This window comes from Paramisgurnus dabryanus, chromosome 8, assembly GCF_030506205.2.
Source record: "Paramisgurnus dabryanus chromosome 8, PD_genome_1.1, whole genome shotgun sequence".
Taxonomy (NCBI): Eukaryota; Metazoa; Chordata; class Actinopteri; order Cypriniformes; family Cobitidae; genus Paramisgurnus; species Paramisgurnus dabryanus.
Window position 1 is genome coordinate 18432932 of NC_133344.1, and position 130151 is coordinate 18563082.

General features: G+C 38.5%; 5 protein-coding genes across 10 annotated transcripts; all 5 read right to left on the bottom strand.

Annotated features, from left to right (window-relative positions):
• Positions 1 to 4870: 4870 nt before the first annotated feature.
• LOC135770915 (NXPE family member 3-like) lies at positions 4871 to 25443 on the bottom strand. The gene is made up of 8 exons (XM_065280839.1): positions 25083 to 25443; positions 24514 to 24581; positions 9760 to 10191; positions 9234 to 9649; positions 8984 to 9063; positions 8422 to 8625; positions 8000 to 8337; positions 4871 to 5211 (listed from the first exon to the last, which is right to left on the bottom strand). The coding sequence occupies exons 2-8, from the start codon at positions 24574 to 24576 to the stop codon at positions 5017 to 5019; spliced, it is 1728 nt and encodes a 575-aa protein (XP_065136911.1). The 5' UTR covers positions 24577 to 24581; positions 25083 to 25443; the 3' UTR covers positions 4871 to 5016.
• A 26528-nt stretch (positions 25444 to 51971) lies between these two features.
• LOC135770912 (NXPE family member 3-like) lies at positions 51972 to 58427 on the bottom strand. Its single transcript, XM_065280833.1, has 8 exons — positions 58338 to 58427; positions 57754 to 57821; positions 57013 to 57444; positions 56487 to 56902; positions 56242 to 56321; positions 55697 to 55900; positions 55275 to 55612; positions 51972 to 52312 (listed from the first exon to the last, which is right to left on the bottom strand). Exons 1-8 carry the CDS (start codon positions 58381 to 58383, stop codon positions 52118 to 52120), a joined length of 1779 nt encoding a protein of 592 aa, XP_065136905.1. The 5' UTR covers positions 58384 to 58427; the 3' UTR covers positions 51972 to 52117.
• Positions 58428 to 59951: 1524 nt separating this feature from the next.
• Positions 59952 to 91469, bottom strand: trim3a (tripartite motif containing 3a). The gene is made up of 14 exons (XM_065280840.1): positions 91298 to 91469; positions 70510 to 70683; positions 68209 to 68449; positions 67639 to 67790; positions 66524 to 66704; positions 65960 to 66307; positions 65416 to 65806; positions 65235 to 65338; positions 64974 to 65141; positions 64213 to 64381; positions 64069 to 64128; positions 62316 to 62386; positions 61897 to 62037; positions 59952 to 61659 (listed from the first exon to the last, which is right to left on the bottom strand). The coding sequence occupies exons 2-14, from the start codon at positions 70653 to 70655 to the stop codon at positions 61507 to 61509; spliced, it is 2325 nt and encodes a 774-aa protein (XP_065136912.1). The 5' UTR covers positions 70656 to 70683; positions 91298 to 91469; the 3' UTR covers positions 59952 to 61506.
• Positions 91470 to 93366: 1897 nt separating this feature from the next.
• On the bottom strand, positions 93367 to 106252 carry fhdc4 (FH2 domain containing 4). Its single transcript, XM_065280841.2, has 12 exons — positions 106087 to 106252; positions 105078 to 105438; positions 101875 to 101936; positions 100001 to 100103; positions 99726 to 99811; positions 99433 to 99533; positions 98358 to 98428; positions 97148 to 97255; positions 96988 to 97058; positions 96361 to 96478; positions 96016 to 96180; positions 93367 to 95179 (listed from the first exon to the last, which is right to left on the bottom strand). The coding sequence occupies exons 2-12, from the start codon at positions 105426 to 105428 to the stop codon at positions 94046 to 94048; spliced, it is 2370 nt and encodes a 789-aa protein (XP_065136913.1). The 5' UTR covers positions 105429 to 105438; positions 106087 to 106252; the 3' UTR covers positions 93367 to 94045.
• Positions 106253 to 110167: 3915 nt separating this feature from the next.
• arfip2a (ADP-ribosylation factor interacting protein 2a) lies at positions 110168 to 120841 on the bottom strand. 6 transcript variants are annotated; one of them, XM_065280842.1, is made up of 11 exons: positions 120675 to 120841; positions 117722 to 117826; positions 117416 to 117463; positions 116928 to 117036; positions 116747 to 116809; positions 116056 to 116136; positions 114940 to 115055; positions 114621 to 114842; positions 113544 to 113701; positions 110824 to 110998; positions 110168 to 110744 (listed from the first exon to the last, which is right to left on the bottom strand). In XM_065280842.1, the coding sequence occupies exons 2-11, from the start codon at positions 117815 to 117817 to the stop codon at positions 110589 to 110591; spliced, it is 1224 nt and encodes a 407-aa protein (XP_065136914.1). In that variant the 5' UTR covers positions 117818 to 117826; positions 120675 to 120841; the 3' UTR covers positions 110168 to 110588. The 6 variants fall into 6 exon arrangements, with proteins under 6 accessions (XP_065136914.1, XP_065136915.1, XP_065136916.1 ...); XM_065280843.1 differs by lacking the exon at positions 117416 to 117463; XM_065280844.1 differs by lacking the exon at positions 116747 to 116809.
• Between the last annotated feature and the right edge of the window lie 9310 nt (positions 120842 to 130151).

The following is a 130151-nucleotide window of genomic DNA, read 5'->3' on the forward strand; positions in this document are numbered from 1 at the left end:
CTGTTTACAGGTTTGCAACTTGTAAATGCAGCATGTACGTGTGTTGAAAATCTGCGCTCTAAAACAGAATTCATGGCACTCTTTCAGTGCTGCAAGGATCCTTTGCTATGTATGTAGTTGAGGAAAGAATTACAAACGAAAATCCCAACAACGAAACTGAGCTGCGCAGGTTTGTGGGGAAATGAAGGGGGTTTTGGGGAGCGCAACTGTGCACTAATGGATGCGCGCAAATCTCTCAACCCGGAGGATTCTACTTTTTTGGATGTGTCCAAAGTGAAACCTTTACTGGACCTTTCGAATACAGCCCTTGTGGAGTCGGAATATACAGTGGCTCGCAGCTTCCTAAATGAGCAAATGAAGGTCTCGTCCCCACCTGATGGGGGTAAATGGACAATGAAAAAAGCTTTAAAACACTTCCACAAACCTCTCAAGCAATGCTGAGCATGATTGCAGCGCTGAAACATGCTTTGACTTACGATGTTAAAATACCAAATAAAATCGGTTAAACATGTAGACCTGTATGCATTCATCCAATGCTCATTTGCAAAATAATTAGGATTATGATGAGACATGAGATTACATGATGAGATTTCTAATTTGTGCCCCCCCCCCCAAAAAAATAATGGCATGCCCGTCTGTGAATTTGTGTCTGGCGGCGGGTCTGAGACTCATGAATATTTTAAAATCAACCTGAGTCTTTTATCCTACACCAGTGTTTCCCAACCACTGTGCCGTGCCACATAGTGTGCCGTGACCACTTGTTTGGTGTGCCGTGGAAAAATAACACTGCCACAGTGTTTGAAAAAGCTTTTGAAGCATGTGTCACTGTCATCAATTCCATCCAGGATATCATTTGTGAATACTATGTTTAATACAGTATAATATTCCAGTTTAACAAGTCATTTAAGCATTACAATACAGATCTGTTAATGTTAATTGTGAAAGTGGTGTGCCGTATGATTTTTTTACTTATCAAAACTGTGCCGAGGCAGAAAAAAGGTTGGGAAACACTGTAAACTACTGACTTTATTTAGAAAGATTACCGGTATGTGTGTTTTTTGTGTATGCTGTACCACAGTAAATAGGATTGGACCCGACACATATAGAATTCAATGACGTATATTGTCAGTGTGCGGTGGGTCAAATCTGAAATGTGATAAGAGTATCACGAAAAAAGGCAGGACCGACAGTGTCATAAATTTTATCATTTGCATTTTCTAATATATCAGAGGGTATTTCTGGAAGAACAATTAATGATACTGGAACAACAACTTCAAACTTTATTAGACACCAGAGAACACACCCACAAAGGTTAGCCACGTTAACAAATCGGCTGCTAGCTACATTAGACTTCTACTGTCTCTTTGTTAAAAACTTGATCTTAAATGAAGCCTTTAAATCTACGTTCTTATTTTTTAGTATAGAAAATGCATGGCTTTTTCTTTTAGAGAGAGAGCAACACATGAAATGACTCGACTCAGACTCGTGACCAAAGATTTCAGACTCGGCTCAGCCTTTAGATGAGAGACTCGTGAACATCTCTGGTGTAAATAAAGAATCCTGTGTGTCCTCGTCTTCGTTATATCCCGGAGACTATGTGACACTCTGTTGTCTTGGCCATCACATACAGTAGACTACAAATTAATGTTTTATGAAGAGTTAATTCCTCATTCTCTTACGATGCAAGAACAAACAATACAAGAATTTAGCCCAAGGCAGCAGTACCACCTAAATCACTTAAAGTAAAAAAAATTTTTTGAGTTAACCACACCTATATCAGAGAGGTATTTAAAAAAGTTGAAGAAAAACAAAACAGCTTATTAAATAAGACACACCTAGATCAGAGAGAAATTTTATAAGTCAGGCTTGTATTCTTTTTTTATACTGTGGAAGTGAATGGGGTCCATGAACGGTTTGGTTACAAACATTACAAACATTCCTCAAAATATCTTTCTTTGTCATTTGTACAGGTTTGTAACAACATGAGGGTGAGTAAATGATGACAGAATTTTCATTTTTTGGTGAACTATCCCTTTAACTTTTATATCAATAACCCGTTCTCACTATAAATAAATAAAGAATAAATAAACAAACAAACACACAAACAAACACTCTTATTCTCTTGATTCCCTTATCGTAATTGTGTTTTTATGTGCATTAAAATCTGCAATTGAACAGTATAAGTGCACAAGCTTGTTAGTTCCGAAACTAAAGGCTATAGAAAATAGTTTAAATACATAACTGCATGAATTTCAATCAAAGTGTTTAAATTAAAGTGTAGGAATAAAGTACTATGCAGGAAAATGTAGATGAATGTAGAGGGACTAAACAAGACCAACTAATGCTAAACATGAATGATTACAGACACACACCTAGAGGTTCTAAAAGGCAGTTTCTGTTTACATTATAAAACATTAGATATTGGTGTTTACTCTGCTTAGGTCTAAAACCTAACATGCCATCTGAAGTTTTTTTGTTTTCCCTTGTTTTGCTTTATTGCCAAAGTTCCAAACAATCACAAGCTCCTGCTCACATCACATCAGGGTGTGACGGTTATTATATAACCGTGAGACCGACGGTTATAGTTGAACACGGTTATTAGAACTCACATTTGACTCACGTCATAACCATCATCACCAATTCTGAAACCGGCACACCCCTAATTTACATAAACGTGAACTCTTTAATTCTCTTGACAAAATATGAAACATACATTGGAATTTGTCTATATTTTGAATGATGTATATAACATTTTCTGCATGTTGCTTAGCAGAGCCGATCCTGACCTCCCTGGGGCCCTAAGCAAAATTCTGCTAAGGGGCCCTCCTACCTGACCCGGGCCATGAGCCATGACCAGTGAGCTTGACACACATTCACACTTGACACCCCACTGCTCTCACTACACAGAAAACATGGTTACTACTATAATTCACACTCTTAATATTTATATTTTAAGTAGCCTAGTGAAAACTGAATTCTTGATATATCATGCGAATGTATAAAAGCTAAAATGGCTTGCCATACAGTATAACTGTTTATAGTATTCATAAGAGCAATACTTGATCCCTGATGGTTATTATTTACTGAGAGATATGCATTCATTTTGACCTAGCTGGCATTATACCCATTTAGGGCTGGGACAACGTCGATGCAAAATATGCGCGTCGATTCGTCAGACCCAAAAAGGCAGCGCCGTAGAATAGTAGCAACGCGAGTGGCTTCAGTCCACGCCGGTTTCACACAGCAAGTGTGAGCAGTACGTGCGGCGCATGTTTTTTGCAGCGCCCATGTTAACAAGCATGCACCCTGCCGCATGAGCAGCGCGAGCTCGCGGCTCTGTAGCAACAGTGGTGCAATCGTTTCTGCGTCGGTTCTGCTGCGCTGCTCACGCTCAATTTAAGTGAAAGTGCTTTGTTTATGGTATAAATGCTCGTGGATTGATGCTAAAAAGTGTCATTTTACCATAAAATCATGAATGTGATGCCAAGTGTGTTTTAAACAGTCATGACTTTGAGCAATTTAACAGAAAGCAATGAAATATGTCACTGTTGCCAGAAGACTGCGCTTTCATTCACTCTCTGTACAGCAGTAAATGAGTCCTCATCTATCTTAATAAACTTAAGAGAAAGAGATTTAATAATGTATGAGCTTCTTAAGTCTACTTGTGTTTATATCTGTCATTAAATGGACTAGAACAGCACGAAAAGAATGTGGATTAAACAAATCAAGTTATAAAAGTTACACTGACCATCAAAAGGCACATTGAAGAGGTTTTGCTCATAAATGCATGTAAAATAAAGTAATTTGAACTTGAGATTTTTATACTTTTACCAAACTGCACAGTATGCGCTGCAAACGCTTTATTGAATGCTACCTCTGACTTAGAATGCATTATTTTGCACTTGTATAATCTTTTTTTATTTTGAAAATTTTAAGAGCAATGAACATATATTGAAATGTTTACATTCAGATATGTAAATCAAAATGTATAAATTGCTATTAGTTAATTAATGGGGAGATAATCGAGAATCGAATGGAACTGACAAAATGAATCGTTAGATTAATTGATTTTCATTTAAAATCGTTTAAAGGGGACAGAGAATGAAAAACCATTTTTACCTTGTCTTTGTTGAATAATGGTAGTCTACCCGCATTCACGAACATACAAAAAGTACTAGACATGCTAAATATCTCAGTCTCATAGAAATTCCTCTTTTAGAAATGTCAGCCAGAAAACAGCCCAATCTGAAAAACTGATGCTTATGACATTACAGGCTTCTCACTGCCCCTCCACTTTAAAATAATTGGCTACATTTTTTGAGTGGCAGCAAAGTCAGGAAATCAGTAATGAGATTGCAAGTTAAGCCAGTAGGGGGAGCCAAATAGGTGCAAAACCACTTGTTTAAAATCACTCACCCTAATAGAGCTATCTGAGAGAGGTTTTTAGGAAGCTTCTAAGGCGTTACAGACCCAAACAAAAAATTTTTTGTCTACATGTCACATCACAGAACAAGGATAAATACTCCGTTCAATCATTCTATGTCACCTTTTTAAAAAATTATCGTTTATCCCAGCCCTATACCCATTCCAATGTAAATTCATTGGGTTCCATATTGCATTAACGTTGTCATCTAGGAATGTTATCACGCTATTTTTGTTATGGTCCCCAACACCGATGTTGCTGCTGGAAAGCGTGCGTGTCATTTCGTGCACGATTGCACGTGCGGCGCGGTTATCGCGCTGGCGTTTATAAACACTGTTGCCCTTAGCTGTTTATTCACACAATAAATTGTTGTGTAACAGACAGGCTAAGAGATGCACTGGCAACACTACACAGCTAATTTAGCAAGTCAGATAGAGAGAGACAGAATCACATCAACTTAACTTTACTGTTTGCTCTTGCTGACATGACATCAAACTTGAAGAGAACACAAGTTTACCTGATTGCTGTCGATTTTTCCTGCCAGGGTTTTTCACATTTAACAAAATAAAGTACAATACAGGTATTATGTTATTTTATGCAGGACAAATAAAAGATAGCAAAATGTCAACCTCATTTTTGAGGATAACTTCACGTGGATGAATGTTCTCTTTGTTGTAGTGACAGGCTGTCATTTGCCACACATCTATAATATAAACACCAATATCCTGAAAAGCCCACCGTAGAATTGTGTCCAACTGCTGGACATACCAGTCACTGCCAAACACATCCTATTACAAGGACAGAAAAACAAAAGTCATAATATCAATATACACAACATATACTTTTCACATTTATTTGCATAATAAATACTCATGTATGTGTGTGTGTGTGTGTGTGTGTGTGTGTGTGTGTGTGTGTGTGTGTGTGTGTGTGTGTGTGTGTGTGTGTGTGTGTGTGTTGGTATGTTGTTTATGGGGACATGAAGTGTATTAATGACATGTTTATTATGCTATAGATATGGTTTACCTGTGTCCCTGTAAACTAAACCACTTAAGAAAGATATTACTTTTGATTAAAGACTGCCAACAGTTCACCTAATATCGGTGTAATAGCTTGGGTATTGGACCCGACTTGGCTAGGGGACCCCCATAATTCAAAAACTGACTAGAGCTTGGCTAACAACGCCAATGTCATGGGTTTGATAAAAAAATGTATTACTAATAATAGAATGTAAAGCCTATGTAGCTGGAAGTCACTTTGGATAAACAACATCTTAAGGGGCGGTTCAAAATTACAGACAAATGATGTTTGAGCCCACGAAAAGGGGCGGGGTTACGCCCTATAGAAGTCCAGGTCGAACTCTATTGAGTTCCCTTTTTTCTCCTTCAGCATGATCATCTCGCTGCCCCAATGAAGAAGCCTTTTACTTACTTTCGACTCAAGCCAAGTCTTCTGCCGTCGATGGCCATGCCGCTTTTGCCCTACATACAGTGGCAGTGCTGCAAGTTTACCAGGACAAGCTCCTCCGTGATATGAAGTCACCCAGATCAGGCCCTAGCTGGCCATGCTTAAACGACATGCAGCAAGAGTTCTTTTAACTGTGCGCTTCATTCGAAAAAGGTAATAGTGATGGGTCGTTCCCGAACGAGCCGGCTCTAAGAGAAGAATTTTGTAGCAAACAAGAACAGCCGACTTCCGTCAGCGGGAGGGCCAAATCTTCATTGGCAGGCAGGGGCGGGACCTATTTGTATGTGGCACATGATGTGTCCAATCAAATGGGAAAGACTAGGATTATACCATTCTGTGAAAGAAGAAAGGGGGATAGATGCTCCAAAAAGCCAGTGTAGTGGTATAGGCCAGGTACAAAGCATTAGAGAGAGGCGGGGAAACTGTATTAAAATGTAAGCGCGTTGGGCGAAAGTTAAGGCATTTACCAAAAAGAAGTCATGAGTGAAAACCGAAAAAGACTAATTTTGACTTTATTTATTAGGTTTTTTTTTTGCTGTGGTTCTGTGTTCATTGTTCAATTGTTTAATTAAAGTTTTATTGTAATGTTTAACTGTGTATTTTAAAAATAAATAAATAAAGGTTTTGTAAAAACAATTGATACAAAAATTGCATACCAACACACAAACCATTCACAATCGCTAAATTGGGCAAAAAAATAAGTCTCCCAGTGATACTAAATAAAGAGCCGGAGCCGTAAGAGCCGGCTCTTCTAAGGGCGCACTCACATTATCCAAACCAAACCATGCCCCAGCCCGATTGTCACCCCTCCCTACTCCCCCAGGTGCACGCACTCACACTGTACTTTTTATCGATCCGAGTACGGGCGCGCTTTCGTCATTAAGATGCGATTGTTTTGAAAAAAGTAGGAAGTAAAGCTCTCTCTTAACACTGGAACCCACCGTAATGAAAAGTCTGTGTTTTTTATTCGGAGTCGTTTGGTGCGCGATTACAGACAGCCCTCTCACATGTCATCAAATTGCTTAGTTGATCTGTCACGTGTGTAGCCGGACATTCACGTAACCCCGCTGCGCGCATCAAAAGGTTTTTACGGAGGCAGATGAAGGTGAGTGGTCGCGCAACTGACGTATTCACCTTTTGAATCACGCTAAGTTGCGATTGCGCTCACACCACAGCCTTCCGCGCCTGAGCCCAAGTGAACCGCGCTCCGGCCCACCTCTGCAACCCGGCCGCGGCGCGATTAACCAATCCGTGCCCGGGCGCAGAACAGAGCAATCACACTAGTCAAACAAACCAGGCTTTGGGGGTCAAACGCGCCCGAGCACGGTTTGGTTTTGATAGTATGAGTGCGCCCTAAGGGAGCCGAGCCAGAAGAGTCTAATCTATGATTTGGAGAGCCGGACTGCCTAACACAGTCTCACCCCATGTCGTCAATATTTGACGACACTTGACCATTCGTCATATGTTGACGCAAAGGGTATACCTTTCGCGTCATTTTTTGACGAACTGGGGACTTCAATACTATTACGTCCGTTGCATTCTCTTTCCTATTTTCTTACCATTTTCGCGTCGGTTTAGGGTTAGATTACGCAAAATTAAACAGTCTACGCGAAATTAAACAGTTGTCACCTGGCGTTGGGGTAAGAGTTAGGTACGCGAAATGAAACAGTTGTCACCTGGCGTTGGGGTTAGAGTTAGGTTTGGGTAGGGATGTCATTATGTAAATCTAACCCTAAACCGACGCGGAAATGGTAAGAAAATAGGAAAGAGAATGCAACGGACGTAATAGTATTGAAGTCCCCAGTTCGTCAAAAAATGACGCGAAAGGTATACCCTTCGCGTCAACATATGACGAATGGTCAAGTGTCGTCAAATATTGACAACATCGGGTGAGACTGGGTTGGACTGCCCATCACTAAAAGGTAAATCTATGGCATTCGACTTGGACTTATATAGGGTGTAACCCCGACCCTTTTCGCAGACTCAAATGCCATTTGTCTGTCATTTTTGCAGACGGAATATTCGTTCCCGTTATTTTAGGGAACCAGGGTATCGTGAGTAACCTTAACCACATAATCCAATTTATACAATTTATGGTATTTGACTAACCTTATAGCCAGTGTTGGCCGTCTTGATTACAACGGTAGTTGCTGGTGCGCGCTGTAACAAATCTAGCACAGCTTTGCGGGTCCTCAGCACTCTTTTGGTGAAGTAATCTAGAGGAAATGTTGCAAAGTGGATCCCCAGGTGAATAACAAACACAGAATGAGGTCCTCCATTGAGATCATCAATCTGATTACTGATGTAGTGCAGATTAGTAAGTTCAGTTTTCTGACAGCGGACAGGAAGACCGTGGTGCCTCCAGTGAACATCAATGTTGTTCTTAACATCCACTGCTAAATGAGGACCTGCCGGTTGTAGAACATGCAGGTTTATCTCCTTCAAGGCTGCAGTGAGAAACACCAACAATGATACTGTGTGATTTTATGAATATGACTTAATATTTAAGTACACATACCAGTTAATCTTACTTGGTATAACTTTCAGCAGTAACTCAAACCACTGTCTCAAGGTAGAGTCTCCCATCAAGTAGATGTGTTTGTCTTTCAAGCACTGTATTGTTGTTTGGGTAGTAAAATGACGGGTGCTACACACAAAAGATGTCCAAACATCATTCAGGTAAAAGCCAGCAGGAACTGGTGTGTGCAAACCAGGGCGACATTTCTGTGTTACATCTGCAGGTTAAAGTGTTATAGAGTGTACATGGTGTAATTGCACTAGTAATATAATTTTAATAAATGCCATCAACACAAATTAATTAGTTCAGTTTTAACCCAGCGGTTTGTTTTTTTCCAATACTCAGCATGGGTTAAAAAATGCCATCCATTTTTAGAGTGAAGGAGAAAGGAAGTATACTGGCTCTGAACTGGCCAGTCAGATTCTATACAGATTCTGTCATTTACTCACTTTCATGTTGTTACAAACCTCGGGCCTCTGATTGGTAAAAAACATTCTTTCAAAAATCTTTTACCTATTTTTGAAATATCAAAGTTGCTATTAGTAAAAAGTGTGCATCATGTAAGGTCAACATACCAATGTTTGTACTTCCGTTAGAGGGAAGAATCTTGATTGTTGTTTTTTTTAGTTCATTGATACCCTTGTTGCTTGGATTCCTGTCAAGGACAACATCTCTATCATTCTGTTTAACCATAGCTTTTTTAATGTTCAAACAGAAAACTAGATAATAGTGTTAAATATCTACAAACTGTTAAATATCTACAAATGTAAAGATAATACAAAAATACAAATATAAATAAATTAAATGAGCGTTATATGAACTCACAAAAACATTTCTTCTTCAGCAGTCATGTAGTTGATATATCCTCCAATAGAGTGATAGACACGAGCGCTGCATGGCAGTGATTTGGGTCTCTGACAGCGCCATTCTTCTCCAGTGCGAGAATCTTTGTATTCACAGCAACAATCTCCATTTTTGATCCTCTCCAGTCCATTCTTGTCTGACTTCACATTGCACAACACTCTTTCTTTCAGTCTGGTCCCATTTGGTCCAGGTCCTTCAAAATATCCATGGAAAGGCACTCTGTCAGAATCAGTGGCTCTGAGATGCTTGAGGACCTGCACAGCTTCACTGGAGTGGATCAGACGCACAGCCACCTGTGCCTCTCCAACCCACGGCAGAAGAAAACGCACAGAGTAGGAGCCGTTGAGCAAATCCACCACCTTCCCATACACACTGGCCTTTGACAGAAAAACATGTTTAATTCACTAATTAATGTCATTGAAGATTAGATAAAGATAAGAACTCAGTAAACATCACTGATATCACAGGAATGTAAGAGATACAGTACCTTTTTGGGACTTTTGGATGAAAAAAGCTTTGCTTGAAAGAAATCCCCTCCATAACGTTTAGATTTATTGTTAAAGTCCCTGGCATGGATATTAACAAAAAGCTCCTCCCCTATTTGGTAGCTTTCTTTCAGGTTCTGAATGATGAAAGTGGAGTGATCTGGACTTGTACTCATAGACACATTTGTAATTGATCTGTCTGGTCCAGCCCAGTAAAGAGTTTGCTGTAAACTGGAGTAACTTTCTGAACTGATTCCAAATTCTGAGTAAAATGAACTTGAACTTGACTCGGAGTCTTCTGAACTGATTTCTAGCTGAACATCTGAAGGAGAGGTGGAGGAGTTTCTGGAGTTGTAAAGTTTTGCAAAGTGTTCTGACAAAAAGCTGGTTGGAGGATGTTTCTCTTCTTTACTTGCCACATAAGTCCATAAAACCTACAAGGTTAATAATCAAAAGTCAGAAGGTTTAACCTACTGTTCTTAAAAGTGTTATAAAAGCTCTCAGGGCTAAGAATAAATAATGATTAATAGTGGAAAATAAAACATTGAATGACTATCGGGTGCGCGCAGCATGGGGTCAAACTGTTCATATCATCCAGGCTTTATAATTTAATCTAACAGTGCTGAAAAATGACGATTTACCTCAAATGAAGTGAGCACTACAAACACAAGCCTCTTTGATATTTAAATTGTCCCAGTCTGCACGTTAATTGCTTGCAGCCGCAGATGTTGTATTTTTTTGTATTTGAGATTCTGCATGAATCGCGAAAACTTAACGGAAGACCTGGTGCGATTTTCAAAGCCCACAACGTAATTAGGCATTTTTGACGATACTGAATAATACGCAACTCAATCTGCTGTAATGACTTTTCTGACCCCGACATGCGCAGTGGGAACCGCCTGTGATGTGAACCGTGAAGGGGTATATACTGAAAACCACGCCCACCGGGGGGAAACCAATCCCAGTAGCGCCTCACTGCAGAACACGACATCCAGGGGGCGGGGTTGGATTCAGATCCAGGGGCGGAGCTGGATCCAGATCCAGAGATCCCATTGGACGACAGTTTTACCACAAGACACGTCATACACGTGTTGCTGCATTACCATTTCCGCATTAACTCGTAACTAAATTAAGTTATTCTTCTGACATAAAAACGAACTTTACGTATGACCACAATAAAAGTAGTGCCTTTAGGGTGAAATGTAATTTTTTTGCTGTTTTGGAGTAAAACATTTCGGGTATAAGCCTACGAGTACCACATGCAGTTTGAGACATATGAATGGATACAGTATAATTATGCATAATTATTAAAATATATAGGCTATGGCATGTTATTTAGAAATTAATAAATTGAATGTTGATCTTATGCGTCTTTGCTTACAGCCATAAGGAATCAGGTTTCCCTCGTAGATGGTTTACTTTTTTATTTGCTAATAAAAGATATCAAATACATTTGTTTTTATATTTACTCGTATAGGAATAGCTTTGTAATAAGTGGGATGTACAAATAAAACCATTCAGTGATTTCACATTTTCAGGAACGTGTCCTTCCCATTACACCTATCTGTGATAATTTCTAAATTATGAATCTTTCTTGACTATATTATTGATCAAACGTACACTTGAACTGATAAGAGCAAACGTTGGCGACCACAGGTTGCAACTTATTGCGGGCTGCAACAACGCAAAAATGCTGGTTCATTTGGCGGAACAAAGTATATAAAGTGGGAGGAGTTGGATCTAGATCCAACCCCGCCCCCTGGATGTTGTGTTCCGCAGTGAGAACCATCTCAACAATCCAACCGTCTCCATTGACTTTGTATTGCGAGAGGCTGCCTCCCTGTCATTTCTGGCTTATAACAAAAACTGAATAATGCCTAAAAGCTGCTGTGTGGTCAACTTACCCACTGGCTCACTTTGCCCCACTCTCCCCTACTTGGTATTGAGAAACGGGCATTGTTTATCGAAGCCGGAGCGCGAGCTACAAACTACAGAGCGAGTACCCGGGTGCACAATGGTGAAAGAGCAACACACGATGTAAATAACTATACCAGTGCTCGCAGTACAGACACTTTATATTTTAGCGTACTGCGTACCTTCACTTTCTTTTGCGTGCCACCACTTGTTGCTGGTACTTTGCCTTAAAGAGTCAAAGGGCGTTTCTATGTGGCGCTGCGCAGACAGTTCGGCAACGAAGACATCACAGTACCGCGAGAGCAAGTCGAAATGTTACAAATGGTCCGACTTTACCTTTGCTCTCGCGGTACTCTGATGTCATACGCCGACCAGTCAGCGCCGCACCATTTAAAGTCGAACACACAAAGCGTCAAGGCAGGGCCGCTGGAAGTCATTTTGAACAGGGGGTGCTGTGAATTTTTTTAACCAAAAAACCTATGAGCCTATAGGCCTATTTAAAATACATTTATAAAAAAAAAAATACATTGAGATTTACTACTTTATTGTACACTTCAGGGCACACAGCCAGGGTCTGAAACACACAGACATCATCAGTTCTCAGATGAATATGCGCTATTAATCAGAAGCAAAAATACTTATCCCAGGGGGAATTACTTTCGTTACAATTTACATACAACATATAATATTATAACAACATATAATATTAATTAAACTTCACAGTTTTCAATGTCCATGCGGACGAACATATTTTACTTTCGTTTTTAAGTTAAGATCACACGTCGATTAACAGATGTAAAATATTCTCACATTAACATACCTAGTATATTTTTATATAGATCTTTTTTTACTAAATAGTACTATTACTGTCTTTTTTAAACATATAAATAATTCATAATTTGAACAAAAATAATAATGGGTTTAGTTCTGATATTGTATACTTTTATAAAGAAATACATGGTGTATAATTACATTTTTAGAATAGGCTTTATATAAGGTTTGTACTGTAAAAATACTCTATTTGTTACAAACAAAAGATAAAGAATTTACAAACGTGTGGGAGCCATTTCAGCACTTGGACAGCGAAATGTTTATTTTAAAAGCATTACTTAAAATGTTTTCTCATCTCACCATATCTACAGGTGCAGAGTCATTATATACAATAAATCCGTTGGGTAGCATTTAAAAAAAAAACATTTAAAAGTAGATGCATTTGTTTAAAGCAAAGCATTTATTTACTTAGCTACAGATGAAGCAGCTCTTTGCGCCTTCTAACGTCTCATAATTGGTCATCATTTATGTCCAAGAGACTCAATAATAATCTGTTACATTTTAATCCTTTAATTTTTCATATTAAAAAGCGTTTTTGTGCTGCTGCGCATCCATGTAATAAACAAACCCGCGTTGTCATTCCGTTAATACGCATATTATCAACGCGCTCTTTACTCGAGCAGAAAAAACTCGCCTCGCGAATTGCGCCGGTTGTATAATAGAGATTCTCTCATGAGCTAGAGGACGAATGTCCAGGGAGTTCAGTATTTCTGTGTGGGCATGCATCAGGGAAAGGTGTGTGAGTCTTTTCTGGGTCATGGTGCTGCATACCAATGTCTTCAAAAGATGCACGGCGGAGAAAGTGCGCTCGGATGAGGCCACGGATAGGCACAGTAATGAAATTAAAATCCAAAATACACGTAATAACCTACGTGTATCAAAAATGATTTCCTAAAATATTCATAAGTAATATATCAATTGTGCAAAATATTTTAACTTAAAAAAATATATATTTCTCGCCTTCCCGCGACCATGCGTCAAGGTCTGGAGGAAAATGATACCTGCCCGGATCCCACGCACGCATCTGCAGTTATATACATTTTACAAAACCAGTATTCATTAGATTTTAAGAACTTTTTTGCCACTTTTAAAACTGTAAAACTAAATAAAAAAGATATCATATGCCGAATAAGCATGTAAGCATATGTTTTCTTGTTCGCTCCACGTAACACGGGTTTAAACGCCGTTTTTTTTTCTAAAGAATAATGTTTACACTTTATTGGTGGTGGTTGAGAATAATTTATATTGCTTGCAGAATAATGTATATTGCATTGTAGCGCAATATAAATGTATCATATTGTTATTCTTAAATAAAAGAAAACTAATATATTTTTTACAACATTTTTAACTTTAAAACATACATAAAGATGCTTTGTACAATAGCTTTGCTTCTGACAACAATTTTCTGTAATAAATCAGTAAATGAATCACAAAATGTATTGAAAGTGGCGAATAAAATGCTTGTCAATTCAAACAAAGGTGTATAAAACCGCTTTAATTAACAATAAGTAAACTGTGCTCTTTTGCGTACCTCTACTTTTCTCATGTCTTTCTTTATACCACCTTTATCTTTTTAAAATCTTCCTGTTATGATTTCGGTCTTATTGGCTGCTTTGTCTTTGTTTCACTATGTGTTGTGTTTTTGTTTTGACAGCTCCACACGTGCGCGTCTTCCACCGGGTGATCTCATTACCTCTGACTTTTCTCACCTGCGACCCGCACCTGATTCTCATTATTGGCCAATCCGGTTTGATTTAAATTCCCCTCGTTCCCTTTGTTCTTTGCAAGTTCGTCTTTGTATGTACCTGCCCGCTAGCTTGTCTAGTTCTAGTCTTGTGAAGTCTGTTATCTGTTTCTCGTTTTGAATAATTCACCGAGCTCTCTGCTGCCTTGTCTCTAGATTTCCCTGTCCTGCCGTCAGTCTTCCCCGATTGGTGTGTTACTATCATCCAGCTGGAACTCTCTGTCTGTGGTCCCTTCGAGCGCTGCTCCACACCGTGCTCTGTCCAGCCGCAGTGCGCTTTCGGGCGCGTAATTCTGCGCATCTCTCGGACCTCTGCAGTGCGCTTTCGGGCGCGTAATTCTGCGCATCTCTCGGACCTCGGCAGTGCGCTGTCCAGCACGGATTCGGCTGATGTAGGGACCGCCCCTCTCTCTCTCCCACCAGGATTCCCCCTCTGTGCCCTGTGAGGATTCCAGCAGTGTTTATTTAGTGGATGTCCTTCAGTGTTTCCCACTTTGAGACTTTTGCATTTACACATACACACACACACTAATACATGAAGACATTGTTTATTTTATTATACATACCCACTGATTCAATTCATTAAAAACCCTCTGCATTGGGATCCTTGAGTTGTGTCGTTCATAACAGGACGAACTTGCCAAGTTATGGATCCCGCGGAGGTTGACGCCCTCCGGTCTGCTCTCGCCCAGCAGGGCTCATGGTTGGGCCAACACTCGGCTCGCCTCACCACCACGACACAGGAGGTCGAGGATTTATCCACACGCATGTCTGATCTTTCCTCTCGCCTTGACCAAGTGCGGCAGAACACCTCGCAACCTAGTCAGCAGCATGAGACGGAGCCCCATGCCTCAGCCCCACCACCTTATGATGGCGATCCTGCATCCTGTCGAGCGTTTCTGTCACAGTGTTCTTTAGTCTTTGCCCTCCAGCCACGCCGTTATGCTTCTGAGCGCACCCGGGTTGCATATGTCATTACCCTGCTGACTGGCAAGGCTCGTGAGTGGGCTACAGCTGTGTGGGATGCCGGCGATCCTTGCTGCCGATCCTTTGATGAATTTCGCGAGGAGATGGAGAAACTTTTTGATCGCTCCGTTCGCGGGGATGCCGCTGCGGCTCGGTTGGCACATCTGGTCCAAGGAAAGCACTCTGTCACCGAGTACGCCATCAAGTTCAAGACCTTAGCGGCTGCCTGCCACTGGAACGAAGCTGCTCTGCGAGCGCAGTTTGTCGAGGGGTTGACAGACGGGCTTCAGGATGAGATCGCTGTTCACGACCTTCCCCCCACTCTGGATGCCATCATTGACCTTGCTCTTCGGATCGAAGCTCGGAGGATGCTTCGCAGTCAGCGCCGTTCTCTACGACAACGTGTGTTTGTGGATGAGACTTCCACTTCTTCCTCGGCCCCTGTGTCACCCCCAGCCGAGTCGGAACCCATGCAACTGGGGCGCATGCGCCTGTCTCAGAGAGAGAGAGAGAGAGGCGGTTACAGAATGCCCTCTGTCTCTATTGTGGAAAGCCCGGACATTTCGCCAAGACTTGCCCGTTAAAAGCCGCCGCTCATCAGTGAATACGGGAGTCCTGGTGGGCGCCACTTCTTCAAAACTCTCCCCAGTTTCCAGTACTCAACTCCCCGTCATGTTGTCCTTCGCCGGGCGGGACTATCCTTCCACTGCCCTCCTCGACTCTGGCGCGGAGGGCAACTTCATTGATGAAGCGCTGGTTCGCGCCTGGGGTATCCCGGTTGTCCCTCTCCAATCCCCTTTGGATGTCTGGTCCCTAAGAGGGCAGCAGATGGCGCGAATTACACACTGCACTTCTCCTGTGAGTCTCTCTGTGTCTGGTAATCATCGTGAGGAGATTGTGTTGCATATCCTTCATGCCTCTCTATCTCCTATCATTTTAGGGCATGCATGGTTAGTGCAACACAATCCTCACGTTGATTGGCAGCATAGTATTATCTTGTCTTGGTCTCAGTCTTGTCATGTGTCATGTCTTGGTTCTGCTGGTTCTGGTTCTGTTTTTTCTCTTCCTCAGGTTCCGGCAGTCGATTTGACCGGGGTCCCGGCGGAGTATGCGGATATCGCTCAGGTGTTTAGTAAAGCCCGGGCCACCTCCCTTCCTCCTCACCGGCCATATGATTGCGCTATTGATCTCCTCCCCGGCACTTCTCCGCCTAAGGGTAGACTTTATTCTGTGTCCAGTCCTGAGAGAGAGGCTATGGACCAGTATATTAATGATGCCCTGCGTGCCGGTCTCATCCGTCCCTCCACCTCGCCCGCAGGGGCGGGGTTTTTCTTTGTGGAGAAGAAAGACGGCTCCCTGCGTCCTTGTATTGATTATAGGGGATTGAATGACATTACTGTTAAGAATAGGTACCCCCTTCCTTTAATGTCTACTGCGTTTGAGCTTTTGCAGGGAGCGCAGGTCTTTACTAAACTAGATTTACGCAATGCCTATCATCTGGTTCGTATAAGAGAGGGAGATGAGTGGAAGACAGCTTTTAATACCCCTACTGGACACTTTGAGTACTGCGTTTTGCCTTTCGGGCTTTGTAACGCTCCCTCAGTCTTCCAAGCCCTGGTTAATGATGTGCTGAGAGACATGATCAACAAGTTTGTCTTTGTGTACATTGATGATATTCTCATCTTTTCCCCCTCTATGCAGGAACACACTCAGCATGTCCGCCGAGTCTTACGCCGGTTGTTAGAGAATAAGTTGTATGTAAAGGCGGAGAAGTGCGAATTCCATCGTAAGTCAGTTTCGTTCTTGGGTTTTGTTGTTGCCCCAGGTGAGATCCGTCCCGACCCAGCCAAGATCAAAGCGGTTGCCGAATGGCCAGTCCCCGAGTCCCGTAAGGATTTATTAAGATTTCTGGGTTTCGCCAATTTTTACCGGCGATTTATCAGAAATTACGGTCAGGTTGCTCAGCCTCTTACTGCTCTCACTTCCACTAAGGAGAGGTTTGTCTGGAATTCTAGTGCTCAGGAGGCCTTTGATAATTTAAAGTCCCGGTTTATCTCTGCTCCTGTTCTCTCTATTCCAGATCCGGCTGCTCAATTTATTGTGGAGGTGGATGCTTCGGATGTCGGGGTAGGCGCCGTTTTGTCTCAGCGGTCTGCTAAGGATGGCAAGGTGCATCCTTGTGCCTTTTTCTCCCATCGGTTAAACCCAGCAGAGCGAAATTATGACATAGGTAATCGGGAGCTGCTGGCTGTCAGACTGGCTTTGGGTGAGTGGCGTCACTGGTTGGAGGGGACCTCGGAGCCCTTCCTGGTCTGGACGGATCATAAGAATCTCGAATACATCCGTTCAGCCAGGAGGTTATCTTCTCGTCAGGCTCGTTGGGCACTCTTCTTTGACAGATTTAACTTCACCCTCTCGTACCGGCCCGGTTCTAAGAATACCAAGCCCGACGCTCTCTCTCGTTTGTTCGAAAGTCCCGGTTCTGATGGGGACGAAACCATCCTCCCTGAGGGGCGGGTGGTGGGTGCCCTGCGCTGGGGAATAGAACAACGGGTGAGACGGGCCGGCCGGGAGGGGGAAGTGCCAGAGGGGTGCCCAACGGGTCGATTGTGGGTGCCGAATGCGCTTCGCTCCGAGGTCATCCGGTGGGGTCACGAGTCCAAGTTTGTTTGCCATCCGGGGGTTCGGAGAACGTTGGCTACCGTACGTCAGCGTTTCTGGTGGCCCTCTATGGGTCCCGATGTCAGACAGTTTGTGTTAGCCTGTCAGGTTTGTGCCCGTAATAAGGCCTCTCATCAAGCCCCTATTGGTCTGCTTAAACCGTTACCCATCCCCTCTCGTCCTTGGTCACATATCGCCATTGATTTTGTAACCAATTTGCCTAGTTCTAAGGGAAACACTGTTTTGACCATTGTGGACCGCTTCTCCAAGGCGGTTCATTTTGTCCCTTTGCCCAAATTACCCACTGCCAAGGAAACTGCCCAGGTAATGATCGAACACGTCTTTCGCTTACATGGTCTGCCCACAGACGTTGTTTCAGATAGGGGTCCCCAGTTTATTTCTCGTTTCTGGCAGGAATTTTGTAGACAAATAGGCTCCACAGCTAGCTTGTCTTCAGGGTATCATCCTCAGACCAACGGGCTATGTGAACGGGCTAACCAAGATTTAGGTAGAGCTCTCCGCTGTCTGACATCGCAATATCCGAGCTCCTGGTGCCAACAGTTACCCTGGGTTGAATACGCCCATAATTCTCTCCCTGTTTCTTCCCTTAACATGTCCCCTTTTGAGGCGTCCATGGGGTTTCAGCCCCCTTTATTCCCGTCACAGGAACCTGATGCGGTGGTTCCGTCTGCACTAGCTTTTGTCCGTCGTTGCAAACGCACCTGGAGAAGGGCTAGATTTACATTACGTCAGGTTTCCAGACGAACCAAAGCCGCGGCCGATCGTCACCGTAGAACCGCGCCCCGCTTTATCTGTGGGCAGAAAGTATGGCTTTCGTCCAAGGATTTACCTCTCCGTGAGCCTTCTCGCAAGCTGGCTCCACGATTCCTTGGGCCATACAGCATTGTTAAGGTCATTAATCCCGTGACGGTCAGGCTCAGATTGCCCCCAGCACTCGGTCGGGTTCACCCAGTTTTTCATGTGTCTAAACTGAAGCCTGTGTATTTTTCCCACCTTAATCCTGTTCCCTCTGCCCCCACCCCTCCCACCCCTCAGCTTATAGATGGTGCCCCTGTGTATTCAGTTAAGTCTTTACTGGATGTGCGTCGCCGGGGTAGGGGATTTCAATATCTTGTAGACTGGGAAGGATATGGTCCGGAGGAGAGGTGTTGGGTACCGGCCCGGGACATTCTGGACCCTGGGCTGATAGAGGATCTCCGCCGGCGACGGGGTGAGCCTCCTCATGGACCGCCCGGTGGCGGTCGTGGGGGGGGAGTCCTGTTATGATTTCGGTCTTATTGGCTGCTTTGTCTTTGTTTCACTATGTGTTGTGTTTTTGTTTTGACAGCTCCACACGTGCGCATCTTCCACCGGGTGATCTCATTACCTCTGACTTTTCTCACCTGCGACCCGCACCTGATTCTCATTATTGGCCAATCCGGTTTGATTTAAATTCCCCTCGTTCCCTTTGTTCTTTGCAAGTTCGTCTTTGTATGTACCTGCCCGCTAGCTTGTCTAGTTCTAGTCTTGTGAAGTCTGTTATCTGTTTCTCGTTTTGAATAATTCACCGAGCTCTCTGCTGCCTTGTCTCTAGATTTCCCTGTCCTGCCGTCAGTCTTCCCCGATTGGTGTGTTACTATCATCCAGCTGGAACTCTCTGTCTGTGGTCCCTTCGAGCGCTGCTCCACACCGTGCTCTGTCCAGCCGCAGTGCGCTTTCGGGCGCGTAATTCTGCGCATCTCTCGGTCCTCTGCAGTGCGCTTTCGGGCGCGTAATTCTGCGCATCTCTCGGACCTCGGCAGTGCGCTGTCCAGCACGGATTCGGCTGATGTAGGGACCGCCCCTCTCTCTCTCCCACCAGGATTCCCCCTCTGTGCCCTGTGAGGATTCCAGCAGTGTTTATTTAGTGGATGTCCTTCAGTGTTTCCCACTTTGAGACTTTTGCATTTACACATACACACACACACTAATACATGAAGACATTGTTTATTTTATTATACATACCCACTGATTCAATTCATTAAAAACCCTCTGCATTGGGATCCTTGAGTTGTGTCGTTCATAACACTTGCCACTTTTAGAAATAATTTGTTTGCATTTTTTGTATACTGCACACTTTATTTGCATCAACTATACCCATAATAACATTTTCTACGTTTTTCTTTCAATAAAAATAAACATATTTATTATTGTCTTAACTTAAAACTTTGTTTTTTAATTTATAAATTAGATTTTATATAAAAAAGTTTTAAAAGTGTTGACTGCGAACGTCTGAGATAAGATATCTGGAAGGACAATAATAACAAGGATAATATACGCCTATAATATATGTACATTTTTAATTAAAATGTCTGTTCTATTTCTAGCCATTTATTTTGTTTTGACCAACTAAAAAATACATAAGTGACATTAAGAGATTTTATAAAGTTACTTTAATCCATTATTTTAGTAATATATTTACAAAGCCACTGAAAAATATTTTTTTTGTTATGAATAACGGCTGAAAGGATTAAAAAAAAATCATAACACTGACTGCCTATATGCGCAAGAAAGGTATTATTAAAGTTTTAAATATGTAAAACTAAATAAAGATATCATATGCCCACTGTACAGTATGTAAGCATAGGCCCATGTTTTCTTGTTCGCTCTGCGTGGGTTTAAACGCTATTTTTCTAAAGAATTTTTTTTAACTTTATTGGTGGTGGTTGAGAAGAATTGCTCTTTCCATATGTATAGCATTTTAGCGCAATATACATGTGTCATATTATTGTTCTTAATATATTAAGAACAATAATACTAATATATTTTTACAACATTTTTAACTTTAAAACATGTATTTTATACCACATGAATCTCTTTAAAATATTAATACTTTTAGAAAAACGGACATAATTATTAATATTATGAACAAACAATGAAACGGTGTCAAAATTCGACAACACAAATAATTAAGATATTCATTGTAAATAGAGTTAAGTGTATTAGACTCACACTAAATTCTTTGTTGCACTTAGTATAAATGCCCATTGCACGTACAGTCATCTTAATATATGTATGCGCTGTTATGCTGGCAAGAAGGGGTTGACGTCACTTTGCTGTTTTAATAGAAATATTAAATATTCAGCAATGCCCTTATTAACTTCTGGAAACAACCGCAATGACAACGCATATAAAAATGTAGTTTTTTATGCGCCACCTGGTGGATTTTCTGTGAAGCGAAACACATTAAGGGAAAAGGGAAAGTAGCCCCCCCGAAAACACTTGCAGAATTCTGCGTGACTCCGCGAGACGATTTGGCGAATGCCGCGGGAGAAAACGCGCGTTTTTAAAGGCCACATCTGTATGTACACCTAACAAGCCAAAGAACCCAGAAATAAGTTTTTATAAGCTGTCGAGCCGTTAAACCTAGCTTTTAAGGAGAGAAAAGTGGATCGCCGACTACGTTTTCCCCTAGTGGACGCAGTTCTACTAATAGGCAGTGCCGGTCTTTCCTATACGCAAAGTACGCAATTTGCATAGGGCCCCGCACCACTAGAGGGCCCCCTTGATCTCAGAATTATTTAAAACCATTATATCAAAGAAAAATTATTATTATGTTTAATGAAAACAAGACGCTATAATTTAAATAATTTGCAAACTTCCGAATTTGTGCAGGTTTTTAAAAATACTTAATGATTTCTTAAATCACTGATATGTACTCGGACAACATGCAGGCAGTTTCTCAATCCGAAGGCTGCAGCCTTCAGAGGTCACATTTGTAGGCTGCATATGCGTCATAAAAACGTATTTTAGAATATTAACAATTATAATGTTGACTATTATTCTTAGTTAATGGTTAATTGTTATATTATGCTTATGACTTGCAAATGAAATGCTTATTTAACTTAAATAAATCAGGCTTGATGACGTATGCAGCGCGCATATGCGACATGATCCGGAGGTTGCAGCCTTCAAATTTAGAAACGGCCGCGTGCATGACGCAGAAGAGTGATTTGGTAACGATGCGCATATTATATGCCCACCATTGATTTAAAACAAAGACAAAGCTATCCGTCTGGAGCAGAATAAAGGGAAAAAAACGTGAAGCAAGGGAACAAGATAAAGGATTTGCGCGAGCAGATTAAGTCAATGTAAAGACACGCGTCCTAGCATGGGGCGATTCAAATGACGCGAATTGGGTGACGCAATTGCCGCGAAAACACGCGCTTTTTCCTTTGAACTTCAAGAACGCGCTCTCGTGCAGGATAATTTGACGAGAGAGAGAGAGAGAGAGAGAGAGAGAGAGAGAGAGAGAGAGAGAGAGAGAGAGAGGTAAGAATGGTGCCCACGTCGAGAAAACTTAATAGAAGACTTGAAATTTGTAAAGGATTAAAGTATATGTCACTCGTTTAATTACAGTATGTTAACTGGATAACACTGGATATAACTCATTGTATAGATAATAAAATAATGTATTTTGATTACACAAATCAAACCTAACTATATGATTGTAGCTGCTGACCAGCATAGGGAATCTCTATGGCTAATTTATAAGACATGTTGCTGATACAGTACTGTGTGTTGTACCTTATCTTGTTAATTGAGTCTTTTTGGGCATCTTATGCCTAGAATTATTCAAGGAGATTGATTCTTTTAACTTCCTTTAAAGTTTGATCAGTTGTGCATAATGACATGTGCAACAAATGGATATAGGGTGTCAAACTCATAGATTTGCAATATTTTAAATCAGACACTATTTTTAAAATATTTGGGGTCAACCTCTGTGACAGCTTTAAAGGGACACTTCACCCATTTGCATTAAGCTTTGTATAGTTAGAACTCCAGTCATGTTTTTGAATGGTCGTGCATCATTTCCTCAGTTGCTGCTGAGACTGGAGAAATACAGATTTCAGTGTTGCACATCCTTCTTTCAATGATGTAAAAATCATCATTTTGCATCATTGAAAGAAGGAAGTGCAATGTCTTTGTTGAGGGAATGAGACTACAAACACCCCTTTTCTCTGTAAAATAGGCACCAAATTCTAAATGTATGTTACATTTCGACTACAAATATAACACTTTCAATAAAGATTAATGTTTCTACGGGTGAAATGCTCTTTTAAAGCTGAAACTTATCAAATCCTATCAGAGGTCCAGAATGTCATTGAAACACACCAGTGGCTTTGCTGTCATCAGTATTAAACATGTTACCCCTCGAAGTACCCCTCCCCACAGAGCCCCCCCCCCCACATAACAAATCCCAATTTAACCCCTGTGTATTAACAGTATGTATTTATATGTAATTTAATTTGATTCATTACATTCATTTAGATCAGGTTAATTTTTTAGTGCTTCTCACAACACATTTTAAATCAAAACAACTTATCAGCAAATACATGTTTCATGTTATAATCAGCAAGTTTATCAGTCAGGGTTTCAAAGTAATGTGCATATGGGAATATTATACAGCTATAAGATAATACACTATGTGGTTAGTTAACAACTAACTAACAACAACATTGACTGGGTTTTACCCAGATAGCACAGGTACGTCTGTGAGATGTCTGGTAAAGATCTGGAGATCTGGAATACATCTGGTGTGTAAAAACATCTTATAAAGGAAAAGAGCTGCTTTACATACATTCGAAATCAAAAACGTCTTGCAGACATCTTCAATATGTCTATATGACATCTTTTAGGAGACGTCTCACAGATGTATTGCAGATGAGAAAACAATTTAAATAAGACATCTTGCAGATGTAAACGCAGACATCAAATAGACGTCTCCGAGATGTATGTGTGCTATGCTATAAGGGTCTGAATGCACTGACAGAGGGCCCCTCACAAAGCTTTGCTTAGGGCCCCCCAGCATCTAGGACCGGCACTGCTAATAGGAGTACTGAAAAGTTGCCTGTTTCCACTTTTGTGTCTTTAAACGCTCGTTTTTTGGGGTCGACAGCTTATAAAAACTTATTTACAGATTAAACTTAAAAACAGAATAATACTTAAAAGCTGCTGTGTGACAAGGTTTACAGCTAACAAGCCAAAAAACCCAGAAATATGGGTTTTTTATAAGCTGTCGACCTCAAAAAACGAGATTTTAAAGACACAAAACTGGAAACAGGCAACTTTTCATAGTACTCATATTAGTAGAACTGCGTCCACTAGGGGGAAACGTAGTCGGCGATCCACTTTTTATCTCCTTAAAGGCTGGGTTTTACGGCTCGACAGCTTATAAAAACTTATTTCTGGGTTCTTTGGCTTGTTAGCTTTACATATTGTCACACAGCAGCTTTTAGGCATTATTCTGTTTTTTGTTATAAGCCAGAAATGACAAGGAGGCAGCCTCTTGCAAAACAAAGTCAATGGAGACGGTTGGATTGTTTTCCCCCCCGGTGGGCGTGTTTTTCAAATTTGCATAACTGCGCTCTGTCTCTATGGAGACGGTTGGATTGTTTTCCCCCCGGTGGGCGTGGTTTTCAAATTTGCATAACTGCGCTCTGTCTCTATTTAAAAACGAATAAGCAATGCCAATGAACTTATTTCCGAATACACTGACTGAGATGCAAAGAGCCTTGCCAAAGGTATGTACAAAAACAAATGACTGAATAAAACATTTTTAAGTTGGACACTTAAAAGACAAACTAATTTCTAGACTCACCAGAAGTCCTGTAATTCCAAAGCACAGGCCAATAAACAACATCCTAAAACATGGTCTCGCCATGTAAACTGTGCAAATAAAAAAGTTTCATTAACAAGAATTAATTTTAAAATCATTAAAAACACAATAAAGAAAACAAAAATAATTAATTCGCAAATTAGAAAAAACAATACAAATAAAACAAATAAGAAAAAACACTCAAATAAAACCAAATTTTTAAGAAACTATGACAGAACAAAGAACAAATACTAGATTATTAACGAATTAAATGTTATTTAATTTAACAGAAACCCTAACAGAAAAGCTGCGTGATGAAGTGAAACTAAACACAAACTTAAGCGCTGTCTATATATTAAGCCTTATATACAACAAAAATGTATTACATAACGTGCACATTTCTGCACAAAATGCAAAACATAAACTAAGTTATGTACTGGACAAAAAGTTTCGTTGTGCACCAACAGCACGCTTTAAAACACGTCCAGTCAAACCACAAACTTCATAACATTAAGCAGCTTAAAGTCTTTGCTATCATTTTAGCGATTGGCTGTGTCGTGTTGTCCTCTCACCTGTTCTCAGTCAAGATGTAATGCTCGTATGGCTCTCTGATATCTCTTGACATTTGATTTTTAAATATGAGATGATGGAACTTGTGACGGCGCTGTAAATTTTGCATCTGACTAACTGTATTTTCGTCTTACCGAAGTGAATTCAAAAATGACTGCATCCTTTTAAAACCATATGTCTCGGTAATGTGAGGTCTGTTTGGCTTCACAGCGTTGCGCGGTTCGGCGGGGTTGCCACGGGGCAAGTGTGCATAGAAAGTGGACTAAAGGGCCGGGTATAATTTGAATAAGAAATAATTTGTATTGCCTACGTGTCGATCGCGGCCAAACTTGAAAAGCTGCACGGACGCGTGCGCGCACGAGACGGCCGCGAACCCGGAAAAAAAGTATACCTGGCCCTTGGCATGATGGCTCTCAAGTTTCACCATTCGGCCCCACCCAATTTTCTCAAGTTTTTCTAGTAGTTTATTCTATTGTTTATAAATAGAAACGATAACAATTGGCCAGTCTGATAAAAGACAGACAAATTATCTAAATAAAATACAGTCTAGGTTTTTTTATATATTGTTTTATAAAACCTCAAATGTATCAAAATTAAATTGAAATCTGGACCAAAAATATCTTCCTTCGTGTTTATCAGAACAAACTAAATTTATAAAGGTTTTTAACAAGATGAGAGTGAGTAAATGATGAAAGAATTTTCTTTTTTGGGTGAACCCTTTAAAATAGCACTGATAAGTAGTTGTTCTTAAGATTATTTTACGAGTACTAAAGAATAATGTTTTGTATATTACTAGTATCAAATCAAACTTTATTTATAAAGCACTTTAAAACAACCATATGACCAAAGTGCTGTACAGAAAATATCTAAACATAAAACACAACTCATGCAAAACATATAAAACAAATTAAAATTAAAAAAAAAATTAAAACACTTGTCACATATCAAAGGCCAAAGAGAAAAGGTGTGTTTTAAGAAGCGACTTAAAAGAAGATAATGAGGAGGCCTGCCTAACAAGCAGTGGCAGATCGTTCCATAGTTTAGGAGCTGCCACAGCAAATACCCGGTCTCCCCTAAGCTTACGCTTTGTTTTAGGCACATCCAGGAGCAGTTGATCAGTTGACCTGAGAGAACTGGTGGGTGTTTAAGGGCGTAACATCTCAGAAATGTAGATAGGGGCAAGACCATGTAGAGATTTAAAAACAAATAAAAGAATAGTATATTAATTACAAAATTAGTAGGTGAAAATAGAGCAATTTAAGGACATTATGGAAATGTGTAATTTTGTACCTGGGTATACACATTATTGCAGAACCGTAGTGTAACAAAGAAATATAGTAGGCTACACATCTTATGACTGGTGTTTTACGTTGTGTTTGATATTTTGAGACATGTTTATGTGTACTTGTCCCCTAATGTGTAAAGCCCCCCAAAAAATGGCTAATAGACAACCCTGAACATTTACTAAAATAACTCCAAATGTGCCTGTCTGAAAGATGATGGACATATATATCTCGGATTGCTTGATGGCGTGTAAATCATGGGGTAATTTTGATATTTGGTTGGAGTATCGCTTTAAGCAAGAGGCGATAATAAAGCTCTGATATTTTGAACTTTTATAGGTGGCTGTCCCAAGTTGAAGGTGACCTTCAGCAAGAACATAAATCAAAACACTCGGAGTGATTTTGCTCTCCCTAGTTGATTACAGTGGGACACCAAACCAAGTAAAAATAATGTTACCAAGTCTTACCCTAACCCTTGGTTATATTTAAATCAATCCTGTTTTCATATAGTTTACGTGATCAAACTTCTCAACTCAAGCACAGATGGTGTATTTACGTACTACACCACAGTAATTACTGATGTTCTTCAAACTGGAGTTCAGATTCTTTAACTCCAAGCGTTAAATAATAAATAACACCCACTGTCCTGTCAAAGGGATGGACATCCAAAAGGATGCTTCATGTGAAATGCTGCTGCGCTAGGCTTGTGACGATTTTACACTGATAAACAATGCGAGTTATCTGCCTATGGGCCAGAATGAAGACATCATTGCTCTGAATAGCGCAGGAACGCAGTTAGATATGATACATATGATACAAATGCATACACATGTACAACTAGTAAATGCACAAATGGGCAGTTTGATGTGAAACAGTGCCCTCCATGGGTCATTCTTAAGCTGAAGCATTAATGAACTGGTTTAAAAAAATCTTACTTTATTTTTTAACACTTATAATCTTAACTTAACTGAATGGGGGGGGGGGGGGGAGGTTGCACGCAGCTTGCCATTTTGGAGAAACAGCACAAAGTACTTTGTACTTGCATGGAAAGCTGCCTTAATTTTGATTCGTGTTGTTTATAGCCACAAAACATGGACCTTATTGCCATAGAAGAAGAGAAACAGAAATGGTGTAAACATTTCATTGAGGAACTGTTTTTCTCAACTACACATATAAAAAGTAACAAGTCTCTCCAAGCATCCTGAGTAGGCATGGGTCGGTTACCAGTTACAGGTATTCCGAGGTCATGTTTCAAAAACCACTAACATTTTCTGTGATATCCAAGGTATGAGCTGTGTAATTAAATCATTAAGTCATATTATGGATTTGATGTTTACATTTTATATATATATATCACAAAAATATATTTAAAGACTTTATTAAGGCATAGGCTACATAATGTATGTTGCTTAAATAAAATTGTGTCCAGTTGAAAAGTTTGTTATCAAACCACCAAAATCTTATAACATCCCATGCCTAATCCTGAGGGCTTGTGTTTAATACTTACTGATTTACTCTGCTTTGGCTCAGTCGGTGTATTTGGAGCACTTTTCTCTGCAGGGAAACATGGCACCATGAGCTTAATGCATATACTAGATAGATGGATGATCTTGACAATAAATAATAAACTTTCCCGGCGAAATGCCTCTCTGATGTTCCTTTGGCGCCAAATTTGGTCACGAGCTTGCCGTTGGATTGGAAGATGTAGACAAAGCAAGCAAGCCTTGTTAGTTGTTGTGATGATGTGACCATTCTTGTCTACGGCGATTACGTCCTAGTGGCGGCTGCTCAATAGGGGGCGCTGCCCCCTTAAAGTTGGCCAGAGAGGAAATCTACTTTAACATTTTACCTAAAAGTTAAATATATAGTGCAAATTAATACAAAATTCAATCATTTAGCTGTACTATTTCACTGTCAGTCATGTATATATATATATATATATTTTTTTTTTTTTATTGAGTTTGTTTTGTGTGTGTTATCTTGTTGGTGTGTCTGGGGTGCACACCAAACGAGTGTCTTTGCAACCTACTTAACCATTAGCTTTTACCATTAAAACCACTGCACTGTAGTGTGTTTTGAGCCATATTCCATTAGAACCAATACATAGAACCAATAGAACAAATACATACCATTAGAGACCAACAAAGACCAACACACTGTAGTGTGTTTTGGGACATATTCAATTAGAACCAATAAAATTCCCAATAAAACCAATAGAATTTCTGTGATGGAGTCTATTGTTTTTTTTTTTAGCAGGGGAATGACATCAGTAAATCAGACGTGAATGCTGCGAACTGCCTGAGGTCGAACTGATGAGATTAATATGGTTAAATAAAATATTATTATTATTACAAGTTACTATAGATATGACGACAAAAAAAAAAACAAAGCTCAAAATTTATCACATGAGCAGACATTCCCATTTACAAAGATACCGGGATTGTAAAAATCTGTTGAGGATTGAGAAAGTTATGATATTTAGTATTTAATATTAGAAATCAGAGGGAAAATATGTCTATGGATATGTGACCAAAAATGCTGCTTATTAACATGTTTTTGCTTGTAACTTTCTCATTTTATCAGATATTTCCATGAAATTTGAACAGAAGGTAGAATTTTGTTAGTTCTTTCAAATTAAATTATAAACATTTACTGTTTTAGTTGGAATGGGCGACAAACTTTAGTTGGAATGAGCATCAGAGAACGATGCCTGCAGTTCTGATAGGAGTTCATCTATTACTAAATATGTGACTACCAAATTCCCTTGGTTTATTTAAATACAATCTTGTCCATAGATTTAGATTCCCATGTTTTAGTACCAAGATAAAATATATTTTTGTAACGCGTGTTCCACTGAAGACCCATTACTACTTTTGGAAAATAAGGAACACCAGGGGAATGGACCAGAAAGCTAGGCTCGTAAGTAGAACAGAGATTTTGATGGATAAACTAAACAGAATTTTTTCTTTAATCACAGAAGTAACCAAACAGAAAATAAACATTCATTCACAACAATGACTTGAGTTTCTTTTTCACATGTGTCAAATTCAATATAACTCACCTTTAATAAAGAAAACAAAACCAAAATAAAATACTGTTGTCTCGGTTGTCTTCTCTTTCAATTACGATTGTTTGAAAATAGTTTTATTTATTTATTATTATTATTATTATTTTGCTTTATACATGCTATTTGTAAAAGCAATGTTAAAAGCTAGGATGGTTATTATGAGCCTAAGTTTATAAAGGTTTATAATATAGAGTAGGCCTATTTTAGTTCAGGGTATTATGTAAATAGTTAAGAACTACAATCTACTTCAAGAATTTGATATGTATTTGTATGTAGACAAAAATAAATCAAAATCAATACTCTCTGTGCTTACCTCAATATCACATAAGCACTGCATTTAAATATGAAATTACACTCAAATAAAAATAAAAAACAAAACAAGAAAAGGAATTATACTTGAAGCATAATATCAATATACAATTGCTGAGGAACAGTTCAGCATTTCAACATAGGTAAACCTCTTCAATAGAATGAATGAAACCACTTAATTTGAAATATATTCCACAAATGAAAACAGTCAGTTCGTATGAATAACAAAGACCTCAAAGTTCGTCCGTAATCGTAGATTAATTGTTCCGTGGTCCAAAACGAAAATATTTAAATGCACTTATCGTATTCTCAAATCGCGTGCAGCTGTTGCTATGGTGATCAAAGTTTACTCTCGGGTTGGCTCGCCAACACGCTGTCACGGAGGGTTTTTTTGTTGCTCCAAATGACTAAAAGTTAGCGTAGAGTTGGTTTACAGCCCCTTACGCCGAGTTCGTCAACCACAAATCACTTTCACAGTGTTTGTTAGAGTTGGGGTACTCGAACTTGGACTCGGACTCGAGTCCGGACTCGAGTCCAATTTTGAATGAACTTGGACTTGTCACGCACTCGGGAAAATTTGTACTCAGACTTGACACGGACTTGGACATTTTGGACTAGGAAAATATCCCGAGTACAGTCGAGTCCGCGTCATGTGTAACAATAAAACCAGCATAAACTTGAGATGAGAAATTAATGTCTCATTCAGTGGCGGCTGGTGCTAAAAAAATTTGGGGGGCGCAAACACACTCAAAATCAAATTTTTACTGTAGTAATGCAGTACTCTTAAAGCAACACTATGTAGTTTTTTTTACCTTTAAATAATGTCTTTAAAATTATTTCAGTGATAGAACAACTTTCAACTGGACAAATTGTTCTGTTGCTGCAACCTGAGCAGCCTCCTAGCTGCTACAAGCACACTCTGAAAGTGACAGTGGAGGGTAGATCACACGGCCCTGCCCCTCCCTCTGCCTGCAGAAAAGTGTCTGATACCAGGCACTGTTGCGCTTTTCAACCACATGGGGGAGCTGTAAGTCATTTTTACATGGAAACTACATAGTGTTGCTTTAATAGCCATTTATCAGGTGATGAGTATCATTAGCATTGAATGCTGAAAATGTTACAGTTGAAATCAAACGCACTAAATAAATGTACTATGAATCTGTAATGAACTAATATCAAGGTAATCATTCACACACACACACACACACACACACGCACGCACGCACGCACACACACACGCACGCACGCCCGTGCGCGCGCACGCACGCGCACACACACGTACACACACAGAGAGGTTGCGATAGACATTTTTAATCTCCGTCATTTTTTTTGATAAACAGCGTTGTAAAGAGTCCTTCACAGTCAGTTATTATCCGTAATTTCATGTTTTAATTATTTTCATTTTCGTTCACATGTCCATTTCTAATCATAAACTTACAAGACGAGCATACAAGTCAAATGTGTTTATTCATTTGTTTAGAGAACAGATAACTGGAGACCGTGCATCACTTTACCATCACACAAAGCAGATTAATAATGTTTTTTCTCACAGTGACATCGGAGGCAATAAAACACGGAGCTTTATGCTGAACAGGCAAATATGAACAAATCAAATAACAAAATACTACTGTGATGAAAATATCAATAAACATGTAAAAATCTGAATTGAACTAAACTCATCTGAAACCATCTTATGTAATAAACGCATGAAGGCAGATTAATGCAGACTCTTGTCATTAGATTTTGTATCTTTACCTTAGACAGGCGTCTTGTTGCAGCGCTCCTGACCTGTAGCGTTTAACTTCAGCAGCCATGCGCAGACCAATCAGTGTATGACATCAAAATATCGCGAGAATGTCTAGAAACCAGGGCGTCATTTGAGCAACACACTGCCACCAACTGGACATACATAGGAATTACATTCTCAAGTTGAGTTGTATGGGCAATCTGCCAAAATGGCGCTCATATTTTTCTTTATCCTGCTTAAATTTTCTCCATCAAAGACTTTTCATTTAACGCGACCGAACACACACAAAAAGAGACACTAAAGTTGCCTAATCACAGGCTCGTACGTTTCTTTTTACTTTTATAGCCATTGTAGCGACTAATAACCTTCTTGTCGCTTAGAGGTGCTTGTAGGGCTATTTGACGCGTGACTCCAAACAAGACGCTTCCACTCCAATACTGCATTTATCTCTTTTATTGGTCTCAGTTCTGATGCTCAAACACATTGTAACACACCAGTTTGTATATCCTTACATGTGGCTTGACACGGTCAAAAATTGTCTGCTTCCCTCATTCATTACACCTGGCTTCTCTTGCTCTCTGGTTACCTATATACCAAGTAAACACACACTCCACCCAGTGTCCCCCAGTGGAACTACAACAGACATTTAAATAGAGCATAATGGCTCTTACACCCCGGCCCCTAATTGTACATGACAGTTAGACATTACAATTCAATACAATATTAATAGAAAGAGCCATCAAAGCAACACTGTATAACACTATATTCAAACAATCTTCCATTGGTTATAGCTTATAGTCTTTGCAATCAGTCCCTTTTACTCCAGGCTGTCATACAATAGACAGAGCTTTGTCACAGGTCTCTCAAGTATATTGGTTTTAGTTTGTACTCGCACAGAACGTACAAGTCCATCTTTATCAGGAAAAACTTCCAAGACTCGTCCCATCAACCAGGATCCACGTGGGGCTGTAGAGTCCACAATGACAACAATGTCACCAGGAGCAAAGCTCCTAATTTCTCTGTTCCACTTCTGTCGCTCTTGAAGCAAAGGCAAGTATTCACTTGTCCATCTTCTCCAAAATAAGTCGCATATATATTGGACCTGTTTCCATCTCCTCTTGCTGTATAACTCTGATTTGTCAAAGAGTCCAGGTGGTAAAACTGGTTTGCCTTTCATTTTAAGAAGGTGATTGGGAGTAAGTGGCTCTAGGTCATTAGGATCGTCGGACAGCTTTGTTATTGGACGATCATTTAGAATGGCCTCAATTTCACATAACACGGTATGAAATCCTTCATCATCCAAAGTTTGCTGATGCAAGATGGAACTCAAAATTCTCTTGACCATTCTGATCACACGCTCCCACACTCCTCCATAATGTGAGCCTCCTGGAGGATTGAAACTCCACTGGACACCTTTCTGAAGCATTGCCTTTTGAATCCTACTTTTATTCCAAGAACTGAGTGTTTCTCTTAACTCTCTTTCTGCTCCAATAAAATTGGTACCGTTGTCTGATCTTATATGAACAACCTGTCCTCGTCTGCAAATAAACCTGCGTAGAGAGTTAATGCATGCATCAGTGTCCAAGGAATAGGCAACCTCCAGATGAACTGCTCTACTTGCCATGCAAGTAAAGATGACCCCATAACGTTTCACAATGGAGCGTCCTCTTTTGACCTCTATAGGACCAAAATAATCCACTCCTACATTCGTAAATGGAGGAAGGTCAGGAATGAGTCTCTCTTTTGGCAAGTCTGCCATCTTCTGCTCACCAACCTTAACTCCAAGACGTCTACAATGGCCACAACTAGATATGATCTTCCTAGCAGCTGCATTACCTTTAATGATCCAATATTTTTTCCTCAGTTGGGAAAGCATATGGTTTCTTCCACTGTGACCTAATTGTTGATGAATATGCCGCAAAATGAGAGTGGCAATATGCTGATCTTTAGAAAGAATAATGGGATGCTTCCTTTCCTCAGGCATTGCAGCATTCCTCAGTCGTCCTCCAACTCTTAAAAGACCATCTTGAAAAACAGGATCCAACTTATACAACTTGCTGTCTCGTTTTACCTTTAAAACAGATGAAGATGATAGAGCAGCAATTTCCTTTCCAAACTGTTGCTGTTGACTAAATGCAACAATAACTGTTTCTGCTTCAGTCAAGTCATCCAAAGTCAAGTTCTGTGTAATCGTTGAGGATGTTAGTTTTTGAAGCTCTTTCTCTATCTTCTTGGATGATGGCAATACACCCGAAGAATCTAAAGAGGTTTTGATTTCTTTCCGCCCTTGACTCCGTTGCCTCAGAACTTTTTTTAACTTCAAAAACCAGGCAACAGCAACTTTCAGCTTCATCCAGTCTGAGAAGTGTGTAATCAGTCTATGAGTGGCATTTGTTGTACTTGACATTTCATTTAAACCAGTGGTGTTTACACTCATGCTCCTTTTTACCTCAGGATCATCGACCTTAAGAGTAGAATCAACCATTTGTGCTGGCCACTCTTCCTGCGGTTTCCACAAATAATCTGGTCCATTGATCCATTCTTCACTCGCTAACAGCTGGTCTGCTTTCATACCCCTTGAACAATAGTCTGCAGGATTTTGAGATGTAGATATGTATCTCCACTGTGAAGGTCTTGTAACTTCTCTTATAGAAGAGATTCTGTTGGCCACAAAGGTCAAAAAGCGTTTGTCCTCATTTCTTATGTATTTTAGGACAGATGTACTATCTGTCCAAAACACAGAGTCCACCAATGGAAATTGTATCTCTGCCCTCAACATTTTGTCCACTCGAGCAGCAAGTACAGCAGCTGTCAATTCAAGACGTGGAATGGTTACATGCTTCAATGGTGCTACTCTTGACTTGCTAAGTAGGAAACTAACATGGACATCCTTGTTTGTCTCCATCCTAAGATATGTTACAGTGCCATATGCAACTGTACTTGCATCAGTGAAATGATGCAATTGGAAGTTGGTAAATTGGTCCAATCCTGTGGGCTTTAAACATCTATCCACCTTAAAGTCTGCAATCCTCCCAAGTTCTTCCAACCATAAAGACCATTGTCTTTGAAGATTTAAGGGTAGCTGATCATCCCATCCACATTTTGCCCTACACAGCTCTTGCAAAAGAAGTTTGGCTGTGAGAGTGAACGGTGCCAAGAATCCTAAAGGATCATACACAGAGCATACAATTGACAAAACACCACGTCTGGTGCAAGGATTATCTTTGATGGTCATTTTAAACTTGAAAGTGTCTGATTCAACGCACCACAACAAACCAAGAGCTCTTTCTATTGGTAGTTGGTCCTTGTCCAGATCCATAATTTTTATGCCATGGGCTCTGTGTTTTTCAGGTACAGTTTGTAGCACAGCACGGCTATTACTGACCCATTTGGTCAATTGAAAACCTCCTGTTAAGCAAACCGCTGTGAGATCTTTGATCATCAAAATGGCCTCTTCCTCTGAAGCTACACTTTTCAGACAATCATCCATATAGAAGTTGGCGTGGATTGTGCCAATGACCCTGTCTGGAAAGTTGGTCTTATTGTCTTCAGCTGTCCTGTGTAGTGCAAAACAAGCACAACTTGGGGATGACACAGCTCCAAACAAATGCACGTTCATTCGGTATTCCACAGGTTCTTCCTTTAAGTCACCATCTGGCCACCACAAGAAACGAAGAAAATTGGTATCCTCTGTTGCAACTCTGACCTGATGAAACATTGCTTTCACATCAGCCATAAATGCAATAGGTTCTTGTCGAAACCTCACAAGAACTCCCAGAAGTGAATTTGTCAGATAAGGGCCTTGCAAAAGTTGATCATTAAGCGATGTACCTTTGAAAGTAGCTCCACAGTCAAACACCACTCTTAATGTTCCTTTCTTGGGGTGATAGACACCATGGTGAGGGATATACCAAACTTTCCCTTCATCATGTTTCAACTGATGCAGTGGTACCCTTTCAGCATAACCTTCATTGATGACCTCATCCAAGAAAATTTTATATTCTTGATGAAAAGTCTTATTTCTTTCCAGCTTCCTCTTCAATCCCATTATTCGCTGTTTAGCTACACACAAGTTATTTGGCAACATGGGATTTTCAATTTTGAATGGAAGGTTCAATTTGTAGTGTCCATCCTGAAGCTTAATTGACTTGCTTACCTTTTCCATAAATGCATGGTCTTGTCTTGACATCTCTTTATTCTCAGGAGCAATCTCATTAAAGTCGTGATTATACTGTTTATTAAGCATCTCCTCCAGCCTACCTACAGAAATCCTATTAACAGTAACATCTGGATATTCAGTTATGTTCCTATTGTCCTTGCATCCTTGAAGTGGTCCATTCACCACCCATCCCAGTAGAGTTCTAACTGCATAAGGTCCTTCTCCATCACTGTTTTTAACCTCCCATGGTTCAATTACCTTGGAGGCATTTGCTCCAATTAGCAAATCCACATCAGCAGGAATTTGAGGGATCTTAACACCTTTCAGGTATGGCCATTTCTCCAAATCCCTTTCAGTGACGATGTTATCTTTAGACACAGGCATTTTCTCCTGAGTAAAGACTTCCGGAAGACTGTAAAAGATGTCATTATGAAGACTAGAAACTTCCAATCCAGTCAAAATGGAACTACTAACAGACCTTTGATTGCCCATTGTTTTCAAAAGAATATTAGTTTTCTTTCCTTTTAATTTCAAACTGTGCATTAGGTTTTCTGAACAAAATGTGGCAGAACTACCAGGATCTAAAAATGCATAAGTTTGAATTACCTTTTGTCCTTTACAGGATTTGACTTGAACTGGTACAATTGATAATGCACATTCTCCATCGCCAGCCCCTGTTTGACCACATGCTTGAAGGTCAACAAGTGCACTACTTAATGATGGACAATTTTGTTCTTGAGTCCACATTCTCTCCCTTTGTTGAATATGCAGAATGCTTGGATGTATTTTGCCACATACTATGCACGTCAAGCGGTTTTCACAATCTTTGCTCATGTGTCCAACACAAAGACAGCCAAAGCAAATACTTTTCTCCTTTAGAAAATTCAGTTTTTCCTTATGCGTCTTGTTTTGCATTTGTGTACATTGCGACAATAAGTGATCACGTTTGCAGTACAAACATACAACTTGGGATTTTGATCTGAAATCAGAGTCACAACACTGAATTGATTTACTGTTAGTAACAACTGTTGTTGCAAAGCTGTTTCTAATTGTATTCCGAGATTGAGGTTTCTGTTGTACAGTTTGAGTACTCTGGATATCACCAAAAAGTGGATCAGATGACATCTTGACTTGACGTTCCACAAATGTTACAATATCTCTAAACTGTGCCCTTCGATTGTGCCTTTCCAAGAGCTTACAAGCCACAGCTCTCCAATTTTCCCTTAATTTATAAGGCAGCTTCATGATGACCGTTTTCAAATTGCTTGGCTTCTCCAGCTCCTCCATATACTCAATTTCTTCCATTGCATTACAGCATCCACGCAGAAAAAGAGCATAACTCTGCAGTGAATTTACATCCTCTGATTTTAATGAAGGCCATCCAAGTACTTTCTCTATATATGCAGAAGCTATTTTGAACTCATTGCCGAAATGTTCCTTTAACAATGCTTTAGCTTGCACATATCCTCTTTGTGCATCCATGTGCTGGCAACTGCGTACAAGTTCCCTAGGTTGACCTTGTGTGTGTTGTTCCAGAAAGTACAAACGATCTCGATTATTATTGGTTTTGTCCTCTATTCCATGTTCAAATGCTCTGATGAAAGTTCTATATTGCAAAGGATTGCCGTCGAACACAGGAATCTCTCTTTGAGGCAGTGTGCTGGATTGTTGTTGTTGTACAAGAAGAGCAGTAATCTCATTTTGCTTTTCCATAATACTGCAGATGTTTAAAACTGATGTTCCATTGCTGTTCTGAATTACATTTGATGTTTGCATATGTGAGACAGAATTAAGATCTGATTGTAGTGCACTGTGAGTTTGTTGAATCACATTCCTTGAACTTGCTTGCTGGGAACAATTATTTCCCATGTATTCCTCAGCATGAGGGTTAAGAGCAACTTCTCTGCCCCTCATTGCAGTTCCTTTCTCATAATATGCATTCATACCATCAGAAAAGATTTTAGGATGCTGGTTGTCAGAATTATTTAAAACAGCAATTTTAGCAGTAGCAGCTGCAATTTCTGCATCAATATCCATTTGCTCTTGCCTTTGCCTCAGTTGTTCCTGTTGTACCTCCAAAGCATGCTTCTCCCTTAAAGCAGTTGCACGCGCAATTAATGCAGCCTTTTCTGCCTCTGCTATAATTCGTGCTGAAGCAGAAGATCTCCCAGTACGCACACTGCTAGAACTTTTCCTACTGGATGGCTTATTTGACACTCGTGAGGAGATGTTTGAAACACTATCATTTGGTTCAACGTCATCTTGATAAGCATTGTCATCAACACCAGAACATGAAACTTGACTTTCAGTACTCAACCATTTTTGAACATCATCCTTAAACCCATTGTAAATTAACATCTTCCCACTGAACCATGTTTGTTGTTTTTCCTTTTCTTCATTAGGCAAAAGAACCATCACAGAATTGTGCATTTCCTTGGCATCATCACACAATTTAAGGAATTTTTCCAAAGAACATTGCACTTCCTTTTCATACTCTCGGTTAGACATAAATTCTCTCATGATAACCATTAAGTTTTTAGCTTTCTTTACTTTATTCTTTCTTGTTTTCTGCAACGTTTCCAGTTTTTCCAGTAATGCCTTTGGAGTAAGTTTAATGCACCGTTTTTCTTTCACAGATTCAATTGCAACATTCTCAATGGGCACATTAGTCTCTGTTTGTTTGCCAGCAGCCATAAAATCTTCACCACAATTACTTACACTCATTTTCACAGAGTGTTAAATTCATTCACCTTGTCAGTAACTTTAAACTTAAGCAACCAATGCATTGGATTTACACTATTAAATGTGTGCACACAGATTCATTCATAAGGTAGCGCCACACATACCTTAATTCATTTGTCGCGACTGGTCTTTGATTCAGATCCAATTATATCCGAATCCACAGTGAAATCCAGTGCTTAGTCCTTTAAAAAGGCTCCAAAAGTTCCAAAGCGATGCGTGATAATCCACAAAGAAGCAATTTTTGACAATGTGTAGCGACTAATAACCTTCTTGTCGCTTAGAGGTGCTTGTAGGGCTATTTGACGCGTGACTCCAAACAAGACGCTTCCACTCCAATACTGCATTTATCTCTTTTATTGGTCTCAGTTCTGATGCTCAAACACATTGTAACACACCAGTTTGTATATCCTTACATGTGGCTTGACACGGTCAAAAATTGTCTGCTTCCCTCATTCATTACACCTGGCTTCTCTTGCTCTCTGGTTACCTATATACCAAGTAAACACACACTCCACCCAGTGTCCCCCAGTGGAACTACAACAGACATTTAAATAGAGCATAATGGCTCTTACAGCCATAGTACAAGCACATTTTCCCCTCACAACAAAGTAACTGTTCCAGTCCATCTGCTCAATATGCACGGTTCGTGAAGTTTCCTTAAAAGCTTTTTTAAACTCTACAACACTGTACAACAACAAAACTAACAACAAACTTGACCAAGCCACGGAATATACCGGATTATATGAGCTCTCGCTCTCATTATGTCCAAGCAACACAAGCTCAAACGTGCCACAAAAGTTCATGTCGTGCATGTCTATCACGCATTCAGACTTTAAAACAGCAAACAGGGAAAAATAAAACTCAAGAAGACTTACATGATATCCAGCTAGCCAACTCGGTTTGCCATGAGAAGTGGTGGAGAACACAGACTGCCATCATTTGACTCCGTTGGTCGATCTGTTCCAAGCTTCTTAATCCTTTATTTATTCATCAATTAAATACCTTGTAAAGGGTGATTTTGTAAGAATAAAGGCATATTTTCCTTCATCTCAAGATATTTCACTTGCTTTCACTGATCTGTACTGTAGCTATCAGTTAACACAGCAATCTCCAACGCGGTTATGAGACTCTTCGAACGATCCAATCACAGGAGGTAAAAAACATTAAAAGCAATATTGATTCGCTTTCAACATAAGTGGGAGTGTTTGGGGGTGCACAGTCCTGCGCCCCAGGGCGGATCCGAAACCAGCCACTTAGAACTCAGCCTCAGGTCACATGTTTTAACCCTTTTTCCTGACCTACATAGACACTCATTAGGGGTGCGCCCCAGATACACAAACATGACACACATACAACGAACTCAGTTTTGATTTTTAATTGTTTTAAATAAATTATAACATGACTAACAGTGAAATAGTACAATTAAATGAATTTATTTTGTATTAATTTGCACTATATATTTAACTTTTTGGTAACATGTTAAAGTGCTTTCCTCTCTGGCCAGCTTTAAGGGGGCGGCGCCCCAGCGCCCCCTAGTGACCAGCCGCCACTGGTCTCACTGTCTCATACACACTGCAAACTTTCGGGGGTGACAACCGCATTTAAATGCGGGAGTGAATCCCCTAAATTTTCGTTTCATGTCTGTACGGAACAAGACTCACTCCCGAAAATGTGATGATTGACACAGAAATAACCATAGCAACGTCCTACCGTCTCACATGCTTATCACTCACAGCTTTGACCAAAATAATCTAACAGCATTGTGTTTTGCAATAAACCTGCGTCTTGGCGTTGTGTATTACGCTTCTTTTGTGAGGGTGCTTCACAGCGCGCGGTCTTGCAGTGTTGCCAGGTCCTCGGCTTTTTTGTACGTAAGTATCGTTTTGGCACTTAACCGTTTATGGCTTTGGCTCCATGAAGCGATCAAGTTTTTGGTGTTAATAAAGTGTGAAGGTGCCGGTCCCAATATTTTGATCTTTGAAGTAAAGCATTTAGATTTATTTTGGTTTATTATTGGATTTTTCTTGTTCGCTGTTTTTAGTGCAAGATCAGGCAACACTAGTCAGCAAACCTCGTGCCTGTCATTTTCTGAACCGCACATACAGAAGACTTTTTCCCCTTCTAGGAATTTATTTTTTCAGAAGAGAGATTTGTTTATGATGTACGTTTAAACACTTGATTAACTACTAGATAGTCCTGTTATTTTATTGCAACACACTGGCAGGCAGCAGCCAGTCGCATCATACGTGCAGACAAACACACAAATCACACACAATGCGTGGCTACCACGATGTCCTCAAAGTCAGCAATATTTTTTTTTACTTACGAAATTACATAGAGAATTTATTTGCAAGACATCTGGTAAAAAGAAGAGACCTCTGTACAGTATATCCCTTTGTTTTCTTTGAAATTATTTTTGATAGGAAACTAGTCGACATAAAATAGAAATGTTCAATGGCAATGACAAGATGTAATTGAGGTATTTTTATTACATTTTTATATTCCCATTGGTTTAATGGGTTAATAGAAAGTAACAATTTACAATACAAATTTTGTATCTTTTTCAATTTAATTACTCTCTGGACTCGGGCGGACTCGACTTGGACTCGGCCTTTCAGAACTTGGACTTAAGTCCAACACGGACCCTTTTGGACTCGGACTTGGACTCGGACTTGATGTTTAATGACTTGGTCTTGACTCGTACTCGACAAAGGTGGACTCGGACCCAACTCTAGTGTTTGTTGTCTCCGTAGCTTTCACAGATCTCGTTGGCCAAGTATCACTTTTACTTTCACTTTTCAACCGATCAAAAAAACCTGACCAAGTTCAGATCAGATGACTAAACACTTTAAGAGACACCTGTTCATAGTCATCAGATTTCACTATCAGCTTGCATCCACATTTTGCACTTTTGATGACTCACAGTTGTGTTTATGACTCGAGCAATCTCTCTCTACAGCTGTTGCGTGACTACGTCATTCGTCATATCCGCATACGTAACTTACGTAATTATTTCTGCATTTCATTTATTTTTTATTTTTTCTTTAACAGTTATGCATCCATTTTTAAACATACATTTGGACTGTAGTTATTTTTCCAACAAAATAGTTTTATAATTTGTCACTTTTAGGGGGTTAGTTTATTTAAACCTGGGTTACATTTTGGTCCACCTACCTTTCATTAGAGTCCACACCGACCGGTTGAAAGTGACACACATTTTCAAACAGTTGCTATGTGAACTAAACAGATTCTTCGACCCAGAAATTCGATGCGCATGACCGCGATGTCAGCAAGTAGCAACTAACACAAGTCAAACCAGCAAACCAGCACCAAAACACAACATATGCTGGTCTTGCTGTTTTTTTCCAGCAGGGTACTACTGAGACTTAATAATGGTTATTCAGTAATAACCATTATTAAGTCTATAACAAAACGTAAGGTTCAAACTGGCCAACTACAATAATTATTACAATTTCTGATTATATTTAAAAACCCCTGCAATTAAAGAAGCATTGAAGCAGTTCAATGGTACATTGATGTTATTAGATGGTAACACTGTGGTAGTTTGATACAGTATAGACTGCATGACTGCCAAATTCATAAACATATAAAAGTATGTAAAAAAAAAACATTTGTTTAAAAAAACATTTTTGATATTTTGACAACAAAAAAGCTGCATCTAAATAAACACACCAACAGCATTTTTAGTCATTTATATGTTTTTTCACTTATCTGTCTTTTTACAAAATGAAAACATAACAAACAAAAAAACACTTTGAAGTTTGTCTTCAGAATGCCATTTGCCACAGCTGCGTTTCAACCGCACTAAAAACACACTCTCACCTTCACACAATACTGGAGTTTTCTTGGGCTTTAAATCGGAGCGAATGTCAGTAGAAAATGTCAGAGCAAAAACAGAGACAGGGATAAATGGAAACACTGGGGTGTGTTAGTAATGAGTTTCACGCCCCGCCTTTTGTATATCGCAGAATTGCCACCACAAGTCCCGAGTCCTTTAAATCCTGTTTACAGGCTGTTTCTCAATGTCAAGGAAGGATCCTCAACAGCCAGAATTTCGAGGATGCTAACGTCATCGACGTCCGTCGAAGGACTGTTCCAATGTCGAGGATCCTCGGAATTTCAGCCAAGGACTGAGTCCTTCATTCGAAAAATATCCCATATACAGGAAAGGATGCATATGTGTATCCTTCGCGCTCTTTGCGCACTGAAATCACCCACAATCCTATGCGCGAAAGCACACCTTTCATTGACGCAATGAAGTGCACTTGCTAGACTGTTCCATTTAACGTGTTCTCGGAATGCTTAAGAGGAACCAAGCCTCTAAAGGAAGTGACTTGTAAGGACTAGTCCTGCCAAGGAAGTATCCCTGACATTGAGAAACGGCCACAGTCTGATCACTAGGGACAGAAGCTGCTTTGCTTACAGTTGCTTAGGGAAAACATAGAAGTTTTTAGGTTATTAGGGAAAACATAGAAGCCACGCAAGCAGCCACCACTCTACCCAATAGTACATTCAACACTAGACTACCATACGAACATCTTGAGTAATTTAAACCTACTACAATATAAGAGCTCTTTAAATTAGTAACATCATCCAAATCATCGTCCTGTATATTAGACCCCGTTCCCACAAAATTACTTAAAGAGGTATTTCCTGTTGTGTCAGACCCAGTACTAAATATCTTTAACTCATTGCTAGAATTAGGATACGTTCCAACAGCTTTCAAACTAGCAGTTATTAGACTGCTGATTAAAAAACCAAACCACTAATCTACTGACTAGAGCTGTAATCGGGCCTTAAAAGTTAGGCCCGAAATGACCGAAGCCCGACAGAATTCGGCCCGAACCCGAAAGTAAATTTTGATTGACAGCTTTTTAAAAGCCCGAACCCATTTACAGCCCGACATTATTTAAATGTGCGCACGAACACAGCTTTTGTCAAGAATGAGTAATTTACACAGGTTTTAACATTATTTATTTATGACTAACTAGTCTACGCAACTTGGAAGTTAAAGTCGCCATGAAACGGAAGTAGCGATTGCCTTATTTTCCCCGTGGTGACGTATATCCGAATGAAACGGCTTTTGAGATGAAATAAGGCAGGGCTGGATTTGAATTTGTCCATCGAGATCTGATTGGATCGTTTGAAGTTGGGTCGTGTTGCTAATTGCTAATCACTGCGATCTTCTCCCGGACCCCGCCCACCTGCCATACTTTTGACCGGAAGTGAAGAGAGATCGTTTTGAGGAGGGGAGGAGATTTGCATTTTTGATTAAAGATTATGAGCACACACGAATTTTTAAAAAATAATGAAGCTCACAGATAAGTCATTTGTTAATAATACCACACTATTAAAAATACATATATAGTTTTTCATTTCAATTTCATTGCGACTTTAAAACAAAGAAATAAAATAAGTAATCTGTAACATCGTAACATCTCACTCTAAATAGGCCTAAGCCATACACTATAAATAGGCCAACATGCCAATAAAAATTATTATTTCTTAACGAATTAAATAAAGATAATACATTCTGAATTAAGATGGGTATTTGGCAATAATGAAATTAAGATAAAGGCTCCGCGGGATTTGCGTATCCTCTGTCTAAATTATGTATTTAAGACTCAATTAATATTTAGTTATACATTGAAAAACCTTTACTCACCAAGATTAGGCTACATGTTTTTGTTGAGGAAAATTATTAAATACACTGTAAATGACTTCAGTGCGGTCCTGCGCTTACTGATAGTGCATCCAGCAGCATTGAACTTGACCGCTGATTTACTGCGCAAAGCCGGAGCGCAAAGCCGGAGCGCAAGCCTGAGCCCGGCCCGAGCCCGTGTAAAATGTTAGAAATGAATCCCGAACCCGTCGGGTCCCGTCGGGTTCGGGGCAAAGATCTTCAGCTCTACTACTGACCGTCTTTTAACGAGATGCCCAGCCAATGCCTGACCAGTGACCACCGGCAGAACCAGTTTAATTCGCTTACCCGTTCACATACCCCGATAGTATTTATATATATAAATATATATGTATCTCTCTCAAGGGTTTTCCCCACCTAGGAGTTTCCCCTCCTGGACTAGCCAGGAGGGTTTTTTTCCTAGGGGTTTTTTCATCCCCTGGAGAGTCCGCCACCTTTGGCTTAACTTACTACTTTACTGTATACGTTACATTATTACTACGCTCGCTTTTCTATGCTTTTCCTACATCTATTAATGTAAAGCTGCTCCGGTAATCCTATGACCATCCCTTCCACCATCCTGCCAACTCACTTGGGCTCCTCCGGCCTACAGATGTCACCTGGGGGTTCCCTCACTCTGGCTCCGCCCAGGGGCGGCGTTTCACGAAAACCTAGGGTATGGCAAAAATTATTCGTACAAGTCGGCCATTCTCAAATAACTAATCTATGAAACCACATATGTGTACATACTCCAACAACCTGTACAAAATCATACTACGATTGCACAGATCTACACTTACAGACAACACTACGGAAACAATACAAATGAAAAACAAAAATACAAATCATGGTGGTTTAAAATGCTTTTAAAATGTTGTAATTCTTAACTAAGTGCAACTCCAGCAACAGATAAACTAGAACAAGATAATATCAAAAACATACTGTAACATCACAAATCTTGTCATGACAACCGCCAATAAAAACTTATAAAAACACAATAAAGACTTTTAAATTATGTGATAGAGCACACGCAAGTTAGTTAAGACTAAAACACTAAATAAAACTCTTAGTAAAACAGGGCTAAATACGAAAACAAGTGTTACCTTTTGTCGTTGTGCAGTTTTTATTTCACAAGTGGCCATATTCAAAAATGCGCGCAAATAATTAATACAATTCACTTCAACTACACTACAATTTCCCAGTGAAACAGAACATGTTTATTTATTCACAGAGAACAAATCATATTACTTCTAGAATAATGTATGCAATATGCATAGCGCGAGTGTGGGGGAGAACCTAATCTGTTTGAATGTTAAAACAAAAAAAGGATGGTGAGTCGAGAAATCATTGGAAGAGTTTGCTTTCAAACCGCTCTCTCGGCACGTTGATGTCATCCACATGTCGGGTCCTGTGTTATAGTATGAAGTCGAACACACGTGTAAATTATCCCTATTAGTGATGTACCAATGTTCAGATATGTTCTACTGAAAGTTTTTTAAATTATCTTTATTGAGCATCATTATAGCCTGTTGGTTTCTGGTGTTTTGTCTGAATGCTCAACTGCCATAGACCGCCATACGCAAACGCCGCATGCTCCGTCGCAGAGGTCCAGATCCCCTCCTCCTCACCAGCAGTGTTCATTTAGTTCAATCATAGTCATTATTGTACAATCGTTATCACACGTGTTCTGTTATTTGGGCACTCGAGTTAGTGACTCCTCATTTTTAAGGACTTCAGACTTGACTCGACATTAAAGACTCCTCAGACCCGGCGTCATGGGCGGGCTTTAGGGGGCCGGGCCCACCCCCAGAGTCAAATATAGTAGTCAACATTTGAAGTGGATCAAAAACATTCATCAAAGTTGTCCTAAGACAAGAACGGGTACTGGGTATTGGTTTTAAGACAACTTTTAGGAAAGGTTTTGATCCACTTCAAATGTTGACTAGTGTATATAATAAATAATTTAAATATATATATATAATAAAATAATGGATTTGATTGGTTTGCAAGGGTCTTCATCACAGGCGGCAGAACCAGGAGATATTGAGAAACCAAATCAAATTGTCCTGAAAACCTTTCCTGCACGCTTGTTCTCAAGCAAAAAAAGCACTTACGTAATAGATACTACCTGTCAGCTATCATTGATGCCATTGAGTTTCTTACAGTAACCAGCTACCTTTTAGAGGGGACAATGATGGTTTTGATATTATGTCTGGAGTGAGGGGCAACCTTCCGATCTCTCTAATGAAGCCAATGCGGAAGTGACTTAAACTGCAATTCATCGAATGGCCGCTTGAGGCTGGCTCCAAAAGGGATTCAATTCCCATAGACTCCCATATTACAAATGCCCAATTTTACAGTAGAAAATAATATGTTTACAGCCTGGTACAAAAAATAGCTAATTTTGCCCTTCATGACAACTGTGAGGGGGGTGAATTTGTTTGTAACCCATTCGTTTAAATTATATTAAGCCTTAAACTTCTGCATAATTAAGGGCGTGGCTGCTTGAGTGACGGTTGAACTGCCACTGCTGTCACCCATGTCCAGCCTCTTTACCCATTTTCGGTTTTCCGCGAGTGATTCGCGGTGACACGCGGCCAAGATGGCGACGGCAGGCAACGCCTACTTTAAGCTTCAAAAACGATCTTCGCAAACCAATGGGTAACGTCACGGACACTACGTCCATATTTTTTACGGTCTATGGTCTGGAGATGCCTGTGGTCTATTTTTGTCCTTATTTGAATACACTTTAAGGAAAGATGCTGCCTTGGCCAGAATCGCACAGTCCATTCCACACAACGCTAGATACTCTAGCCATGATATTCAGAACATCATTATAGACATTATGAGTACTATGGTCACAGAGCAGATTGTGAAAGAGGTTGGTGAGTTGTTTTACACTATAAAAGTGAATGGAACTCCTACAGGAACAAAATAATATTTCCATAATTGTGCGTTTTGTTAATGACCTGTATGAGCCAACTGAGCGTCTTCTGGTCATTTCCACGACTGACAAGGGGGATGCAGCTACATTGACTGACACAATTATTGAGGAATTAACAAAAGCAGGACTGAGTACCGAAAAAAATCATAAGTCAGGTGTATGACGGCGCCTTCCTGATGTCGGGCAAACACGGAGGAGTGCAAAAACTTCGGCAACAGAAACTGCACAGAGACATACCATATGTCCACTCTTTTAATCATCAACTTCATTTGGTCGTCATTCATGCTTTTGCAACTGAGCAAGCCTTATCGGATTTTTTTCACAATGTGCAACATGCTCTACAAATTCTGCAGAAAACCTACAGTCTCCCTTATCTATAAAGGACAGACTCTGAAGCGACTCTTAAATCAACGCTGGACTGGTCATCTTGGGACGGTCTCCGTTATTTTAAGATCATTTGATGACCTTGCCACCCTTCTGCGCGGAGTTAACAGCCTATCCCAAAGAAGTGCGAGTTAAAGCAACAGGTTTACTGCAGGCCATGTCTGAACCAAGTTTCGGATTCATAGCTGAGATGGTACACACAATCTTGTCATATCTCGCCCCCCCCAAACACAATGCTACAGGCAGCGGACATGGATCTGTTTACAGGTTTGCAACTTGTAAATGCAAACACTCTTTCAGTGCTGCAAGGATCCTTTGCTATGTATGTAGTTGAGGAAAGAATTACACACGAAGATCCCAACAACGAACCTGAGCTGCGCAGGTTTGTGGGGAAATGAAGGAGCGTTTTGGGGAGCGCAACTGTGCGCTAATGGATGCACTCAAATCTCTCAACCCGGAGGATTCTACTTTTTTGGATTTGTCCAAAGTGAAACCTTTACTGGATCTTTAGAATACAGCCATTGTGGAGTCGGAATATACAGTGGCTCGCAGCTTCCTAAATGAGCAAATTAAGGTCTCGGCCCCACCTGATGGGGGTAAATGGACAATAAAAAAAGCTTTAAAACACTTCCACAAACCTCTCAAGCAATGCTGAGCGTGATTGCAGCGCTGAAACACGATTTGACTTACGCTGTTAAAATACCAAATAAAATCGGTTAAACGTGTAAACCTGTATGCATTCATCCAATGCTTATTTGCAAGATAATTAGGATTATGATACATGATGAGATCTTTCTAATTTGTGCCCCCCCAAAAATAATGGCATGCCCGTCTGTTAATTTGTGTCTGGGGGCGGGTCTGAGACTCGACTAGAACTCCAGGGGAGACGGGCTTGATAGAGAGAGCAGTGCGGCCAGATACATTTTGGGGGCTGCAGCATATTAAATATGATCAATAGTGTTTCCGTGTGAGAAATACAATGTGTGGCGTAAGTGCATGCATCATGACGAAAGACTGAAAGCCCGGCTATTATCAGCGGCCTCAAAACACTATACGGCCCACCGGGAAAAGTCCCGACTCTCCCGATTGCCACTTCGCTACTGTCATCATCACTTCAATCCTGAAGACGAACCTTGTTGTGTTGTCATAGTGATGAGTAATGGAACGACTGCGTCTGTGACATCTACCGGTAATCAAAACTTTAACGTGTGCAATCTGCACCATAGAACTGGCTTAAACAGAGACGATCTTACGGGTTTTAGAAGATTAAATACAACCCGAAACTAAAAAACAGACCAGGCCTTTATTTGAGACAGGCGTTTATTTACCCAAACCTGTCGTCACACCAGGCGTCTAAAAGAGACAGGCGTTTATTTGGGACTCGGCTATTATTTGAAGTTTTACGGTATGTGTGTTTTTTGTGTATGCTGTACCACAGTAAATAGGATTGGACCGGACACTTATTATAGAATTCAATGACGTATATTGTCAGTGTGCGGTGCGTCAAATCTGAAATGTGATAAGAGTATCACAAAAGAAGGCAGGACCTACAGTGTCATAGATTTTATAATTTGCGTTTTCTAATATATCAAAGGGTATTTCTGGAAGAACAGCCTCATGAAAAGAATGTGGTAAAACAATTAAGGATACTGGAACAACAACTTCAAACTTTATTAGACACCAGAGAACACACCCACAAAGGTTAGCCACGTTAACAAATCGGCTGCTAGCTACATTAGACTGCTACTGTCTCTTTGTTAAAAACTTGATCTTAAATGAAGCTTTTAAATCTACGTTGTTATTTTTTAGTATAGAAAATGCATGGCTTTTTCTTTTAGAGAGAGAGCAACACATGAAATGACTCGACTAAAGATTTCAGACTCGGCTCAGCCTTTAGATGAGAGACTCGTGAACATCTCTGGTGTAAATAAAGAATCCTGTGTGTCCTCGTCTTCGTTATATCCCGGAGACTATGTGACACTCTGTTGTCTTGGCTATCACATACAGTAGACTACATATTAATGTTTTATGAAGAGTTAATTCCTCATTCTCTTACGATGCAAGAACAAACAATACAAGAATTTAGCCCAAGGCAGCAGTACCACCTAAATCACTTAAAGTAAAAAAAAAATTTTGAGTTAACCACACCTATATCAGAGAGGTATTTAAAAAAGTTGAAGAAAAACAAAACAGCTTATTAAATAAGACACACCTAGATCAGAGAGGAATTTTAAAAGTCAGGCTTGTATTCTTTTTTTATACTGTGGAAGTGAATGGGGTCCATGAACGGTTTGGTTACAAACATTCCTCAAAATATCTTTTTTTTGTGTTCATCAGAACAAAGTCATTTGTACAGGTTTGTAACAACATGAGGGTGAGTAAATGATGACAGAATTTTCATTTTTTGGTGAACTATCCCTTTAACTTTTATATCAATAACCCGTTCTCGCTATAAATAAATAAAGAGTAAATAAACAAACACACAAACAAACACTCTTATTCTCTTGATTCCCTTCTCGTAATTGTGTTTTTCTGTGCATTAAAATCTGCAATTGAACAGTATAAGTGCACAAGCTTGTTAGTTCCGAAACTAAAGGCTATAGAAAATAGTTTAAATGCATAACTGCATGAATTTCAATCAAAGTGTTTAAATTCAAGTGTAGGAATAAAGTAATATGCAGGAAAATGTAGATGAATGTAGAGGGACTAAACAAGACCAACTAATGCTAAACATGAATGATTACAGACACACACCTAGAGGTTCTAAAAGGCAGTTTCTGTTTACATTATAAAACATTAGATATTGGTGTTTACTCTGCTTAGGTCTAAAACCTAACATGCCATCTGAAGTTTTTTTTGTTTTCCCTTGTTTTGCTTTATTGCCAAAGTTCCAAACAATCACAAGCTCCTGCTCACATCACATCAGGGTGTGACGGTTATTATATAACCGTGAGACCGACGGTTATAGTTGAACACGGTTATTAGAACTCACATTTGACTCACGTCATAACCATCATCACCAATTCTGAAATCGGCACAATCCTAATTTACACAAACGTGCACTCTTTAATTCTCTGGACAAAATAAGAAACATAAATTGGAATTTGTCTATATTTTGAATGATGTATATAACATTTTCTGCATGTTGCTTACCAGAGCTGATCCTGACCTCCCTGGGGCCCTAAGCAAAAATCTTCTTAGGGGCCCTCCTACCTGACCCGGGCCATGAGCCATGACCAGTGAGCTTGACACACATTCACACTTGACACCCCACTGCTCTCACTACACAGAAAACATGGTTACTACTATAATTCACACTCTTAATATTTATATTTTAAGTAGCCTAGTGAAAACTGAATTCTTGATATATCATGCGAATGTATAAAAGCTAAAATGGCTTGCCATACAGTATAACTGTTTATAGTATTCATAAGAGCAATACTTGATCCCTGATGGTTATTATTTACTGAGAGATATGCATTCATTTTGACCTAGCTGGCATTATACCCATTTAGGGCTGGGACAACGTCGATGCAAAATATGCGCGTCGATTCGTCAGACCCAAAAAGGCAGCGCCGTAGAATAGTAGCAACGCGAGTGGCTTCAGTCCACGGCGGTTTCACACAGCGCTTGTTTTTTTCAGCGACCATGTTAACAAGCATGCACCCCGCCGCATGAGCAGCGCGAGCTCGCGGCTCTGTGGCAACAGTGCTGCAATCGTTTCTGCATCGGTTCTGCTGCGCTGCTCACGCTCAATTAAAGTGAAAGTGCTTTGTTTATGGTATAAATGCTCGTGGATTGACGCTAAAAAGTGTCATTTTACCATAAAATCATGAATGTGATGCCAAGTGTGTTTTAAACAGTCATGACTTTGAGCAATTTAACAAAAAGCAATGAAATATGTAAAAACACACTGTTGGCAGAAGACTGCGCTTTCATTCCCTCTCTGTCCAGCAATAAATGAGTCCTCATCTATCTTAATAAACTTAAGAGAAAGAGATTTAATAATGTATGTGCTTCTTAAGTCTACTTGTGTTTATATCTGTCATTAAATGGACTAGAACAGCACGAAAACAATGTGGATTAAACAGATCAAGTTATAAAAGTTACACTGACCATCAAAAGGCACATTGAAGAGGTTTGCTCATAAATGCATGTAAAATAAAGTAATTTGAACTTGAGATTTTTATACTTTTACCAAACTGCACAGTCTGAGCTGCAAACACTTTATTGAATGCTACCTGTCTAAGAATGCATTATTTGGCACTTGTATAGTCTTTTTTTTACCCATTCCAATGTAAATTCATTGGGTTCCATATTGCATTAACGTTGTCATTTAGGAGTGTTATCACGCTATTTTTGTTATGGTCCCCAACACCGATGTCATTTCGTGCACGATTGCACGTGCGGCGGGGTTATCGCGCTGGCGTTTATAAACACTGTTGCCCTTAGCTGTTTATTCACGCAATAAATTGTTGTGTAACAGACAGGTTAAGAGATGCACTGGCAACACTACACAGCTAATTTAGCAAGTCAGATAGAGAGAGAGACAGAATCACATCAACTTAACTTTACTGTTTGCTCTTGCTGACATGACATCAAACTTGAAGAGAACACAAGTTTACCTGATTGCTGTCGATTTTTCCTGCCAGGGTTTTTCACATTTAACAAAATAAAGTACAATACAGGTATTATGTTATTTTATGCAGGACAAATAAAAGATAGCAAAATGTCAACCTCATTTTTGAGGATAACTTCACGTGGATGAATGTTCTCTTTGTTGTAGTGACAGGCTGTCATTTGCCACACATCTATAATATAAACACCAATATCCTGAAAAGCCCACCGTAGAATTGTGTCCAACTGCTGGACATACCAGTCACTGCCAAACACATCCTATTACAAGGACAGAAAAACAAAAGTCATAATATCAATATACACAACATATACTTTTCACATTTATTTGCATAATAAATACCCATGTGTGTGTGTGTGTGTGTGTGTGTGTGTGTGTTTGTGTGTGTGTTTGTGTGTGTGTGTGTGTGTGTGTGTGTGTGTGTGTGTGTGTGTGTGTGTGTGTGTGTGTGTGTGTGTGTGTGTTGTTTATGGGGACATGAAGTGTATTAATGACATGTTTATTATGCTATAAACATGGTTTACCTGTGTCCCTGTAAACTAAACCACTTAAGAAAGATATTAAATGGTACTTTTGATTAAAGACTGCCAACAGTTCACCTAATATCGGTGTTCGAATTGAGGGGGGGGGGGGCTTGGGTATTGGACCCGACTTGGCTAGGGGACCCCCATAATTCAAAAACTGACTAGAGCTTGGCTAACAACGCCAATGTCATGGGTTTGATTAAAAAATGTATTACTAATAATAGAATGTAAAGCCTATGTAGCTGGAAGTCACTTTCGATAAACAACATCTTTAGGGGCAGTTCAAAATTACAGACAAATGACGTTTGAGCCCACGAAAAGGGGCAGGGTTACGCCCTATAGAAGTCCAGGTCGAACGCTATTGAGTTCCCTTTTTTCTCCTTCAGCATGATCATCTCGCTGCCCCAATGAAGAAGCCTTTTACTTACTTTCGACTCAAGCCAAGTCTTCTGCCGTCGATGGCCATGCCGCTTTTGCCCTACATACAGTGGCAGTGCTGCAAGTTTACCAGGACAAGCTCCTCCGTGATATGAAGTCACCCAGATCAGGCCCTAGCTGGCCATGCTTAAACGACATGCAGCAAGAGTTCTTTTGACTGTGCGCTTCATTCGAAAAAGGTAATAGTGATGGGTCGTTACCGAACGAGCCGGCTCTAAGAGAAGAATTTTGTAGCAAACAAGAACAGCCGACTTCCATCAGCGGGAGGGCCAAATCTTCATTCGCAGGCAGGGGCGGGACCTATTTGTATGTGGCACATGATGTGTCCAATCAAATGGGAAAGACTAGGATTATACCATTCTGTGAAAGAAGAAAGGGGGATAGATGCTCCAAAAAGCCAGTGTAGTGGTACAGGCCAGGTACAAAGCATTAGAGAGAGGCGGGGAAACTGTATTAAAATGTAAGCGCGTTGGGCGAAAGTTAAAGGGATAGTTCGGCCAAAAACGATATTAAACCCATGATTTGCTCACCCCCAAGCTGTCCAAGTTGCATATGTCCATTGTTTTTCAGACAAACACATTTTCTGATATTTTAGAAAATATTTTAGATCTTTCTGTTGATTAAATGTAAAGTTATGGGGTCCAGCCATAGTCCACGACCTTCAAGTCCAAAAAAGTGCGTCCATCCTTCACAAATTAAATCCAAACGGCTCCAGGATGATAAACAAAGGTCTTCTGAGGGTAATCTGTGCGGTGTTGTTGTAGAAATATCCATATTTAAAATGTTATTAACGTAATTGACTACCTTCCGGTAGTGCCGCCATCTTAGACTCAGGAGAGAGTATTAGCGTAGTGTACGCACTTTTCTTAGTGACGCATGACAAATTCGGAGGGCGGGGGATTTAATCAACAGAAAGATCTAAAATATTTTCTAAAATATCCGAAAATGTTTTTGTCTGAAAAACGATGGACTTATGCAACTCGGACAGCTTGGGGGTGAGTAAATCATGGGTTTAATATCGTTTTTGGCCGAACTATCCCTTTAAGGCATTTACCAAAAAGAAGTCATGAGTGAAAACCGAAAAAGACTAATTTTGACTTTATTTATTAGTTGTTTTTTTTGCTGTGGTTCTGTGTTCATTGTTCAATTGTTTAATTAAAGTTTTATTGTAATGTTTAACTGTGTATTTTAAAAATAAATAAATAAAGGTTTTATAAAAACAATTGATACAAAAATTGCATACCAACACACAAACCATTCACAATCGCTAAATTGGGCAAAAAAATAAGTCTCCCAGTGATACTAAATAAAAGAGCCGGAACCGTAAGAGCCGGCTCTTCTAAGGGCGCACTCACATTATCCAAACCAAACCATGCCCCAGCCCGATTGTCACCCCTCCCTAATCCCCCAGGTGCACGCACTCACACTGTACTTTTTATCGATCCGAGTACGGGCGCGCTTTCGTCATTAAGATGCGATTGTTTTGAAAAAAAAAAACAGGAAGTAAAGCTCTCTCTTAACACTGGAACCCACCGTAATGATAAGTCTGTGTTTTTTATTCGGAGTCGTTTGGTGCGCAATTACAGACAGCCCTCTCACATGTCATCAAATTGCTTAGTTGATCTGTCACGTGTGTAGCCGGACATTCACGTAACCCCGCTGCTCGCATCAAAAGGTTTTTACGGAGGCAGATGAAGGTGAGTGGTCGCGCAACTGACACCACAGCCTTCCGCTGGAAAGCGCTCCGGCCCACCTCTGCAACTCGGCCGCGGCGCGATTAACCAATCCGTGCCCGGCCGCAGAACAGAGCAATCACACTAGTCAAACAAACCAGGCTTTGGGGGTCAAATGTGCCCGAGCGCGGTTTGGTTTGGATAGTGTGAGTGCGCCATTAGGGGTCAAACGCGCCCGAGCACGGTTTGGTTTGGATAGTATGAGTGCGCCCTAAGGGAGCCGAGCCAGAAGAGTCTAATCTATGATTTGGAGAGTCGGACTGCCCATCACTAAAAGGTAAATCTATGGCATTCGACTTGGACTTATATAGGGTGTAACCCCGACCCTTTTCGCAGGCTCAAATGCCATTTGTCTGTCATTTTTACCGACGTTAACAAATAGGCTTCAATTTTGGAGTAAACAGGAGTTTCTCCCATAGCGTCAGTTACTGACGCAATATTCGTTCCCGTTATTTCAGGGAACCAGGGTATCGTGAGTAACCTTAACCACATAATCCAATTTATACAATTTATGGTATTTGACTAACCTTATAGCCAGTGTTGGCCGTCTTGATTACAACGGTAGTCTCTGGTGCGCGCTGTAACAAATCTAGCACAGCTTTGCGGGTCCTCAGCACTCTTTTGGTGAAGTAATCTAGAGGAAATGTCGCAAAGTGGATCCCCAGGTGAATAACAAACACAGAATGAGGTCCTCCATTGAGATCATCAATCTGATTACTGATGTAGTGCAGATTAGTAAGTTCAGTTTTCTGACAGCGGACAGGAAGACCGTGATGCCTCCAGTGAACATCAATGTTGTTCTCAACATCCACTGCTAAATGAGGACCTGCCGGTTGTAGAACATGCAGGTTTATCTCCTTCAAGGCTGCAGTGAGAAACACCAACAATGATACTGTGTGATTTTATGAATATGACTTAATATTTAAGTACACATACCAGTTAATCTTACTTGGTATAATGTTCAGCAGTAACGCAAACCACTGTCTCAAGGTAGAGTCTCCCATCAAGTAGATGTGTTTGTTTTTCAGGCACTGTATTGTTGTTTGGGTAGTAAAATGACGGGTGCTACACACAAAAGATGTCCAAACATCATTCAGGTAAAAGCCAGCAGGAACTGGTGTGTGCAAACCAGGGCGACATTTCTGTGTTACATCTGCAGGATAAAGTGTTATAGTGAGTGTACATGGTGTAATTGCACTAGTAATATAATTTTAATAAACGCCATCAACACAAATTAATTAGTTCAGTTTTAACCCAGCGGTGTGTTTTTTTCCAATACTCAGCATGGGTTAAAAAATGCCACCCATTTTTAGAGTGAAGGAGAAAGGAAGTATACCTAAAAATACAGATTCTGTCATTTACTCACTTTCATGTTGTTACAAACCTCAGGCCTCTGATTGGTAAAAAAACATTCTTTCAAAAATCGTTTTACCTATTTTTGAAATATCAAAGTTGCTATTAGTAAAAAGTGTGCATCATGTAAGGTCAACATACCAATGTTTGTACTTCCGTTAGAGGGAAGAATCTTGATTGTTGTTTTTTTTAGTTCATTGATACCCTTGTTGCTTGGTTTCCTGTCAAGGACAACATCTCTATCATTCTGTTTAACCATAGCTTTTTTAATGTTCAAACAGAAAACTAGATATAGTGGAAAAAACTAACTGTTAAATATCTACAAATGTAAAGATAATACAAAAATACAAATATAAATAAATTAAATGAGCGTTATATGAACTCACAAAAACATTTCTTCTTCAGCAGTCATGTAGTTGATATATCCTCCAATAGAGTGATACACACGAGCGCTGCATGGCAGTGATTTGGGTCTCCGACAGCGCCATTCTTCTCCAGTGCGAGAATCTTTGTATTCACAGCAACAATCTCCATTTTTGATCCTCTCCAGTCCATTCTTGTCTGACTTCACATTGCACAACACTGTTTCTTTCAGTCTGGTCCCATTCGGTCCTGGTCCTTCAAAATATCCATGGAAAGGCACTCTGTCAGAATCAGTGGCTCTGAGATGCTTGAGGACCTGCACAGCTTCACTGGAGTGGATCAGACGCACAGCCACCTGTGCCAGTCCAACCCACGGCAGAAGAAAACGCACAGAGTAGGAGCCGTTGAGCAAATCCACCACCTTCCCATACACACTGGCCTGTGACAGAAAAACATTTTTAATTCTCAAGTTAATGTCCAGAAAGATAAGATAAAGAAAAGAACTCCGTAAACATCACTGATACAGCAGACATGTAGGAGATACAGTACCTTTTGGGGACGTTCGGATGAGAAAAGCTTTGCTTGAAAGAAATCCCCTCCATAACGTTTAGATTTATTGTTAAAGTCCCTGGCATGGATAGTAACAAAAAGCTCCTCCCCTATCTGGTAGCTGTCTTTCAGGTTCTGAATGATGAAAGTGGAGTGATCTGGACTTGTACTCATAGATACATTTGTAATTGATCTGTCTGGTCCAGCCCAGTAAAGAGTTTGCTGTAAACTGGAGTAACTTTCTGAACTGATTCCAAATTCAGAGTAAAATGAACTTGAACTTGACTCTGAGTCTTCTGAACTGATTTCTAGCTGAACATCTGCAGGAGAGGTGGAGGAGTTTCTGGAGTTGTAAAGTTTTGCAAAGTGTTGTGACAAAAAGCTGGTTGGAGGATGTTTCACTTCTTTACTTCCCACGTAAGCCCATAAAACCTACAAGGTTAATAATCAAAAGTCAGAAGGTTTAACCTACTGTTCTTAAAAGTGTCATGAAACTCTCAGGGCTTTAATTCATCACATGTTTAAGAATTAATAATAATTTCACATCCTGCATTTTTATTTAAAAACGAATAAGAATAGAACTGATTACACTTAAAAAACACTGATTGAGATGCAAAGTAGCCTACAAAGCCTTGCCAAAGGTATGTACAAAACCAAATGAATGAATAAAATATACATATCTGATCAGACATGAATTTCATAAGTTGGACATTTAAAACACAAACCAATTTCTAGACTCACCAAAAGTCCTGTAATTCCAATGCACAGGCCAATAAATAACATTCGAAAACATGGTCTGTCCCTGTAAACTGTGCATTAAAAAGTGTCATTAACAAAAATTTGATTTGGTTAGATATTTTAAAAGAATTACAAACACAATAAAGGAAACAAAGATAATAAATTCGCAATTAGAAAAAACAAGGCCATAGCATTTTGATTAGGAGTTTAAATTAACATATTTGTATGTCTCCTATCAAATGTCAATATTACGAAAAATGCATACAGGACGCCAAAGCGAGTTTCAGGATTAAAAAACAGGAGTGGAGGATTTAAGAAAACACTTTAAAATACTTTACGTGTAGCCTATACAAAAATAAAATATATCAAATAAGGCATTATCATTTGCATCTGATTATACGACTTGGTTCATCGTGATCTTATCTAAAAAAAAAAGAAGGCAAATTGACTTAGGTTAATAGACTGTTCTATTAATTTCATTACTAAAATGTTATTATTGAAGTATTTTGAAAAACTGAGTGTATTGTCCTATTCAATTTATTTATTAAAATGTTAATAATGTTATTAAAGTATTTTGAATAACTTACTGTATTGTCTGCGTGTTTCAAAGTTCATTTTGGTACATGAAGCCATCTGTAATGTCACTTTAATGACATTGATTTATCAGTGGTTATCAGTGACATTGAAATCTGCGTCATCATGTCTTTGTGTCTCTCTAAACAGGTTATTCAACCTGCAAGTGAAACATTTTGACACCGTCTGTTGGAGAGATCCCAACTGTATTAATTACTATCACCAGGGACGGAGTGGGACCAAAGGGACCAAAAAATCTATTGTGCAATGGGAAACCGAGGATGTTGAAGCCCCTACAGATTGGGTGTTGCAGCCTAGATAATCCAGTTCGGCAACTTTGCTCAAACTGGATAGTCTAATGATCTATCTGTCGAGTTTGCAGCAGAGTTCAGTAAAATAGTACATGAATTTCCATCTTTATTTAGAGATACTCCATTGCGTACCCATTTAATTGAGCACAATGTGGATGTTGCTGATGCGTTACTAATATCGGCAATGTTTTTATTGTGGGCCACTTGTAAAGCAACGGGCGTTAGAGGCTGAAGTTCAATATCCACTGGATAATGACTTGGCGAAACCATCTTGCTCAGCTGGGCCTCTCTGTGCTTATTGGTAAAAAATCTGATAACTCCATACATACATATACATAGGCAATGTATAAGCAGACAAGCACACACACTCACAGCCACAAAGAACAACGAATGAGTTAACTAGGCTATCTGACACAGGATAGGACAGTTCAAGGGATACTCCAGGCAAATATCAAAAAAACTATTTCTATAAATAGTTTTTCGTGTCCGTGGCACGACTTTGTTTTTCGTGGCATTTATGTATTGTTTTCTCTATTTTCCCCTATTTTCTTACCTTGTAAATTAATAAAAATGTTTGTGACTATAAGGGGGGGGGGGGGGGGGGGGGTCGCACACCAAACCTGCAACCCAGTGCCGCGCCACATCGAGTCACGTCTAGGACAACTCGGAGGTATCGTACACACCGGTAGTGTGCGACCCCCTTAACATGACTTGCCGTGAGATCATGTTGCTTATAAGCTTGGAAAAGCAAGGACATTTACTAAAATAACTTCAGATGTGTGAAAGGTGATGACCATATATCTCGGATTGCTTGATGGCGTGTAAATCATGAGGTAATTTTAATATTTGGCTGGGGTATCACTTTAAGCATGAGGTGATAATAAAGCTCTGATATTTTGTACTTTTATAGATGTCTGTCCAAAGTTAAAGGTGACCTTCAGCAAGAACAAATCAAAACACTGAGATTATGGTGGGAAACCAAACCAAATAATGCTTCTCAAAATATTATTGCTCTGAATAGCGCAGGAAAGCAGTAAGCCACTACATCTCATGTTTTACATTTACGCATTTGCATTACATGCACTCATTACATGCACTCATTAGGAGTTGAACATGTGACCTGTGTGTTGCTAACACCATGTTGTACTGTTACAGGAATGTTGAACAGTGACATACGGATTGAGGAGATACCAGAGAAGAAGAAATGCAGAGGAACCTTGAGTCGCTCCGCCTGCCACCTGCTAAACAAATTCATGCAACAACACCCCATAACACGATGTGACATTTAAAGCAATAACCATGAATGAGATCAGTATGTGGGTTGGTAAATCGTGTGCTTTTATTTCTAGTGCATACTGACATATAAAGAGAGTTACAGTTGGATACATCAGAATCTGGAATATTTCCATTTGCATTTTAATCGGGAAAAGTTGTAATATTGGCAATACAGCAGATTCACTTTATATATCATCACAATAATCCTAGAAATTATGTCATTAAAAGAAACAACCATCTCCGACTGCCCATATTATAATTTTCATACTCTTGTAGGGCAGTTTTAGAGATGATACAATTCTGATACATACATTTTAGGATTATTGCAGTTTAAATAACAGATTTATACACTGTAGTTTCATTACAGAATACTGTATTGATGGCTTAAACAACACCTGCTTTCCATCGCTTGTGCACATTTGTTCAGAATAAGTACAGAAGTTTTATCGGAATAGAAATGTTTTGACCCCAAATAAAATATAAACGCTGATTCGAATTCATTTCATTTTTGTCTCCTAAGAGTGTGGACATCTTGGCCAAAATTACAAAACTCTGATGGCTTATCACAGTTTTTTCATTTTCCTACATTCATAGAAAACAAAACTACGCATTAAAAAACAGTAGTAACAGGCTTCAGTAATATGGTCAACTATGGATAGTACCCTGGTTTATCTTGAATTTGGCAACTTAACATGCAGTGATGGCTTTGTTATACTGACATTTTCTTCTTGTTATTCCTGAAACCAACCTTTATATTTTCACATCTTGATATAACAACACCAAATTTCCTTCGATGACATGAAAACCCATGAACTTCATTAGCTGTGTCCACCCCATCATAACCACTGAAGGCAATAAACGAAACACTTTCAACTTAGAAAAATAAATGTACAAAATAAATTAACTCATTACATAGGCATAAAATATCATGCAGTATGTGAATTGTGCTGTTGTGGTCAGTCATATGTAGGCGCTTTTAAAAGCAGAGGCACAATGAAGCAGCTTTACTAAAAGCTAGTTTACATTAAGCTGTGTTGCTTTAAATATCGAGCTTTAGCGTAGTAAGAGAGGCTGAATTTCCAAAATCATACTACAGCAAGCCAATTGTGATCAAATTTACACCATATGATACAAATGCATACACATGTACAACTAGAAAATGCACAAATGGCCAGTTTGATGTGAAACAGTGCCCTCTATGGGTCATTCTTAAGCTGAAGCATTAATAAACTGTTTTTTTTTAAAGCTTACATTATTTTTTTAACAATTATAATCTTAATTTAACTGAATTGGGGGTTTAGCACGCAGCTTGGCATTTTGGAGAAACAGCACAACGTATTTTGTACTTATATGGATAGCTGCCTTAGTCACTATCGGATGCACCTTGATTTTTATTATTTGTTTTCAATATACATTCGGTTTGGATATTAACGCAAATCAATGCAAATATGGACGCAACATTCATTAAGCCCTGCGTTTATGCACGTCAAGATAAATCAGTCAAATAGCTGTAATTCTCTTCTGGAAATGTATGTGCAGACTTATGTGCAAAGGAAAACACGAAATGCAAAAGACGAATTGAATCTTACTGTACACCCTACTGCAGATATCGATACACTTTAAAACAGTGGTTTCCAGAGTCTGCCACGGCTACGTGGCCATCAGAAGTGAGAGCGAGAGCCTGCGGGCCGTACAGAGGGTCTGCCGTCGTGTTGATGTACGACAGGAAAGAGCCAGCGCTGTCAAACACCTGAAAGAAAAAAGCATTTATATTTAGTATGAATTACGCTTTTAGAGGTAAAAGTGAGCAAATGTTCCCATGTTGGGCACAATATTCACACTTTTTAAAGTCACACTTTCAGACTGGATTACATTCTTTCATTTGAGTTTCAAAAAATACAGATCACATTTAAATGTCACACAAAAAGCTAAATCTTATCATCACATTAAATGCAAACACATTAGTCACAATGTTTTTATACTTCACCTGTATCCTACTGTTGCCCCAGTCTGCAACAATAATATTCCCATTGCCATCTACAGCAACCCCTGTGGGTGCATTGAACTGTCCGTTTCCTTCTCCATGAGAACCGAATTTAAACAGAAACTCCCCATCAGCATTGTAAACCTTGCAAGAATGGAGGAACCACATTACACAACTATAAACCAACACTTCCTTTTTAATACAGAATGGGAACAGAAAACAAAAAAATAAACTTGGATTTCCCAAATATGTGTCTTATCTGTTACGGTTTCATAAAGGTAAATGCATTAAAGTTACAGTGATGATATATTAAACAGAGCTTATTATAAAAGTACTGTTGACCTGGAAGAGGTTTAATAATAATATAATATGGCACATGAAACAACATACAGTACACACTGAAAAAATTAATTTCACTGTACCTTAACAGAATGATTGTGGAAGTCTGTCACAACAATTTCATTCTTGTTGTTTATAGCCACAAAATGTGGACCTTATTGTCATAGAAGAAGAGAAAAACAGAACATTTCATTGGGGAACTGTTTTTCTCAACTATACATACAAAAAAGAAACAATTCTCTCCAAGCATCCTGAGTAGGCATGGGCCGGTTACCAGTTTTAAAGGGATAGTTTGGCCAAAAATGATATTAAACCCATGATTTACTCACCCCCAAGCTGTCTGAGTTGCATATGTCCATCAGTTTTCAGACAAACACATTTTCGGATATTTTAGAAAATGTTTTAGATCTTTCAGTTGATTAAATGTAATGTTACCGGGTCCACGACCTTTAAGTCCAAAAAAGTGCGTCCATCCTTCACAAAATAAATCCAAACGGCTCCAGAATGATAAACAAAGGTCTTGTGAGGGTAATCTGCGCGGTGTTGTTGTAGAAATATCCATATTTAAAACTTTATTAAGATAAATAACTACCTTCCGGTAGCGCCGCCATCTTAGACTCCTCTGTATTCAGGAGAGAGTATTAGCGTAGTGTACGCACTTTTCTTAGTGACGTATGACAAATTCACAGAGCAGCAGCAGAGTAGCCTCCGTAGGCTGCGTAAGCTCTCATCCTGAATGCGGACAGGACTAAGATGGCGGCGCTACCGGAAGGTAGTTATTTACGTTAATAAAGTTTTAAATATGGATATTTCTACAACAACACCACGCGGATTACCCTCAGAAGACCTTTGTTTATCATTCTGTAGCCGTTTGGATTTATTTTGTGAAGGATGGACGCACTTTTTTTGGACTTAAAGGTCGTGGACCCGGTAACATTACATTTAATCAACTGAAAGATCTAAAACATTTTCTAAAATATCCAAAAATGTGTTTGTCTGAAAACTGATGGACATATGCAACTCGGACAGCTTGGGGGTGAGTAAATCATGGGTTTAATATCATTTTTGGCCGAACTATCCCTTTAAGATATAGCAAGTTTTTCAAGAGTCAAGGTTTCCAAGGTATGAGCTGTGTGGTTACACAAAATAAATTAAATGAATCATGCAATTGATTGGATTTCTACATTTAATTTATATGACAAAAAAGTTTTTTTGAAAAAATATTATAATTTAAAGGCATTATTAAGGCATACACAATGTATGTTGCTTAAAATTAAAATGTATTGTTTCCAATTGAAAAGTTTCACACAACACTGTGAAACCATGGTATTTTTGCTTAAAGAGATAGTTCACCTCAAAATGAAAATTCTGTCATCATTTACTCATCCTCATGTTGTTTTAAACCTGTTTGAACTGATTTTTTTCTGATGAACACAAAAGAAGATATTTTGAGAAATGATGATAAACACACAGCAGATAGTGTCCATTGACTTCCATAGTAGGAATAAAAAAATATGATTAAATTTAATGGGTACCATCAACTGTGTGCTTACCATCATTTATCAAAATATTTTCTTCATCATTTATCACAATACATCCAAAATATTTGTTTTCCTACTATTGAAGTCAATGGTCCCTATCTGCTGTGTGTTTACCATCTATTCTCAAAATATCTTCTTTTGTGTTCATCAGAAAAAAGAATTCATACAGGTTTACAACAACATGAGGATGAGTAAATGATTAATTTTAAGGTGAACTATCCCTTTAAGGTTATCATACCATCAAAATCTTATACCGTCCCATGCCTAATCCTGAGGGCTTGTGTTTAATACTTACTGAAGGCGGGAGCAGATTTACTCTGCTTTGGCTCAGTCGGTGTATTTGGAGCACTTTTGTCTGCAGGGAAACAGGACGTGGCACCATGAGCTACATGCAAAAACTAAATAGATGGATGATCTTCACAATAAATATACACTTTACCGGTGAATTGCCTCTCTGATGTTCCTTTGGCACCAAATTTGGTCACCAGCTTGCCGTTGGATTGGAAGATGAAGACACAGCAAGCCTTGTTGTCTGCTGTGATGATGTGACCATTCTTGTCTACGGCGACTCCTTTAGGACCCATCAGCCGGCCTGCCCCGATTTTATTCTGCAAGCATTTGTACAATATAAATCATTGTGCCAGAAACATATATAAAAAACACTGTCAATAAAAGTTTTTCTGATTGAAGTAAAATATAAAACAATTAGGGCTGTCAACAGATTAATCACATAAAAAATAAAAGTTTGTGTATGCATAATTTATTTGTGTGTAATTATTATGTATTTATTTAAATGCACACATACATGTATACATTTACATCATTTTTTTTATTGTATAATGTAAAATTTCTCAAAATATAAATATATATTTACACAAACATATTTTAAATAAATACATATTAATGTTTTTTAAATAAATACATACATGTGTGCACATATATTATGCAAAAACTTTTATTTTGTATGTGATTAATCACAATTAATCTTTTGACAGCCCTAATAACTATAAACATTAGAAAAATATAGCTTCTAATAACATAAGTATAACGATAATAAAAATTGTTTAGATAAAATTACTCGAACCTACATTTAGTTAAATTGACTAAAATTAATTATTTGTTTTTAACGGCTCTGAATTTTTAATTTATTCCTATTTGTTGAAACTAAATTAAGTCAATTACAGTGTATGAGTAACCAACCTTAAACTTCCCATCAGGAGAGAAGATGCTCAACCATCTGTTGTCATAGTCGGCCACGATGATGTCACCATTCATGTCCACAGCGATACCGGTGGGTCGCTGCAACTGACCAGGGGAGCGGCCTCTGACACCAAACTTCAGCTTAAACAGACCATCATTGGAAAACACCTAGCAGAACGCAACAATCACAGTTACTACACAAGAAAATCGCTTACTCAGTATACAGTAACTCTATATATATATTCCCATGTTAAGTGTTACCTGTATGCACTGGTTGTTGCTGTCAGCTACCACGATTCGTCCAGTGCTGGTGGTGGAGATGCCCTGCAGGTTGGAAAATTCCCCCTTCTCACGTCCTCTCGTTCCTGTCACATCAAATAATACGTCAGCTGTCATACTGACACATTCTGAACAGGCAAACACACATATGACCTTCACCCACCCACTCTGTAGATGAGGTCGTCCTCTATGGGGTTCTCCTTTTTCTTCGTGGTACTGTACATACTCGAGGGTCTGCGGACCGCCTTCTGCCTCACGTGCCCTCCGCCACCACCGCCTCCTCCGGGGGACTTCACGCGCCTCTTAACATCATCAGGCGACTGTGGGGCATCGCAGAGTTTAATAGCCCTCAGGCGAAAGGGGCTGCCCCTCACGGGCTGTCCGTACAGCATCACAGAGAAGGAAAACTCGCCCTCCGAGCGAAGGGTGTAGCCGATTTCGTAGGTGCCATTCTTGTTGTCCGTTACCTCCGTTGCAGTGACCGTTCCATCCGGCCCGGTGATCTGAGCCCTTGGTGCTGCATTGCCGGTCTTGACTAGTTCGCCATTTCTGTCCTGGTATAAAGTAGTTAAATGCTTATGTTATGAATGTCTGTATGTCTGAATATCATTAATCTACACCAGTAAGAAAGTCCAGAGCATATGAATAATAATGCATTGAATACATTTATAATTTAAATTGTTTATAATTTATATAACATCACCAACCTTAGTGGTCACTGTAACGGTGGTATTCTGACCAACAACAGCGTGTCGCAGGCCTTCTCCAGTAGCCACGCTGGTGTGACCCACGGCACTGGTGGTGAGCAGGACACCCAGGTTCTGGATGGAGCGACGCAGCCCCTCTGTCTCCACCTGGCAGTCCAGGTGTCCGTTTTCGTGCGGCTGTTCGGGAAAGGCGTGGCGGGACAGAGCCGCCATCCGCTCTCCCATCTGCTTCTGCACCAGGAGAACTTCGGTGGGACTGCCGTGGTTCAGAGCCTGTTCGGTGAAGCTACAACTGCTCTGAATGTTTTCCTTACCCTGAAGTAATGCAGACAGTTGGTCCTGTAAAACCTGTAAAGTTGAGCAAGGGTTTGAAAATCTGGTAAATACAGAAGATTTGTAGCCGAAAGGGAGGTTTTCAGCAATGCAAAACAAGAAAATCCACTACCCAGAAAAATGCTGCTTGCCTTTATTTACAACTATTGCCTGTGATTCTTGACAGCATCTCTCATATGTATAGACATTATGTTGAAATAAGCCAGAATAGTTAAGATGCAGGCTTTCTACCTTCTGTTTAGTGGTGCAGATGTTCTCCAGGTCAGTGATGAGTGCGGTTTTGCGCTGGTGAAGTGCTTTTTCCAGTTCCTCGAACGTATTGCTGATCTCCGTCACTGCTTCGTTCTTCCTGTCTGTAAGCTGCCGGGAGATCTCATTGACCAGCTCTATAGCCCCGGTCAGCTGGGGAAGCCTATGAGAGCAATAAGGAGAATGTAAACGTTCCATAAAAGGTCAAGGTGTTGCCTGGGCAGCTGAGTTAAGCAAAAATCTAAGATTTCATAAGAAAAGCAAAGAAACAAGATTAAAGTTTACACACTTTCTGTAATATAAAAAAATCATAAACCTGCATAAAGGCCAAAGTACGGTCCACTTTTTATGTTTGCACAAGTGTCCGCGTACAGTGCACGTGAGAAAATGTTGGTCATCAGAAGAATGTGCGCGTACTGTACGCATCGCGTACTGCTGGATTTTTTAAGCCCCACCTACATTGCGCACATTCACAAGCATGTAGGCCACGGAAAATATTGCAAATTGTCGCAATTAATCATTAACGATTTGGGACAAATATGATGTTATTTATTGTTAAACTATGTGGCAGGGATTTCAGCAGCGTCCAGAGTCACTGCGTCACCTCCATGCTGCTCTTTGTTTTGATGACGCATGTAGCGATGAAACACTGGTGGTGTCGCCTGATTGGGTGTTTTTTCCGCTACACATTAAGGCCTGTTTACGGTGTGTTTTAGTCGGGTTTTCACCTGGAAGACTCTATAGAAATCTATAAGATTTCTATTTAAGGTTGGATTTGGTGACTTACAATTAACGCTTACCCCTACACAGCGTGCACATTGTACACCCACCACCAGATTTTTGTAACCGTGCATACTTTATACAGTAGAATGTAGTACTGTATGTAGCGCAGGAGATGCGTTGCATTTTGTCACAATGTGCATGTGTCGAACATCTGTGTACACATACGACTCAAATAAACTTCACTTTCTAAGTCTGTGTATTCGCCAGACATTCGCATAAAAAAAATACTTTAATCCGGGCTTAAGGCAGCAAAACCATTTACAGTGTAGTGGCTTTTTTTAAAAGATGCTATTATTATTTGTAACCGCATGAACCTGTTGCGGATTGCGTCCAGTTGGTTCTTCAGTGCTGCTTTGTGCTGCTCCAGAACGTCCCGCAGTGGAACGGTTACATGTTCTCTGTGTTCCCCCTCGGTGCACTCCAAACACATGGCTGTTTCACAGGACTCGCAGTAAAACTCCATGACCTGCAGAGGGTGCAATAACACTGGTTTAAATGCTGCACACACATAGGGAAAGACTGACAAGCAATCAAAAGATTCTGAATTGCCACCACTCCATTTTGTTATCCAAGCAGTACGGTGAATCTTAAAAAAATTTGTAAAACTTCTGACCGAGGTAGAAGATAACAGTCATGTGAAGCCTACAAAATGTGCTGTACTATGAATTAAAATAAAATGTGCATATTATTTATACTAAATAGTATGCAAGATAGAATTAGTGTGTCCTAAATCAAAGCAGAAATAAAAAATAATTATCCTGCATTGTCTCATTACTTACTAAAATGATGTACTATATGTTTACAAACTAGGACACAGGCTAATACTTGTGGAGACGACTGCACCTTTCTCCGTTCTGCTGGTCAGTATGTGGTGAATCTTTTACCTTTCCCTCATGGTTGGGGCACGAGAGCGGCGGGGCGTATGTAGCAGCACCGGCTGACTCCAGCCCACTAGAAGCTTCGGGACGTGGGCAGTCCTGCTCTCTCTGCAATACCTCCATCAGATTTGTGATGAAAAAATTGTTTTGCAAAGCAGCAACTCCCTTTTCAGGAAGGATTGAGGTCTGTCTGCACACCGGACAAGAGAGGGTCAAGGACTGAGGAGGGATGTAGTTCTGGAGACATCTGTGATGAAAGAGGTAAATGGGTGTAAGTCATAACTGTGGCTATAAATATTTTTCTCAAGGTCGAACGGACTGGAAACGCGTTGGGTGTAAAGCAAGACATTAAGAATTTATTTAGCTGCCTGGAGGAAGATTTTATCCTCAGAAGATGAACTGAAGTTCAGAAGTGGCTCTTACTCAGTTGTTTAAAGTATCTTTGGCTTAAATGTTTCTTCATAAAGGATCTTAAGTGAAAACAAATAGAAACAAAGGAGAAATGTATGCCGATGTGCTGTACAGATTGGGTGCGTTGATAAAACTGAGGGATTGAATAGCTTGAATAATTTAGCCTTTGAGGAATTTGATGAGCATTATTTAAATTTATACTGAAATCTCTGACTTTTGGTTTAACAGGACAGAGAAATAAGAGAAAACTTTGTCACTAGACGTGAGGTTTCTAGAAAAAAACTGAGATATGAAAAATAATTAATAATTAAGTCCAGGGCAGATAAAATTGTGGTTCACACATTTCATTGTAATGGGGCCAGTAGGAACATGACCATCTTTGTCACTTCCTTTATAAACATTATGTCATCTGACAGCAATTCTAAACCAAAATACAGGATCTAGGTCATAGGTTTCCACTGTCCTGAAAGCCATTTGCTCCAAATCAAACTGTATGTGTCCAATTCACTGTTTTCGGTGTGCATTTTCAATCATTTTTTTAATAAGAGCAGATCAGCAGCTATTCACCGGACATTGTGAGATTGACAATGTATGGGACTTGTACATTATTGTATTTAAAGTGATACTCAAGCCAAATATCCAAATTACCCCATGATGTACTCACTCTCAAGGACTCCGATATACATATGTCCATCATCTTTAAAAAAAGGGACACATTTAAAGTTATTTATGTCCTTGCTTTTCAAGAATTTTTCACAGAAGTAATCCACACTCCAAGGGGTGAATAAAGGGTATTTTGCGGTAATCGGTGTGATATTGTAGGAAAAATATCCATATCTTAAACTTAATATACTATACTAACTAGCTTCCGGTAACAACACCATATTGGACTCACGGATGGCGCCGTTACCGGAAGCTAGTTATTACAGTTTATAAGTAGTGCTGCCTCACTAATCGTTTGCAGAATAAAAGTTTTTGTTTACATAATATTTGTGTGTAGACTTTGTATAATAATTATGTATAAATAAATACACACACATACATGTATAATTTTAAGAAAAAAATATGAATATAATAAATATTTATATTTTTATATAATATAGATTATATATAAATATAAACATGTATATAAACATGCAAATGTTTCTTAATTATATACATGTGTGCGTGTGTGTAATAATTATTATACACAGTACACCCACATATATTATGTAAACAAAAACTTTTATTCTGCAAACGATTAGTCACGACTAATCGTGAGGCAGCACTATTTATAAGGTTTGAAATCTGGATGTTTTTCTTACAAAATCGCATTGATTACCTTCAAAAGACCTTTATTAACCCAGTGGAGCCGTGTGGATTACTTCTGTGAAGGATGGATGCCCTTTTGGGGCTTCAAATTCAGAAGTTGTTTCCTGATCCCTGTTTTCTCCCGTTATAAGCTTGGAAAAGCAAGGACATTTACTAAAATAACTCCAAATGTGTCCCTTGATGGACCATTATTAAGTGGATTACCTCTGTAAAGGATGAATGCACTTTTTTGAAGAATGCACTTTTTGGGGTTTAAAGTCAGAAGTTGGTCCCTGATTCCTGTTTTCTCCCATTATAAGCTTGGAAAAGCAAATACATTTATTAAAATAACCCCAAATGTGCTTGTCTGAAAGATGATGGACATATGTGATAATTTTGGGGTAATGGGGTAATTTTGTTATTTACTTGTAGTATCCCTTTAATGACTCTATTCGATCATTAAAGACCATAGCAGCACGCCCCCAAAGTGTTTTTATTTTTGGGGTGATTTTGCTCCATGCTAGCTGACATTCACTATCCAAGAAGACATCGATTGCAATGATTCACAGAATCATAAATATTTTATACTGAGATGTCACAGTTTACCTTTCGCAGAATGTGTGGAGGCAGGGCAGGACTTTAGGGTTGTGGTAGTGCTCCAGACAGATGCTGCACATCAAAAACTGCTTGTCTATCTGCCGCACCACCGGGCTCGTACTGCCGCTTTCACGCTTTGCCATCTTGAGAGGCATTCAAATGAAGAAACCGAGGCCTCTTCCACTGAAAGAGAGAGGAGGGACATTTCACTTTAGGTACAGACGTAAAACTGCCTTGCCTAGGTCTGGTATATATACATTTACATATAAACAACACTTTGATCTCTACAACCCCATGTATGTGTATCCAAAGGGCCAAAGAAACTGTCAGTTTATATACTGTCAAGCTGTCATTTCAGGCTTTGATGTCATATAAAATTTGTTTTTATGCATGACAGGATTTTACTGAAGTGATTACATATGAATTCAAACAGACTTCCAAGGATTTTGGTTTTGTAATGACTGCTGATGGAAAAGATGAATAGATTTAAATCTCTTAATGCAGGAGCTTAGCTACAGTATCAGATAGATTCATGACACACATCTGAACATCTGCCTGCTCAAATACAAAACAGATTACCCAATTCAATTTAACTAACACTGGCATGTTATTGCTCAATATAGGGTGTAAAATTGGACACGTCACCTTTTTTGTAAATATATTTATTTTTTAAAGGTGCAACTGACATGAAATTTTCACCAAATCTTTGTAACAGTCCATGCAATCCACAAATGCAAAGAAATCAAACCATAGATGGCAAACTTAGCGAGTACATTTAATGCGATGATTGACCAATACCAATCTACGGCCAATCGATCGGAGCATCCCTAGAAAGAGCTAAAGGTAAGTGTTCATAGAAGAGACCCAGAGAATCTTCGAGATTTGTGGAAGAATGAATCAAAAGTGATGCATTAACACACAAGAAGAAATAAGAAAAGCAGACACATCCTGAGATTAAACACCTAACTTACACAACCAGTTCCTTATGGCTAAACTGTAAAGAAGTATTGGACAATTCAATTCAATTCAACTGTAAAGAAGAGATTTTCTATTATTCTTGCGGAGTTTCCATCTTCTTATCAAAACTTTCATCCTTTCAGTTCAAGCTCATGGAAGAGCAGCCAACTGCAGAACCGTGAACCGGTCTCTTAAATCTCAAAGCCGTTCTCAGACTTAAATAAAACACATTCAAATAGAATATACATAATATATGCCATAAATTTGTTTGTGACTCGCTGCTGCTATGGGAGGAAGAAAATGAAGGAAGTCTTGAAATAGCACTTCCTTAAATTCCTCTCAATTCCTTCCTCTGGGTTTAAAAGAGAGAGAGAAAGAAAGAGAGAAAGAAAGAGAGAGAGAGAGAGAGAGAGAGAGAGAGAGAGAGAGAGAGAGAGAGAGAGAGAGAGAGAGAGAGAGAGAGAGAGAGAGAGAGAGAGAGAGAGAGAGAGAGAGAGAGAGAGAGAGAGAGAGAGAGAGAGAGAGAGAGAGAGAGAGAGAGAGAGAGAGAGAGAGAGAGAGAGAGAGATATGCACTGTAATGCACCTGCATATTTGCTGGATATTGGGATGCCCAGAAAAAAAAGAGAAAATTTAACTATGCCTCCCTAAAATGGCAGCTGTACGTCCAATAAAGAAAAAGGAAACACGGGGGGAATCTAGCAATTTGTTTTAGCACCAGATTCATTAAAGGAATTATGCAAATCATCCAATGGCGCAAACACAGCTAACAATACCAATCATTTGGACAGCACAATCTTGCAGTTCGGCTATTTTAAGTTTGGGTTGTCAAAGATGCAGCTGACTTTTTGGCATCCTTTACAGGGACTTTTCAGCATCAGCATCTCTTTAAATACAGGAAATATATACGTGTAGGACGTTTTGCCATGTCATTTAGCATTTGGTTAAAGGAGTAGTCCACTTTAAAGATGGGGTCCATTGACTTTTTATAGTAGGAAAAAAAATACTATGGTAAGTCAATGGGCCCCATCTATAGAGAGGACTAGTCCTTTAAAGTGAAAGCAGATTATCAATAAATAAGACATGGTTTTTGAAGCAAAGTAACGCACAAAAAAACTGTTTAGTAAATTCGCCCCACTGTTTAAAACCAATAGCAATTGAGGAGCTCAGATGCAAAAGTCTCTAAACGCCACCTTCGTAAAAAAAATGAGATAATGATATTAACCGAATGCTCTCAGCACGCATTATATAGGGATGCGCCGATCGATCGGCCGACGGTGAAATGCCGCTACATCCAAAAGCCAGAGGGCGCTCTCGTGCAGAAACTTAATATGCGCAGTAGACAAAGACCCATACACACGCAGCTATGACACGCAGCTCCAGGAAATGGCTTAAAGGAATATTCCATTTTCTTAAAAGAAAAATCCAGATAATTTACTCACCACCATGTCATCCAAAATGTTGATGTCATTCTTTGATCAGTCGAGAAGAAATTATGTTTTTTGAGGAAAACATTGCAGGATTTTTCTCATTTTAATGGACTTTAATGGACACCACCACTTAACACTTAACTCAACACTTAACAGTTTTTTCAACGGAGTTTCAAAGGACTCTAAACGATCCCAAACGAGGCATAAGGGTCTTATCTAGCAAAACGATTGTCATTTTTGACAATAAAAATAACAAATATCCACTTTTAAAGCACAACTTCTCGTTTAAATCCGGTCGTCATGCGCTAGCGTGACCCGACGCAATACGTCATCACGTCAAGAGGTCACAGAGGACGAACGCGAAACTCCGCCTCAGTGTTTACAAATGTGGTGAAAGAGGACCAATCCTACGTTGTTGTATGTCAAATGATACTAATTAATGTCTTTGTGGCAGTTTATTGTTTAAAATAGTCAGCAAACGTGAGTTTTATATATATAACACGTGACCTCCCTACGTCACCACGCATTTACGTTAGGTCGCGCTGGACCGGAACTAAACGAAAAGTTGTGGTTTAAAAGTGTATATTTGTTATTTTTCTTGTCAAAAATGACAATCGTTTTGCTATAAGACCCTTATGCCTCGTTTGGGATCGTTTTTAGTCCTTTGAAACTCCGTTGAAAAAAACTGTTAAGTGTTGAATTAAGTGTTATTTGTTGGTGTCTATTAAAGTCCATTAAAATGAGAAAAATCCTGCAATGTTTTCCTCAAAAACATAATTTCATCTCGACTGAACAAAGAAAGACATCAACATTTTGGATGACATTGTGGTGAGTAAATTATCTGGATTTTTCTTTTAAGAAAATGGAATATTCCTTTAAGGATATATTTATATTGCTGTTCTTCAAACCTTTTCAGGTATTTTCATGATAATAAAGAATATGTATACAATGATTATTATGTTTGAACGAGTGTTGCTTTTTCAAATGCATGTTATAAACGCCTCAAACCAATAGTGATTTTAGATTGATTAGGACTTCTGAAAAGACATAGTACATGAAATAACTGTGAATAATTTCAACTGTGCAATTCAGAATAGTTATCGGTCACATATTATTTGTGTATATCAGCATTTATCAGAGCACCCCTTATACATTCATCAAATACTTTAGCTTTAAATCAGCTTAATCCCGCCCTTGGTGATTCATTAATACCGTCTTTTTTCTATTATTATCATTATTGTACATACTATAATTACATTATATAAATATTATTTAAGCAATATCGCTCGAGTATGAGTGTGATATAGCTCTATCGGCCTCGTGCCTCTGGACTAATCACAGCCGTGATGATATAGAGCTATATCACAAGACTCCGAGAGCAATATTGCTTTAATACAACAGTTCGACGGCACACATTTGAAAAATGAAAACTAGAAAACAACAATGGAGTTATTTTAAAAAGCCTCTTTGTTTGGGAACTACTTTCTTCCGCCACGGATTTAAGGGCGGCCAGAATGACAGGTAACACTTTCGGCTGCTTTGAATCTCATAATAACTCATTGGACGGAATAGCCGTTTCTTTATATTACCGTTTCTTGGTCACAAAGGGTAGTTTTAAGATTAGTTCAGTCGAGAATATATATTTATTATATCTAAATCTGCAGTCGATTAGTAAAGATAGCGCCTGTTTAAACGTTTGCTTAGTAAGATTCGGTAGTGAGATCCAGAGCATGAGCAGACGTCAGTGTTCACTCACCCCGCTGACCACCGCCCTCTCTGGGCTACATCTCTGACAGGGATTCCCTGGCTCTGATGTTGGCCTTGTCTGTGTTTGATGGTCAAAAATGAGATCAAATCAGCAATATTTGGTGTCATAATGAAATTATTACTTGGTTTCTTATTCATATTTAATGTCTTTTGTGTTGTTATTGTTTTGGCGCGAGGTAAAAGTTAATAAAACTATACTTATATAATGTTACCATTCACTAGGTGGCGGAATGATACGAAAGGTGAAGCGGTTACTGTGCCGTTATCAGTACAATATCGCACGCCTCTTAGCCAAACAGATTCGAGAACCAGAAAGAACTGTTGTATAATATTACATAAATATCTATATTATTATCCATGTATCTTTTTTGCTTATTATCATTGCTTCATAACAATATCATCATAACAACTGCGGTGTTGTTTTTTGTTCTGTTTAATTGAATGTTGTATGTTTTGCACTTTATATAAAAAATACCGGCTTTTTGGCATTATCCATTAAGAGTCTGATCAGATATGCTCATTTACAAGAAAACATTTCAGACGCACTTAGAGGGTTTTGCGTCTGAGCTCTTCAATTGCTTACCACATTTACATTTAGCAGATGCTTTTATCCAAAGCGACTTACAGCGCATTACAATCGAACCCATGACCTTTTGTGCTGCTAAAGGAATGCTCTACCAATTTAGCTACAGGGTCACAACATATACATCCACACACAGAGACACAAGCCATTCAAATTATTCATGGGTCTGGATCACCACACCAGACAGGGCTGCGGATTTTCTCAAGCAGATTTCATTGTTTGGTTTCCTGCTCAGTGTAGCCAAGCCCAGTAACCACTGCAGTCCCCGTCACTGCCGCCCCACCCCCTCACAACAGCCCTGAATGAGAGCAGCTGAATGCTGATATCACAACGCCCCCCCAATACCACTGTCATCTTGTCTCTTTCTCTAACAGCCTCTCTCTCTCTCTCTTTCTCTCTCTATTCCTTCTCCTACTCTTAACTGCCAAGCACTAAGAAATAACAAAGGCTTTGTAACATTTGTAGGCATGAGTCTGTACAGTTGTTTAATTTTTGTCCCATAGGCAGACTTGACTTGAAAGAAAAACATAAAAAAAATGCTAAAAGAAGATGCTAAATGTTACTTTTATTTTATTTGGGATGTGCATTGTCAAGAAACAAAGCAGTATAAATATTTGGCCATAAGATCTATAGTGTAATAATCTTTTCTTCTCACATTACGTTAATGAGATTAAACATGCCCCCTGCAGTCAGAGCCATCATGAACAGTCTGGACTGAAATCTCACTGGAGCAGTTTTTTCACACCCACAAAAACCAAAAAAAAAATTATTTTCCATTTAAGAGATTTAAAGGGTCACAGGCAGGGCCGCCTTAACCTAATGTGAGGCCCTGGGGCTGAGAGGTTTTGGAGGCCCCCCATACCCTCAATTTATAGTCTCATTTTGAAAAAAAAGTGTAATATCTATGTAATCTACATCACAAAATGTAGTTTTCCCTCTTTGACCCAGAAAACACCATATTATCATTAATAACATATCACTGATCCCACTTGAGCATAAACACAAGACACTTTATTTAACAACCACAAACAGCAACTTGTGGTGAAAATAAAACCAAAAGTATATATGTTTATAAGCTTTATGTTTATATAGTTTTTGGAATATACAAATTTGCAGAAAATTGCCACTCACTAACTAAATGCTCACCACAGTTGTAAAAATATAAGAAGTTAAAGTTAGTTTTAAAGTGAAAATGCATTAATGTTAACAAAAGATAAGTCTTTATAGACAGAATCTTGTTTTTTAATCAGTTATTTATTTTGTAGGCTATTGAAGATATAGTATGCATTGTATTTAGTATTTATGCATACTACGCATGTAAAACGAACACGTATGAATATGCACAAAACAGACAGGGAACATACCTGTATATAAGATCTTTAGATAAGGAGATTATAAATATGAATGGTGCGTTCAGGGGATGATCATTTGAGATAGTCTTGTCACGCTTTGAGTTGCACCTTTACCGTTGCGTCGTCTTTCTAAACCAGATGTGTGTACTGTGAGCTTACATCGCGTCAAACTACAGCGCTCCAGCTGCGCACGCGTCACTGATATAAACGCGCGTAAACTTAAACTTTATAACAACGAACAGCATTAATGTTCGGGAACCCCTTTTTTATTTGGTGGCACAGTTTCTTGCGCACGGTTGGAGAGACTTCTGCATGCCAGAGACGCAGCTGTACGAGCACAGAGAGAGTGAGCGCGCGCGCGAAAGAGAGAGAGAGACCTGCACCTGCTTATTATGAAATTTCGGAAATCACTCTTTCATTTGTTGGTGGATTATTTCCCGTTTCTCTGTCACACTCACTCTTACATGCAGGAATGCAAAGTTAACAACGCGCACTTAATTACATTACACGGAATAGAAAAATCTGTTACGTCTGATATTTTATTTCACAGTAAGTTACCACGGACCAATCAGCAGCCATGTAACGTGCAGTTAGAGTGATTGACAGACAACCTGACAAGTTAAAAAACAAAATGAACGTGAACTTGGGAGGCCCCTGAACTTGGAAGGCCCCTGGGCTTCAGCCCAGGTAAGCCCGTGCATTAAGGCGGCCTTGGTCACAGGGTCAGTTTTCTGACTTTACGGTAATCCTTAAAATTCCCACTGTATTTTTATGGAAGCATTTTTGAAAACGTATTATTAAAATATTTTAAATGGCTTTACCCAATCATAATAAAGTATTTTTTACGTTTTTTTTATTATTAATATTATTTAATTAGGCAATCATACACGCACAGTCAAACGTACAGCCCTTGCAGTACACTTCATTTGACTCGTACACATATACGCAGACTTTCAAGGCATTTGAATTGCGACAAATTGCAATACCTCTCCTGGCCTACATACATACTCATGTGCGTGCATGAGCTGTGTTTACAAAGTATAGGTTATGAAATCCGGCGGTGCTCGTAATATTCTGATGACACAATTTGTATCACGTGCACTGTACCGCTGGCCCTTGCATATGTGTAAAAAGTGAAAAATACCCAGACCTTTACATGAAAGCAGTTCTTCTTAGACTTTACTGCTAAAAGTGCTGCAATACACTCAGTATTTACTTTTAAAATATGTCACACACCATATAATATTTAGTCTAGGGATGCACCGATATGGAAATTTTGGCCGATACCGATAACTCTTTATATTTGGGGGCTGATAACCGATATATATAGGCCGATAAATATTCATATTCATTTCACAATGAAAAACTCCCAGACCGCGGACATCTTGTCTTTGCGCTAGACTAGCATACTCTTCATAAGCCCGCAACACGTGTCATCTTTGTGCTATGTCACAGAAAGCACCAATCAAAACTCCACATGGCCAGCAATGAGCAAGTGAAGTGGTTCAACAAACCGAAATAATCCATCATTTATCGGCTTTCATTTATCGGCCTAAATTTGCTATCAGACCGATAACTGATAATATTAAAAATAAGCAGTTATCGGCCGATAACGATATGTCGGCCGATATATTGTGAATCCCTAATTTAGTCAATATCTCATTACAAATAAACACTTGATCTCATATAAAAATAGCATTTCAGCTAAATTAAAGGTAGGGTGCATGATCTCTGAAAGCCAATGTTGACATTTGAAATCACCTAAACAAACACGCCCCTACCCCAATAGAATCTGGACCTTCTGTTGATAGACCTGCCCCACACATACGCAACCCAGGCAACGATGTCGGTTAATAGACACGCCCCTTACTGCTGATTGGCTACTAGTGTGTTTTGGTTAGTGTTGGGCGATATGCCCCATTTTGAGATCAACCTATCGTCAACCTGTGAGATCACGATAGTATTGCGCGCTAACAACCTCTCTAGTACAAGGAAATGTCAGAGCGTATTACAAGCTCATGTGCGAGAAAGAGTCTGAATCATGTGCATTACAGTAGGAGTCCATGCCGCACGCATTCAGGTCCGAGCAAGAGTCCAAGACGCGCGCATTAAGTCTAGGTGCTTGCGAGGCTATGATGACAAAGATAATAACCATCGGCAACTATCGCCATGAAAGCCTGCTATTGGCGATATGTCTGCAGACTCCCTTTACCAAAGTGTTTTTCAAAAATCATGCACTCGCCTTCAAGTAAACGTTTTAGCTCTGGAATCTTTTTTCCCATTTAACAGCTTCAAATATTATATTTTGCATTAAGCATTTGATATGTGACTTAATGTTTGTTTTAATTCAGGTTTACTCTACTTTCACAGTAAATATGGTTAAAATTACATTTTTAATATTAATGTACAAATGTACATAATACCTCCCATAATGCACCTTGTACGCATTAGAGGTACAGTACAACACATTTGATCGACTTTAACTCAAGCTACACAAATATCTCTTTGGATGTCCCAGATAGGGACAGGATAATGAGGCCAAACAAAAGTCTCAATAATAAAAAACATATTTTCATTCTCTTTCAATGGTACGGTCACAAAAATGTGCTAAATGCCTTAATGTAAATATTACAATATGACTTTAGAGTAACGGCTACGGCTACTTTGAAGACAAAGTTATAGTCGTGTGTAAGGTCTATGCCGCATGTTATCCGTAGCTCTGCGTAGCCTGATGCCAACCTCGGCAACATTTTTTAAGCTTGTCCGTTCCACGTGGACCGCAAGCGCTGTGATTGGTCCACTAAAACTCCTCCCGTCAAAATGATGAAACAAATATGGGCCAAGTTGAGGAGTGATTTAACTGAAACAAAAGTCACTGTCTATTTCTGAATAAATGTTATGAATTGTGAATAGATGACTTCAATTATTTATTTAAACCACATAATTCAGTTCTCTTTATGATGAATGTCTTCTTAATTCATAGAGGTCCTAATTTGAATAATGCTTTAGATAAAAAAAAAACATTTACAAAATTTTTCATTTGTACATTAATATTAAAAATGTAATTGTTATTGGTGTAACATGGGTGTATATACACATAGTACATTCTACATTCTTTCAGAAGAGCCTTAAACGTATTTCCCACCTAATGCCCCATTCTAAGACCATCCTTGGTGAGAGTATAGTCCTTAATCGGATTGTAATGCAGGCTTACATTCAGGAAAAAACAGACTGAGTCTAATCTGCCTAGGACGGAGACCGCCTGCCCACCCCTGCCACCTAAAGCTTATCGCAGCCTGACAATGGAATTGAGCAGATTGGCTAAGACTCTGTAATTTCCATAAATTTAATTTCTTGCAATTAGCCAACATTACCAAAGCAGCTTGTGACTCTTTCCATGTCTAATAGCAGGATATTGCAGGTAGGCAATTTACAGTGTCGTTCGGAGAGCCATGGAAAACAATTATGCAAACCCCTGACTTTACAATGTCTGATAAAGACAATAATTGCATGTGGTTGCGATATGGATAATGCTATCTGTGTGTGCATAGATTTTAGAAATCAATGAACTGTGAAGACGCTATGGTACCAGTGATATATATTCTATATAATTGGTTTGATTTTTCATACTAAGACTTGCAGAAACAGTATTTTGAGTGTTGTGTCTGTGGGTAGATGGTGAGTCACAGAGCGCTTACAGAATCAATGAACATGTAATGCACTTTATCCTTACATGTCTGCCTTTGCCTGCAGAGGTGGGCTGGACAGCCTGCAATGCAATGATATTTCCTGACAGTGCATCTACATCGTTAACAACAGATAGTAGGGGTGTAACGGTACGCAAAAATCACGGTTCGGTGCGAACCCCGGTTTTGAAGCCACGGTTCGGTTCATTTTCGGTACAGTAAGGGAAAAATGCAAACATTAAACTGCAGGTTGTTTATTACTATAAACTTTTTTTTTACAATTTGTTTACACTTTTTTTTTAAAACAGTTTTTATTAAAATATAACATATAAAATATATATAAAATGAAAAAATTATAAATAAAATACTACTGCAAAGTTCTTTTTTACATTATTTTATAACAGAAGGTAACTCTTTTCTTAACCTTCTCTTAAACTTTTTCTACTAAAACCTTGAACTAACAAATTCAATTCCTGAATACATTAATGAACTATTAGCCTACATTTTTGCCACCAAAAATTTTCTGTTTTGATTTATTTTGGATTGTTTAACTCACAGTATTGAATTGGCTATGTACCATCTCTGTACAAAAAATAATATTACTGCTCTATGTGTAACTGCATAGCAAGCAACATGATGATATACTTATTATACACTCATTTTGAGATTAGTGAGCTGCATACATAGCCATCTTTGATCTTTTGCACGTTTATCCTAATCTTTGCTTGTGTCGTCAATGTAAGCTGCCTGTGACTTTACTAACGAACCCCTCCGTAGCTGAGTAACAACTGAGTAAGCCCGGGTTACAGCTCTTCTCTGTCCCGACCAGCTGATCGCATTGTGACAATGATATGATTGACGTGATCTGCAGATGAAAAATCTGATCACGCATTCCTTATTCTCGCTGTCACAGAAAGCGCGTCTCATGAATGCGTAGCAACGAAAGACGTGCATCCTCTCACGCACTTTTGAAAGAACAAAGCAGCGCGTTGACACGCGTTTAACATGCGCTTTTAGATATGACACGTAAACGTTTACACCAATAATCAAACGGATATACAACTAAGTAAATAAAAATCTTTCTGCGGGCCGAATTATGTTATATGTTTGACAGAAGACTTTTTTTTTGTTTTTTTTTTTATTATTTTTTTTGTTTGACAGAAGACTTGCGCTGAACGCGCAGACTTCCGCCACTTAATATGTTCGTGCGGAAACGCACGTATTATGTTCCGCACAGGCGCACACAAAATGCATTCGGCCGCACCGTGCCGAAAGCCCTGAACCGAAACGGTCCGGTTCGAATACACGTACCGTTACACCCCTAACAGATAGTTGTTAATAATTTCACCAATTGGGTGGAAGATTCAACAGTTGGACTATGCATGACAAGGCACTTTGAATGGTGATTTTAGTATTTTTGCTATAAAGCTGTGTAACATCAAAGTTAAGACCCAGCATAGTTCTACTGTTTAAACATTAGGGCTGGGTATCGATTCAGATTTTCCAGATCGATTCGATTTCGATTCACAAGCTACCAAATCGATTCGATTTCGATTCTCGATTCAATTTTTGATTCTGGTTCTCTGACCGGTTTTTATACTCTATTCAACTCTATTTATACTCTATTCAATGAATATAGATTTAATACAAATACTATATTAATAAAAATAACAGTGAACAGCAGGTTACAAGTAGGTAATTAATAAAATCGACGAAGCACCTGAAACCATTTTAAGCACTGAATGAATGAATGAGAGGCTTGCCTCTTGCTCCTTGGTAACATGCGCTAGACAAAAAAGAGGGTGACATCTAGTGAAGAAGACTAGTAATTCGATTAATGTTAATCTTTCGTTCAATGTTTACAGAAATAAATATGAAAGAAAAAAATCGATTCTGCTCTTTGAGAATCGATTCTGAATCGACCACGTTTTAAAAAATTATTAATCGAAAAATCGATGCCCAGCCCTATTAAACATACGGTTCAAACCAAATATCTGCCATTGTTTAATGTATCATTAGGTCAGTCCACACCTGTATGCATCAAAAATCTATTATCTGTACCGCTTATCCTTAAGGGGGTCCCAAGTAGTGGTGGAGCCTATCTATGGGGCAAAAGTAGACATTTTACAAATCAGACTTTTTCTTGGAGTTTGACAGATGGGGTCACTATAAAATGTCATTTTACATATATAAAAAAGCTGTATAAAGATCTCATTCCCATGGTTTAAAACAACACTGGGTACATTTAAACAACAACTACTAAAACAAAAGATGTAAATAAATTTAGCATCTTGAGCAGGGTTCTAAATTAACTTTTTTGATCACCAGCCAATGTGGCAATCAGCAGGTCCACTAGCCAATTTTTTTCCGGTGAAAAAGAGAAATTATGAATGCATTTGATAATTTTATTAACATTGCTGGTATGAAAGACACACATAAAATGAGGCTTCTCCCAGCAAGGCTCTCTTCAATACGACCTGTCTTGGCACTTTTAATTAACATTAGACTCTGATGACTTTGGGCACTCTCATGGTCCTTCAGCCCTACTGCCTCAACTTTAAAATTATTTGTTCCCACCACAAATTGTTCGTTTTTTCTTTCAGGTGCATGCATATTTTCAACATTATACAATGACAGCAAATGATTAATAACTTATTTTTACAATAATATTTGTACAATATTTAAAGAAACCAAAGTCATTTTATGACTGCTATACTAAAATAATCTCAGTCATATTTACTGCTAACTGTTTATGTACAGTCTTGTTCAAAATAATAGCAGTACAATGTGACTAACCAGAATAATCAAGGTTTTTAGTATATTTTTTATTGCTACGTGGCAAACAAGTTACCAGTAGGTTCAGTAGATTCTCAGAAAACAAACAAGACCCAGCATTCATGATATGCACGCTCCTAAGGCTGTGCAATTGGGCAATTAGTTGAAAGGGGTGTGTTCAAAAAAATAGCAGTGTCTACCTTTGACTGTACAAACTCAAAACTATTTTGTACAAACATTTTTTTTCTGGGATTTAGCAATCCTGTGAATCACTAAACTAATATTTAGTTGTATGACCACAGTTTTTTAAAACTGCTTGACATCTGTGTGGCATGGAGTCAACCAACTTGTGGCACCTCTCAGCTGTTATTCCACTCCATGATTCTTTAACAATTCATTCACATTTCTTGGTTTTGCTTCAGAAACAGCATTTTTGATATCACCCCACAAGTTCTCAATTGGATTAAGGTCTGGAGATTGGGCTGGCCACTCCATAACATTAATTTTGTTGGTTTGGAACCAAGACTTTGCCCGTTTACTAGTGTGTTTTGGGTCATTGTCTTGTTGAAACAACCATTTCAAGGGCATGTCCTCTCCAGCATAGGGCAACATGACCTCTTCAAGTATTTTAACATATGCAAACTGATCCATGATCCCTGGTATGCGATAAATAGGCCCAACACCATAGTAGGAGAAACATGCCCATATCATGATGATTGCACCTCCATGCTTCACTGTGTACTGTGGCTTGGATTCAGAGTTTGGGGGTCATCTCACAAACTGCCTGTGGCCCTTGGACCCAAAAAGAACAATTTTACTCTCATCAGTCCACAAAATGTTCCTCCATTTCTCTTTAGGCCAGTTGATGTGTTCTTTGGCAACCTCTTCTGCACATGCCTTTTTTTAACAGAGGGACTTTGCGGGGGATTCTTGAAAATAGATTAGCTTCACACAGACGTCTTCTAACTGTCACAGTACTTACAGGTAACTCCAGACTGTCTTTGATCATCCTGGAGGTGATCATTGGCTGAGCCTTTGCCATTCTGGTTATTCTTCTATCCATTTTGATGGTTGTCTTCCGTTTTCTTCCACGTCTCTCTGGTTTTGCTCTCCATTTTAAGGCATTGGAGATCATTTTAGCTGAACAGCCTATAATTTTTTCACCTCTTTATAGGTTTTCCCCTCTCCAATCAACTTTTTAATCAAAGTACGCTGTTCTTCTGAACAATGTCTTGAACGAACCATTTTCCTCAGCTTTCAAATGCATGTTCAACAAGTGTTGGCTTCATCCTTAAATAGGGGCCACCTGATTCACACCTGTTTCTTCACAAAATTGATGACCTCAGTGATTGAATGCCACACTGCTATTTTTTTGAACACACCCCTTTCAACTAATTCAACTAATTGCCCAATTGCACAGCCTTAAGAGCGTGCATATCATGAATGCTGGGTCTCATTTGTTTTCTGAGAATCTACTGAACCTACTGGTAACTTGTTTGCCACGTAGCAATAAAAAATATACTAAAAACTTTGATTATTCTGGTTAGTCACATTGTACTGCTATTATTTTGAACAAGACTGTATGTCCTAGTTAAACATTAGTTAATATTAATTTCATACATGTGTTGAGTTTCTCAGCAACAATGCAATTCTATAGACTTGACAAGAGGTTTTCCTGAAATGTTTTCCTCTAATGCAGGGGTGTCAAACTCAATTTCATCCCAGGCCACATCAGCATTACGGTTAATCTCAAAGGGCCGGTTGTATTTGAACGGTTAATCTCAAAGGGCCGGTTGTATTTGAACGACTGTATGAATGTATCAACTCTTTTATTACTGTTCATTGCATAATTTTCTCTGCATTTGCTTAGTATGTTTTCTTAATAACTCAATTAATACCTAGCTTTGAAAGTAGAAGCCCAGGCAAATAATGACAAGTGTATAGAGTACAGAATAGATTATTTAAAAAATAATTGTGGTGACAAAAACACATATTGTATGTGAGTACAGTACACTCAAAATGTTCTGTTATCCTTCATTTGCAGGTAAGAAAATGAGAGGCATTTTAAGATACTAATAAAGAGTTTTACAATCTCCACCACAATATGCATTTATAAGACACATATACTCTCGCTTGTCATTTCTTGCCCTCTTTAAAACAAATCTGTGATTTTTTTACCTGGCCTTTGAGTGTCTGATTGACTGACGTCTCATGAGTTCAGTGTTGTAGGCTACAGATCAATAGTTTCAATCGTTTATTAAAAGTAATCGGTTCAGATGAGGCATTAGTTCGCGTATTCAGCGTGTTATGTTATTGTTTACACAGTCGCAACGGGTGGTCATCATTGCCATCTTTCGGTAGCGTAATGATCATTTCATTCTGGGTTTACAAATCACGGAAAGATATGCAATGATCTAAAAGACCCATTCAGATAAGCCACACCTTCATTTACATAAGTCTCCGTTTAGGTCTATACTGCAGGGTAAAAGAATTGTAATCATAGTCCAAAAGTGTACTAGTGCTAATAGATGAATCTGGTGTGAAAGCATAAATGAAATCAGTGACACAGCAAACAGTCACTTTAAAGCAGAGGCTGAGTGGGCTCTGGTTCTTTTATAAGGTAAACTAACGGTCATTGAGCATTGTGGGAACACATGAGGTTGATCAAATCAACTGATTTAATCTTTATCCACACAACCACGAGTGGATCTCAACACAAATGAGACATTTCATGAATGTTTTATAACATCTGAGCCAGAACATCTAAACCATGGGATGCTGTGTCAGGAAACCAGTCAGGAGACCAACCCACGCTTAGTCTGAGCTCTTTTTCTGACTCACAGTTTTAAAATGACAGCTTGTGTTTGTTAAAGAAATTCTTCACCCAGGAACAAAAATTCAGTTATTTACTAACCTTTGCGTTATTATTTTGTCTTATAGAACAAAATTTTTTAATTATTTAACATTTTGTACACGGTTGAAAGCTTTTCCAACACTAAATAAAATCCAATAAGCATTAAAAGCATAAAATAAAGCTGTGTGAAGTTGTCTGCAATCATGCAATTTTTACAACCTGACTGAACTTTAATTTTTGGATGAACTATTCCTTTGAAAAGCATTTCTGTTCAGTGCCGTTTTGAAGCGTGAAGAAGACATGGTTATCCTGCTGTGATGGCCCAGATGTCAAGCGCTATGGGAGAACCCTGGCTCCAATTCATCCCACTGTAATATTACATGAAAGCCTCTGCCACGCCACCTGGCCCTTTCTGCATCCTTACAACCAGATGGATAAATTTGTTCTTCCATACTGTTTGGTGAATGATAATTCAAAGCCATATTGACTCATTAATACATTAAACTAAGCAGAAAGCTATAAATGGAGCCATTTGTTTCTCGCTAAATGACAGAAGAAAAAGCAAATTGCTGGAATACAAGTTACACAAAATCATTAGTCACACTATTTAACCTTTAAACAGAAGTCTGGTGTGGTCATCTGTACGCTCCACAATGCCTCTGCATTAACACTCACATAAAAAAATCTCAGTGTTTAGAAAGCAGAGCCAAAGAGATTTCTCTGATACACACTTGAGATCCATTTACACCAAAATAAAATGAATACTGTTGATTTTCTTGCAAAATAGTCCATTTCTTTCCATTCGTTGTGCAAAGCTCTAGCAGCAGGAATACTGTCATTATCTCTATCAACAACTCATTTGTAGTCAAAATAAATAATAATAAGTTAAAATGACTTGTAAATCCAAATTCATTTAGCAAAAATATTAAAGGCAGCAAAGAATTTTTTACATTGTAGGTTAGGGGTCGGCGATAAACCGGTAGATATGATAAACTGGTAGAAATTTGTCAACCGGTAAAGTATTGGACTATCATCTCTATCGAGGTTACACGCTCACATCACGTTCCTGTGCGCGTGGTCACAAAAAAATCAACGTTTGTACACGTATTTAAGCACTGCAGTTAAAACAAGTGATTTAAGCCATTGAAACACAAACAACAGTGCTATATGCGCGTGCTGTTTTTGTGTGAGAAGAGCGCGCAAGTCGCACGTCCGCTGCTCATTAAGCTCATGAGCATTTTTGCCTCTTTATTGGCATAAAATACAAATATGTGTCAAAATTCTCATTTTTGCAAGTATCTTCATAAACACAACCTTTTAGTTCTTAAGAGAAAGCAAACTTCTGAAAAAGAAAAGCATGTGTAACAGTAGATTAGATCCGGACCCTTTAATGGGGAAGTTGCCAAATTTTGCTCCTGTCTGTCACTTATGATTTTATGAAAATCTCTCACTGCTCTTGACTAAACTCCTTTTCTACCTTTAATAAGATACATAACAATAAAGTACATTATTTTTTATCATTTTTTCATTACGGTTTATCTTCAGTGTGCTTGAATTTTGTGGGTTTTTAATCCTCCTTTTCATACATATATACGTTTTTGTGAGAAATATGAAAATTCTATGGCATTAAATATTTGAATAACATAAAAACATTGTCAAAAGATAAAAAAACTATACAGTGATACATATCGTTATCATGATATAAAATGAATCCTACCGTGAAATAAAATTTTGGTCTTACGTCCCACCCCTAGTGTAGGTATATTTATGTTGCATACCATGTTGCAGGTCTTTTTTGTTGAATTAGGCAAGTTCTCTTTATCTGTTAATCCTATTACCTGTGGAGTGCCTCAGGGATCCATTTTGGGGCCACTTTTTTTTCATTTATATATGCGACCTATGGGGGATATTATAATGTTTCATTTCACTTACATGCTGGTTATACATACCACTGAAAGCCAGTAATACCATTGAACCTTTGTTGGCCTGCCTTGAAGACATTCAAAACTGGCAGTCTAGTAGTTTTCTTTGACTTAATGACAATAAAACTGAAATAATTGCCTTGGGCCCTCCTAACACATTTTCCTTCAGTTTCCTCCCAGGTCAGGAATCTTGGTTTTATCCTGGATTCTTTGCTTTACGAAGCAAATAAATATAGTAGTTAATAACAGTAGTTTTTATCAGTTAAGGATCATTTCGGGATTGAAGCCATTTCTGTCGTTTCAAAACCTGGAGAGGGTTACTTTCATTACCTCTCGTCATGATTATTGTAATTCGTTATATTTTGTTCTACCTCTGTCGTTCATTACACAGTTACAGATGGTACAAAATACTGCTGCAAAACAGAAGTCGGATCATGTTACACCAATTTTAGCTTCTCTTCATCGGCTTTCAATAGGAATTAAATAAAAAAATTTGCTTTTGTTTTTAAAGCTCTTAAAGGGCAAGACGGACCTATCTTATTGATCTAATTACTCCTTTTTCATCTTCCAGATCTTTAAGGTCTGCAGATAGGGCTCGCTTCCTCAGTCACAGTTAAAAACTAAGGGTAACAAAGCTTTTTCAATTGCTGCTCTACGTCTCTGGAATCAACTGCCACTGGACATCCGCCTTGCACCTTCTATTGTAACTTTTAAAACCATGTTGAAAACCTACTTGTACTTCCAGGCATTTTAACTTAGTATTTTATTTATATTGTTGTTTTAATGTTGTATTGCCTGTGTTGCCTATTTTATATTCTTGTTTTACTTCAGCACTTTTTGGTCAGCACTGCTGTAAGAAATGTGCTATACAAATAAATTTTACTTACTTACTTACTCACACCATAACCACATGCATTTTTGCATTTCACATTAGGGTTGGGCGATACTGATCTAACTTCATATCTCTGTAATTTTGGGATTAATGACGATATGCAATAAATATGTATTTTCAACAAAGTGAAACAGTTGAATACGCATGAGACACCATGTCACTATCACATTTATTCAACCAACTTATGATAAAAATAAAATTCAAGACTGGCTTTTTCTTGCTATTTAAAAACAAACAACTGTACAACATGCAAATTGGTTGGAAAGCTTACAGTATGTGTGACCTACAGTATGGGTGAACTTGATATACCACCCAGTCCTAAGGTCAAACTTTATGTTAGTATAATGGTCTAAAATCAAATTTGGGAAGATGACTCAAAGCATACACCAGACAAATCAATTTTTGTGACAGACAGAACGGTCTCTAAGGCTTTTATGTAAATGTCTCTTTACCTTGACTGCACATTCTGAAAGAAAGACACAGCCAATACAGTCTGTCACACTACACAGGCAACTCAGGTCCACATGACTGCATTTTCTGCAATGTCTGTATGCCTTTGCATGCAACTAGAGAAAATCTGTATGCACATGGGCACACATAATACACACAAATACAAAAACTACAAGTGATTCTTCTGATACCAGTGATTCTCAACACACCGATGATTCTTTTGAATCATTCTACTCTGTCTCTGTCTGTCTGTCTGTCTTCTTTGCTTAACATGAAACTGATATCACTTATCATCAGTGTGAACAAGACCACCAGCCTTCATCAAATACCACACAAAAGACCAGTCACACTACTACCTCTATGTGGTCATTATGAAGTAAACTGTCATCATATGGCAAGAACTTTGTAATGCTCCCTTTTTAATTAAAATGACATAATAGCAGGGTCATCTTCCAGTTTTAGCAAACAGTATCAGCATCAGTTAAATGTTATCTTGTTTATGTTATCTATGATTACAGAATGTATAAACATAGTTCTTGTAGCTTGTCATGCATAATATATTTCTATCCATGAAGCAAGACAAGGGATTTGGCAGCAGTTAGCGAAATACAAAAGGTCGCTGGATAACCACTGAATATGCATTAACATCCTACTCAGAGATGAAGCGCATTCTCATGGCACTGAAATGTAAGATTTTTACATAACAACCATAGTTTACCATGAAATCGATGTGAATTTCATAATTCTTCTCAAACAGATGATGAAACTATGAGTAGGAACAGCTGAGCATTCACTGTGGAGAAGTAACAGCTGTTATACTGCGCTGGTGAAACCTTTTAGTGTCTCCCTCTCAAAACGATGAGCTTTACATGAGATGTTTTCTCAAGGGTTTCCAAACAGACAACAAAACAAACAACGTGTCATTGTTTGTCATTAAACATGAGCTTTGCATGGTGGCACAATCATTACTTTTTACTCAACTTAGGACAGACCCAAGACAGACTGGGGCAGAGTATAGGTTAAAACGTACAGGACGCCGGTTAGGATTTTAGAGATTTATGTTGGATAACTGGTAAAGCATTGTGTTAAAGGATGTGGGTTCAATTCCAAGGGAGCAGTGCTCAGCTAATAATAAATAATGTATATGTTGAATGCACTGTAAGTCCCTTTGGATAAAAATATCTAACAAATTGAGTGAGTCCAGTTTTAAAGATGACTTTTTGTATCTTGACCCTGAAGCAATTTCATTCAATGCCATGCTTGTTTGATAACACTACAAAACAACACGTTGACTTGAGACAGAGCTATTTGGATAAGAACTGTATTTAAGACTTGCTTTAAACATGAGTTTAATAATATCTACATCTGCACAAATTAATTGTCACCACCAAGCTGTAATTTATTTTTTAATTGTCAAGTATGTCTTACAAAATTCATTATTTTGATTCTGTGCATGAAATTTTTATCACATTGACAACCAGAGACAAGGGCTCATATGGATCAACCAAGATGAAATTGCTTAGAAAAAATACAAATGTCATTTAAGAAAGACTTTTGAGGAATACATGTGTCACAGAAATAAGGGACTCTTATAGTCAGTATGTACAGCCAGGCTATTTTTCTCAATGCACTACACACACATCCATTGTGTATATTACAGCATCACAAAATCATGCCAATTGCAGCAGCACCTAATTAGGATGATGCATTGAAAAGCTTTTATAAACAAATAAATTAAATCTTAGATGTGGCAATTCACATTTTTTAAAGATGTCAACACAGCACTCATTACCTGACACATTTACATGCAACAACATCCGTTCCGCGTGCCCGGTGAAACAATGGCAACACCAGACAACTGTGTCAAACTCGCTGACCTAAAGCACAACCCATGACATAAAGGGAAATCTACATCCTGCAGATATTTTAAGACTTCCGCAGATCTCCGGTGACGCTGGACAAGCTTTAACAGTCACGAAAAACGTTTACAAAAAGCAGACTTAGCAGTCAAGTCACAGTAAAGGGGTAAATGCCAGGTGCTAGTCAATGAATTATTCACAAAACAACGCGTGCGCTAAAATGACTAGATGAGATTTGGGAGAGGCGACGGTAAGAAACTACTGCACTCACGTGAATTCAGGCCGGATTTAGAGAAACATCAGTACGGGTAACTGGAGAAATGAGTCTTCATTGTCACTGTCCGATAATTAATCCAGCGATTTAGAGGTTTTTCTTGAAAAACTGCAGTCCTTTCACCGACTGGGAGAGTCGGTAAGGAGGGGACGATGTCGATGAACTGAGATTCTGGGCGTGTGCGAACATAAAGAGTGTTCGCTCATTGGCAGAAGCTTAAATGGGTGGAGCTATGGTAGCCAATTAACGTTGACGGTTTGGAATATGTAAAATTTAAAAGCGAAATTTGCAAAGAAAGGGTGATGCACTGCAACAGCTACTGAGGAAAATGAATCTATGTATGGCTCTTCCGATTTATTAAATCATCGTAATCATTTGTTAAAACATGTTTCTTGCATAAAAAAATAAGTTTAGGTAAGAAAGCAGCAATAATCAATACTAATAGGATTTTTTTTTTTTTTAACCATCATAGTACACATTATTTGTGAAAGGAGGAAATATCTCATATAAATGCTTTTGCAAACATTTGTTTTGTTGGCATCATGTAATGATTCAGTCGTTTCGTGGCCTTACATGACATAAAATCGCAGTAGTGTTGTGGCGCTGCGCAAACCGATCGGAATCTGACATCACAGTAGCGCGAGAGCGATTCGAAAGCACAGCTCTCACGGTACGTTGATGTCATACGCCATCGGTCTGCGCAGCGTCGCGTGAAGACGAACACGCCTACAGTTTAGGGTGGAGTGTGGCTGCATAGTCCAGGGGTTGGGCTTTGTTTGTAGTGGGGTGGGGGAGTTAGGTCTCCGTCTTGGGCTTTCATTGTAAGGTGGTGGTTGCTATGGAGACTGCATCCAGCCTGAGGCAGCCAGATGGCAGAGACCGACTGTCTCACCGAGCAGTGTCAGCAGACAGTACATTAAGACATGGACCGAACATTATTACTCATTTGTCCATCATGCATCTTATGGTGTGCTCTGCCAAAAATAGCTAATATTTTAGAGCAGGATAAAAAAATGTATTCCATTTCCTGTCAATATACATTTTTTAATTTTAATACTTTAATACTGCACACAAATGTAAGCCTATAAGCATCTGTATTTGTTTGTATACTCATAGAACTAAAATATACCTAATTTATTTCATTACTGATTGTCTATATTGATAATTTGATGCATTACATTGTCCAAAAAATTACAGCCATACATTTATTTCAGTCATCTGCGTGACTTAAGTGTCAATAAATTTATTGTCATAGTAGTACCACATCTTCTGGAAAAACAATAAGGATTTAGACAGGATTTAGCACTGTAACAGAATAAAATTACTAATAATATCCAGGGATTACAAACAATTGTTAAAATCTGTCTAACACACTTTAATATGGTACTTTCAGGATCAATAGGACTGCAACAGCATTGCTTGTGGTGATATTCAATCAAAAGTGCTTTATCCTTTATTCTTATTTCTTTAAGAATGAAGATGATTTGCTCACACAATCCCCCAAATATCCCCTCCTCCAGGACTTCACCCCCTACAGGGTCTCAGGCTGTTATTGATGTAGTCTAGCAGGCATTAGACTCTGTTAACCACCTAAGGCAGGCCTATCGGGACTCTCCCGATGTTATCTATTTTCCCTAAATAAACTCTCAATGTCTTTATCAAGGATAAGCGCCCTTTAGCTACTCATTGTTCTTCATTAATCCCAGAGATTAGGAGATTCACCAGCGTGGCTAAAATCCATCTTTAAGCAAAACTACTTCAGCATTTATTTTTGACCATGCATAACCACATCAGGGTCAAATAGAAACTAACACAACCTATGCAATTAAACTTAAATATTCTGCAAATGCTGTAGCAATATCAGCAAAAGTAACAGCATATAATTTTGAGCAACTCTGTTAAATATCTTTCTACATATTTACCACTGACCAGCTATTTAATGGGCTGTGAATTCTCATGTATTCCTATATTAAGAGCAGACCAGAACGCTCAAATCTTTAATTTCTGGGTCGATTAAAACCACAAACTACATGATACACCATTTCCAGTGTCATCAAGCAAATATGTGTTTAAACTCTCAGTTTATTCTGTCATTTGAAGCAGAATTTGTAGGCCTACAACAGTGACCACTCAGAGACAATTTCATGCCAGTCAGCTGGCATTTTTCCGCATGTTTTGTGCTTTGAAAAATCAGGTCATACATTACAAAAATATGAAAAATACCCTGTCATTTATCTAATGTTTCACACTGTACATTAGTCTGAGGTATTTTGGTAAGTGTACCCAGTCTATCAGAATAAAATATCTATTTAGTATAATCAAAATTCAGCCATAGTGTACAAGTTAGACGATAAATACTCAGTCACTATATTGTGCATGGTTAACTGTACAAACACATCATTTGTAACACTATAGAAATATGTCCTGTACTGCCCCCTTGTGTGGCATTGGTGTATAGCAGGTCTCAAGTCTTTTTCAGAGAGGGGTCCATGATGGAAACCCAAATTTGAGTTTGGTACCTAACACCAGCCCAAACTGTCCAGTCGAGCCACATATTCCTACAGCCTACCTTTAAAATCGTACAAATGGTCGTGATTTTATTGAAATTTTTTGGATCTTGTGAAATGGCTTATTTTTTTCCTGCTTTTCAGTGTGCTTAATGGTTTACAGGATACATTGCAAATCCATTTATGGTTTTCACAAAAAAAAGCTTTACTCCCACAAAGACAACATCACAATGTAACTTCACGGATCCACGCTATCAGAATCAAACTCTCTAAGCTCTTTACCAATTGTTTTGTCTTTTTCACGCCATCGCTTAAACAAAGACATAAAACTAAAGGTCTCTTTAGTGTTTCTGGATGGTTGGGTTTGGTCATTCGGCTTCTTTCCGCCATCAGCTCGCAAACTATGCTCTGTCTCCTCTATCTTTGCATCTGAATCAGTTGATTGAGACAATTCAATAGATTGTGATTCATCAGCAGACTGTGACTCCAATAAATGAGTAGATTGTGATGACTGCGATTGCTCTTGAGAATTAAGTAGCTTCTCTATGGACTCTTTAACTGTTTCTGGAGAGCATTGCTGTGTGGTGAGCAAACCGCAATCCACAGACTTCATTTTACCAATACTACCAATAGGTGGAGCCGTTGTTCCGCTTAATCTGCAGGGTACAAATATTTCCTCCATACTGATATTTCCACAACTAGCCTCTGGTAACGCAATAGTGTGCCTGCGGCCGATGTTTTGGATGTTCTGCAGAAGAGGAACAGGGTTATTACTCGATTTAGAAGTGTTTTCTTCAACAGACATTATTAGCAACGGTTTACCGTCTTCATGGAAAACCGTTTGCCTTGGTGAATGTACCGGTGAGAGCGCCTCAGCAGAAGAAATGCTACCCCGACTAGATTGGTATTGCAAAACTTTGCGTGACACCTCTCTCATATTCTTCACCTCTTCCTCTGTCTGGACGTTTTCTTCATCCTGTTCCATGGTCACCGAAACTCTCAGACTAGCGTCCCTTTTCCACAGACGGCCAGACCTTCTGATCTCTGGTTGCTTGGGTGTCTCTTCTTCTATGGCCAAGGGGGATTTAAAAGAACTTTTGATCCAACTATTCCTTTTGACGTCTCTTTTGGTGGGGGAGCAGTTCTCCAACGAGGTGATTTCGGCAAGACTGCTCCGAGCGGGCGAAATGTTCCCAGTTCGGCGACGAGGTCCCTGCTCGTTGAGAAACCCCTGCAGGATGGACTCCAGCGCAACTCCCTCCATGTCTTTATCCTGCATGGAGCAGGTGGCAGTTGAGCGTCGTTTGGTAGCACACTGGGTACGCTCTCTTTGCCTGCGCTTCACCTCCACCTTGTCTCGTTCAAGGTTTTCCTAAAGAGAAGAGATAAATTATGAACTTGTTTATGTACATCATACAGAAATGTACTGAAATTATGATAAAACTTGAGGCATGATGTATTAAACTTAGATTTCATCTAAAATGTGTGTATGCACAGTCATCATGTGTTAAGAGTGTTTCTTAGGGTTTGCACATATTTAAAAATATTTATATTAAAATGCTCATTTTGTATGCACACATAATTTATGTGTGCTACATTTACACCAACCGCGTTTCAGGCGTCAAAATCGCGTCTACCCCACCTAGTTTGCCGCTTGAACAGTTTGAATGCCTTCGCACGTCTAGAGCGAAGTAGACGCGTGGAAAAAGCAAGCATTTGACGCACGTCAGAGGCAAAATCCGCTTCTTGTGGTAGGGGCAAGTGCTGTTTGCAAGATGACTGATGTTGATTGTGCATTTATCGAGAGAGTTAGACCTCAATATCCTCATCCTACCATGAGGAAGTCTCACCCTTCTGTTTAAAAAGAATGTACTTGTAAACAGTGCTTTCGGTCAGAGTAAAACTGTTTAAAGTTGAAAAAATTATGCAACATTTTATGCAAGTCCCTGTTTCTGAACACATTATAAATTCACCACAAAAATTGTAAATGTTGTTGTGTTGTACTGAATTGCAGAGTTAGATCACAGTTTTTCACCATTTCTGTTTTCAGGATATTTTAGGCGGGCCAAAAAAGCATGGGCCCACCCCTAAAGCAATCATAAGCATCCATTCAGTTTGAAGCAGTATTTGAAAGTTGAGATAGTTGGGAGCTTGCCCACGAGTGGACGTGGTTTTAGCAAAATTGTCAAAAGCATGCTTTTACCGTACCTGAACTGCTCTTTTGAACTTTTCACAAAAGGAGAAGAATATGGAGCAACACTCTTCTAGTTTAAACTGAGATGGATCCTCACAGAAATACTCTGCCACAGAGTCACTCACTGCAGCAAGATTCTTGAAGGAGGCCTCAGTTTCCTGTAATTTAATATCTGCATCCTAAAAAACATCAAATAACAAAAACACATATGAGGCAACAAAAGCTGATGTTCGCAGAGAACCAGTAGTCAATTGGGTCAATAGCATACAATGCTGAAGGGGCCTATAGACTTCGACCAATAACCTACATGATAAAATATAAACAGGCTTTGAGGATTTGCAAGATATGAAACACCTCACCTGCAGAAAATCCCTCATCTGTTCTGCCAGATCTGGCTGTTTTTCAGCATTCTGTTTTGACACCTGGACTTTACTCACTTCCTTTTGGAATTCAGCCTCTACTTCCTGTTTATGTATCCTGTGGTTGGGCAAATTTTTTTTTTTGCATCTATCAGTATTTAGCTGAATAGAAATTGCCCTAAAGCCCGGGATACACTGCAGGATTTTTGCCGTCCTATAAGATCATTCCCTTATCAAACTGTGCGACATGGAGCGTTTAAACTTGAGTACGACAAGCATGTAGACTGTACCATGATGACACCTATTGAATCGTATGCGGTGACGGCTGAGACACACGTTAGTGCAACGTCAGCATGTGCTACTGATAAACAAATACCGGTCGTAGCAGTAAACACACTGTCACTGTTCATGCTGAATTTCTGACACTGTCATAAAATTATCATAGGACCACTGAAGGACCACCGAAGAGCCACGATCACAGAAATCACGACAATTGTTTCAATCTTTCGTCTGGGACAGCCAAAAACTGTGCAGTGTATCCCAGGCTCAAAGCAAGCACAAAATTATAATCAGGACAAAATTTCATGTGATCCATTGTAATGTTAAAGTGATTTATTGATCTCATACCGTGCTGCATCACCGATGTGCCCAAGCTGTTCTGGGAACTTCAGCAATGATGCGTCGATATTCTGGGCTTGCTATGATACAAAAAGGAAGGGTATATCAATAAACACACTGTGAAATTGCATAAACCTCAGGACCACTGTGCATTATTAAAGTTTCTTACCATAACAACGTAGTGCATGAGATTCATCCCAGGCTTGTTGGCTTTAGTATCAGCTAATTTGAGAAGAGAGGTCATTCGAAATCCCACGGCACTCCCGGCATACCCTCCCTGCGTGAGGACAAATTTAGATTAAATTCTCATAACGGTGTAAACACTCACATGTGCAGTGAGTATTACTCTTAAAATAAGGGCTTCTTTGCATTTTTAGTTCCCCAAAGAACCTTTCAGTCAAATGTTTATGAAAGAAACATTTCTTCCTTATAGTCGGTAAAACAATGTTTCACAAAGAACCTTTTTTAACAATAAAACGTTTTTAATTGATGTTAAAACTTGATGCCCCCATCTAATCTACTTATCCGTTTATATATACATATATATTATGTTTTAATCCGCATAAAATAAAATAAAAATCATACCTATTATATAATATATTCTCTTTACAATCAGCACTGTCTGGCTCTCTCCCAAGTATCTTTTCGCTAGGGATGCACTGAATCCAGATTTTTTGGGTTCGGCTGAATCTTAAACAGTATACGGTATTCGGACGAACCCAAAAACTCTGGATTCGAATCCGAAACTGAATACCGAATCCAACTTGCATCCTTATTCCATTAAATAAAATGAAAAATACACTGCTGTGGACGTTGTTTACTGTGTTAATTTAAACTGTAAAAAAAAACATTACGCCAGGATGACAAGTGTGGTGTGACACGCTCGTTTTTCCAGGTCTGTCCGCGAAAAGTGAACCGCCCCTAAGGCTCACCGAAAGAAAAAGCTTATCTCCAAGTCACCACCCGATGTGTGTAATCCACGGCCGTGTCACGTCGACCAGAGCAGCAAGCCTAGGGTTCGGAAAAAAAATCTAGGATTCGGCCGAACCCAAACCCCATCAAAAAGCCCAGTATTCGGCCGAATCCCTACTTTTGGCCCACAGGGTTTTTCTCCTAGGAGGTTTTTTCAGCCACTAGGGAGTCTGCTGACATTGGCTTAACTTAGCACCCTATTACAAGGGTAAAATTTTTACTACGCTCGCTAGTATGGTTAATCTTAACCGCTGTATTCTGCTTTTTATGTTTTTATGATTTTTCTGTGTTGAAACAATTAAACAATTGTGAAAAGCGCTATATAAAAAATTGAATTGAAAAAGGTTCTTTATGGAACCATACACCTTAATTTTTAAGTTTGTATGTAGTGGCATGACTTCACTCACAGAGTTCATGTGGTTTCCTGTTTTTAAGACCAGTCGTATGACCGAGTGTAGATCTGTGCAGTCCAACAGCTCTAAAAAAAAAAAAAACATTTGGTTACATGCATACACAGGAACTTACAATCCACGAATAAGACTCTTTGGTGAATGCCTTGAAATGTGCTTATACATTTTAAGTTAAATCAGTTAAATAAAGTTTCACTGATCAAGTAAGTATATTTCATACACTTTAGACCAGGGGTTTTCAAACTGGGGTCCAGGCTGTTCTAGGGGTCCCCAGAAATGTTCAGAGAAAACAGTCAAATTATAAAATGTATTTACTAGATGCATATTTTGATTTCTTGCTACATACATCTCAGAATCATTTCTATTTGCTTGTTTCGTTCTAGTGTTTTTCCTTATTACATTCCCCTTTATGACTTATTGTCAAAGTTGCTGCAGTACAAATACATTTGGATTGAAAATGTATCTCTTCATGTTTATACATCCAGCATGGCCAATTATATATTTCTTATACATAAAAATTAGGGCTGTCAAAAGATTAATCGTGATTAATCGCATTCAAAATAAAGGTTTGTTTTTGCAAAATATATGTGTGCACTGTGTGTAACTATTTCATATATATATAAATATACACACATGCATGCATGTATTTAAGAAGTTACACACATATATATTTATTTAGATTTATGTAAAGAAAATGTAAAGAAATTATACATAAATCAAAAAAATCTTAATTTATACATGTATGTGTGTATTTATATATACTGTACATAATGACACACAAATATATTATGCAAACAAACTTTTATCTAGTATGTGATTAATCGTGATTAATCTTTTGACAGCCCTAATAAAATATATACATTTCTCTGTATTTTTGTAGGGGTCCCTCACAAAAGTCCTTAGCATCATAAAGTTTAAAAACCCTGCTTTAGACTACAGCTAGATGAGCAGTAACACAAGATATGACTTGCTTGCTACAAAAAAGGGGAAGATATCTGGTTGACTCAAAGTAGAAAGAGCAGACAGTTATGTTAATAGTTTTACAATAGGCAGTAAATCTCTTCATTCGTACCTTTTCCAGCAGCAGTCATGATTTCAATAGAACGATTCACCTCTTCCATGAAATTTGGGAATTCCTCTTTGAGGACTAAACAGTTTAATCGTTCCTCATAGCTAGAGGAAGAACGCAAAAATAAACACAATATAAATCATGTAACCATATCCAAAGTCCACATATACCTACAGTGACCCTTAAATGCACATCAATAATCAATAGCTGCTGAAGGAGACTTCACCATAAACACATGAGTCTGGATGTTTGCAATGGGCTGTGTGTACTGTGTACAGTATGTTGCTTAAACTCACCATGGGACCTTGACAAGTTGAACCATGAACCGATCTGCCTCAGACAGAGTCGAATAGTCTCCTTTAAAATCAAGAAGTTTCCGCACCTACAGTCACACCAAAGTAAAGTGAACAAAACGTCAATTTTTTTTATTTGTTCCAAAGTACAAAAAATGCAATTGGCACATTAGCAAAAACTTTTTAACATTACTCAACAGAAAGAACCAAAGATCTGATTCACCCTTTCAGAATTTGGTTTTAAGGCGTGTATTTAAGGCCTTGTAGAAGACACCCACCTCTCCATCTTCTGGCAGCAGTTTGCATAACTCCTTTAGTTTTCCAGAACCAAATCCCTCTCTTTTACAATTAATGATGTCGTCAATCATTTCATTCACTGACCTGTGAGAACAATAAAGAAGGTTGAAACAAGATGTGGCAGATTGGATCAGAGATCAGACAATCTACAAACCCAACAGAAATACTTAAATCTGCAATCCGTAAAATTTTTTGTTACTAAGGGGTCCTATTGCCAAAATTCAGTTTTATAATATGTTAGAACATCAATATGTGTCACAGTGTGTGTGTGTGTAAACAAGCAGCCTATAATGGCAAATATCCACTCACTCCTGTTTTATTATTCGAGTAATTCAAAACTTGTGTGGAGAAACGCACGAATTGAGGTTCTCTCCATTGACATATGTGAATCTGGCCTGGACCACAAAACCAGTCTTAAGGATCCATTTTATAAAATTGAGATTTATTCATACAATTAAAAAGCTTTCGATTGATGTACGGTTTGTTAGGACCAGACAAAATTTGGCAGAGATTATCTAAATAATCTGGAATCTGAGGGGGCAAAACATTTCCTTTAAAGTTGTCCAAATGAAGTCAGCAACACACATTACTAATGATAAATACATTTTTTACGTTAGGAAATTTCCAAAATATCTTCATGGTACATGATTTTTAAGACTTTTTTTAAGATGTCATATAAGTCTTTGGTGTCCCCAGGGTGTGTATGTAAAGTTTTAGCTCAAAATACCATGTAGATCATTTATTATAACATTTTAAAACTGCCACTTTGTAGGTGTGAGCAAAAATTTGCCATTTTGGGGTGTTTCCTTTTAAATGCAAATGAGTTGATCTCTGCACTAAATGGCAGGACTGTGGTTGGATAGTGCAGATAATGGTTTGGTTTTATTCCCTTCTGACATCACAAGGGGAGCCAAATTTCAATGACCTATATTTTCACATGATTACAGAGAGTGGTTTACCAAAACTAAGTTATTGTGTTGATCTTTTTCACATTTTCTAGGTTGATAGAAGCACTGGGGACCCAATTAAAGCACTTAAACATGGAAAAGTCAGATTTTCATGATATGTCCTCTTTAATATCTTAATGATTTTTGTCAAAAAAACTATAATTTTGACCCATACAATGTATAGCTGGCTATTGCTTCAAATTTACATGTGCTACTTATGACTGGTTTTGTGGTCCATCTTAACCAATTGCTTTAGTCTGGTGTTAAAAGACATAGTATTTGGCCTGTTTGAAATCCATCATACATTTTGCAATTCCATTTGTTGCACCAACTAAACACTTCACCTTTTACTGATAACAAACTTCATTATAAACTCAACATTGTTCTCCAAACCACATGACACATCCAGCAGTCCCTCATATTAATGATGTACAGTCAGAGCGGAAGTTGCGAACACACATACTTCCACACAGTGAGTCAGTCAGAACAAACTTTATCCTATTCTGATTGCTCAACACTTCTAATCTCCTCTTCTTCCTGAAGCATAAAAAATACCAGCGCTAGACAAGTCCCATCTTGTTGTATTTTAACACATACACATTCTGCACACACACGCAAGTGCACCAAACCGGTGTCACAAGACGCACATGCACCAAAAACAAATTAATTTATGAACATCTCAAAGTAAAACAAGAAAGTTACAATCGAATCAATATTAGTGAAACACATGATTAAGGGAACTGCTGATTATCTGAATACTGTCTGAAAGCCCTGTCTTATCTCTAGATTTGACCTCTGGTAGAAAAGTTACTCGTGTATTGACACTGTCAGATGAATCCGGCTTGCAGAGGCATGTGAATTAAATTGTATGACTATGAAAATGAAAACCTCATTCATAGTGCACTCACCTTTTAAACTGCTTGAGGAAAATACCAATATTCATGTTCTTCTTGGAGTTGAGAATGTACACCTGGCAGGAACAAAACATATTTATCAGATTTCTATACTGTACTGTTTTACAAAAAAAATTTTTTGTTTAGTTGACCATTTCATCCCTTAGGGACCCAAAAATTAAAACTGTCATCATTTACTCACTCTCATGTTGTTACAAATTTGTATACATTTTAATTTTTTGTTGAACACGAGGCAAGATATTTTGAGGAATGTTTGAAACCAAACCAATCATGAGCCCCCTTCACTTTCATAGTATTCTTTATTCCAACTATGGAAGTCAATGGGGCCTCTGAAATGGTTATGTTACAAACATTCTTTAAAATATCTTAATATCTTTCTTTTTGTACATCAGAACAGAGTAATTTATATAGGTTTGTCACAACATAAGAGAAAGTAAATTATGACAAAAAAATTTGGGGGGGGGGGGGGTGAACAATCCCTTTAAAAGCCATCTTTGAGCACAACAGCATGTTATCCTATGATTACAATTTCTTCATGCGTAGTTTGTGTGCAACTCTACACCTATGCCTCATTTATTACAAGTGGATCGATAATATGCAAATTAGTCCCTGCCTCCACTCACTCGCACCAGCTCAGACCATAGTAAGTGTGTATTATTAACAATATGCAAAAGGTACAAACCCCAAAGTAAACAATAACGCGAGTTATCGTCTCCAACGTAAATCTCTTTTCTTGGACACAAACAAACACACGGATTGTAGGCAACAGTTTACTTCCTGGGATTTATGATGTAATAAAGACATTATCAAAATTCCTCCCGCTTCGGACTCTCAGCCTGTAAGTTAACTCTTGTTAGCATTGCATTGAGCGCAAATCTTTCAAACATGGTAAGGAGCGTCACATTTCCGACTGATGTCAGAGGTATTCAGGCCAACGTACAGATTAGCTGGCCAATCAGGGACACAGAGCTTTTCAAATATGTGCGCTTCAGAAAGAGAGTGAAATCTGGAGCTACAAAAATTTACGGTATGTGGAAAATAATGTGTTTTTTAGCCATAAACCACACAAACACATTGTATTATACCAAATACACAAAATAACATTGTTTTTAGGAATGAAAAAACCTTTAACAGGTTAGAGCATTTAATGGGACATGTGAGCAGTGCGTGCTTGCGTCGCATAAATACAGCTGAAGCAGCAGTGTTGCGATTGTTTCTGCGCCGAGTGTATTTGGCATCCATACATGCCTAGATTGCCTACGACTCGGACTACATGATCCACTCGTTCAACTGTGTCGATTTGATTGGTTGCATGTTTGTGATTGGCACGGTTTTGAGACTGTCTTTGGAAAACTCTTGGAAAACTTGGAAAATACTCAGCAACAGTGTTGAATAATGAATTAGCAAATGGTTTGTCTTAAAGCATATTGAAAACACCACACTGACATAAACAACAATAAAACTTGATTTTCACCACATGGGGACTTTAAATTGTTAATGTAAACAATTAACCAGCTCAGACCATAGTAAGTGTGTTTTAGTACATGTTAACAATATGCAAAAGGTACAAACCCCAAAGTAAACAATAACGTGAGTTATCGTCTGCAACGTAAATCTCTTTTCTTGGACTACAACAAACAGACGGATTGTAGGCAACAGTTTACTTTGTGGGATTTATGATGTAATAAAGACAGACATTATCATAATTCCTCTCGCTTCGGACTCTCAGCCTGTAAGTTAACTCCTGTTAGCATTGCATTGAGCGCAAATCTTTCAAACATGGTAAGGAGCGTCACATTTCCTGCTGATGTCAGAGGTATTCAGGCCAACGTACAGATTAGCTGGCCAATCAGGGACACAGACATTTTCAAATCCATGCGCTTTTTATTATCAATAGCAATTTGGGTAATGAGTTTACACACCCAATTGTTCCATACTTAGTAAATTATACATAACTAAAAATGAACAACAGCCCTATCTACTTATTCAAATCCAATTTGCGCTTTTTATTATCAATAGCAAATTGGGTTATGAGTTTACCCACCCAATTGTTCCATACTTAGTAAATTATACATAACTAAAGATGAACAACAGCCCTATCTACTTATTCAAATCCAATTTGCGCTTTTTATTATCAATAGCAAATTGGGTAATGAGTTTACCCACCCAATTGTTCCATACTTAGTAAATTATACATAACTAAAGATGAACAACAGCCCTGTCTACTTATTTCTTGCATTAACTAAATGACAGCGATATTGTGCGATACTTCAATAGCTTCAAAAGATGCTCTGCAATATAGTGTTTTTGAAAAGGAAGCTATGTAACACTGGTAGAGTCCACCTTATGTACACACTTTTTAGAAAAGAAGCATTCACCAAACCTTTGAAAGGGTGTAGATCAAAAGACAAAAATAGCCAATGCATTTTCTTCTAAATGATTACAAGTGTTATTTGGGAGAGAAAGTTTTGTACGAGCAACAAATGATGTTACTAGGCAAACAAGGTTGTTTCTGGCAGTGATCCACAGTATGACAAATGATGATTACAACATTACAACATGTAAAGGCTCTTAAATGATTCAGCCACTCAAACAACAATCCCATTTTTCAGATTTCATGGGATGTTTCTAGAAAACCATATGTTCAGAGATATTTAAAGTTTAACAGTTGATGGACTTTCCGTTTGGGGAACTTCCGTATTTCTTTTATTTATATAGCTAGTTGGCATTCATGACAGTTCTGTATTATGTGGGTTTGGGAGAAGTCAGACCAGTTTTAAACTGACAGCCTATTCTTGAAATTTACTATGCGGTTAATTAAATGTAACCAAAGATTGAAATGATCATGGCAGAAATAGTAATCGGCCCACTCATAGAGCACATGATTGATAAAAATTTGTTATGTGGTAGATAACCAAAGAGCAACAGTTTATGCAAAATTAAAAATTAAAACACCTCAGGCATTCGGTGTATGATACTTGAATTCAATTCAGCCCTTCGGGGAACAAAAATCTATGCAAATAATAATAGGAAAACATGTAAGACTGTAAAAGTATCAGTATCAAGTGTGGTTGGGTGTGACAATCTCAAACCACTTAATGCGGACAAGCCCAACACATGATTCAATCATCTGGAAACACCCATTTTAAACCTGCAGACGCAAGCCAACATTGCTGGAATAGTCCATCTAAACTCACCACTTCAGGTCCTGTGCCGTTAGTTGGGGATTGCCGTACACTACGCCGTTTTGTGGCCTGGATCTGATTCTGATCATTGCGGCTGAAGAGCTCCTCTATATGTTTGGTGTCCACGTCAAAATCTTTGTTCTTCTCGGATGTCCATATGTTATGTTTGCCATGCACGGTGTCCTTAGGTATGGCCTCCCAATTAAAGTTACGCATTTTTGAGGCCCTTGCCGGACCTCTGGTTAGTTGGCCTCCATCAGGGAAGATGGGGGGTGGTGGAGGAGGAGGAGGGGGTGGTGGAGGAGGAGGTGGAGGGGGTGGCGGAGGTGGTGGCGGTGCCATTTCTTGGATTTCACTTAACATGGTCCATTATCTGTTTAAGATGAGGAGAAACCATATGAAAATGCAGTGGCTACGATCTGCTGTGGTTTACTGTTAAAGGAAGAATTAGTGTGGTGGGAAGTTAACTTAGTAACCACTGGTGAGTCCACAACTAACAAAACAAGGACAATCAAAACAGTAGGCCAACAATAGTGTCGCACAAAAGTCTTACATCACCTTTGTCAACAAATCAATTACATCATGATTTGTAGAGAAGCTTAGAGAACTTAAAAGGTGGTTTTCTGATTGAATCATATTGTACTATGGTATCTTGATATGTACTGTGGTAATTTTTGACTACCAAAATATTTAATCATGAATTTATTATGAATAAAATGTAATTAACCATGGTTTACCGCAATAATCACAGTTTAACTATGGTATTTGCATCAAACTATAGTACCCACATTTTATTACAGTAGTTTAACAATGGCAATTAAAAAAAAACTGTGGTTATACAAATGTCAGTATGCAAAAAAAGTTTACTAAAGTTTTACTAAACATAAACATGGTTAATTTGAATGTTTATGTAGGCCAATTAAAAGGTAATGTGATCATTAGCATTCCAAGTTTTTCTGGGTGGATTTCTATTGTAATATTTTATTTTAATAGTTAGCCAAAAAATGAATAAATCACTTACTTTTTTGAGAGGTATTCAGACGTCAACCAGAAAACAATTTTGTGCCGATATTCCTATATACTTTGGTTATACACTCCAGAAGAGACAAACATGATTCATTTTAAACTCTTAACACGCAAACACCGTTGCACCTCTGTTGAGAGGAACAGCGATGTTGCAATGATCTCATACCTGTATTAACTCACGCCCAGATCTCTACCCGTCAGCGCTTGTTGAAGACGCCTATTTACTCTATTATACATGCTGTAGGATGTTTTTTTAACTTAACTGATCTGATAAAAGAAACCGGGTGCCGTTAGCTCTAAATTCGTATTTGCACCAATGCCCATTTACCTCCAAGACGGCCGAATAACGCACAGGGCAGGCATAACGTTACACTCTTACAAACAAATCCTCAAAACTACTGCTGCGTTCCAGGCAACCTGTAACCCGTAAATCACGACTTCAAAACCACGACTCACGACTCTGAACTGGGAGACATCGATCTAGTACGAGTTCACGGGTGGAAAGTCACGGGTTTGACTGCCGTCAGCCGTTCCAGTGCACTTTCACAGGTAGAAGGTTGTAAAAACACGGGTTACAGGCTGCCTGGAACGCATAGAGTCGTGAGTCGTGGTTTTGAAGTCGTAATTCACGGGCTCAAAAACCTGCCTGGAACGCAGCATAAAGTACTGAAATATATGCAATAAAAGTCCTAGCAAACTAGCATTAAGCTTGAAAATTAAGCATAATGTTACATGAAAATATACATGGCAAAACTTGAAAAGTCTTATAGTCTACTGTTGTTTGAAGGTGAACCTAATTTCTAGGAATGCTATTAGAATTTATTTTAGTAATTTTGGTATGGCTACCATAAAGTAAATAATTGTACTGGCTATCCAAAGTTTCTGTGGTGCATTGTGTGTTATCAATCATAAGATGCTGCATTGGCCACTGAATCGTATGCCAATGGCGCCGCCATATTGTGAAGGTCAATAAAATAACTGGGCCGAATATTTTCAAACGCAGTGGCGTCACTAAGCACTATTTTATGTGGGTTCGTGTTTGTTTCGCAAAAATATATGTCCTGCCTCCCTAAAAATGTTAATTTATTCCACAATCTGTACACGAATTCGTGATCACGTAGTCCCCTTTGACTCTCTCAAAGAAAGCTATAACCTTTTCTTACGTTCTTCAAGGGGTTTATAATGGTTTTGTATTAAACTTATGATTCCATTTAGACACGTAATTCACTATCATATGGAATTGCGCAAACTCACGGTCTTTCACTTCTATTTTTAGGACAGTCTTGACCTCTGCAATATGGCGGCGCCGTTGGCATACTGGATGTACGTCAATGCAGGGAACACACACAAACCCATCTAATGTATTTTTTCTGATTTACAGGTATGTTTTTTTTTTACATAAAATCATCCTACACAATGTTAAGATCATTGTGTGAAAATATAACCTTGATATATTTAATATTGATTGTAAGGTGATGTCAAATATTGAAATCATTGTATAATCAATGCCTACAACCAAACTTTAATGCTCAGACAGGGTCCAAAAATGTACTGTGAATGGACTGTAATGCACTCTCGCTTGAATAAAACCATCTGCCAAATGTAAATCCCACAGTATATAAGTGCAGAATTGATAATTTTTTCAATATTCATTAAGCCATTTAAGAATAGGGCAATGACATATTCAATTCTAATAGTCCAGAAACCCAGCTAATGAAGTAAGAATTCAGAATATATATATAAAAATATAATTACAGTCCAAATTCTATACCAACACAATCTATGAGAAAAGCCCTTACTCAATATGGCCACTGCAAAGAATGAGATATGAGACAAAATAGTATTTTAAGCAGATAAAATACCACACATGACCGCCGAATTAAACAATCGAGAGAGAGAGAAAGAAAAAAGTACTTGGACACCTAATAAATAGTTGTTACAGCAAAGCAAAAAGGTTCCAGTGTCCCTTAAAAGCCTTATGCATATGAGCAGAATGCCAATAAAATTGCCTAATACAGTTTATTTGAATCTTATTTGAGTTTGGTGTCCAGGGTATAATGTTAATAAAGTGGTTCTACTGGCAGAACAAATGACCCCCTGACCACGGTGTCATGTGATTTACCAGTCATCCATCCCCTTCCTGCCAAGCAAAGTTCAAACCCCAACAGGAATTGCAGAAAAAGCCAATGAGACAAGATTCATTCACTTTCAAATGTGTTTTAATTTCATATAGGTGGACTTACACTATACATAAATATAAATATATTATTAACCTTCTTACGACATACTGTGAGCATTTTTTCATTCTTTTACCTAGACACGGTCCTCCTCCACATCCTTACATTACAAACAAACACACAAGCACAACATTCTTTACTTTCCATATTACTTGGCCCAGGGGTGCTCACTGGATATAAAACAGTTTTGTAAATATATAAAAACTCTAGGGCTGTCAAAAGATTTATCGCGATTAATCGCATCCAAAATAAAAGTTTGTGTTTACATAACATATGTGTGTGTACTGTGTATAATTATTATTTATATATAAAAACACACCCAATCATGTATATATTTAAGAAAAAATTGTTATATTCATATATAAAATATTTATATTTATATATAATATAAATTATAGAAATGTATATACAGTATTTAAATGCAAATATTTCTTAAATATATACATGAATGTGTGTGTATTTATATATACATAATATTTATACACAGTACACACACATATGCTATGTAAACACAAACTTTTATGTTGGATGCGATTAATCGCGATTAATCTTTTGACAGCCCTAAAAAACTCATAATGAATGAAAAAGCAAATGAGGAGCTCAGATGCGAAAGCCGCTAAATGCCACCTCCGTCAAAAATTAGATAATAATATTAACTGAATGCTATCGGTACATATTATACTGTAGGTTCATCAAATACTTTCGCTTCAAATCCACTTAATCCCAGCCTCAGAAATTACACTTTGTTCAGAGTCTGAAAAAGTTAATTTACAAGTCAGATGCACTTAAAGCAACACTATGTAGTTATTTACCTTTTTAAATAATGTCTCTAAAATTATTTCATTGATAGAACAACTTTTAACTGGACAAATTGTACTGTTGCTGGCAACCTGAGCAACCTACTAGCTGCTACAAGCACACTCTGAAAGGCCCTGTCCCAAATGGCGCACTTCATGTGGACTTTCGGTCTCGTGGCCTTAAATTGCGCGTTCTCGCTTAGTCTACGAGTCCGTAGGGTGTCCCATCTGTCATTTTTACGCTTTGAAGTGTGCTCATCAGCGCCTCCTTTGCCCCCTTGATGCGGTCTTCAGCGAAGCCCGCACTGCAGCAGGCTTCGCGCACTTTGCCAACCCAGAAGTCCTTGCGAAAGGGCAATCGAACCAATCAGACGACGGAAGGGAGGAGTTCACACTGACGGGCAACTTCTCTACCTATTTTCTGGTGTGATGCTCGAGTCTGTCCCAAAATACGACTCCGGTGCACCCACGTGGACTCGCATCAAGGGTCCCTAAAGTCTGGACTACGTGATGTCATCAAAGTGTGGACTCTGAGGAGGACCACAAGTCCGGAGTGTGCCATTTGGGACAGGGCCATAGTGGCGGTGGAGGGTAGGAAACACAGCCCCGCCCCTCCCCCTGCCTGCAGAAGAGTGTCTGATACCAGGCACTGTTGCGCTTTTGGTAACACTTTATTTCGATAGTCCACTTTAGACATTTTACTGATTATAAGAAACTTTGCAACTACTTATCAACTACTTATCAACTACCAATCTTTAGATAATTAGTAAACTGTCTGCTTAATATCTACTAACACTTGATTGCGATGATATCTCAACAGACATTCAACTGTCTAGAAGTATCTTTGCATGTGCATGTCAACTTATTCCACTAACCCAAACCTCTTCCCTAACCCCAACCCTTACAGTCTACTAATACTCTAATGACAGTTAGTTGACGTATAGTTGCAAATTATTGAAAGTTAGTTGACATGTAGTTGCAAAGTTATTTATAGTTAGTAGAATGTCTAAAGTGGACTATCAAAATAAAGTGTAACCGCGCTTTTCAACCACATGGGGGAGCTGTAAGTCATTTTTACATGGAAACTACATAGTGTTGCTTTAAGAGGGTATTGCATCTGAGCTCTTTAAATGTTTAACACAAAGTGATGCCTAAACTGATTTGTACCAAGTTGTTTTGCTTTGAACAGCCCATACAAGATATATGCAAGTAAATTAAGGCAGCAGTACATTTTAACCACAGTTCATTTTCCATAATGTGTGTGAATAAAGTCAATATTATTCACCTGGAGATATTTTGGCTTTAAATAAACGGGCCATCTTTTAAGGGTTTGGCAACATAAAAGCTTCACTTTCTTTTACAGTACAGTATGTGCATTCTCATTCATACACATCCTATTTAAACACAGTTTACTTCCCAATCATCCGGTTTCCACTTCCATGTTTAAGTGTCTCTACACGTGATCACTGCTCCTCGAGCCACGATGGCTTATCAGATCCCGGTGGCTTCAACTTCACATTGAACTGTCTGAGAGTCTGTTCCAGCTGCTGCTGGTTTCCAGCAAAATACGCAGAGATGGCATTGTGAAACAGCAAGAGCTGTTTGTGCATCACCTTAACCTGGAAAGCAACGTAAACATCTGTAGAAACCCATTTGATGTGTCATACGAATTTAAGAGAATGGATTTTAACATGATACCTTATTCTCTTCCAGAAACTTGAGTTTGATGGTAACATCACTCCGCAGGCGTTCGTACTTATCTTTGTGGATCTGGTACTGCTGTTGAGCCGCATCGATACGCATGATGGCTGTGGAGTCTCGCGGACCTACACTCAGCTCTTCCAGGTCTGTCCTGTAGGCATCGTACTCCAGTCTAAAAAGAAAACAAGAAGGAATATGTTTATGAACACTGTATTAGATTTTTATAAAAGATAATAAAAACACAACTCATTTTCATCTTTTTTTAATGTGCACTGATGTAATGATAGGTATAGGAAGAAAGTTACTAAAGGCTGATTTATGGTTCTGCATAGAACCTACGCTATAGGCTATATGTAGGCTGTGCATAGCTGTGCATAACTTGACGTGCATCTCCACAGAATTGTGACAACGTGTTCATTCTATGCAGACCGCAAGCGTTGTGATCGGTCTTCTAGAATCTCTCTCGTCAGGACAAAAAAATCTGCGTTGCATTTCCTCATACGCATTTTTCCACTTGCTACACTAAAAACAAAGCAGTTTTTATAGACCCCAAACTTTTAAAGTGCGATGGCATAAGGAAATATACTTTTTTAATATGGAAAACTATATAATATATTTTTTTAATTTATGTCCTAACTATAGACCGTTTCGGCAGTAACAACATAAACAAGCCGCTGTCGCGGTCCGCACGTAACTTCCGGTAAACTCCGCTAATAATAAATAACAACAAAGTTCTTTAAACAAAGTTTATTTATATAACAAGCAAACAAAACAACACATAGATTACCTAGGAAACCAAAATATTTGTTATTTTCGACGAGGCATTTGTTCAAGAGATCAGTTTAGCAACTAGTCAGACCATTAAAAAAACGAAACCGGAAGTAAGGTTCGGATCCAGACGTGTATCACGTGCGTCCGATGAAACCGTCTATACATATTTGCTGTGTTTTTATAAAAATGTGTACGTTTTTTTACCTATTTACTGCACAATTTCTTAACTCTTTCACCGCCATTGACGAGATATCTCGCAATTAAGAGAAAACGCAATACCGCTATTATCATATTATAATTCCGCAACTTTTTAAACCCGGAAGTATTGCCCTATGGCAAGCAGCTGCATGTCCGTGTCTGTTTTAAAGATCGCTCTGAATGGGATCTCTATGAAAAGTCCATCACAAAAATTGAATTATCTCTGCTTTTCGCTCAAAATGTGATGTTTTTGTAGAAACCTACCCATATTCAAAAGCTGATTACAAAAGAACCACTGATGGTAGGATGAAACGTTTTTTTTTTTTTTTTTTTTGAAAGCAGAGGGTCTGTTCTTTCATTTGGTATATTGTATGCTTATATATTTAAAGAAGAACATTTTCTGGAAGAAAATAATGAAAAACGCTGGCGCTGGCTGGCAACTTTTTTTAAAAACGCTGGCGGTGAAAGAGTTAACCATAAATTGCCTCATCAAAATTTTTTGTTTTTTTTAAGAAAAAATAACTTAAATGTCAATCTTAAATCAATCTTAATTGTTTTTGGACATTGCTCTATGTGTTAGGGATAGAATACTGACATCTGCTGGTTTGTGGAAAAACTTCAGAAATTATAATTAAAGAAAGAAAGTGCAATGACCACATCTATCCAATCGAGGTCCATAGGGACTCAATTAATTTTCACTTAGTCTTTCTTGACTCTTTAACTTCTTCTCACAACTTTATGATATTATATATATATTTTGTGAATATATATTTAAACATTCTGAAATACATTTATGCTCCATGACCAGACCTTGGTTTATATGCAGACATTTTCAGATTCATAATGGATTTACTGTTATTTATTTGATAAACAAAATGAAATTTATTTATTTATTTTCCCATTCATTCAAAATGTAATATTTTCATTTTCCCTTCATTTCATTTTCAAATCAAGCCCAGTAATTGTGTGCATGTTTAGATAGATTATTTAGGAAAAGTCTTGGCGTTTCATGCCACTGACATGAAGGTAACACTTTCAAAAAATGAAGGAAAAGTCCAGAAACACTGATTAAGGGTTAAAGTCGTCATGAAACGTAAGTAGCGATTGTCTTATTTTCCCTGTGGTGACATATATCCGAGTGAAACGGCTTCTGAAATAAAAAAAAGGTAGGGCTGGATTTGAATTCAACCATCAAGAATTGATTGGATCGTTTGAAGTTGGGTCATGTTGTTAATTGCTAATCGCTGCGATCTTTCCCGGACCCCGCCCACCTGGCATACCATATGAATGGAAGTTAGGAGAGATTGTTTTGAGGAGGGGAGGAGATTTGTGTTTTTGATTAAAGATTATAAGGGCACATGATTTTTGTTAAAATAATGAAGCTAACAGATAAGTCATTTGTAAAAAAAAAATACCACAATATCCCCCCCAAAATTTGTTTATCATTTCGACTTTAACTCAAGCTGCAACAAAAGTCGCAATCTACTTACTTTCATTGCTGCTGTTGCTTCTCCAACATCAAGCTGCTTATTCTTTGGCTTTGCCTTGATACATGCTCTTTGTGGACACTGCCTACTAGCGATCCGCATGTCTAAGTGCACTTTGACGTGAACAACGACGTAAAAGTATTAATGAAAACCGACACGTAGCCTACGGCGTCGAGGCTATGCTGTAGGTCCTAGTACGCAGAACTATAATGAGCACTTAAGAAAAGTCTTCCTAAATCTGGACATAACTAACTTTTTTACCTTGCATTCTCAAACATCTTGATGGTCATTAGAGTGTCCTCCATAGTTTTGTTGACTAATGTATTAATACTGGAAACAAAGAAATTGATGGCACCAAGGAGCGTCTCTCCATTCTTGCATAGCAGTCTTTGTGTTTCTGCATTGTAGCCAAACTCATCCTGGAAGAATTTAAATGAGGTTTAGGTTAATGGATATAAACTATACATGAAACCATTAAAGGGATGTTCGGGCAAAAATGATATTAAACCCATGATTTGCTCGACCCCAAATCGTCTGAGATGCATATGTCCATCATTTTTCAGACTAACACATTTTCAGTTATTTAAGAAAATATTTTAGATCTTTCAGTTAATCAAATGTGCAAAAAATGTGCATCCATCCTTCACAAAAGAAATCCAAATGGCTCCACGATGATAAACAAAGGCCTTCTGAGAGTAATCCGCATGGTGTTGTTGTAGAAATATCCACATTTAAAACTTTACAAAACGAAAATAACTAGCTTCTGGTAATGGCGCCATTTTTTGGATTTATTTTGTGGAGGATGGATGCACATTTTTTGGACTTTACATTTGATAAACTGAAAGATCTAAAACATTTTCTAAAATAACTGAAAATGTATTTGTCTGAAAAACGATGGACATATGCATCTTGGACGGCTTGGGGGTGAGTAAATCATGGGTTTAATATCATTTTTGGCCGAACTAACCCTTTAAACAACAAAAATTATCCAGCAATAGAAAATATACCTGCTTCAATTCAAAATAAATACCAGGATAAAGATACCGTATTTTGTCTTATTCCTGAAATATGATGAGATTATATATTTCTGTTTAGTCATTTAATCCACTAAGCAAATTACATAATTTACCTATATTCCCAAAAAATCATCACTTGTTTCATCACTGCGTTTTGTGCATTGCTTTACTCAAAAAATTTGTTAAACATAAGAACTATTTAAAACTATTTAACACAATTCTAGTTCTTGCAATATTTTACATTATAAAATGTAGTAAGACACAGTCACTAAATAAAACTGGCCATACACCTGCAGCCAAGGCTGGGTCACTAAATGAGTACCTGAAGTTCTGGGGATTTTTGGCTAAGATCAGCAAACGTATCCCCAAGAGCTTGCTGAGTCTGCACCATGTTGTAGAAGTGGCTGGTGAGCGCTCGTGCGAGTCTCAGAATGCACTCGTACTTTAGTTTGGTCTCTCTTAGCACATCGATCTGCGCCTCAAGCTCCAGGTCCACTGTTTTTATACCACGGCCAAAACGCTCTGAAAACATTTGCTTGGTGCACTGTTGAACAGGAGACAGAGATGATACAAATTCATTTGAATATAAGGAGGAGTTACAAATGAAGTTATGCTTATCTACAGAAGTGCATGTTCTGAACCTTGTAAGTGTTGATGCTCCATTTTTTCACGCTGTCAAATTTCTCGACAGCTACTCCTCTTGTGGCTTCCTCCGAAAACATGGATGGGTTGCTGTTGCTATGGTGCATGCCGGGAGCTGACAAGAGATCATTTAGGAAGAGTTTTACTGCCAAAAACTGACACTAGCTGTGTTGGCCTTAGTGCGGCGCTACGCATATGACAAAACACTGGCAGCAGTGGCGGCTCGTGACTGCTCATCCGAGGGGCGCTAATTCAAAATAAGTGTTCGGAGTGTAATGTGTGTTGCTTGCGTTTTCAAAATTTGTGTTTGTTGCGTCATTGTAAACCATGTGCATCACGTGTTTTGTCAAAATAAGTGCCTGCTGCAATGGCGACAAAACCATTTATGAAAAAGACACCCTCAACGTTCACAAAACACACGCAAGACACTCCCTTAACACTAAACTCTGATTACACATGAGATTATGCAAATATCTGGCAAACGAGAGCATCTCTTTTATCATAAACCCTTTAGAAGCGTCTGCAGCAGACACTTATTTTGACAAGACACGTGATGCACACAGGATCTCTCGAAGCGCAAAACACATATTTTGAAAAAAGGAACCACACACATGACAGGCTACATACATGTTGTGATGAACTTCGCATCGAGCACCCTCGACAAAAGAAGTCACCGGCCGCCACTGACTGGAAATTCAAGTACTACAAGAACACTTCTGTAGTACTTTGATGTCATAAGCTGATTATTATTTTCTTCCTGCAAGAAGTGCATACTGTTAGCAGAAGGTGGAGTTTTGTTGTGGGCGTGGTCTAATACTATAGCCAACACTGACAGAAATTGGCTATTTCTATGTAAAAATGAGGTCATGGCATCAACAGCAAAGCGAAATACTATTTATAAATCTAAAAATTCAACATTGGTGCTCTCACTCATGTTATCGTGTCACCTACTCACCTATACATAAATCATTTGTTTGTTATAACCGAAACGCGCAAAAAAATAGATCCAAGAGTCCAAAAATAAAGGTGTGATGACGGTAATGAATATGGCTGATAATTATGGAGTGAAAGGATGTCTAGCAGTGACAAGAAGAGGTGGGGAGGTCCTGAGATACCTGGATAATGTCCCGGCTGGCTTGCTATCCGACTGGCAGCCGATTGGCTGGGTGGGATGACCCTTGACTTGGAGCGGATGTCTGAAATGAATGACATGGGGGTGAGAGGATGGGTGGAGGAATGGGATGGTGATTTAGCGAATGTGAAGAGGCCATTAGGGGTGTTGGGGGTAATAGGAGACATGTTCAAAACATTATGATTTCATAGACTGAAATAATATCATTGACCAAGCTGATGTTTGAGATAAACATTACAGAACATGTTTCCACAAAAAATAAGAGTAAAAGGTTAAAATATGAAGGTTTATACAAGCAAGGTGACCAAAAGAGAAGAAAGTAATGTCATTAAAGATGGTGATGTAAAAAGATGGAAGCAGATAATTAATATCTAATAATGCTGCTTTTACGGCATATTAATGTGTTTAGGCCAACCATGTTACTGAGCAAGACACACCATTCAAAGATTTATTCATCTTGTTACAAATATGTTTGCAGTGAAAAAAACATGCAATCCAACATGCCACTGTCCTCCATGCCACCCTGTAAAAAAGAGTCAAACGATTGTTAGAAAGCTGACTGACACTTTCTTCCCAGAGCAATTTATGGCCAATGACGGAAAGAGACTGAAAGCTGCAAAGATAAAGATAAAAAAAAGAGATTTTCCATTGAGTTTGCATGCGCACACAGACACCTGGTTTGGGGGCGTGGCCACATCTTCTTTCAAAATACTCCGGGTTGAAACGAATGGCCGGCCCTAAACGTACACGTCACAGAATCTTACACTCAAAAACCCATTATGCAAAAAAGTTTCATGACCCAAATACATCATAGTTTAAATATAAATGTGACATTTGAACAAAATAAAGTGTTACCTTTGATAGAACTAGTGGGTATGATGCCTTCTGCTGCCCCCCCATAGCCTCCAGAAACAATGCTGGTTTCATTCAGGTTGGGTCCAGACACCATCACCTGCTGCAGGTCCTAAAGGTTACAAGTACAGCAGACCAGACAGTAGCAAATGATTATTTAAAATGAGCAAATGTAATATTGCAGTACATTACAATTTATGTAGTACAAAATGTGCACACCAGGTAGGGAAAGACACAGTAAGGTATCAAATCCTAATACTGTACATTCTGCAAATAGTTTAGTTTGTAAACTAAACTATTTGCATGACTTTTTTCCATTTCTCTATGTATTTATTTGATTTTGTGACCTTCAAACAGCTCCTAATTTAAAGCTGAAATTTTCCCAACACATCTTATGATAATAACTACACTTTGTGCTAATATGCAAACACATCCACCACATTAAGTCAGAAGGAACAGGCCTACATATACACCCACAAACTCTCCCTCACCATGGACACTGGCAGTTTGCCTACAATCTCATCTAAGCTCCCACCAATCTGTGCAGAATGAGACATAAAGAAACAAAACGTGAAGATGAAGACAAAAAGAAAGACGCACACGTCCTTTATGTACCATGCACAACAGACCATCACATCCACTTTATTTGACTGTCATTATTTACAACAGTTTCAAGGCCTACTACATCTGAACCTCCCACACAAACTCATCAGAAAATGTCATGTCAAATTCATATTTAGTTTATGGCCACGTAGGTTGATCATTTTACACATCTATTTAATGGAGTGGACGCACACCTGCTCAAGACTGTCATCTTCTGCCGTCCTGGTGTCCCCGTTACTGTTGATGGGTATTTCCATAGTGGCAGCTTTGCTTAAAATACTGTCTGTCATGATGAATGTCTACAACAAAAGACAAATCATAAATAAGTAATCAGAGGAAAACAATTCTGAGCTCAAAAAAATCATAATACCTTAAAGACACAGTGCACATTACACAAAATAAAACACAGACCACATGAAGAAATACTGTAGTATAGTTTTCCCCGGTTTCACAGACAAGGCTTATTAAAGGATTACTCCACTTTCATAAAAAATCCTTATAATTTACTCACACCCATGTAATCTAAGGTGTTTATGTCTTTATTTGTTCAGTCGAAAAGAAAATAAGAAAATAAACATGCCAGGATTTTCTCCATATAGTGGACCTTAACAGTTTACAGTTTCAATGCAATTAAAAATTGCAGTTTCAATGCAGCTTCAAAGGGCTCTAAATGATCCCAACTTAGGCATAAGAGTCTGATCTAGCGAAACAATAGTCATTTTTGCAAAAAAAAAAAAAACCTTTTAAACCACAACTTCTACTTGCACTAGTATGTGATACGCAAGTGTGAACATTTGTCCATTGGAACGGTCCTCTTCCTCCACACTTGTAAACACTGGATCATAAACATCTTGGATTATCAGATTTATTTATTATGAAAGTGGAATATTTCGTTAAAGCTAGTCCTAGATTAAAACACATTTGGGAGATTCTCGCAAAATTAGACTTATGAGCTGTCATGAAACATTTTGATAAAAAAGTTAATGCTATCAAAATAAGAAGCAGACAGTTACAAACATCTCTTCATGTACTATTTTGCACATGATTTCAAATTACATCATACAAACTAATTTTGTTGTTTTTTCCACATTTAAAGAGAAAATTTTCATTACCGCAACGTGTCCATGACTGGATTTGGGTTCTTTGACATGGAAAATTTATAATTAAAAAATCTAAAAAACAAAAGGCTTCAGTTATACTGTAAACATTTACAGTAAAGAAACATGTGGTATATGTAGAGACAATAATAAAGAATATAAATGTGTCCAAGACCAATTTTCTCATCTTCCGCAACAATTTTCATTCATTGTTTAAGCCCTCAAGGAACTAACATTTTTTTTAAAAATGTTGGAAGGGACATAATTGACTGTGACACTCAAGATGGCTACCAGGTAAGCAGTTCTTATTTTTTCTCTCCAGATAAAAGTTACATTTTGTTAAGTTAAGAACTTTTTCTCATTAGTATTAAACACGAGTTTGTAAATGCATATATTTAATGTAATATCATGTTGCGGTAATTATAATTTTTGATAATGATAATCTGAAAAATGTAAATAATTCTATAGGAAATATTTTTAAATCCTCTAAAAATAATGGTTATAGTTGTTATAAGTTAAACTTATATGTGCAAAAAAAAAATTAGCTTCAAGAGCTTTTTAAAAATTCTGATGCTGGACACCTTCTAAATCTGGATTTCGTGAGAATCACCCATTTGAGCTGTCTCATCTGAAAATAACTTGCAAGACAGATCTTAAATTATGCCAGTGCCACTGATTTGTCTAAAGATACACAGCAGTAACGTCTTTTTCTAAGGCATGTTTATAAAAGATGCTTAATTTAACTAAGGCCTAGTTTATGTCTGCGAAACCAGGCCTTTAACACAGACTAAACTGTGGTTAATTGTAGTATACTGCTGTTCAAAACATTTATTTTGAATTGAGTGACAACGAAAACAGAATTGCAGTTTGTACGCTCTATCACAACATAATAATTTGAAACAAGGAGTAAAAAGCTAAACTTTCGATCTCAATGTTTAAATATCCAAAAATCAGGCCAAACACAGAATTTGTGCATATGTGCATCCCAAATAATAACTACAGTAGTTAACTGTAGTTATTATTCAGGATGCATTGCACATATACACATATTGTACATGTACATACTGTAGTATATTTAAATATATACTATGGTTATACTCAATAACATCATATTATCTAGAATTTTTTGCATAAAGTATATTACAGTATTTTTTCATGTGAAAGGCTACAATGCAAAATACAATACAGGCCTAGATCCTATAGTTTCCTGTTAATTTGCCAAATGCATGGATGTCAATGGCAATTTGTACATTAAAATGCTTAAAGGCTTATTCAAGAGCAGTACAATATAGTAAAAAGCAAAGTAAAACAGTAATCAAAATCCCACGTAATATATTGTAGTAAACTGTGATAAATTCCTAGATACTATTGTGTTTTTAAACTTTTCCACAGTAATATTAAATATTACTTCACCATAGTAATATTAAAGTAGTATCCTACAGTATCAATTCACTATAGTTAATACTACAGAGCACTACAGTATACATTAATAAAGTGTTGTAATTATTATAATGTACTACAGTATACTACAATTTACTATAGTTAATATTAAAGTATACCTTATTTTGTTTCATATGGGATAAACACAGCAATTAAAAAATACAATATAATATATACAAATAGATAACCATGTGTGGTATGTGTGCATATGTTTCTAGTAAACGGTGTGTAAAATAGCTATAAAATGCATCAGACTTTAACATTGAAGAATGCATTCTGTATCATATAAAATAATATATACATATCTTAACATACCATACACATACATACAGCCAATGTCAAATGCATTTAATTCAAACGCAGAATTCTCGGGCCTATGAAAGTCAATGCTATATAGTCGGGGGGTAAAATTGTAGCCATAACAAAAAAGGGCATGTGAAGGATTACATAAATTATACAGTGTGAATAGAAGCCATGATGTTATCCTGTCGGACTGGGTCTGGCATCCTCTAATCCCAGCTATGCCCATGCTGCTAACTTACGTGTCACATCGAGAGAGGAGAGAGATGCTTGACCTGTACAATCCATCTAAAGATGCACATTTACTCACCTGTGTGACGCGTATAACGCTGATCTGACGTGAAAAGAGACCATTGAATGTTAATCCATGACAAAACGCGACGTGTATGTTTTAATGTCTATTTAGACAGAAATAATCTCTGTCAATCCTATCCGTCGCTCGGTAACGCAAATCCCCTCCGTTCTCCGCAAACGGAAGTGACGACATGGGGCGAATTCCAAACGGTGTTTTGCGCCCTTGAAGGGCATATCGGGAAGGCAACGGCACGCAAGAGATCTTCACAGAGATACAAAGACAATTGCGTTTTTTCATTGGGCCAGTTTTGAAAGATTCAAACATACACTTTAAGAGAAATCCCTGAGTTACAACTTTATAGTTTCCACTATAAGGGCTATTCAAAGAAAGTAGCGCATAGGGATGTTCACTTCCGATTGGAATTCGCCCTTAATTGTACTTCAGGGCTGCTGTAGCGGTGCCGAAAACTTAAAAATGCATAAACAAGTTGAGTGTAAACAGAAATACAAATGCATACATCACGTTGTAGTTTTTTATTTTTAGTTTGTAATATAGAAGAGAACGAGAGAGAGAGAGAGAGAGAGAGAGAGAGAGAGAGAGAGAGAGAGAGAGAGAGGGAGAGAGAGAGAGAGAGAGAGAGAGAGATAGAGAGAGAGAGAGAGAGAGAGAGAGAGAGAGAGAGAGAGAGAGAGAGAGAGAGAGAGAGAGAGGCCGTTTCTCAATCTGAAGGGTGCAGCTATCAAAGGTCGCAATAAATACCTTCGAATGCAATAAACCCAAACCTGACTGCGAGGTAAGTTAGGTCCTGTCATGAGAAAAGGACAAGTGGAACAGATCCACGAACAGGATATAACTAAAACACTACATCATTGCACAAAAATACATGACTCAACTCTCCTTTTATTCTTTTTTAATTGTTAAGGATATATATAACTTTCTATACTTTTTTACGTATATTTGTTAGTAAAATGTTTATTTAATGTTTCTATGCTTTGTCAATGTAAAGATCCTGTAAGATGGGGGGGGGCTTAAATGTATACTCAGTGTGACCACGTGGTGTCAGTGTAACTTCAGGAATGTAAGCATCGTTTACAGTGCGGAACTGGTGGTTCAAGGCGTCCCAAACTTTTTATTCCTCTCATATAGCCTAATTTCTCAAGACCCACCTGAAAAATCTACATGTAAATATGAGGGAATACACATTCTTTTATTATGAGGATCGTTTTAATATGTAGTATGTTTAATTCAAATTTCAATGTACCTTTTATACATGCAACCATTGTCATTGTTAGTCATTAATTGGACAAATCTGTTTTTGTTTTATTCACTGCAACAGCCAAGTGACTATGCATGACCACCCTATTCTGCTGTGTTAATTCAATCCTGTAAAAACTATTTACTGAAAGCAGTCAAATAGGCTACATGCAAACACAGCGAACGTTTTCAGTACATACAGTGCATACTTAGCATACAAACAATATAAAAAATTTATTGAATTGAAAAGTATGCAGAAAAACTATCTTTAAAGGGGATATTTCACAGACTTTTTTAAAATGTCAAATACATATTTGGTGTCCCCAGAGTACGTATAAGTTCTAGTTCAAGATAGCATATAGATAATTTATTATAACATGTTAAAATTGCCACTTTATAGGTGTGAGCAAAAACATTTGTGTGTCCTTTTAAATGCAAATGAGCTGATCTTTGCACTTTGTTGCAGTGCTGTGGTTGGATAGTGCGGATTAAGGTAGTATTATCCCCTTTCGACATCACAAGGGGAGCCAAATTTGAATTACCTATTTTCACATGCTTGCAGATAATGGTTTACTGGGTTGATCTTTCTCACATTTTCTAGGCTGATAAAAGTACTGTGGACCCAATTAAAACACTTAAACATGGAAAAGTCCGATTTTCATGATATGTCTTCTTTAACACGATTTTAGATAGTTGGAGTGGGCCTTTAGTTTAAATGGAAAAAAGTAATCCGGTATTGAACTGTTATTGTTTACATTCATTATAAGTACAGGATGTTTTTGGTCTGAACAACTCTGTCTCTATGTTTTGTTGTCCTCTAGTACTGCCACACAGATACATTGCAGTGTCTCCTTCAATAAAGCTCAGTTTGAAGATCAATATGTTTCAAATTAGTCTCTGCTAGGTTATTCAGATCAGACCTGAATAATTGGTTACTTAGATCAGAGCAAGAGTTAATACAGGCAATATGTATATGTATAGACTGGTTTGTTCTTAGTCACTTAGCTTATAAATGTTTATGTTACTTTTGGCCAGGACAGATATTTTTCCGGATGAGAATATATCTTGGTATCTAAACAGATCATTAAAGCAACAATTCTTACGGTCTACAACCCAACATTAATATTAATGTTTTAAACAAAAGGTTGGGTTCAAATAAATGTCTATTTTGTATTACATTTTGTTTTAGGCAGTTCTCAAAATCATACTAAATAAATATACATAATGCAATAAAATTATATCAAACCTGTTCCAGAAAGCATTTTTTTATACTTATCTGGAAGTTTTTTACTGTATAGACTATTGCCATAAAAATAAAGTTCCCTGATCTTTCTTAAAGCCAAGTTTAAGCATGAAAGATGCAGTTTCTGAGTCTTTTGGGAATAAATGCTGCTTATGTGTGAAACATTTCACATGCTTCGCCTTTGAGGGCCAATATGCATCAAGGGTGAGAAAGAATTGAAAAATTGAAAAAGGATGCTCCTGCAGGACCGTTACAATGGACATCCTTTCACTTATAACCTTTGACCTGTACCTTCTTTTATGCACCAAAAACCATGGCTGAAGTTTAAAGGAAAGCAGAAACAGAGCCCTCTGTGTGTCTGCCCAGGAAATAAACCAGAGAAAATCCCAAAACAAAAAATGTCTCTACAGCCGGAATTCTACAGTGCAGGTATCGTAAAAAATGCCTTTGGACATCTCAGTTTTTAAACTTTAAGTAATTTAAAGAGATTCTTTTGATGGGAGATAAATATTGCTGTGTTTGTCTGGGGCCACAAGTGTGCTGTGTTCAAGGTTAAACACAGGGTTTAATATAACTGTAATAAGGTTGCACTTACAGTGCAAAACATAGGTATGGTCAAAACTATACCACATCTTTTCTGTTTAGATCATTTAGTCTGGAAACCTTGGGTTAAATTTGACAATCAAGCAGACTAAAAAAGCCACCCGCACAGTAGACGTCTGTGCATGCATGTTTACTAGTACACATAAATATGGTCTCAATGTTTGAAAACTTTGAAGGACATAAAGAAACATCCAAACCTCTGCAGTTTTAATTTAAGTCAGCAAATGTTCAGTCATACTTTTAATGATCATTAAACACATCTCTAAATGTTAGCCAATGGTTGTCCTCCACTACAATCACAACGCACAGATAAGGACCTCAGGATACAAAAAAAAGAAGAAATAAAACATGGCAACACACCACATTTAAGATTTCTTGCTTGCTATGTCACTATCCCTAAGCAAAATAATTACAAACATTGCTCTGTGTTTATACCGTATAGCATATGGACCTGATCCTTTTATAGTTTTTGTAATGTGCTATTTCAAACAAACTGTCAACTATTTTTCCTTGAATCAGGCTAAGTGTGATTCATCATTGTTTTGGATCCATGATATGCGTGACTGTGAACATCAACCAGTAAACCTCTTCCTGAAAACACAAGGTGAAAAGAACATTTTCAACATAACTCTCTTAACGTTTTTAACCCTTGTGAATCTGACTCCTTACATTTACACTGTATGAACATGGCAGACTACATTTTAGTATTTGTGGTCCCTGGGGATCACAGTATTGCATTACTAATGCAATACTCCACCAGCTGAGCTACAGGAACCTGTAATATAATTGTCTCAATCTTTTCTTATTTTCCTCTCTTTTATCCTTGGGTAAAAAAATGTCACTGATGTGTTATATGTATGTACAGATATGTATACATTTGGTAACAGTATGTATCAAATGTTAGCAAGTAGGTACTAATATGCATCTTTGACGTGCTAAAATGCACTCTTTGGTACCAATATTATCTCTGAGGTACAAATACGAACTCTTTTGGTGCAAAAGTGTACTTTTTGAAAGTGCACAATGGCTAAAGACCATTTTTGACAGTTTAGTTAAATTCATTTATAATTCAAGATTCATTTAAAATTTAAATTACAATTTAGGTCACTAATTCAGGCTTTCACATACAGTAGCAGCTCTTTTCCCCTCTCTGATTTTGGTAGGCTAATAATTTTAAGTGATGTTATTTTCCATCTAGGCTTTCATCCATTCAGCATCTATATTTCATCAGGACTACATTTCAGGCACTGTTTAATCCTGGTGGAATTAGCAAGAGTTATGGCTATGGTGAGAAAAAACCACGGCTGAACTTCCATATGCTGGGAAGTTTGGGATCAATTCACCGGGAAATGCTTAGAAGTAGCTAGTGGCTTTCCGAAAACGGGGCAATTTTGTTGATTTTCCATAACTAATAAAATGTTTCCAGTCAAGTGGCAAAATTTTGCACGGCAATTCTGAGAAACCAAGAAGTCAATACTTAGAACTGCTACCTTCATAATTCATTATTATGATATGGGGACCAACACAGAAGAAGTGCTTTTTCAGAAGAAAAGGTACAAAAGTTGTCACTGGGGTGATACCCTTTATAAAAGGGTAGACCATATAAGTATCTCAGATGTACATATTGGTACCAAATGTACATCTGTACTGTACCTAAATAGTACATTTTAGGACCCTTTGAAAGGGTACCGTCCCAATGACAGGTTTCCATTTCACCAACAGTCAATTTTATGTGGCTCTCATGCAGGAACACTCTTTAATATTATACATCTAACTTCAATGAAATTGATTTTGGACAAAAGATGAAAGATGACAAAAGATAACAGATTATTTGCCTAGTGCTTCTTTTTATCTGAACTTTCTGCTCTCTAGAGTCTTTGTGTGTACCTGATAATGTCCGGTTTCTGGTCAAAAATGTCCGGTGGGACCACAATAGGGATGAAATTCCACATAATAAAGGTAACAAAGCTCAACATCACAGACTGGTCTTTAAAAAAAGTTAAATTTTGTTTAATATTTTGCCTTCCTCACTAATTTCAACTTCTAACAGTCAGATTTGAGTTACAGTAATATGAATCTTTGGCAAAGCAGTCCGTAACCAGGCACTTTTCTAAAACAACGTTGTTTACCCTTTGCAATTAACTTGTTCTTCCCAAAATCTTGGTTTTGTAGAAAATGTCACCCACACCTCCATAAGATTTTATGATATACTTGCACGGTATCACAGAATTATCCCATCTTTTACACACAGTAAATGTTAATTAGTTTATAATCTAAAAGAAATAACTGGGATATCCATATGCATTTTTCATCAAATAAAAGGCCAAAGGTTACACGTTTTTTACCATTATCAAAAAACGTTTCCCTTTAAGGTTTTCATGACTACTTATTTGGCCATGTGTGTCGTGAGAGCATCTTATTAAACACAATAAGTACAAGAGCACCAGGCAACAAGCCGTCCCACCAACCACCATGCGTGTTCCTGTGAAATTCACCTGCATAATCAAAAGGACGACCAACAAGATCCCACAAACTGGTATAAAAAACTTTATTTAGGCACCATAAATCTCGTAAAGGTCGTTACCATAATCTCGTAAGTGTTCATTTTGTTTTCTGTGAATACTAGTTGTGGTTGAATCTCAGCGTCTGAACACACAGCTTGCACGCAATGGCAGATGCGGGGATTTTATAGCAGAGTACATCCTGTGAAGTTACAGCCAGTAATCTTCCTGTGCTCTGAAAACCGTTGCTTAATTATTCTGTCTTTGCCACGACTGCACAGAACTATTTCTAACATTAAAGTCTCTGTTAAGTCAGATATTAAACGTACTCTAAGTTTGTCACACCACAGAAAAATGTGTTATTAACCACCCAACCAAAGTAAATAAAATAAGTTATCAAAATCTTGGAAAATAGGCAGCATTCTCTGTTCTCGAGTAGTGAAGTCCGCTTTTGGTGCTGAGACCACGCCCACTAGCGGGAAAGCTGCCATCTCTCTCAACTTTTAAATACCGCTACAACCTGAATAGATGCTTGCAATTGTGTTTGGGGTGGGGCCATGCACGGAGGCTCAAGTGCATCATTGAGCCACCGTTTTAGCCAGAAATGGTGAAAAACTGTTAAACGATATAAGGGGGCGTGTACACCAAAGCTTTTCCGCAGCTGGCAGATTTTTCCGCGCTGAGTGCCGAGAGCTTTCTTCAGCTGAGTGCTTTGGTAGCTGTGATACTTTAGCTTTGAGACGCTTGGTTGTTGTGATACTTGTCCTGCCCCTCCCCCACTGTGATTGGACAGCGTTGTGAGAACTGACATGGACGAGCGGAGCTTTTCTCCCAAAGTTGAATCTCTTTCAACTCTCGACACTCGGCAGCGAGCGCGGAAAAACCAGCGAGCGCCAGTTTTCAGCATGGAAAAAACTCGCTAGCTTATTTGAAAAATGCAGAGCTTCCATTGGAAACCATTGAAAACATGCGCCGGCCGTGGGCTTAAAAGCTTTCGTGTGCACACCCCCTAACCCTGAAGAACCCAAGAAGATTTTGGGTAGCAGCAATTAACAGCACCAAATTTGACTCCGTGGGTCCTCCAAGGTTAATGTTCGCATTGATGATCAGTGGGGCAGGAATACAAAATATGTGTTTGGCGTGTCATGTGTGTGGCTCGTCATGTCAAAATATGTGTTTGGTGCATAGACTGTAAAAAAAGATGGACAATGCCTGTTCGCTCTCTTCCATTGGTGAAAAGTGAAGCCGCCAGTGTCCCGATACGGCGCTGACATCTTGGGTCTTGAGTCTGCGCAGTAGCGATTTCGGGACCAGTCCCGCACAGTAGTGAGCAGGAAGTAAAGCCGCGAAATCAAGGCCCCGCCCTCGCAGAATGCGCATATCACACGATATCACAGCTGTCAATCATGACGTGACACCTCCGTTTTTATATAATTAAATAACTAACTAAAAACAAACTTATTTTAAAAACTTAAAAACTTGAATTTACATCAGCGTGATAAAAACTACAATAAATTAAAGAAACCAGCTTTGGAAAAAAGATAATTGAAGTGTAATTAAATTATTTAGTTGGTCTCAAGTTCCATTGAACAACATGGGGAGGCGGGGTTTATGACCTATACTGGGACCAGTCACTGGGGGGCGATCGAGACGTTTTGGCTTCACTTTTCAGGGCTTGTGCGGCACGCTTGGTTTGGTCGGTCATGTGAACCTATGTGCATCATGCATCATGTTAAAATATGTGCCTGCTGCACAAACGTCAAAAGGGTTTTTTGAGACACTCAAGTTCACAATATACTCGAAAGACATTCACTTAACACTGAGCCCTTTCGAAGTGTCGGCAGCAGGCACGTATTTGACATCACGTATGATGCACATAGGTTCACGACGACACACCGAACACATATTTTGACATGAGGAGCCACACACGATGGGCTAAATACATGTTTTGTCAAGCTTCACATTCGTGCGCCCTCACAAAAGAAGTCACCGGCCGCTACTGGCATTGATAATTTTTCCTAATAAACAATTTTCAAAATGCTGATCTATTTATTTACCTGTCTTGAATCTGGGCTACTTACACAATTTTTGTACAAGAACTGCCATAAGGTTTTCCAAAAAACACATTTCTGTCATTAGTGTAATGAACTTACAGTTTATCCAAAGAGATTTTCCAGCCATGAGACATTGAAAACATTAGCTAAATCACACTCTAATTAGAAACCTGGGCAACGTATGTGCAGATATATGACGTGAGAAGACCCTGTGGGTGGGAAAGCGAGAATTTTCTCACAATATTTGTGATATCACACTTTTCTGTCTTGCGCATGGCATCATCTCTTCGATTTTTCACTAGTGGCATCACAACATGACGTCTGGTATAATTAAGTCATTAGTAGGCCTATATCCTCTACTCTCCTCATTACAAATCTAATATTTTATGTTCCTCAAATCCTAAATGCACGGACAGCACAATCAACTCAAGCCTTAATATTAATTATAGTCAAAGTAAAAATCTCTCCAAAGGTTCACCTTTGACTATTTTACCTACCATCTCCATACCCAGTTTTTTTTTACATGAGCCAAACATGGGTGCTATCCTTGAGTTCATAACCCGTCAGCCCAGCAGGGAGGGGTTAGATTTGGGGAAATAGGTCATATTTTATTTTTTTCTTACCTTGTTTTTTCCAACACACAATCACCCCCTTTAGTCACTGCCGTTCAAACTGGAATTATCACAGGGAAATCTTCTATTTCCCTTATTTTGGAGAGTTGCCCCTTAAACAGTATAAGGCACCATGATAGGCTATTAATGGACACGTCTAGTCCTGACAGCTCAGACATGCGTCTTCCTTTCCTCGTGTCACCTCATGCGATTTACATCACGCTAGGCTGTTGTTCTTGGCACCCGAGCACAGACACTTTCTAGACTGCATGTAGATTCAGAAAGCCATGTAGAGGACATCTCATTTTCACTGGAGATAAAAGAGGCAATATTCCTGCTTTCAAAGTAGAGAATAATGATCAAGACTATCTTTGTCATCTAGTCTGAAAACACATTGTTTTTGTAGGATATTGAGTATATTACGACCCTCTTACTTCCTAAAAGTCAGTTATATCATTGACAAATATAACTTGGGCAGGCCTGTGCTGTACTGATAAACACTGTAGACAGAGAAATATGTTTGACACCGAATGTAAGATAAGATGCAAGGGAAAGCTCCTGCATACAAATGCCATTGTGAGTTGTTTACAAGGACAACGGAGAGGACAAAACACTGTTTGTACACTAAATAAAGACTTTATTGGGGTTAATGAAATGCTTTCCTCACCAATTAGAGGTTTGGATGCTGTAACCGACAAAAAGCATTCGCAGAGACAATGCAGTCCAATAAACACAGCTCATCAGTTTGCGATACTTATCTTGAGGGGTTTAGCCCCTGAGACACACATAAATGTGTCTAGGTTTGTTTAATGTGGTGGGGCACTGGAAGAAAGGATTTGGGGTGAGTAAAAAGGATAAGTTGCAAAACTAGTGAAAAGGTATTCATAGAAAAGAGCCAAGATAAAATATTCCCTGGGGAAATACACATGCTTGAAATCTTTCAAAATGAAAGAGAATTGATGAGAAAATTCTCTTAAAAAAAAAAAAAAAAAACGTGTGCAGGCCACCAGAACCAGCTTAGTTGTTTTAGCAAAGTTTTAATGTTCATCCATATTTATTTTTCACTCTTTTTATTAAGATACAAAAGAAAATACAGGAAATACTTACACAAAGTTTCTTTCTGAACTAAAGTCTTCTTCAGGCATCAGTTAGTATTTCTAGTGTGACCTTTCTATTTTTTGCAGCAGATGCTGCCCTACAGTTTAAAAAGAGTACTGCAACTAAAC

Bases quoted from the DNA above. Each gene is read 5' to 3' on its own strand.
- LOC135770915 (XM_065280839.1), bottom strand. From the start codon at position 24,576: ATGGCGAGACCATGTTTTAGGATGTTGTTTATTGGCCTGTGCTTTGGA. The intron at 9,650-9,759 runs GTACTGTATCTC...TTTCTGTCAAAG, and splicing joins CATCCAAAAGTCCCAAAAAG to GCCAGTGTGTATGGGAAGGT. The intron at 5,212-7,999 runs GTTAGTCAAATA...TCCTTGTAATAG, and splicing joins CGGCCAACACTGGCTATAAG to GATGTGTTTGGCAGTGACTG.
- LOC135770912 (XM_065280833.1), bottom strand. From the start codon at position 58,383: ATGGCTTCATGTACCAAAATGAACTTTGAAACACGCAGACAATACA. The intron at 57,822-58,337 runs GTAAGTTATTCA...TTTAATGCACAG, and splicing joins TGAAACACGCAGACAATACA to TTTACAGGGACAGACCATGT. The intron at 56,903-57,012 runs GTACTGTATCTC...TTTCTGTCACAG, and splicing joins CATCCGAACGTCCCCAAAAG to GCCAGTGTGTATGGGAAGGT.
- trim3a (XM_065280840.1), bottom strand. From the start codon at position 70,655: ATGCCTCTCAAGATGGCAAAGCGTGAAAGCGGCAGTACGAGCCCGGTG. The intron at 65,339-65,415 runs GTGGGTGAAGGT...TTGATGTGACAG, and splicing joins CGACCTCATCTACAGAGTGG to GAACGAGAGGACGTGAGAAG. The intron at 62,387-64,068 runs GTAAGTATTAAA...TATGACAATAAG, and splicing joins TAAATCTGCTCCCGCCTTCA to GTCCACATTTTGTGGCTATA.
- fhdc4 (XM_065280841.2), bottom strand. From the start codon at position 105,428: ATGTTAAGTGAAATCCAAGAAATGGCACCGCCACCACCTCCGCCACCC. The intron at 99,812-100,000 runs GTGGGTGTCTTC...GTGTGACTGTAG, and splicing joins TGCTGCCAGAAGATGGAGAG to GTGCGGAAACTTCTTGATTT. The intron at 95,180-96,015 runs GTACGGTAAAAG...TCTTCTCTTTAG, and splicing joins AGTTCAAAAGAGCAGTTCAG to GAAAACCTTGAACGAGACAA.
- arfip2a (XM_065280842.1), bottom strand. From the start codon at position 117,817: ATGACAGACAGTATTTTAAGCAAAGCTGCCACTATGGAAATACCCATC. The intron at 117,464-117,721 runs GTGTGCGTCCAC...CATTCTGCACAG, and splicing joins AAGATGACAGTCTTGAGCAG to ATTGGTGGGAGCTTAGATGA. The intron at 110,745-110,823 runs GTATCATGTTAA...GTTGCTTTCCAG, and splicing joins AGTTTCTGGAAGAGAATAAG to GTTAAGGTGATGCACAAACA.